General features: G+C 43.3%; 10 protein-coding genes and 1 long non-coding RNA gene across 23 annotated transcripts in view; 4 read left to right on the top strand and 7 right to left on the bottom strand.

The window, feature by feature from the left end:
- Positions 1–225: 225 nt before the first annotated feature.
- On the bottom strand, positions 226–13,882 carry LOC117757384 (sodium- and chloride-dependent betaine transporter-like). 4 transcript variants are annotated; one of them, XR_004613106.1, is made up of 17 exons: positions 12,076–12,122; positions 11,583–11,783; positions 10,770–10,904; positions 10,048–10,188; positions 9,727–9,844; positions 8,999–9,052; positions 7,825–7,951; positions 7,334–7,468; positions 4,994–5,097; positions 4,784–4,908; positions 4,015–4,127; positions 3,798–3,935; positions 3,113–3,215; positions 1,374–1,474; positions 1,017–1,163; positions 670–920; positions 226–618 (listed from the first exon to the last, which is right to left on the bottom strand). XR_004613106.1 is itself a non-coding variant. In XM_034578499.1 (17 exons), the coding sequence occupies exons 3-17, from the start codon at positions 11,770–11,772 to the stop codon at positions 753–755; spliced, it is 1,899 nt and encodes a 632-aa protein (XP_034434390.1). In that variant the 5' UTR covers positions 11,773–11,783; positions 12,076–12,122; positions 13,628–13,882; the 3' UTR covers positions 226–752. The 4 variants fall into 4 exon arrangements, 3 of the variants coding, with proteins under 3 accessions (XP_034434390.1, XP_034434391.1, XP_034434392.1); XM_034578499.1 differs by adding an exon at positions 13,628–13,882 and having other exon boundaries at positions 226–920; XM_034578500.1 differs by adding an exon at positions 11,862–11,868 and having other exon boundaries at positions 226–920.
- On the top strand, positions 13,225–16,804 carry LOC117757385 (protein mono-ADP-ribosyltransferase PARP11). 2 transcript variants are annotated; one of them, XM_034578502.1, is made up of 9 exons: positions 13,225–13,409; positions 13,503–13,551; positions 13,688–13,812; positions 14,552–14,672; positions 14,846–14,921; positions 15,282–15,354; positions 15,618–15,745; positions 16,150–16,301; positions 16,392–16,804. In XM_034578502.1, the coding sequence occupies exons 2-9, from the start codon at positions 13,509–13,511 to the stop codon at positions 16,706–16,708; spliced, it is 1,035 nt and encodes a 344-aa protein (XP_034434393.1). In that variant the 5' UTR covers positions 13,225–13,409; positions 13,503–13,508; the 3' UTR covers positions 16,709–16,804. The 2 variants fall into 2 exon arrangements, with proteins under 2 accessions (XP_034434393.1, XP_034434394.1); XM_034578503.1 differs by lacking the exon at positions 13,503–13,551 and having other exon boundaries at positions 13,238–13,409.
- A 3,805-nt stretch (positions 16,805–20,609) lies between these two features.
- On the bottom strand, positions 20,610–74,531 carry tmtc2a (transmembrane O-mannosyltransferase targeting cadherins 2a). The gene is made up of 12 exons (XM_034578667.1): positions 74,035–74,531; positions 47,625–48,243; positions 37,776–38,610; positions 36,286–36,400; positions 35,426–35,511; positions 34,467–34,651; positions 34,268–34,346; positions 33,032–33,153; positions 30,490–30,571; positions 27,046–27,160; positions 25,295–25,358; positions 20,610–22,059 (listed from the first exon to the last, which is right to left on the bottom strand). Exons 1-12 carry the CDS (start codon positions 74,115–74,117, stop codon positions 21,862–21,864), a joined length of 2,583 nt encoding a protein of 860 aa, XP_034434558.1. The 5' UTR covers positions 74,118–74,531; the 3' UTR covers positions 20,610–21,861.
- Positions 74,532–80,852: 6,321 nt separating this feature from the next.
- Positions 80,853–91,333, bottom strand: mettl25 (methyltransferase like 25). The gene is made up of 13 exons (XM_034579117.1): positions 91,060–91,333; positions 90,330–90,518; positions 90,132–90,238; positions 89,468–90,037; positions 89,050–89,197; positions 86,562–86,656; positions 86,327–86,356; positions 85,734–85,807; positions 85,019–85,112; positions 84,817–84,891; positions 84,425–84,496; positions 81,392–81,502; positions 80,853–81,361 (listed from the first exon to the last, which is right to left on the bottom strand). Exons 1-12 carry the CDS (start codon positions 91,274–91,276, stop codon positions 81,392–81,394), a joined length of 1,782 nt encoding a protein of 593 aa, XP_034435008.1. The 5' UTR covers positions 91,277–91,333; the 3' UTR covers positions 80,853–81,361.
- Positions 91,232–106,120, top strand: cracr2ab (calcium release activated channel regulator 2Ab). Of its 2 annotated transcripts, none has more exons than XM_034579114.1 (19): positions 91,232–91,325; positions 95,407–95,578; positions 96,376–96,672; positions 97,695–97,806; positions 98,033–98,225; positions 98,312–98,458; positions 99,679–99,769; positions 99,894–99,989; positions 100,742–100,929; positions 101,226–101,297; positions 101,529–101,577; positions 101,676–101,758; positions 102,039–102,750; positions 103,195–103,333; positions 103,797–103,878; positions 104,328–104,442; positions 104,798–104,899; positions 105,027–105,103; positions 105,899–106,120. In XM_034579114.1, the coding sequence occupies exons 3-19, from the start codon at positions 96,520–96,522 to the stop codon at positions 105,984–105,986; spliced, it is 2,499 nt and encodes an 832-aa protein (XP_034435005.1). In that variant the 5' UTR covers positions 91,232–91,325; positions 95,407–95,578; positions 96,376–96,519; the 3' UTR covers positions 105,987–106,120. The 2 variants fall into 2 exon arrangements, with proteins under 2 accessions (XP_034435005.1, XP_034435006.1); XM_034579115.1 differs by having other exon boundaries at positions 102,132–102,750.
- ccdc59 (coiled-coil domain containing 59) lies at positions 91,914–93,832 on the top strand. The gene is made up of 5 exons (XM_034579107.1): positions 91,914–92,058; positions 92,380–92,582; positions 93,076–93,080; positions 93,450–93,558; positions 93,668–93,832. The coding sequence occupies exons 1-5, from the start codon at positions 91,914–91,916 to the stop codon at positions 93,830–93,832; spliced, it is 627 nt and encodes a 208-aa protein (XP_034434998.1).
- Positions 106,121–107,302: 1,182 nt separating the features above from the next.
- On the bottom strand, positions 107,303–119,648 carry LOC117757737 (protein arginine N-methyltransferase 8-B). 2 transcript variants are annotated; one of them, XM_034579122.1, is made up of 10 exons: positions 118,829–119,648; positions 116,998–117,249; positions 115,050–115,205; positions 114,433–114,496; positions 113,626–113,768; positions 113,244–113,331; positions 111,707–111,822; positions 109,282–109,432; positions 108,346–108,467; positions 107,303–107,709 (listed from the first exon to the last, which is right to left on the bottom strand). In XM_034579122.1, exons 1-10 carry the CDS (start codon positions 118,895–118,897, stop codon positions 107,626–107,628), a joined length of 1,245 nt encoding a protein of 414 aa, XP_034435013.1. In that variant the 5' UTR covers positions 118,898–119,648; the 3' UTR covers positions 107,303–107,625. The 2 variants fall into 2 exon arrangements, with proteins under 2 accessions (XP_034435013.1, XP_034435014.1); XM_034579123.1 differs by having other exon boundaries at positions 117,025–117,249; positions 118,829–119,645.
- Positions 119,649–120,850: 1,202 nt separating this feature from the next.
- On the bottom strand, positions 120,851–123,319 carry LOC117757736 (zinc finger protein RFP-like). The gene is made up of 2 exons (XM_034579121.1): positions 122,982–123,319; positions 120,851–122,900 (listed from the first exon to the last, which is right to left on the bottom strand). The coding sequence occupies exon 2, from the start codon at positions 122,896–122,898 to the stop codon at positions 121,273–121,275; it is 1,626 nt and encodes a 541-aa protein (XP_034435012.1). The 5' UTR covers positions 122,899–122,900; positions 122,982–123,319; the 3' UTR covers positions 120,851–121,272.
- Positions 123,320–126,514: 3,195 nt separating this feature from the next.
- Positions 126,515–132,638, bottom strand: LOC117757735 (zinc finger protein RFP-like). 3 transcript variants are annotated; one of them, XM_034579118.1, is made up of 2 exons: positions 132,534–132,638; positions 126,515–128,179 (listed from the first exon to the last, which is right to left on the bottom strand). In XM_034579118.1, the coding sequence occupies exon 2, from the start codon at positions 128,175–128,177 to the stop codon at positions 126,546–126,548; it is 1,632 nt and encodes a 543-aa protein (XP_034435009.1). In that variant the 5' UTR covers positions 128,178–128,179; positions 132,534–132,638; the 3' UTR covers positions 126,515–126,545. The 3 variants fall into 3 exon arrangements, with proteins under 3 accessions (XP_034435009.1, XP_034435010.1, XP_034435011.1); XM_034579119.1 differs by lacking the exon at positions 126,515–128,179 and adding an exon at positions 130,768–132,452 and having other exon boundaries at positions 132,534–132,625; XM_034579120.1 differs by lacking the exon at positions 126,515–128,179 and adding an exon at positions 130,769–132,380 and having other exon boundaries at positions 132,534–132,619.
- On the bottom strand, positions 130,417–130,723 carry LOC117757739. Its single transcript, XR_004613194.1, has 2 exons — positions 130,674–130,723; positions 130,417–130,610 (listed from the first exon to the last, which is right to left on the bottom strand). It is a non-coding gene; the product is annotated as an uncharacterized LOC117757739 (long non-coding RNA).
- A 2,261-nt stretch (positions 132,639–134,899) lies between the features above and the next one.
- The window catches only part of tspan11 (tetraspanin 11), a 12,191-nt gene continuing 6,152 nt past the window's right edge, over positions 134,900–140,938 (top strand). For 4 of the 5 annotated variants that reach the window (XR_004613193.1, XM_034579125.1, XM_034579128.1 and 1 more), the window contains exons 1-3: positions 134,900–135,058; positions 137,495–137,602; positions 138,919–139,110. Coding sequence is in view for 4 of the 5 variants with exons in the window: in XM_034579125.1 (XP_034435016.1) it covers positions 137,516–137,602; positions 138,919–139,110 (279 nt within the window). In the remaining variant the exon portion in view is untranslated. The remainder of the gene's footprint in view (positions 135,059–137,494; positions 137,603–138,918; positions 139,111–140,938) is intronic. The other variant, XM_034579126.1, reaches the window with a different exon arrangement.

Consider the following 140,938-nt stretch of genomic DNA (forward strand, 5'->3'; position numbering starts at 1 on the left):
GTTAGAGAGGAGTGATGCAGTCCACACTATAGTGAGTTTGCATATTGTGATGCTGTCCAAATGTATAGCGACATTTTTAATAGACTATACAGTGGACTCATTGTATCCCACAATGCATCGTAAAAAGTAGTGCACACCTGATGTCACTAACCGAGCAATATTCCCATTAAGAGTAAAATAAACATAAAAATTTTATTATGGGACATTCCACCAGCAGACGTTGTTTTACACCATAATCAATAAATTTGGTGTTTGAAAGAGTATTCGGCTTTCTTCTGTTATCGATGAGCTCACGATATATATTCCTCTACATAGAAGTCCCTATACAGGGAGGAGGGGTTAGTGAATGAGGTGATTTCACACAATGCAGATGCCAGGAAAAGGAAAAAGCAGGATTAATGTCACGTCCCGCCTCTTCCTGCTGCTCCACCCCCCTCACGCTTCTGAGCGGAGAATCTCCTGCTGCGTTGTTCACGTGTGAAACATTCAAGTCACCGTCATCGAGTACCGTCAGAAAAACAGACTTCTACAGTTATTAGAAGGATAAGTATGAATACAGTGTGTTCGATTATACGCGGAGTAATATATACATTTAGATATTTTTTTACACTTTAATGTACCCGTCTCAAATGTATTTTTTTTTTGTCTTTTACGAATGATTAATGTGTCGTTTACCTGTCGTTTAAAAGTCATCAATACCACTTATATGCACAATCACTTCCTGCGGGTCTACAAGCGCCATCAACAACCAATCACACCCCGCTGGGCTCCTCCATCATTATCTTCTCGTGTGTTTCGGCCGTGGTCCCGACGGCCGGCCCCTGTGCCTTGAAGATGACGCGTTTACACAGCGTGAGCACAGGCTTGTGGGGCCGCGCCTGACGCAGGTCGCTGGACGGAGAGGTCATGTTTTGGGGGTTCTGGTTTAAAAATGGAGGAAAAAACGCAATTTTAAAACCTCATCACGAAACGCACATCTATCGCACAATAATAGCAAGAGTTTTGAATTTACTCACCCTCCACAGTGCCACAAAAATGAACACTGGGATGCACATCAGCGGAGTGGTGAGAAGTAAAGCGCCGACTATGGAGGCCACAGGTTCCAGTTGGTAACCGTACTCGAAGGACGAGAATTGAGTCAACAGTCTCAACAGCAGCAAGAGCTAGGGGACAGAAAAGGGGCGAGTTAGAAGGTGAGGGACAAATTGTTCTTCCAACTAGCAAAGAAATACATGTGGATACGATGTAGTTTCATGTCTTTATTATTTACATTTGATTGGGTTAGTTTTGGTTTCACGTTGTGATTCAAGGAGCAGACTAAGGACTTTTGTATGACATGTGTGCGTCCTGTTTTTTGCACTTATACTACTCACCACAGAGATGAGCGGCGTGATGAACATCCAGCAGTACTTGATCACAGGGTTTGGTCGATACCCGATCATGTCCTCAATGTTGTCGTAGAAACGGTCCGCTCCTGCATTTCAGCAATGGACAGGATGTGTTGGTCAAAAAACGAAAAAGGGAACAAGATTGTTGTTTTCACAGGGAATATAATCCAATGAGAAGGGGAAGCAGATTTAGATTTTCCATTTTATGCTCCTTCATAATAAGTGGACAACATTTACATTGTACCTGGCTTCATTTATTTAGAAACTACAGTTATAGCTTGTTTTTCCCCAATTACAGACACACAAAACCCAAACACAATCCCAAAATGTTGTTCTGAAAACCAGCCTGGGTCCATCGAGGCCCGATACTCAAACTTATATCTCAGAGAATCACGTCATTTAAATGACAAAAATAGAGGTTAAACACCAGTCGTGGTCTAATGAGGAGAAGAGGAGCCAGAGGGGAGATGAAGAAAGTTGTTCATCTTCAGCTGCTCAAGACAGGAACGGGAGGAGAAGAGAAACCTGGCGTGAGATTGATGAAGTACACGACCAGCATCGAGCCCGTTTCAGCAGCAACCTCCATAAATGATGCAGTGAATCAACCCCTGAAAACTAACTCCATCTCTGCGGAGCACCGAAGTGAAGAGGTATCTGCACTTACGACTCAGACTCGCTCTGAAGGGGCCGAACGAACGGCTAAACAGGTAAAAGAGGGGGAAAAGGAAGCCGCTGCGGCGACTGATCGATACCTCGCTTGGAAACTGAATGCGTACACGTGGCCAGGATGTTTCTGAGGAAATATGAGACACCTAGCTTCAGTTTCACGAGAGAACATTTTGAGAAAGTTACATATCGAGAGGTGAGAGTTAATATGGAAAGACAAATAAGGAGATCAGAGGAATTCTTCTCCGACGGGCAATTCGATGGTGGTGGACAATTGGGATACGCAAGAAAAAGGGTTGTAATATATGGGTAATTAAAAAAGAAGAAATCCCGACACATTTATAGAGAGCGCAAACAATTCATAGATTTCAGTTTATTTCTGTGTTACCCTGCTCATGTGGGAGAGATGAGGCCTGCTCCACACGTTTAACCAACACAGAAGGTGCTGATGCAGGTTTAGACCAGCAGGTGGAGGACTCGTCCCAGGGCTGAATGAAGATATGGACAGTGGCATATAAAACCACTAGGGCTGTTCAATCTTCCCCAATAATCCCATTTGATTTTCATTCCTCATTGTTTCAAAAAATAGAATTCTATTCAATTGTTAATGACATTTTACAATACAATTTTCCCTATTATTCCCATGTACCTTGTTTACACAGGATTGTGTGTTACCATTGCCAGAAAAAGTTTATTTGTATTTCTAACATGTTGCCCCCTGGGTTGGGGTCAGTTGCAACATCTGACGTGTTCCATTTAATTGAATATTCTGAATGAAGTAATCATCTTTCACTGATGTGTGTTACTAGCAGGCATATTTAAGTGGAATATTAATAAATTGTTGCTGTAGTCCAAACAGTCTTTGAGCTACAGAGAAATGCGTTATATACATATGCAAGTTTAGGATAAATATACCATAAATGAAGAGTATCGAAATTGCAAAAGTTCAACATAAATAAAATCTAAAAGTTTGTAATGACGATACCTCGTTTTACGACTGGATAGAAATTGTAGAGTAAGAAACAAAATCACTTTTTGTAGCCGATGACCTGACGTACCGTACACCCAGCCGATGATGACGGTCTCCAAACAGGAAATGACGAGGAGAATGCTCCCATTGGCTCCAAAACCGTCAACAATTTGAAAGGGGATTATCCCTCCCTGAAGCACGAGCAGGAAAGAAAAATATGCGAAAAAGGCAAAAGGTCACAGCAAGTACAAGAAAGAGCATCTTCTGCATCACTGTCCGAACTATAATAGTTCATTTTCTGCAGTTTCGGTTTTCTCGTGGAATCTGGCAGCTTTTTAAGTGAAGCCAAGGCTTTGAGCTGAATGCTAATGTCAGCATGCTAACATGCTCAAAATGACAATGCTAACGATGTGAAGCTGATAATGCTGATAATGTTGACAGTGTTGACCATCAGAACTCATCATGTTAGCATGCCTCTATTTTAATCACTAGCTTTTTAATTAAGACTCAGTTTGCGGCCTAAGCTGGAACGGCTGATCCACGGCAATGACAATTTTGTGAGGACGCCTTTTAATTGTATGATCGGCTTTATAAGGTGAAGTGCGACGACACCGTAGTCAGAAAGCCCCATGCCCCTAGCTTTCTGCCAAAAGCTTTGTAATTCTAGAGGCTTGGTTAAAGGCTAGAACGTCTATGATGTGTTGGTTGGGAGTCGGGTTCGGGCTCCCCAGGTCCCGTTTAGCTGGGGCCCCCGAAGTGCCCTCGCACTTTACCTCAGTGATGAACGTCAGCCCCAGTAAGAAGCAAACGACAGCAATGACCAGGACCAGGACCTCCCTCGCTCCAGGCCTCCTCAGGTGACGTGGGAACATGTCTGTGATGGCTGTGGCCAGACTCTCCATAAACATAATCTGTGAGCACATGACCTCATGATTAGATTTTTGTAACTATGATCCAGAGATACTGTATTTTGCATGACGCATTACAGACATGAGAGTCGACGCCCAGGAGGAAGACCGTGAGGAAGAAGAGCACAGTCCAGAAAGTTGAGACAGGCAGCACCGACAGGGCCAAAGGAAAGGCCTTGAAGATCAAAGAGGGACCTATAAAAGCAAAAATGAAATAATGTCTCATTCTTTAGAATGAGCTGTGAACAAGGAAGCTAAAGTGATTTTTTTTCCTTCTGTCTTGGGTTATTTTACTCTACTGAAACGGTTTTCAGACATGAACTCTGGAAAATGTCAAGATTATCGTTTCTGTCCGGCTGCAGGTAATAATTCGTCTCAGCTGCTATTGGCCTTAGTTAATCATCTGTGATTTTAACTTATTTTATGTTTTTATATTGCATTTATATTCTCCATCTCTAATGTTCAGCTGAGGTTTGTGTGGATACAGATTTCTGTACTCAAGACATCCTTGATCCTGAGTTATATAGCATATAAGATGATTAAGGTATAGCAACATTCTATAGAGATACATGAGGTGCTTTCCAAAACAGTTACAAGGGGAAAAAAGTAGAGCAAACAATTAAAAAACATTAATGTTAAAAAAAAGCATTAAAATATAAGAAAACGTCATAGAAGGTCGACATCATTTTCAATGCCTGAGAAAATCCTTCACTGAAGTGAAACACCCTTTTAGCTGTTTCTAAATACAAGATGCCATCTTGTGGACAGTGGAGGTAGTTGGCAACACTGCCAGCTTTCCAATGCATTGTCATAAACACAGCAACTGTTTTAGGATTGCAGCGTTAACTCACCTGCAGTGACAACATCATTAAGATCCACACCCTGCACGTGAGCCAGGAATCCCAACACTGAGAACACGATGAAACCCGCAAAGATGCTAGTCACACAGCTCAGGCAGCACAGTGCCATGCAATCCCTGCAACAGAACAAGACAAGTCTCAAAAAGCCCACTGATGAAAGATGGCGAATGTGAGGACGTGCGCGGGTAAAGCACCCCCGACCTGTAGCAGTTGCGGTTGTACTTGTTGTAGCTTCCCAGAGTGGTCAGCACCCCTTGAGACATGGCGTAGGTGTACATCACACACATCGCTGCAGCCTCCCAGGCCTGGAGAAGCCGTGAAATTGACTTTAGATTTGAATCACTTTATTTGTAACACACAGTCACAGAACATGACAACTCTTTAAGTGATGAAAAACTATCATGTTCACAAGAATGGGACGGACAGACAACCAGAAAACATAATGCCTCTTGCCACTGACTGTTGGCTGAGGCATAAAAAATGTTTTAAGCAACGAAACAAAGCAACGGAAAATGTAACTCATCAAAATTAAACGGAACAACTACGTGTGTGAACCACATTTGCATTTGTTCATTCAGGTCTGTGGGTGTAGGCAGCATTGTTTACACGACTGTCTGTCTTCAGGCCCTGGTCCTGACAGCATCTGGTTCACATTAGGGGCACCACAGCGCTGAGAGTCTTTCACGCTATACGAGGCAGAACACTTCCCGCTACACAAATTGGAAAGGCTCCAAAGCAACACACAGCTCCCCGCACTCTCCCTGCGACGGGTCTGACTCATTCCCAGCCTCGGGTCAGGGATGGAGGCCTCGGTCTGAGGCTAAGGACCTTCGCTTCCAACACTGGACAAAGAGGAAACTATTGCGCCCTTTGAAGCATGCGGTTTATTTCGAAGCCTTGGTTGGCTGCTCTGCATATTCACACATGGATAAAATCTGACACATTCACACATGACACAGACCACAGATGCGGGCCAGGGCTCCATTTTGATTTCCTCTGCAGCTCAAGAGAAAAACAGATGCCTGTCCGCTAGACTCACGCACGCTATTAGAAACAGATCTGCTCTTTAAGACCAATCTCGCATTGTGCAACTCCGCTCATAACCGCTTTCACCTGCTTTCAACATTCAACAATAATGAGCTGTTCCCTTTTGCTTGCTTCCATGGTTACAGAATAAGATTCTCCCGATAGTTCAAAGTTTTATGAAAAGCTTTTTTCTACACCGTCTGATAAGCAAAGCCACAGCTTGTTTATTTTTATATTTGCTTCATTTATTTCATGCACACACTTCTTACAGGAGTCCCTATATAAACATGTGTGTGCATGTATGCAAAACGTTGCTGCATGGGAAGAGGAAATGACCCCCCGCCTGCCCCCCAAAGACAAAATTCCGCAGGCTTAACCCTCCGATGATAGCGTTTCACCCCAGAAGCTGAGAGTTGTGTTGTGAGAAAAAGAGAGAGAAGCAGCAGGCAGGATGGGGGAGGAGGCTGCGGAAGGTTTTAATGATCCAGTTTGTGGGAGAAAGACCCCCCAGCCCCCCTGCCTTTTTAACGTGTTGTTGCTGGATACAACAGACGCAGTCATTGTGCAGGCAGCATTGCAACTAGTCTAGAATCAAACCTGTTCTTTTGAAAGAATGCAATGCCGTGTGTTGGTTGTTTTATTAATGTAAAAAAGGTTCAAACTTTTGCAACAATGGTAAATTACCAACTTCAGTTTCAGCTTCAATCAATAGCTATGCTGACTTTTTATGCAAGTACACTCTCACAATGTGTTTTCGGAAATCCCACTGGAGAGGACTGAATATTAGGGGTTAGAATCACAGGGAAACTCACGATGCAATACCATACGTGATAAATGCCCCATGATAATGATAATATCACGATACAGCAATAATGTATATATTGCAAGACAATCATAACGTTAGATCCCGATATCTTTTTAACTGAAGAAGAATACAAAACAACCCTAAAGAGCTAAAAGTGCAGGATTTGCTGAGATTAGGTGTCATTTTCCCAGAGTTTAAGGTAAAACATTACACAAAAAGTGCATCTTAGTGTCTCTTTAGTCGTAACAAACACACTAACATGTCAATGTCCTCAAATGACATCATTCCAATGTAAAATAACCATAAACTGGCAAAACCCCAAGCTATAGAACTAAATATCGATATTTGGCGCCAGCATATAGATAATCGTATATTGCTGTAAGGGTATTTTGTCCCACCCCAAGTGATGATGTTCATGTTTGATTTCTTTGCCCAGCTTCTCACAGAGAAAGGGCCTCTGTTTGCTTTTACTGTTAAGTCCCCGTCTTGGGATCGGAAACAGGAGTCAAGGCGAGGGCGGGGGGGGGGGGGGGGCTGTCTATTCATCCTGTTAGAACAGGATCTAACAGAGAGATGAGCAGGAAGCCGAGAGAGTTGCAATTACACAGCCCCGACACTTTACTGCATTTATTTATTTGAGAGCCACTTGCTGAATTTCAGATGGCAGCCAAATGGCTTTACTGAGAATTTAAAAAAAGTCATCATCTTACAAATGGGTCAGCGAGTCTTCTTAAATCTGGGAAGAGGTAGTAGTACAGGCCCTGCCCGGCTCCTGGGAGCGTCACTGCACGGAAGAAGAGGATGAGCAGCAGCAGGTAGGGGACTGTAGCTGTGAAGTAGACCACCTACAAAAACACAAAATAACACAAAGGTTATTGGTTTCGCACGCCACTTTATAAAGATGGTATATACGAGTCAGCCCGACTTTAGCATTAAGGTTTTATACTTTTTGCTCCGTTTTTGGTCTCCACCAACTCAATCCTGAATAGAGATCTGGCTCCTTTAATGCCCACACTCTACTAAGCTAATCAGCTGCAAGCTAACTTTGTCCGTGTGCCATTTAGTGTTGGCACATCATGTAAATTGGGTTTAACTCACTTGATTTCTAAATTAAAAGAAAGAAGTAAAAGGTTTGACTTGTTTTTCTTTCGTCATATGTTGTTTGTCCCGGAAGTTACAGCAGAGACCAACAAAGACTCACCTTTCCAATGGATTTGATTCCCTTCCATGTGCAGAAGTAACATATGACCCAGGCCAGCAGGAGACACAGAGCCAGGTCCCAGTGCACCTTACCCAAGAGCTTGTCAGACATTCTTAACACACGATTCCTGTCAATCACGCCGGAAACAAATGAACACACAACACAAAGCAGCAAATATTTTCTTTTGAAATACAGATGATATAATCGCTCTCAGATTTTCTTGGATGGCTTCAATTTATATTGAAAAGGGCTGCAGGGAGAAGAGCATGCATTGTTCCCATTATGTGGAGCAATAGTATGTTGGGATTGATTTCGCAGTATCTGTTCTCACACTAAATCACGAGATTAACAAATGGAGAGAAGCAGCTGTGTTTTGAAACGTTTAAAAATGAGGGGGAGGAAACAACAGTGAGTTCTAACATTTCCCAGAGTTTGCCTTTCACAAGTGAAGAATGCAGCAGGAGATCGTCCGAGTCAGACGCATTCAAATGTCCGAAGCATTCAAGTGATGTGTAAACACCGGCAGCGTCGGCCCTTATCCCCAAAAGCTCTCGAATCTCGTCGTCTTTTCAAGTTGACATCTTCATAGGCATCTTTTTACGTGTATGGCTCCTCTTTTTTATCCTGATATATGTACTGTAATGGAAAATTCCACTGATCAATGTCTTATTACTGCTTTGACTGTTTTCTGTGCACTTAGCTGATACAACATCAATGTCTTCCACGTCCTGTTGACCTTTATTTGTGCAACTGTGTGCTGGATTTGATTCCTCTTTTTGTATGTTGCTGGCTGTGTAACCCTCTGCAGAGCTAATAATTAAAACTCTAAGGCAACTCCGGTCTGAGAAACTCATTATTTCAAATCTCATGATAAATTTCCACGACAGTACACTTTCATGTCCGTCGCATGTTAGAAACCATGATCAACATGTGTACTCGCCCGCACATTTTCCTGCTGTATAGTCACATGTGTTCACCCTGACTTTTCACCATTAACATAACATTCACTCAGCAGCCCAAGAGTAAAGATGGCCTCTCAGTATCAGGGAACCATGAGGAGCTGATTGCTGAGGAATGTTTGGCCTAAAGAGAAGCTCACTGAGGGGGAGGATTTTACTGTTGTTTTTAGATCATGTTAGAAGAAGATAAATGTTCTAGCCGATGTCTCTCTCACCTCCAGAACTCCTCCTCCAGTGTATTGTCCAGCTGTGATAGGTCCGTTAGATTGCTGTCAAAGTGAGTTGAAATCACAGTAATATTAACAGTAATTTTTGAAATGCTAAAAACTATTCAGGTTCATCTCCATTGCAGCCCATTATTTATATATATATTTTTTTAACATTACGGAAATTGCCAATAGATAGATGAGAAGGCACACACAGGAGTGATACTGCTTTTATGAGGCAGATACAAATATTGATATTTGTAAGTTAAATAAATAATCACATAACAATACACGTTTAATAACTGTTTAATTGATTTAGCAAAAGAAAACAATCTTGACTCCGATACTTACATTTTTTCTCGCCAAGTTACCTCTGACAGTTTATTAAAAGATAGATGATGTGACATCTTGCTCCCTGGTGGCTGGCAGCAGTATAGGTTGCCTCCTCCATGTGGGTGGATGGGACATGTACCGAACTAAAAAGACTCTACAATGGGACACCTTATTTGTTTTTTTTCTATTTATTGTGTGAACCTTTCAACCCAAAACGGTCCAAGACAAGAACCTCCTGCTCCGAACATATAAAAGACTGTGTTTCCCGCAGCAGTTTAAACTATGGTGGCCGAGACTCATCTCATATATCTTACAATTTTCTTATGTATCACATCAACACGATGAATTCCCACTACGAATTCAGCCTGTGCCACAAACAGCTCAATGGTAAAGATGCAACTTACATGTACGATATGGACTCAAAGTCATCAGGCAAGGAGATGTTGTCTAGGAAAGACCAGCTGGTGTTGGGGTAAAATTGGTGGGGGTTGTCGATCATGTTGAGTGGACTGTGACATAACTCTACAAAGGCAGAGGAGAGAGAGATCACAGTGAGACGAATGGTGCGTACGTCAAAACGCTAAAATACGTTAGAGGTTTTATCGTGCATTTCCTCCGAGGTCTGCAACAAATTGAGATTTAGTCTGTGTGTGTTGAATTCCATGCTGCTGATCAAATACAGATGTACATAAACAAGGCAGCATGTGTTGGTGATGGCGTCTTACCAGAGTTCCACGAGTTGTCACAAGTAGACCAGGGCAGGGGGCTTTTGAAGGAGTAAATCAGGTAGAAGATATTCCAGGCCAAAACGACGATGAAGTACGTGTTCAGATAGAACGTGGTCACTTGGGACGCCATCCCCACCCCTGCAGGACACAATGGGTTTTCACGCAGTTAGTGAAAGTCTATGTGGCGGCCATCTTCTGCCGTGTTATGCAACACTCGTAGCTTCGCAGGGCTGGTTAAGATCCCAGTTCTCCAACACTGGTGCATACATGTGTTCTCTGGTTCACTTGGAGCAATAAACCAACGGAAGTTTGCACAATCAATGAAATGTTGCCTTACACTCACGATTAGTGAATCCTCTGCCCTACACAACTTAGCCTGACACAAGCATGACTGAGGATGTACAAGTCAGCTATTGTTGAGGGTTGAGCTGCTGCTGAACTCCTGCAGAGACTCTAAAAGCAGACCACTGAATAAACTCAAAGAGGGGCTCCTACACTTTCCTCAGAAAACAGCTCTACGAGGTTTAAATATTCGAAAATATAACTGTGATCTCTAGATTGTTGGTTCATGAAAAAGTAAGACGTAATCTCTTGCTATTTACATGAGTTAAGAGCGTGCAAGGCCTTCAAACAGAAAATAATGAAAACCATCCATTTCCTGTTGTATCAATGGACTAATTGTGCAATTCTCCAAAAACGCGTCCGAGCATGGTTTTTACCCTCGAACATGGGACATATCTTCCTCCAGGCCGTGACTGCGCCCTCGTTGGTGTACTGGCCCAACGCCGTCTCCAGTAAGAAGAGAGGGCCGCCGATGAAGAGGAGGAACAAAAAGTAAGGGATGAGAAAAGCAGCTGGAAGGAGACAAAAGATGAAGACTTGTGAGGAAGGGGTTCCACAAACACCGGCATGGAATAAATCACATATTAAGCCACAATTCCTGTACATGTTATATAAGATTAGGGAATCGTTGGAATAACTGATAATTCTGCATTGAATAGAGTTACAGTGATATTATATAATTTGCAATGTACTTAATATAAACAGACCCTGTGTATAGAATTGTGTGTGAGGGGGTGTGGCCTCTTTACAGAAGAATCCAACTAAAATGGGACCTGATGAAATGTTGACTATGATGACAACAATGGAAACTCTGGAGGTAAATCCAATCGCAAAGGGTGTTATGTTTTTGGCCCGTTTGTCCATTTGTTTGTTAGTTAGTTCGCAGGATGGAAATTAGTTTTGTAGTTTTTGCGTAATCCTGGTCACAATCAAACAAACAAACAAACCAACAAACAAACGGACAGAAGTGAAAACAGAACCTTCTAGGCCATGTGGAGGTATGTGTTGTACCCATTGCATGAGCATTACTTCCCCATATATAGTGAACTTGTGTTATATTGCTATTGATGAAAATTATATTGCGATAATTATTGTTGCAGTGCAATCACCGAAGCCTATTTGCATGTTAAATCTATGCAAAGCTATTACACTAACCTCAGCCAGCAAAAAAACCCAAACCTGCCTCTCACCTCCTCCATGCCTGTAGCACGAAAAAGGAAATAGCCAAAAATTCCCAACGCCAATGATTCCCCCAGTCATGGCGAGTAGGAACTCCTTGTTGTTGGCCCACTTCCCTCTCGGAGGAGTCCCCTCTTCACGTGGCCCCTCATCTGGACCCACTCCTGCAGCACTTGGTCCCCCGGCTTTTTCCTCGTCCATGGTCTCTCACTCTGTTGCATGCACACATAATAAACACTGGAGTGAAAATGCAAGCCAGGTCTCCCAGGGTCTTTGCAGCTCTCTTATACCCGTGCACTTTATTTGCAGATATGGAACACAAGCATTTCTGGTGGTGCTCATAGTTATCACAGCAGTTCACACAACATGGAGTCTGGTTGAATCAGCTCCAGAAGAAAGAGGCTGTGACAAAACCAACCAAGCTGCAACATGCAATTCACTGCTAATACATTGTAATACATTATTAAATGTCTAGCCTCTGACACAAAGATAAGAAGGACTCACCCTTGCAGCTTGCAGCGTGCTCCCTCAATGAAATTCGACTGAGTGAACTTTGAAAAAAGAAGAGAAAAGATTTGTAAAGAGGGAGTGTCCTGCCGTCTGTGACACACACACACACACACAAAACATCCGCTCTGTTGAATAGGCTGGTGGTTTTGTATTTTTATATATATATATAGTTTTTGTATAATGGAGTGAGAAAAGCACAATATGTTACTCATTGAAAAGAAGAGAATTACATGCAAAGAAAAATAAATAAATGAACAGAAAACTGTAGTGTTCTAGTATTATCTTTATTGTTTTTTTGTCAATTTTAGTAAAAACTTTGACAAGGTGTGTAGGTAGCAACTATCTACTGATAATTACACGCACATCTATTATATACACACACACACACACACACACACACACACACACACACACACACACACACACACACACACACACACACACACACACACACACACACACACACACACACACACACACACACACACACACACACACACACACACACAAAACAAAATGCCCAACCCTCATGTTTGTTTATTTGCAAGGACTTCTTGGTTAAATCTGACACATTTACATGTTGGACATGTTGTTTACTGTCATTTTTAAATATATACTCTTCCATAAATAAAAGTACTAACCACTATATTCACTGTATGTAATTATGTGTGTCTCAATGCATTGCAGTATATAATAGTAATGTAAAAAAATATATCTGTAGGTTTGGCAAAGTCTTGGGATTCTCACTGTGTATTTATTTCACAGGTAGGACTTATAGCTTTTGACTAATTGCACGTTGTTCGAGAGGCTTTGTAGCTTTCTCGTTTCTTGTGAGGATTTTACCATCAAAGGAATCATCAAAGGCGAGGAGGTATTTAGGATGACTACTGACCGGGCCACATGGCAGTCTGTAGACAGCCATACAAGCCTGTCAGGTATATCTTTGGACTTAGCGTTCGTTACTATTTGTGTTTGTTGTTTTGCTGGCTGTTTGTATTTGCTAGTTGTAATATTACTATTAATAACAGAAAACTAGTGAGTGATGCGTGGACCCGCTCTGTGCCTGACAGAACAAACTGAGGGCAGCACCGCCTTCCCCCCCACCACCACCACCACGCACCGTAAGTCACAGTGACGCAGTGACGTAAGGCGCGTGACGAAGCAGGAAGTAAAAGTAAACAACGGATAGGGAAGTGAAAATGGTAAGCAGCGTTAGTCATCCTCCCTCGTCCCGAGTCCGTGGCTTCTCTGGTGCTTTGTTAGAAAATGCCTGAAGGCTCCGTCCCCCGATAAGGACAGGGACCCAGCAGGAGGCCGGCGGGACCCCGGTAAGACACCTGTAGAGCCGGGGAGAGTCTGGCTGCGGCTGCCGCTAATGATAAGCTAGCTGGATGTGATCACTTCCCTGCTTTTGTTTACAGGGTGAAATGTCCTCACGGCCATGGCTTAAAAACTTCACCCTGACATTAGGTGTGTGTGCGACGAATAACACCACAACACCCCCCCAATCCCCCTGTCCCCACCCCCCTGTCCCCGGTCCTCACACCTGCTTGAACTCCAGCTGCACGTTCCCGTCTAAAGAGTTTTGCCCCTGCTGTTGTTTCAGATGTAGCCATGTTAGCCATCAGGGCGTCAGAGGAGGAGTCCGTCGAGATGGAGGAGATGGACACCTCGGAGCCCAACTGGTGCTGGTTCTACCTGGCGGAGTGTGGCGTGTGGCACATGTTCGAGGTACGGTTCACGGGACGGGACGGGACGGGACGACGCACCCGGCAAGCACCAGCGTTCCCTGTCTCTGTCCAATTCAAGGCAACTTTATTAGTTCTAAGAGGCGCATGGAGTTAAACAGCAGATCAGTTGTGTGTGACTGTAGAAGGTTAACAGGATAACCTCTCCTGTCTCCCACTGAAACACCAGGGGAACCATTGATTAGCTGATCGATTGGGTGATTATTTGCGATTCCCTCTTCACCTGCCTGCACAAACCACAGCTCGTCCCAAAGGCAGCAGCCAGACTCCTCATCCAATCTGCTGAAACACATCACGTTGCTCTGATTGTAGCTCCTCTTCATTGGGGATATTTTTAAGGATAAAGATAAAGTGTCCATGTGCTTCAGGACATTGTGATTTTGTTTTTTTTCCGTTTTCGAATATTTTTATTGACAAAAATAATTATTTGTTCCTACCCTAAATGTTAGACTGGGACTGCAACTGATAATTATTCAAATTAATTGCACACAATGTTATGGATTGTTATTGAAAATAGACCAAAATAGGAAGAAATGCAATTTATTATCACGTAAAAACTGATAAAAGCAACTGGGACAAACTAATATTTACCTATGATGAATAATCTAAATTGTTGCCACTTGTGTATTAATTTATTTTGTCTGTTCACTACGTAATTAATCAAATAATCATATCATTTCTCCAAATAGACTTTTACTGATGTTCCTCCCTTCTCCTGTCAGATTGACCCCAGTGCGGCGTGCTCTGTGACCAGTGCTCAGATTGAGCAGTGCTACAGCAGGAACCAACGCGGCGTGATGGAATTCTACACGGCCAAGTACACCTACAGACTGGACTTTGCAGGTATGGTGATGACAGACCCAACTTCTTTGCCTGACACTGCACAGTCAAAAGTAAATCAGACGCACAATATGAGGCTTAATGTAGGTAAAAAAAAAGATAGATAAAAGGATAAGTTGTGTTTGAGTTCATCCTGTTGAAGAAGTTGCCCTAATCGTAATTAAATTCCCTACCAGTGATGCGACAGATCAATGTGACAACAGGGAAGCAGCGGCCAATCAAACGCTCCCTCCACTCTGCGACTGGCTTCAGGTAAGATTTGGGGGTTAAAGTGAAAGTGCAGAAAACTTTTCGTCTTCATCCTCCACAAAAGAGAGAGACGTCTGTAGGGAGCGGGAGGAGGTCGGGACGCTTGACATGAAAGGTCAGGGTTCAAACATCTGCTAACCCTTAGAAATCCCTAAAAGTTGACCCTAAATTGCCAAGTGCTCCACAGGGAGCTTCCCTGCTGCTGACCCTCAGTTTAAGTCTCTAAAAAGCATAGAGTTTTTTTTTCTCCAGCAAAAACACACATCTTAGAATAGATTCTTCTTGAATGACACTGATTAAATGACATAACACAAATACACACAGCCTTGTTTTGTTGTAACAGTCTGTCACTTATTCTCTCAGGTTTATTTGTGATAATCTTGCTTTGCCTGTCCCCTGTCACTGGGAGAGGATAAACACAGATGAGCCCTATCAGGTGAGTGAAGTAACACACATTACTGTCACGTACACTATTTGTTTGGTTCACTCATGTAGCCATGAATACACAGTAGCATACAAAACCAATTAGTAACATTGCAAGTTCTGACAGGAGCTAAAACAACATGGATATTTACAACAACAATCAAATCTTTTTTTAGTTGTTTACTGGTTTTGATTTAAATTTCCAGCCAAGCTTTGACTGTGCATCTCTCCCATAACTTTGACTGTTTTAACTCACGGTTGATTGTGTGTCCACAGCTCATCCAGCTCGGCAGAGACACGTATGAGTTCAAAGAAGTCGCCAGATTGTACGAAAGGACAATGGACCATCCAATCAAATCCATCCAGAGGATTCAGAACCTGGACCTGTGGGAGTTCTTCTGCAGGTACACAATGGTGGTGTTGTTGTGAGCGTACCGCACAGTGTCCAGAGTGCTAAGCTTTGATGGACCTAGAGAGTACAATCAATCTGTTTTCGGTCCATAAACCTTTTTCAACACGGACAAGATTCAAGTTTCTTTACAGTGAGGGGTTTCTGTTTAAAAGCAGGTTATATCTTTCATATTGTAATCGGTGAGGGTCTACATGCCTCACCACATGCACCTAAACCCATGTCAGGCGATTCTTTCCTTTTCAAAAACATTTACCTCATTTGAAACATCAGTATGTTTGTAAATTAAGTCAATTACACATATCCCTCTTGCCCCTATGTGGCTTCAAATGCCACTCATTCATTGACAAAGTGATGACCTGTGCTCTGTTGTCAATACTTTGTTCCCCCCCCCCGAAGGAAGAAAACACAGTTGCGAAAGGTCAAACGTACGCTGGATATCGAGGAGCGAATGCTGTTTCACGGCACCGGACACAGCAACATACAAGCGATATGCACGTTTAACTTCGACTGGCGGCTGACAGGAAGCCACGGCGATGTCTACGGCAAAGGTAAACGACTCTGTTGTGATGTAGCAATAATTTAACACGCTTGTTTTTTTTGTCAGAATCTAACATTTTCCTCACTCGTCTCTCCTCCAGGGAGCTATTTTGCGCGGGATGCCAAATACTCCAGTAAGTTCTGTCACACCACGGGGAAGCACAACAACATCCTGCAGCGGCACGGACTCGCCCCGCCGATATTCGCGAGTGAGCCGCCCTACAAGACCATGTTCCTGGCCAGAGTGCTCGTCGGCGAGTACACGGTCGGCCATCCCATGTACTGCAGGCCGCCGTCCAAGGACGCCAGCTTCACCAACTTTTTCGACAGCTGCGTGGACGACATGGCCAACCCAAAGATTTATGTCATTTTCGACAGCAATCAGATTTACCCGGAGTATCTGATTGAGTTCTACTGACTCCGAACACGAACACGTCTATTTGATTTTACAGAGGCTGGATCTCAAATCATCAAAAATATTTACGACACAGAGTCGGATGACGAGATGAAATGGACAAAAGAAGCAGTTTAAAGGACGTTTTACTTTTTCTTTCAGTCGGATCCAGTGCCTGACTGGAGCATGAGTCATCTATTAAAGTGCCTTTGGGGGAAACTGCAGAGACAATAAAGACTTTGTGTACAGTTTGTATACTGTACAGTCTAAGATACGACAGTACCTAGTGGTTAGAATGTTTCTGTGACTTAAAAAAAAGGATGAAATACTAAGTTAAGGTCAGTGTTTATGGCGATTGTTTTTTTTTTTTAAATAAAAGGCAGAATCTGTGCTCCGCTTGTGCAAATATCTGTTGTTTAAAATAAGAGAGGCAGCCTGTTGGTTCAGAGGTGACGTCCTGCCGCCGGCTACAGCCCTTCCATTACATCCACAGTGCCACATATGAGCGTATTCATGTAGACATGATTCCAAATGACCAAACCAAAACCTACAACACGTTCCTGCTCACTCATGTAACATCGTTGTGTGTCATTCGGTGGCATCAACATCTGTGTGTCGCTAGTACAGAGTATTACGTACACATGGATCTATTTTTATTTTGTTTTTAGTCATAAAAACACTTCTACCTCTGATTCTTTTTTTTTTTTTTTTTTACCCATGCATCAGTGCACTTTCCCCCCTTTCCATGAAAGGTTTTTGTAATTGTGTCACAATGACATAAAGTTGTGATGTCATGCACACTCGTTGTCCTCTTCTCTCAACAACAAGTGCCAGTGACGAATGAATTTGGTAAAAGAAAAAGACAAGTTCCCAAGATCAGTTTTTCGCATCGCGTTGTGTGACATCATCATCTTTCTTTGAGGGACGAGCAGGAAATCTTTGCACCCGGTGTAAATGTATTTAAAAGAAGATACCATAGCCAGCACATGTATAGTACTCTAAAGAAAAATAACCACACAATGTAATGTTGCTTTTGCTCTGTGTATTTGTTGAGAACCTTGTATGATTGTGTGAGTTGTCGAACAGCTGGAACAATAAACAGATTCAGATTGTACGTTTACTGAAACAGTTCGAGAAAAGCTACAGCATTTCCTTATTGTAATTGCAGGAAAGTGACATCTTCAGTCTTTACACTAAAAGCTGTGTGCGTGGGGCTATATGTGTGTCTGTAATTTGCACATGTTTGAACTAATAAACTTTTCAGCATTAAAGCAAAAACTGATTTATTTCTTGTGGAATGTTTTTCGGAGACGACCGAGTGCCACATGCTCGTCCTCCTGTGTTTCGAAGCAGAAGGATCATTTTACACCCGCTATGGTGTGTTACTTAAGAATGTAAATGCACAAATAACTTGACAAAATATGCTCAAGTAAAAGGAAGTATCACATTAACTTTTCTGCTTGAGTTAAGTGAAGTGCTTAAAAATAAAAGTAAGTTTTAAAAGTACTTGCTGAGTGTAGCCTACTCCCTAATTCAACAGCCTTCCTCATTGTTTTCTTTACCACTTGAAATATATAAAAAGAAGTATAGTAGTATAATGTGCAGACATAAATAGTGTATTAAAAGTGAAAAGTACCTGGAAATAAATCTACTTCAGTAAAGAAAAGATACATGAAAAATATACTGAAGTACAGTAAAGAAGTAAATGTACTTTGTTATGTCCCATCACTGATATTAATATATTAACACGATACTTACAATTGAATACAGTAATATTTGTATCATATGAAATTACAATTGTCTTTGGTTTTGTCACTGTTCTTGTTCCAATTGATGAAAAGAAGGAAATGTACGGAACTGTACTTCAGGGGTGAATCCACCAGAGGTCCCTGTTCACACGTGTAACAGATGAGGAGCAGCAGTGGACCTCCTGGCGCAGGTCAGCTGTGGCTGCTCCACATCGTGTGAAGGGGGTTTTCAATATAAAGGCAGGTTTTTGTCATTATTTCTGCATAAGCCTCCTGCAGAGTGAGTCTGCAGTTCATCAGGATGTTTTCAGAAACTCAGCTTGTGTCTTTACCAACATTATTATTACTTCATTCATTCAAGCCTCATGCATGTTGCTGTAATGAAAACCTTTAGTGACATATAAGTGAAAATAAATTGTTTTTTTGTGAGAAATCTTACATGACACATATTTAATCAAAAATTCCATTTGGAGAGGACGCCAATATCTATCTCTTCTAAAACTTCTCTGCCCTCGCTCTGCTTCCCTTTATTTGGATAAACGGATAATGTCCAGATGTTGTGCTTCATCTGCATGAGTTCATAGTGAATATTCACTTTTAAATTGTAATTGTACATTTCTGTTTGGTGTAAAAAAAAACATTTTATTTTCCATCTTCTTTTACTCTGACCCAGGAACATGTATATTGATGCTTACACCCCTGCAGAGGTCTTACAAGTGTTGCCTTGACATTAGATACCAAGATTATTTATATAGACCCTGTAGTTGCAGAGAATAATTGTAGGAATGACATTTTCAAGCAGGGGCCTGAGAAAAGGGCCAAATCAAGTCAGCTACTTTATACTTCTGCTCCACTGCAGTTCATGCATTTATTTGACATAAAGAGAGAATTGAAATTAAACCTGTGGTTGGTAAAGCCTGCAGAGACCCTGAGAAGTGGCTGTGGCTGAGGGGTAGGTCGGTTGTCCTCCAACCAGAAGGTCGGCGGTTTGATCCCAGTATCCTTGGGCAAGATGCTGAACCCCAAATGGCGCCTCATAGAAAAAAGTGCTGCCCATAGATGCACTGTATGAATATATATATTTATAAATACAAACCATTAACCATAATGGTGCAATTCTAGTCTTTGCTGATGTGACAATATGTCAACAGCAAAAACGACATTAACCACGTACATTTTTCTTGCCCTCCCTCCACCCTCGCTTTTCTTTCATCCCTGACGAGTTTGCATCCCCGACATTAGCATCCATCCATCCCAGATGACTTCAGCACACACACACACACACTATGTGCTCGTTGCACATTATGTGCATGTGGGTTAATTTGTTTTATTTTTATTGCTCTGATATTGGTATTTTTATTTCAGACTGAGCTGTTTTCCAGATCCAGGCCATCATCTCTCAGTATTTCAGATGATTTAATTGCTCCTGAGGGTGAGATGGACAGATTCAGTGACGAGTCGAGCAGATGGTGTTTAAAGAGTTTGCGTTGCTTTCTGTGCATAACAAACACAGCTTTGAATCGGTTATTATTGTTACGTAACTGTATATGTCTCAGTAGATGTTTGCTGAGTTCTACTTTGAAATGTTAGAAACTGGGGCTGTGAGTTCTCACGCGTCGATAAGTGAGTCGAGTTTGAAGTCTAGAGTGTGTGAAGTCCAATTTGTGGAGCACTGTGTTGTCTGTGTGTGTGTGTGTGTGGGGGGGGGGGGGGGTCACAAAAAAGTAAATCCTCATAACGTAAATCATTACATTTTAAGATGAAGACATGTTTTAAGGTTAAGTTAAGATTAAGGTAACAGTCGTCTCTCATTAAATTTCATTTCATTCAAATTGACACATTACTATTTATTTCTCTGGAAGTCTAGAAATAACATTGGATGACATCACCCGGCTGAGAGCAAAAAATCACGTTTTTTATTATGGAAAAGGTTTCATTGTTCTTTACAAAAACACGGCACATTTTTTCGCTACAGGTTTTTCTATAATTTAACCAAATAATCACGATCATCAAAAAACTTCTACGATCATTGTAAGAGGCTCTCTCTGTGTCACACACTCATTGTGTGACAGGAACCACAACCTGACGTCCCTGAGCAGAGAGAACAAAAAAACATTTTATAATAATAAAAAAACATTTTTTAACGTCATGTTGCCTCGGAGGAACGAGAGAGAGGATTTTCTAATGTGACGGACAAACAGCACAGTGTTGGGGCTCTTACACATAAAATAACACATATTAATAAATTAAATTGAATCACATGAAATTAAACATCTTCGTTCGACACAACAACACATAAGTGACGACAGTTCTTTGCTTGGCACGAGAGGCGTAAAAGACTCAGGATAAGATTTGGCACCGCGGAGGAATTTTTATTAACAATCCTTATTTTTATTTTTTTTCATTTTTACAGTCATAAGCTTTTGAAATGCGCCTGGTGCAAAAACATCTTCTGATGAGTTATTTTACTGTGTGTACAATAGAGCAGTGTTGTTAGAGGGCAGTACCTGAAGATGTCTGGCACGATTTGAATGTTAAGTAGGACATTAAGAGGAAAAGTTCAAGGCTCGATCACCCTGAGAGAAATTAGTCAGAGGTTTTATTTTGAAATTCTTTCGTTCACCGATTTCACTCCTTTGATGTTGTCAGACTCACAATTGACAGTTTAGCAAAAAGAACATCTTCGTCTTCCTTCTTACTTTTTCAATATCTGGTGCCTACATTACCCATAATGCACCTCAACCCCCGACAGCTCTGTAGGATATTCATGTGTGTCATGCTAACAATGGCTAACGTAGCCTTAAGCTGCAAGATAAAGAGCGCGCTACCGACGTCAGACTCACAGATCGCTTGAGGATTTCGTACAACTCCGTCTGGAGCCACAAAAGACTTTATACTTTTTTACTTCAAGTACGTAGATGGTTTTCCCAAAATCTATTAGCAGACTTTGATGCGTGAAGAGGAGTTCCCCTTTAAGACGAACCAGCGTATGATCGTCATTCATCCGTCAGTGCCAACAACTTCAAAACCCACTTCTCTGTGGAAGTGATTTAAATACTTTTGCTACATCCTCACTCAAATTAAGTGCTCGAAAACAGACCCAAGATTTCAATTATCGTGGAAGAATATTAATCAGCTCATGTTTGAGACCTTTGATCTCAAGGTATTTCTCTTTTTTGGACTTTGAGTTCATTATTTAATTTAACAACTAAGCATCACATTATAAAATTTGTACAAAAGAGGACATTAGTTTTAGTAGTTTGAGCCGACGTACGCTGTCAGGAAGAGCCTGCCCCTTGAATCCCAAACACGCTAAGCTTCCGACAGACGTCACATCCCATGAATCATGTCCTTCATCTCGTCCTGCTTCAGTCTCTGCAGGACACTTTACGTCATCGTTTACGGAACAGTGCAGCAGCTCTCTCAAGTTCATAGGTCGCCCTTCTGCGCCCCGAGCTTAGTCCTCAGCCCCTGCCTCTCCATGATGTTCCACAGCTTGCGCAGGTTGGACTGGGTGATGATGTCATCGGGTTTGAGCTGGAGCGCACGCAGGTAGTTGGCCTCCGCTTCGGGAAGCTTGCCGTTCAGGTGGAGGATGGCGCCGAGGTTCATCAGAGCGGCCGGGTACTAAGAGAAGAGGGAAACGGTACAGAAGTGGGGAGGAAGGAGATGAGGTGTTTTGTGGCAACAGCGTCAACCTTGAATTAATCATAACGGGAAACTTTCTAAACCTGATCCAGGAATTTTGTTTCACTTTTTCTGCAGCGTTTCTCAGGAAATGAATTCAATCAATGGTGGTAGAGGGGGTGCACCTGCTCAATGGATTTCAAGTGACAGGTACACAGACTAAAGAGTGAAAGACAAGTTCTCACGTGAGTAAGAGAACTGCATTGTATGCCAGATGCAGCTGAAACTATGAAGTCTGCATAGATAGTAAAAAATGTGCCATTTGCTTATGGCTTAGAAAATCAAATTTGCCTTCATTTCCACCCCATCACAATCTCATAGTATAGTAGCAGACGTGGCCAAAGACAAACGTGCGCTCTTTGACAGCTCTGCAGTGAACAAAGAGGAAGCTACAGATTGTGCGTGGGCGAGTGTTAAGTGTTTATCGACGTGAATAAACATTTCGAGGTGTGTTTCTTTGAGCCCTCTTTAATAAAAAGTACCATCTGGCCTGGAATAGTGTACCAGCAATGAAAGAGCTGCAAAATCCAGGTCACAGATCTGATTCCCAGTGAGCCATAACTAACAAACACACCCAAATCTCATCCCACTCAAAAAAGTCATCTGCACCTCATCCCCCCCCCCCCCCCCCTGCCGGCCTGGCCTCGTTCCCGGGCCTGCGTCCTCGCATGCATGACATATGGTTAGCAACTTGGCAACTAGTTCACAGATTTCTCCGCAAAAACACGACCGTTCATCTCCTCTTAACCCTGAGAGTTCGCTCGACCACATTCCACGTCTAAAGGAGCATTAAAAGACGGCTCTTTGGCAGCGGCTCGGGGGCTCGTTTGGAATATTTCCAGAGGAGGCTGGAGACGTAATGAATGAACGCAGTCAGAGTCACAGTGAGAGGAGCTGCAGCACAGCTCCATCGCTCCTTCTTCTCACCTATAGTGCAACACATGACTGTATTAACAATGTGTTGCATTGCTCCATCTGCTTTTATTTCTTCTCCCCACTGCAGAGCTCTATGAGCGGTAGAGACACACGAAGCCAGATGAATGACGTTCCATTCTTCTTTTTAAACAACTGGGTGAAGAGCAATGTACAATCTGGGCTGAATCACAGTGAAAGGGATCAGGGAACGTTAGAAATGGAGCTGTGTTCACACGTGTTCTGTGTAGATAAGAGAGCCGCTATAGGTTTGTCGTTCATTTTCTGTGTCTCTGACTTGATGGAGACAGTTTCCCTCTGAAGTCGAGTCACTCTCGCTGTAATAAAACCTCAGAGCGATGAAACGGATGTAAACTCTTCATTTTCAGAAAGTTAGTTGTGGGAATTATTGTCAAAAAACTTTACAAAACAAGATACCTGCATTGAATCACTTTTAATTATTTCAGGGAGAAATAGAAAATTAAGGAGCAGCCACAGTGAGTATTAGACGTTTTGGGGTTTTTAGGCCGCTCTGTTGTGCTGTTGGAACCAATTTTAAGACACCATCCTTGCTGTTGCCACGGTAACCGCAGGTGTAGCCAAATCAACCAGGATTAAATCTTGAGCTCATCCTAAAATAGTTTTTTCATTCCCAGGACCCACAGAGCTCATTCTCCACAATAAGTAAAGAGCTTCTATTCTGCTCACAGCTCAGCACTATATGAGGGATCAACCTCTATGTGAGCGCTGTAAATAAAGCATTTCATCCTGTGTGTGTGTAAAATGAAATATTTTCTCGGGAGGCACATGATTATTGCTTTTCTCAGCACGTGTGACGAGCGCTGAATCTTTCATCACCTGAAAGCTGCTGGATTAAGTTGATATTTGAGAGACATTCATTCACTAAGCAGGCGTGAGCGGGGGGGAAGTTAAAGACAAGAGAAACCATCCAAGGGTCTGAATGCTAAATGATGTTAGTATAATGTTTTTCAAAGTAAAATATAAAGACAGTGGTTTCCAAATTAAAATGTACAACCATGTGTGGAAAATAATTGTAGAGTAGCTCCGTTCATTTGGAGAAAATACAAAGAAACATGCATGTAACTGAAAGTCTCGGATAAGTGGCTAAATTCTGCAGCCCGAGTTTAGTGCGATTTGAAAACATGGTACATTCAATATAAATAAAATTTGCCAAAACAGGTGACTGGTGCTCTTTAGCAGTCATTGGGGGCGGGGCTACAGACCCTCAGAGTGCGGACCGAGCCGAAACTTCTTCTATGTCCTCGGATAAACAACAACTGGGTCAAAATCGCCACCAGATCACTTTGATGATTCATAGAATCGTTTCAGAGCTTCTGAATATTGCCTCGATTGCTTAACAGACCTCTGAAATAGTTGACATGTTATGTATGTATTGACTACACAATCTTCACTGCAGATAAACCAGGTAGGTTGAACGCAAAGTTTTCTAACTTAGTAACAATTTATTGTAGAACTGAGGAGGAATAAATGTGAAGTAGCTCCGGAGCAGCAGGACAAGCAAACAGGCAGGTTTAGAACAGGCTCTGCACTGGTCGGGTTAATAACATTTTGAAACAAATTAAAATGAACACAAGTGGATAATGATATGTGGGGGTGCTTGAGTTTGTCTGACAGCACTGTGGAGTTAAACCAGACCCCCCCAAAAACAACCACTGCTCTTACAGGGTGAGGCAACATAACACTGGTTCCTCCAGTGCAGGGCATGAGGAGGAAAATCTAAACCTCTCTCACCGACATGACAAATGAGCGCAGGAAGCTGCTCCTCGGCCTGGTCTGAAAACACAGAGGTTTCTGTGACTCTAAATTACCGCTCCCCGACTGGTCCACGCAGCCCTTTTCCTTTCAAAATGACTGATTCACATGAGGAAGAAATACGATACAGCGGCCCCCGACTTCCTCGGCCGCATCTGTTGACTTCCAGAGACACGATACGGCACACGCGGCTCCGTCTGTTTCACCGCGGCGTGATGGTCAAGAGTGGGCTCAGTGAATTCCAGATCAGACGGCAGGAAACTCTGGAGTCGTTTCTCTTCAGGAAGCACTTCGAGACACAACGACCTATGCACAGTTTCCATTTTCTGTTTGCCAGGAACAACAGTGCCATGACAGTGCTACGGCCTAATGTCAGGATGATGGGTAATACGCCGTGTGTTGTAAATTGAATTTATAGTGCAGGTTTTCCGTGAGAAATGCTAACAGGCCAACCAACCCCGATACTTACGTCTGGTCTGAGGCTGGCAGCGCGCTCGTACTGTTTCTCTGCGGCCTCATTGAGACTCGCCTGTCTGAGGAGAGAGAAGAACAGTGGGAGAGTTAATACAAACACAGATACTCACACACATATTCAACAGTGTTTTCTTTGTTTCTCACAAAGCAAAAAACACAGACTTGAGTTTATTCACAGACTGACATGATTACTCTGTGGCACAAGCTTATAAAATACTTGAGAATCTAACGAAAATTGGGAACCAGCGTTCTGTGTCAAGCGAGTAGCTTCTTTAATAAGTAGCTACAGTAGCTGTGTCATAAATTTCTAGTTTGGCAGCATCGTTTCACCACATTAAGCAACAGTTAATCTCCTCCTTATATATATATATATGATTTTATCCAAGGAGCGAATGAGCCAGACTTTCATAGTCATCATCTTTAAGTGACCTTCCTTGGTTTTGTGTAGTGAAGTGATGCAGAGTCATTACGACTAATAAAGAATTGGAATGTAACACATGGTCCTTAAGAGGAGAAAATGAGGGAAGTGTCAAAAGTAATTTCTTCATTTTCTAAAAAAAATAATACATTAGAATTATCCCTAAACCGTCATGAATCTGCCCTTCGGATTTGACTTTGATTTTTTCTTTTTGTTGGACTTTGGTTTTGTATTTCTGGATATAAATCTCAGCTGTTTGCACTTGTAGGTGATTATTTCCTGTTTTACTTTGAAGCTTATTTCTTTGTGCGCCTCTCTAACTTTATTTCCCGTCTCTGTCTGGTTTTCCCTCCTTCCTGACTGTCCTCACCTGCTCTAATGAGTCACGTCCTGCTTCCTGCTCCTCTCTCTCCTCTACCTGTTCATCTGTGAAATTACCTCAAGCTTCAATTTTGCTGGTTTCTTTCTTTTTACTTTCTGTGCATTGACTATAACTGCCTCACCATTTGGTCTCTTCCTGAATTCTCAAGACATTTCCTGCTGTGTTATCACATTGGACTCCGAAAGATATCTGGAGCAACTGACTCGGACGTTTGCGTTCACACATTCAGCCCCTCTGGAAAAAACACGGGTCTAAAACTAACTTTAGAGTCAATATCCAGTCGGACTAGAACACAGCAGAATGATCTGTCCTTTAGATTTACTCTGACGTGTCCAAAAGCCAACTTCGGCCAAAGCCTGAGACTTTTAACTTTTTTTTACAAATCCTCTGCGGTGTTGCTTTTATGGTGGAGGCTTGAGAGCAGTAATGACTTTTCCAGATATGTGGAGCAAAAAGGAATCGAGGCACGTTGCTCCAGTGATTCCTTCAGCTGCTGCGAGTAAAGGACGTTCCCACTCTCTTTTGACACCTTTTTAAGACTCGTGCGCTGTGTGGGTGTGCACGTGCTTGCCAAACTTTAATGGGGAATTCTCCAATGGCGTCTTTACAAGCTCTGGACTGAAACAGCACCGTGATGGACTGAAACTGCAGGGCTGTTTATACATGTAATATATAATAGCTTTATGGCAGCTATTTCCATCCATAGAGAGGAGGTTTACTACACTCTACTCTCACGCTGGTATAACTTATATATCAAAGCTGTTTACTAAATGGCAGTGGTACAGAGTAAACCCACAAATGGTGAAGCAGCACAGCAGCAAACGTTGGCTTTCAACAACCTCATTTCTCAACAAAAAAAAAAGAGACGTTTATTCAATTTTCCGAACCGTTTGCTTTTTTCAGTGTGGGGGGGGGGGGGGGGACTCCGTTTGTAAGTTTAACCAACCTGAGCATGTGAGCAGCACTGAAGACCACATCAAACTCTGAGTTGTCCAGCTCCGCCGCTCTCTCTGCCATCTGGGCGGCCTCGCCAAGACGGGACTGCTCCAGTAGAAACTGACCTGCAGGGGGAATGGGGGGACGGGACAGAAGAAGGTCTTAATCTTAACAGCGTGTAGAATTTCTGTTTCCTTTTTTGCTAGTTACTTGACTTTAGGGATGGGACTACTTATCGGTTGATTTGTTTCTTAGCTGGTCCACCACTTTGGTGCGGACAGAAATATCTCAGTATTAGACCCAGACTGTATATAAAGATGGCCGACATGACAGCTTCCCAAAAGTGAAGCCAAAACATTTGGATGGCCCCCTTGTGGTTGGCTGCAGTATATACACCTCAAGTCCTCCATGTTAGCAGATTGGACATGGACGAGCTAAAATGTTGTCTACGGTAAATACATAAAAAAAACCCACTGTTGTAGTGTTCATTTTTCTGGTAAGTTTGGTAGTAATTAATTTGTTAAGAGCGGAGGTTAAAAAACAGAGTGAAACATCATGATTTACAGCTGAGACTGACTCCCGATTGGTCGAGCTTGTCTATCGGTGGGACCTTAATACTGCAGCTCCACTCCACGACCACTACTGTGCAGGATCTGGCCCCAAGTTGAGCGTTGTGTTGTGGCAAACTGTTCGAAGTGGTATTGACAGAGCAAGAAAGAAGGTAAATGAAGCAGTGACAGGTGAAGATGGAGACTGACGGGGAAACAAAGGATGATGAATGGAGGCGGTGAAAGACACGAGCGCCACAGGAAATGCAAAGAAAGCGAGGGAGAAACGTGGCGGCGAATGAGTTGAAGGGTCGTTGTTTTTGCTCGACGCCGACACAGATGAAACGGGAGGTATTTCGTGTGTTTTCCTGTGGGGGTCCGGCCACCTGGCGCGGCACCTATACGAGCGCCTGCCTCAGTCTCGGCCGCAGATGTTACTAAGTGTAGGAAGAGGGGAATGTGCATTGAGATGTGCGTCCGTTTGCTGAAAGCTTTGAAAACAACTATTTAGAATCAGGTCTGTTTGAATTAAAACACGTTACTGTGAACAATGGCAGGAAACGGGGCCTTGCCATAGCAATCACCCTCCGTGTCCTCACTTCCTCGCACTCCCTCATATGTGTGTGTGTTTGTGTGTGTGTTTCCACTGTGTTATAATGTGGACAGATAACATCGCTCCTTACACACTCGCACCCGGAGCTCATCCAGTGAACCCAGGTTAACTAAAGCAGCCAGATAAAAAGGCGAAGGACCAGACCAAATAAACATCACCTGTAGCAAGAAGCTACAAAATAATGGTAAAAAAAAGAGAAAACAGGCGGATAAAGGGGTAGGAAGGGGAAGCAGCTTGGTCCAAAGACAGCAAACGCACCCCTCGCCAGGGACCAGATTAAACCCAAACCCCAGAGATATGGCGGCGCAGAGAAAGCACCCGCAGGAACGGAGCGAGATACGGAATCGGGAGAAACGGGACGGCGCACAATGGGGCTTTCAGCGAGACGGGGCAGCTTTCATTTCCTATGAATATCTCGGAGATAGCGACATTGCAGCGGCAACAAGCGTCTTCCTCCGCACTGATATGAAATTCAGTATTAACAACACGGCAGGAGGACGGCGTTATCATGTTTCACTCCGTGTTACAAATGGTAAACGGTGTCTCCTGGCTCAGATAAACACGGCGCACTACATGTCTGTTTGTTATGTGTGTTTTCACCGTCTGCGAGGCCTCACACCGCTCCCACACTCCCAGCACTCACAACACTAAGTTAAAGGGCAGGGGAGTTAACGTAATGAATTTTTGGAAATATAAACAGTGAAGGAGTCGACACTTCAAAAATGATTACGACCTTTTGATTCTTTCCAAAAATTCTTATCAGGTTAAATGTCGAATTGACTGTATTTTGACAAGAGCCCAACTGATATGGATTTTTAAGTGGCCAATACAAATATTAGGGAGTAAACGTTTTCCAATAACGATATATCAGAATACAATGTATTTTATTTAAATTGGCAATGATTAAACATTTAAAACTAAATGATATTTTATAGTTTAACCATAAACTTAACCATATATCTATTGTAAATAATTAAGAGAATACGAATCTGAACAAAAAAGATAAGAAACTTTTTTTCTATGCAAATAACTATGGACACACATCTTTTCTTATTGCAAACTGATGTTTCTTAATGTCTTTCACCTTATTCATCGAAACTTGGTGGAAGGATGTGGTATGGGTCAAAACTTATGAATTTAAATTTTCGGTGCGGATCGAGATCCGGTGGCAGATTCCTTTTTTAACATTGGGAGAAAAATACAGATGCCTCTTTCTTCAAATGTCTCCTGTGGCTGACAGAGCAAAGACATTTGAATTCATTTCCTACTTTTCTACCAAAACATGCCAGAGTGCTTCTCATCCAAACCTCTTGCATTTCCATGTTTTTCTCAGAGAATAACTCACGAATCTTGCTGAAAAAAATTCTGGCATGTTTAGGTGACTGATATTAATAAGTGTATTTGGTCTGGGGGACTGTTGGACCTTGTTGGATGAATGCAACCCCTACCCCCCAAGTGTCTCTTGTTATCTCTCCCTTGTGATGAGTGGTGTGTGGTTGTGTTTGTCATTCTCCCCCTCACCTTTGCTCCCTCCTCACCTGTGAATCATCACAATCAAACACACCTAGCTGCCGTTCACCAATCAATCCGGCTTCAAGAAGCCTGCACCGGCTGCCAGTCTCTGCCCGAGTATTACTACGAACATCTGGTTCAACTAGTGTGGCTGTTGTTACTGGGGTGCATTTGAATAGTTGATTTTGCTTAGGAAGGTTCCTAACTGAGTGAAATGACCCAGAAGAATCTCAGCTCGGCCGCCACAATAAGAGCTGTTTGAATTCTTTAAACGATAAGGAAAGAAGCTTACTTATCTCCTTTAGCAAACTGAACACTGGACCATCCTTAAAGAAAGGAGAGGAGAAAATCCCTTCCCACAATTCACTGCGGCTGCAACGAGTGTCGCAACGCTGCAGCTGCACCTGGACAGATCCATGTAAATATTAAAGGCTAATGCTTTCCTATCCGGTCCTGTAAGCAACAAGCTTGGATCAGGGTGGTTTATAAGATGAGTTGTAAGAGAACCTGATGTATTTATTAATGACTGTGTGTGTGTGTGTCCCTCAAAGTTTGGAGGATAAGACGGTAAAGACCTCTGTCGAATTCTGATCCTGACCACAGCTGACTGCGGTGAAGCCTGATCATCACAGTAAAGCCTGTAAGAGCTACACCGCACATGCTTTAGTAGAAAAGTAGGATTTTACTTCAAATTATATTTTCTTTGCTCTGTCAACCATAAGAGACATTTGGAAACTTTGATAACAAGGCTTTACAGCGTCTGTAAGTAAATGGTTCTCACCATAGTGCATGTAGCAGGTTCCTTTTGTCGGGTCCAGTTGAATCGCTCTCAGGAAATACTTCTCTGCTTCTGTCTTCTGCCCCTAAAGAAAAAAGATGGAAATAATTGTTTGTACTTGGGATTTTACTTACATTTTTTTTTTTTTGTGAGCAGAATTTCTCAGGGGTGGCACAAGGTACTTTTACTTACATAAACATCTTAAATATATTAGACCTACAAGCTAGTAAAACAGGGACCAAACACCCGACACAAGGCTTTTGCTGTTGCATTTTCGTATCATCGGGTTGCAATTGCTAAAAACCCATCAGGAGGTAGATGTAGGTCACTGTGTCATCATTTCCATCCCTGCCATGAGATTTCAAACTGAATCGGGTCCCTTGTTTCCAAACTTCTTCATTTTAGGAGCTCATAAACTCCAGATTAGTGTAAACTTAAATGTAGTAGTCTCGATGTAGCCTGACGTTCAATGCACATCACACCTTCTAATGCTTCTCTAGACTCCTCTGTAAGTTGACCTGAGGAGGAAGAAGGAAAACTAGTGGCTTTAGAAGTTGCACTTTCCTGAAAGGCGAGAATGTGCACAAGACGTTCAGGTTTTAGCTTTTGTATCGTGAATTTACTTTAAAAAATATGGTATTTCACCTTTATTGACAGGACAGCACAAGCGTGAAATGGGAAGAGAGATTGAGGAAAGACATGTAGCAAATGTCAGAGTCCGAACCGAACCCGCGGGTGCTGCATGAGGACTCAAGCCTCCGTAATGTGACATGGATCCACTTTCAAAAGAAAGAGGGGCGGGTCAAAGCTGATTTGTTGTCGTACATTAGCAAATGGCTCAGAGATTCCGGGAAAAACACGTTGGGGGTAAACCACAGCACAAGTCTTGAGTTTGACCTTGCCTCCCCACGTCTAGTATTGTGGATTGACTCCGGCAGGACGGCCAAAAATGTAGCTGATGAAGTGATTCAATAAGGAAGCAGAGTAATTGCATTATAAGCTGGTCCACTGGCCCGTTGTCCAGGGTCCGTCCAATCTCCTGTTCCCTAAAACCTGTTGTAGTAGCGGAGGGGGGCGTCTGTGTGCGAGAGTCAGGGGCCCGGCGTGGATCCGGAGCCCCGAGCCTGAGGGAGCGCAGCAGATGTCCGGCCACACCGGGTGACTCTGATCTGAACCTGTGCTCTAGGTGTGCGTGTGTCTGTATCTTCAAATCTTTCAAACAAAGAGAGGAAATGATCAGAACGAAGCCCTAAAGCCCGTAAGGGTTTGCAGCTGCGTGTGCGTCAGAAAAAAAGGGCGCAGCACGTTGGTCGTGTCTTCGCTCAGTCCTTGAGGCTGTGGAAGGAAAGGGGTCAAACCTCTCTGCAGAGGTCGCAGGGGGGCACACGGTTCGGCTCCAGCGTGTAAACTTGACTCAGCTGTGAACACATCTGTTGTCCCATAAATGTGTTTGTGTTTTGGTGGGACGGAGGAGGTGGTGTGAGGAGAGGAAGCAAGAGTTTTGTCTGCAGATTAAAAAAAACAGCGCGGGTGTAAGGTGGCGTTCTGGAAGAGCCAGAGCAAACTTCTGCGCCCTTGATGTTCACCAACGCTCTCGTATAAATACAGATACACACAGCGAGGGACAGAAAAATAATCTGGAAGTCGTCCAATCACAGAGAGATATCTACACCAGACAAACTCCCCGTGTCTGCGACCTTCAGACATCAGAAGCTCCAATACCTGTTTTTTCTTTAAGCTCTTTGGCATCAGTCCCGGATCAGGCCCAATTCAAGGTCACCCACGTAAGAACATTTGGACTTTCCACATATGAAGAAGGCAGCAGGAGATTTTTGGGGGTCAGACGTGTTCACAACAACAGGGAAATGTCCTGAAACTTTCAATGTCTACGACACCTCTCTTTAATCCCGAGATATTGGAATTCTTCCAGTTTTGTGATCGTCGAGTGTTAGAAACCTCATCAACATGACATTTCCCTGCTTTATTTTTCGCAATTTCCGACATTTCACCAGGGGACTGGCAGAAAAACAGGAAAATGTTCAGAGCAACTAACATTTGCGTTGTCACGTGCAGCTCCTTGGGAAAAATTTCAGGAAAATGTCTTGATTTCAATGCACGTCTGAAAGCAGGTATAGTGGCCACGGATGACAGAGGTCAAACACTTAATTCGTTAAATGGATTACGATTCCCGCTTGACGTCCTATAAGAGGAGAATTGTGTGTTTGTCGTGCACATTTCACAGTCAGACGGTCACGCCTCATAAGAATTATCACACTTCTCCAGGCTCTGCGGAGGAATCAATAGGAGGAGATTTGCCTTTCTGCAATGTCCCATAAGTCACTGAACATGCATTATTCATCACACCGCTCAGCCACCTCAGGTCCCATTTAATTACACTCAGCCAGGTAGTTAACCGCTGCAGTCGTTAGGAAGACAATGCTTCGTCTTCCTCTGTGTGTGTGTGTGTGTGTGTGTGTGTGTGTGTGTGTGTGTGTGTGTGTGTGTGTGTGTGTGTGTGTGTGTGTGTGTGTGTTATGGGACTTACAATGATGGACAGGAGTTTGCCGTAAGTGAGGTGGGCGGGGATATGGTCAGGCTTGGCCCTGAGGGACTCCCTGTACCAGTGGCCTGCTTCCTCCAGTCTGTTCAGCCTCATGTAGGCCTCTCCTGAAACACGTCACACACCAGAGGTTTAATGAGTTGACTTTAAAATTATTGAAAACTCCAGATTTGTAATTTTATCTTAAAAAAGTAAAGTCTAGGCTTTTTCTGTCATGGGATTACGCAAAAAATTATTTAACACTGTTTTAATCAGATGTTCTTTTTACCATTTTCACCAATTTCCCAGAGAATAATTCATGGATCTTGATGAAAAAACTATTCTTCCACAAAGGAGATCATGCTTCCCTGATATTCGTTGTTTTTGGCTTAATTACAAGTCTTGATTGAATCGCTGTTATCAGCGGTATGCGCTCCACTCACCTACGCCAAGGACATTATGTTTTTGTCTGCATTTGTTTGTCTGTCTGTTGGTTAGCAGGTTATGTAAAAAGTACTTATCGGATTTCCACGAAACTTGGTGGAAGGATGTGTTGCGGGTCAGGAAAGAGCCCATTAAGTTTTTGGTGCCAATCCACCATTTCCCCCCCACTTTTTTTAACATTATGAGGCGATATTCAAAATTCTTGTTGATTCCTCTGAGAATAATTCATGGATCTTGATAAAAACAATCAGGGGGCACTGACGTCACATTAATAGAAACCCTGCCCTGTCTCCATCTGACTGAACACACTTCCTGCTCTCGTCCCCCCCCCCTGAATCTCAGCTCTGCCGTCAGGACGAGCTTCTCATAATGTAATTAGTGTTACAATAACAAGGAGACTGAAGTGGTTTATTACATGGATTAGTTTCAAGAGGACACAAAGTCCATCCACACATTCACGAGCTACAGTCCTGAAACTCGACAGGTGGTTGGAGTCGTCGGAAGGTTTTGTTTGGAAACAAGTTTGATGTCAATTTGTTAAATGAATTTAATGGAAGAGCAAGATCCAAGAGGGAAACACGTGAGATTCCTCACTGAAGCCGAACTGGACCCGGGAGTAAACTTTTTATTTATCTTGCATCGTAAACAATCAAAAGTGAATAATATTACAATAGCCATATGGATGTGTTACATCATCAAAACACATTCAAACAGAGTATTGAACTTTTTACCCTCTTATTGCAGCTGGTGTATTTTAAATAAAGATTCAGGGTGAAACAGGCTCCAACAGCAACTTACCCATCATGTTAAAAAGGCTGTGTGGTGCAAACTGTTTGGGCATTTTCTGCACCGCTTCCCTATAAACAGACAGAGCCTCCTGTAGTGGAGCAAAAATAAAAAAAGTTAAATTAGCAAGTCCAGTTTTTGGTTTGAATCGGCAGAATACTGGCAAATTCTAGTCCTCCTCAGGTCCTTCTAACTCACGAGAGACACTGACCTCCTGCTGGCCCTGCTCGTGCAGCAGCTTCCCCAGGTTGTACAGGCAGCTGGTGACGGAGCTCTTGTGGGCGTGCGGGTCCTTCAAGTTCTCGTCAGGGATTTCGGCACAAGTGAGGAAGGTGCGTTTGGCCTCGTCCAGGTTGCCCTGGTTCATCAGGATGATTCCCGTGTTCAAATACGCCGCTAAGGGAGAGAAAGAGGGGGAGTTAAACGCAGAGTCACAACCTTACAGATCTTCTGACACAGACAACAACACTAACAACAAACTTTCTGTGGCTGTTACAGGTTTGTTAGCATGTGTAATTTTTGAGAATAATTCATGGATTGTGATTAAAAACAAAATCAGACATGTTTAGAGGACTGATATCTATGAGTATGTACAATTTGGTGCAGCTTGATTGTTAGGCCTTGGCGAAACTAAGTGCCATTCAAGTTTTATATATCTCGATTTATATCAGTATATCCATAAAAAACCTAGTCACTACAAGTATTTAAGAAGATTGGGACGATGTGGAGGAACTTAAAGATATTTAAAGTCCAAAAGAGGCAGGACAGAGGTCAGAGGCAGATAACATTACCATGAGAAAAGTATAAGGAATAAAAATAAATGATGCAAAAAGATATTAAGCTAAGGGAGCATTGAAGATAAGTTATCAACCTGTCCTCTCTCCCATGCACGATTGTCCTTGGCAAAGTAGATGACGGGCGCTGATCGCACATGTGAGCGCTCGAGCGTGAGATTGAGTCTCATCATTGGCCCATCGAGCTGAAATGGCCTGAGTGTGGCCCTTTTAAAATGGCCACGTGTCAAAAGGACGCGAACATTAGCATAGAGAGTGAAGCCTGATGGTGATCCAATAAACGATCATCAGCTCAAATGTGATTAATCCAAACGAGGACAGCAGCAGTAACGTGCGCATCTAATCGCTGACTCAACAACAAAGCGAGTTGACTTACATGCCAGTGTCGGTCGACTCCCAATGGCCAGTTTGTAATAATGCAGCGCTTCAGCAGAGCGCTCGTTCTCCTGCAGCAGCAAGCCTCTGATACAGAAAAAAAACACACACAAAAATGTGAGAAACACCACAATCTACACAACAGGGGATTTGTCTTTCCATATTAAAATCTGTAAAAGTAAAGGAAGCGTTGACCGACATGACAGCGCATCAAAGCGACGAGGGGGGGATTTTGGGTGAAAGCTAAGAAATAGAAAAACACAGTATCCTTTAACCCGAGAATACCAGCGCATACCCCGAACATACCCAACCATCCATCATGTTCAAATAGAGCCTCTGTTTTAAAGAATGCGAAAACACCATAGTTTGGTTTCCCCCCTCACTCTGTGTTGCTCTGCCAGCTTCCTGACAACCCGTAACTTGAGAGGGAGCGGAGGAGTGGGGGAGAGAAAAAACAATGTCAGCGTGAGAGCGGGGGGGGGGGGACACGGGTCCGCTGCAAGGGTTTGACACCTCGCGACGCAGGATTGGAAGCGGGCTCTGCGTTCCCCCACAGGCCCGGCAAACCGCGACTAATCAAATCAACGGCAGAAGGTACAAAGAGCCACCGGGGACACACACACAGGAGTTATTTTCCCTTTGTCACGCTCTTGCATCACGCCTCGCACACTTGCTTCTCAGATCTATTTTTGTGTTTGCCTTCATCCAAGTTTTTGCCGTCTGCCACTTGATTCCTCGTCGTCTATTTATTCCCGCCCTTTCTTGTTTCTGCCTCTGCGATCTCGAGTTGATGGATGGGAGGGATCAGAGCTCTTTTAGTTTCGAGGAAGAAGGAGGCGAAGCGGCATCTTAAACACTCACAGGTTGTACAGCATGTCGGCCATGTTCCCTCGGTAGTGCAGAGCGTTCCTGTACGCCTTCTCCGCCTCCGCCACCTTGCCCTGGTTCTTCAGGACGTTTCCCAAGTTTCCCCAGGCTGCAGGAGAGGAGTCAGACAAAAGTTAGACTTTCAGAGGAGAATCACAATGTTGGTGTAAAACAAACAACTGCAACCTGTTATTTAAATCACAAGTCATCATTATTTACTCATGTGCATGGCTATACTGCCTAATTTCAATATATATTGTATGTTATAAAATATGGGATTACAACCCATACTGCAGCCAGCCACCAGGTGGCGATCAAGACTCTTTGGCTTTACCTTTGGGAGCTGTCATGTCGTCCATCTTTATTTACAGTCTATGGCTAAAATGCAGACTGAATTGAAAACATCTGCAGTCAGGAAATACAAAAGGTATCGATGTTAGTATAATGTTATACTGAATAATAAACCTGCACTATTTACTGATTTTGTAAGCTGGGGAGTGAGAGTCTGAGCTTTTGTCTCACAGGGATCAGTTTTGCCTGAATATTTGAAACTGTCCACTTTTAATATGGACACCTGACGTTGTAACATTATATATGAGACGGAAAATGTGGAAAAGCTCAACTCTCCTTTAAATGACTCTATCAAAGTCAGTGGGCTGAGCTGTGTCGCAGATCTCCAAGCGGAGATGGTAAATTCTGTTATTTTCTTGCCGACTTCGCCAAATCTTCACATCTTTCAGGATCAGAAACGAGCTCGACAACAGCGAGTTTCAGAAGACACCTTGTGTGGGGATATGCATAATCACAAGGGCTGGGTATTGTTTGAAATTCGTACAGAACTTTTTTCTATCCAACTAAAATAGAACAAAACTTTCAAATGAAACTTTGCCATCAGTATTTCTTACCAAAATGCATTGTATCTATCTTTTGCAAAGCAGATGCTTTAAATCATAAATCTATGGTGTTTTAAATCCATTTTTACAAACTCAGTGGGGATGTTTACTCTGTTTTGCATCCTTAAAACAAAACCATACGCGACTTATAAAGACATTGCTGCATAGAAACTATTGCTCTTAAACTCCACAGGGTATCTTTCTAAGTTAGGGAAGCTTATGTGAACACAGTCACCGTGGGGCAGCTGTGGCTCAGGGGGTAGAGTGGTTCGAACCCCTTCTCCTCCAGTCCGCATGCCAAAGTGTCCTTGGGCAAGATACTTAACCCCAAATTCCCCCTGATGGCTTTGCCGAAGGCGCGAGAATGAGGAAGTGCAGTATTGTAGCGCTGAAAGAATGTGTGTGGTAATGGATGAATGTGGCTTGTACAGTAAAGCTCTTTGAGTGTTCGATAAGTCGACAAAAATGCTAAATAAATACAAGTGCCTTGTTTCAAACCAGCAAGAATTTTGCTCCCAGTTTTCAGGGCTACACCCGAGATCACTCAGAATCCCCCCCAGCCCCGCTGAGAGCCGGGTGTCCTCCTCTTACCTTTAGCAGGATTCACACTGATCCCAGACTTGTAGAGATTCTCCTCGTTGCTCCAGTCCCTGTTTCTCTGAACAGTTCTGAGTCCATTCAGCAGCACTAGTCCCGCACAGAGACACAACAGCACGGCCCTGCAGCCTCTAGTCCCCAGTCTCACATACACTGTCCTGGCACCTGCAGCCACCAGCAAACAGAAGCCGATACTGGGAATGTAGAGTACCCTCTCTGCTACTACAAAACCTACGTAGAAGAATAGGTTGCTGGCGGGGATGAAGGGCAATGACATGATGCTTAATGAAAACAGCACCAGGTTTTCTGTCGGGGGCAGGGACGTCCGCGGAGGACAGTGGTGAAGTCCAGCCGACCCGTTCAGGGTGGTCTTTGGCGGCCCCTGGTCTGTGTTATGGTTTGTGTCAGGAGCGTGGTAACCGTTCCCGTTGGTGATCGATTTCCCATTCGCGACATGGGCTTTCCCATTGGCCTCATTCACTTTGGAGGTGGGGCCACGAAGGCCAAACAAAGCCAGGAGGATCAAACCACCGTAGAAGGCAACAGTGTGAAGGTTCCTCCAGTCGGCCAAGGATCGGACCAAGGGCACGGCGTCCATGGACCAATCGAAGCTGAGCTTGTCGGGGCAAAGCAGGAGCCAGGCGTTGACGGCGGGCAGGTGCAGGAAGGTCAGCGTGCGAGTGAGGAGATGCGGCGAGTCAGCGGCGGGGTTGTCGGAGTTGGAGAAGTTGGGAGGCTTGTTGCCCATCCAGTAGAGACGGGCCGACAGCAGGATCAATCCCCAGGAAGCCAGCAAACCCAGACTCAGCAAAACACTGATGTTCTTTCTCTGAAAAGGACGAGAGAGAAAAAAGTCACGCTAAAGGAAAACACCTAAATCAACATTTTTGGCCGAGGCAGCAGTTTGAGCACCTGAAGTTGTTTCCGTTAGAGAGCTATTTTTTGATTTCTGTCAAGTTTCTCGAATTCTGGATCTGAACAGCAGCTCTCCTATAAGTTTATATTAAATCTTAGTGGAGCCCAAGATACTAAAACAGGCATTTCTGCCATTGTGATCATGTGCATCAGAACGAGGATTTGGGGTCTGATTTATAAATCCACCCTTTAAAGAAATAAAAAGAAAAAAAACCTCCCTAATTTATCATTTCAAAAAGTAATCTCTGGAATGTTTTCGATAGCTGTCTGGAGCTGAAACCGCACTCACGTACAATTATGCACTTCTCTGTGACACTGGCAAATTAAAAAAAGCACCACAGCCAGAAACAACGCGCTGCTGTCGACTTGGAGAAAGTAAAATATGACAAATTGAAACTGGTGAGAGACGCACTGGGATTTGGACAGCTGTGCGCTCTAATACATGTCACTGTTTACATCAAGAAATAATAATCCTAATGGATAATGTCACATTGAAAGCGATGAAAAACATTGTTTTGGATTTGGTTTGCCAAGACGTCAGGAGTGTTTTATTAAGGATAACAAGGGAAAAAACTATAATAACAAAAATAAATCAACGTATTTCCATATAAGTGTGAAGTGAGGATTATTTCTATCATTTCTCGTGTATTAGTAATCCTCCCTCCCTTCAGTTTTGATCTAGTTGGGGTCAACTTTGAAGTAAATATGAGGCATGAGAGCTTTTCCCTTCCTAAGTCCTTCCTCGTTGCCTGTCAGAGTTGCAGCGAGTGTGACTGGTAATCAGCTTAGGGCCGTATTGTGTTGGTATGTAGATGCTGTTTACATCTCATAAGAGCATTAATTCCCGAGCATGATCGCCATTAGGTCCTCTGTCACGCAACACCTTTCACCCCACTGTCACACGCCGGGACTGAATGGCCTCTTTTAAAAACAAGCCCTAAGCTCAAAATTATGTTAAACTCCTATTGATACATACTTGGAGTGAGATGGAGAGAGCGTTTGGTGGGTTACTCAATAAAATAAAACTAAAATCTGCAGGAAAATATCTTAGATTTCAAACAGCTCCCGAGGGCCAAAAGTATAATTCCTTTCATTTGCTTCACATTGGGCTGTATTTCTGCCAGTTACAGTTGCTGGGACGTGACATGATGACATCCTTGACCTTTGGACCTTTGGACGTAGCCTTGTTAGATTTCATGTTGGTCTCAGCAGGGAGAGCCATGACGTTGTTTGTTTGCTTTCCTGTCTGTCCCATTTCTTCAATACCACATTTAGACATTGATACTTTCTGAAATCCATTACTGCTGAAACTTGATTTGAAACTTAAACATTAAACACTGATGTCACATGGGCAAAGGCTTATTGTTGGAGACGGACTGGTGCAGTCTTGACCAAAATAAAGGCTTGTTATTCATGTTCCTGTGTGTAAACATGGACGATGCATCTCCACTTCCTCCCACTATCCAGAAATGAAGCCAAAATATCCCCGTTCACGACGCCGCCATCTTGTGCATGGCGTTTCACTTCGTCTTTAAAACATCAACTAACAAATTATAACCAAACTTGCCCGAAAAATAGAGAACTTGGACATAAATCAGTGTAATAACATGAACTTTGACTTCTTAGTTTAGTCCATGTCCCATCCATTAACAAGGAGGAGGTGCCATCGAGATGCTTTGGCTTCACCATTGGGGCGCCGCCATGTCGTCTATCTTTAAGCTTATTTACCTTGTGGATTAAATACAACATAACATCATGAGTGATGATCAGCGATGCTGCTCACTTCCTATGTTCTGGGGCCATTTATTCTTTCCGAGCGCATGAACTCTGTTTGAACCTGTCCTGGGTCCGAGCTGCATCTGCAGGTTTGCATCCTCTAAGTGCTGTTTAAAGTGCGAAGTATTATTACACAGCACAGGACAAGTTTATATAATAGCGGTCAAGTAATAAATGGCTTTGATATAACTGATAATCACCATCGGAACCGCTATAACTCAGACTGTGGATCTTGTATAGCCCTACTTTTAGATTATATCGCTCCATAGAGTTTACCCTAATATCATTCGAATTCAAATTGTGTATAATCTGCTTTATACGAATGGCACAAAAGGCAGATACAATCGTTTTGGTGCAAAAAGAAAGAGCTTTTATTTGTCTCATTAGTAAAAATTTGACTGAAATATTCTCTCTCTTACAGAGTAAGGTCATGTGCGCACTTCCAAGAACCATAACACCAGTTATCCGACCCCATAACCCATGTCGGGATTAGAATAAGAGGGTTTGCGTTGACTCGCCTGACCCCTGGCTCCAGTTCAGTGATTGATTTCTCCAGAGCTGACATGGAAAAGCTTGTTTCTTGAGCAGGCTAGATGAGGTGGGAATAACAGGCACAGCTAGCTATAGAAAGCCAGAGCCCTCTTTGAATTGGGAACTGAGCAAGGAAGAAAACAGGATATTGATTTGGAGGCTGAAAGGTGGTGCACAAAGGATAAGAGAGTCTCTCTTACACAAAAAGAGGGGGTGTGCTTATTGATGGATGAGCCCATATTGCCTGTCAGCCAAGGAAACTGTCTGAGAAATCCAATTCTGCTTGGTTTCAGAAGATAAGCCAATTCCAGCAAGAGAGTCATTTGTGGTATTTAGGTGAATGAGCTTCATTCTACCCCTCGCTGCCTTGTCTAGTTCCAAATCGCTCTTTAATTGAGTTCCTGATCAATCACACCCCCACACACACTGACATACACACTGCAGATGAGTCGGATTCAGCTTTTTTAAAAGCTATTTTATGATTTCACAGTCAGCAGTAAACAGTAGTTTTCAAGGCAACATAACTTTTTAATAAGTTTGTTTTTTTGCGCAGACGGCCCAAAAGTTTGGTCAGGAAAATCTTTTCTTACTTATGGAGATCACGATGTGCTTTGTCTGTCACTTGTTTCATTACCTCACTTGACTGCCTAATGCCATTCTGACATATATCCTTCACCGATTAAACTTCATAGTAAAAAGTACATGCACTTGAACATGTGTATCAACTAGGGTGTTGGTACCCGACAGAACCTGCTGGGACCCGGGTTGGGTTCCGAGAAACACTTTTAAAATAATATTTGGGTTCGGTCAAGTCGGTTGGAGTATCTACTTGATATTTTTACACTGCACATGCCTGTGATCAAGGAAAACATTGGGCAGGTCGGGTTCGGACACCAAAAACAGAAAGACTGTCGGGTTCGGTTAGTTTCTCTGGATACAAAATTGCAGCCCTCAACTCGTATTTTTCTTCTTCTTCAAACTTCTGGAAATGTGTAATGTCATATTATAAGTTTTGGCTTGTTACAAAATTAAAAATACACCCCCGAAAGAATAAAATGGGGGAGAGACAGGCCAGATTTCTCTATTTTCAGCTTCACTGCTGTCTGGTTTAAATCGCTGAGAGCTAGTTCCAGCTCCGTCCGTGGAGATTCTCAGTCATCCAAGAACAGATGAATCGAGGGCAACTGGACTTTGTCGTCGACGCTTCAAGACTTTCACCTCTCAGCCAAGCGTCTTCAGTCTTTAAAGAATTGAATCGGTTCAGTTCCAGCTATGATTGATTGACCTTCCCGAGATCTGTATGTATCCACGGAGCACACGGTGGCACGATTCCCAGCCAGCTGCCGACCGTTACATCCCGTCCGCTCCAAGCCTTTAAACCTAACACTCTTCCACATATGTATCTCCTCCACTCTGGATTCTCATTTGGAAATTCTTCGTCGATTTCTGTGGCTTTCCCTCAACGACTCTTTTTTTTTGACTCTCTTTCAGTTTATTATCCACTTTCTTTATTGAATCAACCATTCTCTCATTCCCTCCGTCGCTCTCCCTCTTTCCACATATAAACACACAGCATTGAGCTCTCGAGGCTTCATCTTTTACCGGTGCTATTCGTTATGACTTTCTTTCACTTTATTAAACCCAGAAGTGTGTGGTCTGACTGTTGATACTGAAGCTCGCAGTGTGTTTAAAACATGTCTGAAGAACCAGCAGGATACGGCTGACTTCATATGTGCACTGTTTAAAGCCGCTGTGGACTGACGCAAGACAGCGGGGGAACGGTCTTCCGGCCTTTTCTTGTAAAGTCGTGTCCAATTTGAGCGGCTCATAACTCTTTCCAACCTACTAGGCTGATCATGCTTGGGATTTTGTGTTGACTACTACCTCTTGTTATCCTCCAATTGATTCACCTTAATGATAATTGATTTGATTTCTTCTCATGAATCTAACGAACCAACCACAACTGCCAGCTATTCTTTGAGTTAAAGTTGCATTGGGAGCCGAGTGTGGGGCCGTTCTTTCTCACTGACATGTGCATGGAAAGGTCTCTCAGCGTTTTGGACACGGTGTGTTTGTGCAGCACTCATCCAGCAGTGCTCATACTTGATGCATTAAACTGTGATGAAAGGTACAACGTGGGGCATGCGTCCAGTTCTTTTTCCAGCTCACTAATGTGCTCAGCATTCCCCCCCGACTTTACCGCAACTCACCCGCGGCCACCAGACAGCGGCATGTCTGGCCGTGTGAGGGCTGACTTTGATCTAGTGACCCAATTACTGCATTCTTCCCCCTCCGATGACTTTATATAAAGATGGACATCATGACAGCTCCCAAGAAAAAAATGTGACCGCCCCCTGGTGGCTGACTGCTGCACAGGTCATAAACCCCAACTCCTCCATGTTGACATATGGGACACAGACCTTTAAATATTTGTACGAATTTTGGATGGATGCATTTATACCTTTTCAACGACTGTTTGGAACGTGAGCAATTCGATTTCAGTCTGTCTCGAAGATTTCTTGGAACTATTGCCACTTTAATTCAAACACATTTTTCTTTTAATTGCGTGTTTTTTGTGTTTAATCTTTTGTCAACAAAGAAGTAGCAAAGTACAAATTTCATGGCATAGTGCAACACCTGCTGTATTGCACATATGACAATGAAGACTCACGACTCTTGAATATTGACCTTGGCATCTTTTGAGATTGGATAGTTGTCAGATTCGTCAAACGAGAAGTTGCTGCTGCTTCATGGCATCTGTTTTGAACTCTCTGCTGACTTTCTCATGACAGTTGATGGATGCACAAATTGACTAGAGCAGCCTCTTCCAGGCTTTTTGGGAGCGTTGACCACAGTAATGATAAACTCAAGCAAACCCCTTTTGACTGACTCTGACTTGGCACAGTAAGTGGTTTCAGATAGGAATAAAAACATGTTTTGCATGAGGTATGAAAGGAATGAACTCCTGTCTAAAGACCATCCATCAGAACTAGTAACGGAGGCGATCATTTCACAGCCGAGTGCTTCTTCTACAGGATAATTGGCACAACATTCATCGAGCCATCAGCCGGTCACACTGCGTCTGCAGCGCTCATTGAGACAAACGAGGAGGAGGGCCCATAACGCTTAAAAGTGCAAACCGGAGAGGACACTGTCAGATCCCTCCATTAACTGAGTACCTGTGGTAAAAAGCTGTCATCCGTCATTTGGCTGCAGGTGACACAAATCCGAAGGTGTGGAAATTTGGAGGAATAGGAAGAAAGAGAAAAAGTCCTTGTTTTTCTTTGAGGAACTATATTTAATTTACACATTTGATCTGATCTGATTTATCCTTAAAACCAACAAAAGAAAACTACTGTATGTCTCTGGGCTCTGTCTAAACCCTGGAGCGTGTTTGTTACTGACAAACTAAAAGTAGAAAGAACAAAGACATCATGTTCTTATGTCTCATTTCGCTTTCTCAATTTACTGCAGAGCTAACGCCGCACCTTCCTTTGTCCCCCATCTATCACTCTCTAACTCTGCCCCTGTTCTTCGTCGTCCCATTCGGAATCTCATCTCGGCCTGATTAGGGAGTTAATAGGATGAGAAATTGGGTGCAGGTCTGAGCACATCTGTCCCTCTGTTACACAGGAGCTGATTTGCATTTCCTTATTGTTTGCGGCAGAGGCCAGGTAATGTGATGAGGAGGATTTTTCATTTTGAAAGAAATGGAAAAAACCCTGAATAGAAAAATATCGCGCTCTTATGTTTGTTCTCGGCCGCGAATGTTTGCACTCGCTCCACCTGCTATCCAATCCGGCAGCGACTGATCGTGCCTCATTGGCAGAGTCTGACACAGGAGACGCCAAGTGGTCCGTTCCCAAAGTGCTTTTCGGGCTCAGTGGGTGAGAGAGACGGAGAACAGATAAAGGAAAGGAAGTGAGGGCATAGTTTCCCTCTCTCTTGCTTGTTCTCACTCAATATCCCTCTCGCTCGCTGTGTTCCCATGCGTCCCGCCACGTCTGGCTCGTAATCGAGGAAACAATTGCCCTCGCGCCTGGCCCCGGCACGTAACGAGCTCCCCACCAAGATAACCGTGACTGGGGCAATACGGGAGGGCATCGCCAGGGTGATAAACGAGCCAGATGTTAGTGGTAGCGGGGGGGGGGGGGCGCTGGGAGGTTGGCAGCAGGACTTTGACGGGCTGGCACAGGGATCCTGGCCAGGGTTATTGTGTCTGGGCACAGGGGTGGAGGCTGCTTGATGATATCCCCCGCTCTGCTGCATAATAAATACACGGGAAAATGTGATTTTCTGACGAGCACAGAGGGCTGATGAAATCTTTCCCAGTGTAATGCAACAGACTGGAACACGTGGGGCTCGATGTCTGACAGGTTGTGTATGAAGAGGCAGATGGTATAATGGGGAAAGCCTGATAATACGATGCAATCGACACAAGTACTACCTCTAAAGAAAACTGGAATTTATTAAATATATTAGGTTTTTCTTCTCTCTTCTTTTTGTTGACCTACAAAACTGAAGTTGAAATTCTAGTCAAACTTTCCAAAGATACAAGTGTAATATTTGATAAATCATATGTCAAAAGATCTTTATTTGCACAAAGCAGATTTCCCCTCAGGGGGATAAATAAAGGTTCATTTGAATCTTCATCTCTGTCCATTGGTTGGTTGGTTTGATTGTATGGTTGTGAACAGGTTTACACAAAAACTACTGAGCATTTTTACACAAAACCTGATTGAAGGATGTGGCGTGGGTCAGGGAAGAACTCATTCAATTTTGGTGCGGATCTTCCTTAACATTGTGAGTTTTTAATAAGGCAATTGTTGGGCCTTGGCAAATGCACTCTACTGGCTGACACCGTGATTTGTGAGTTTTGCTGCGAACATTGAGGTTCTGAAGATCTGAATTAGTTCGAGATGGTATTCTGTATTTTTACATAGTACCCTGAATCTGACTTATATGATTCTATGCTGTCTTTTAATGTCACGTTTGTTTACATCAGACCGAATGCAACAGGAATTGTCATTGTATTTGAGTTCTACTGCTTTACTTTATGTCAAGATTGTGTCTCAGGAGCGTTTGGAAATTCAACAAATACATAGTTGTCTTCATGCCACAGTAATAATAACTTTCCGTTTAGTTTCCACTGTGTTTTAAATTATTATTTCAAGAGAAAACACAAGAGATAGCATGTGATGTCGTTTTATTGCATCATACTGTTTATCTTCTCTCTGGTTTATATATATTTTATAAATGAGTAACATCTGTTTTACCCGCTGCGTGGCTACTCTAACATGATTTACTAGAATACAATTTGAAAGACAGGTGTTGTGTTGCATCGGCTAAGGTCTGGCGGTTGTGAAAGCACACGTGTGAGTCATTCCCCGGCACCGAGAAGCAAACACACCACGACTCCTTCCCTCTGCCCTGTCTGATCTCTCCTGGCTGCTCGCCGCTCTCGCCCCTCACCACCGGGTTGCAGATTATCGTTCTGCCAGAAACGACTCCTGGAGAAGCCCCCCCCCCTCGGGTGCGGTGAAGCCTTGAACGACCGTAGGTAGAATGATTTAGATGCAGGCAGATCGTAAATAACGCGCACACACATGTTTGAAATAGGCGGAATTTACAAGACAAACTTCCATAGGACAACGAAAATGTGTTATTCACAATTACATCACAAAACCTTGCAACAAACAAAGGTATTTATAGATGTTTTTCACAAGCACAGACCTCTATAAAAAGATCCCCTTACACACAAACAAACACACACACACACACACACACTCAGAGCCAGACTGTCCTTGCTCCGTAAACCCAAGGGGACTTTTTATTACGCCGGTTATTCATTTTACGAGGGGCCATCATGTTGGCTTAGGAGCTGTTTCTCTAATCAAATGTGGCGAGTCTGCACGAGGAGGCTTTCCACTCAAACACTGATTCCCACAATCAGACGAGTCACCGCACCAAGGTTGTCCTCCTCGGATAACTTCAGTTTGGAGGAGAAAATGGAGTCCCGCAGAGATCTCCTGCAGAGGAAGCATATTGTGTGTGTGTGTGTGTGTGTACATTTGGACAGCTAGCTCGACGAGTGCACTAACGCTTCCCCCAGAGTCGGGTGTGTTATTGTTTTTCTGCTCGTACCTCTACGTCACCTCGAAATAGGAAAAAGTCACCCCCGAAAATAGCTTTTCCTGCCACGAATGAACGGGTTCAGACACAAAATGAGGCCCAGATGCTAATTTCATTCCGAGATTTCCTTGCATTAATGCATATCTGTGTACCGCAGCAGATTGAAGTGTGTGAGGAAGTGGGAAACTTCCCTCCTGTGCATTCAGTTACTTCCTGTTTGCACATGACAAATGCTTTTCATGCACAGGCCCTGTGGTTTGCACAGGCGAGCAGCTTTTCTAATTACACACCTGACAAAATGCAAACCGTTTCCACACAAACACAATTATGTTCAGTGCGAACAAAAACGCTTAATCTGCCAGGGAGGAAGCATTAACAGCTGGCTGAGGTCTGCCTCTGAGGTAAGGAAGAGGAAACAGGAGTTGTGGAGATGCCAAGGCGAGCGACGGTGAACAAACGCAGCAGCCCTGGCAGCATGCATCCATTTACCTTTCCTAACAGGAGGAGAAGAGCCTGGCGAAGTCGGAGCCTCTGGAACACAAAGAGGTCGTAAACAGCCGACACGGCCAGCACCGTCACCCCCTGCTCCTTCCACAGCATGCTGGCTGCTGCACACCACAGGCTCCCCAGCATCCAGACCCAGCACCAGGCAGCTGACGTGCCGCCGCTGCATCTCCTGGTCTCGTGGGCCCCTCCTGGGTCCCTGCGAAGTCCACAGTGTCTCGCGTAACAGAGAAGGGACAGCAAGAAAAACAAAGCGGCGCCGACGTCCGCCCTGCCCACCACACCGGACACTGCTTCGGTGTGGACCGGATGAGAAGCGAAAAGGAGACCGGCCAGCAGGCTCCACAATCCTCTGCCCAGGAGCGGGCGGCTGAGGGCCGTGAAGAGGGCCGTGACCAGGCCGTGCAGCACCACGTTCAGCAGGTGGTAGCCCCAGGGACGCAGGCCATGCAGGGTGTAGTTGAGGCGGAAGGAGAGGGTGCAGAGCGGGCGGAAGGACTTGTGGCTGCCGCTGTGTGTGAGCAGGGTGCCCCAGAAGTCGTCGTACAGGATGTTGGTCCACGGAGTCTCAGGGAGAAGGTCCTGGTTGGTCTTGATAGCTCGGCTGGAAGAGCAGAAAAATCAATTAGTGTTACAGTAAGGTAAAAAATCATCAGGTTACAACATATTCACTACAACTCAGTATATAACTAGAATGGCATTCAGAGAGCTCATACCTCTGCCAAGGCTCAACAGTCCATAATATAAAACCACATTTAAATTCAACAGGTCCAGATTTTTATCTGCACCAACTTGCACACGCTCATAAATATCATTCCCCTTAACATGTCAGATTGTTTTCTTCAAGATCCATAAATCATTTAAAACGCCATCTTGCAATGTTACAGAAAGTGAAAAAAATTATGATAATCCGTGCACCAAAATTGGATGGGTTCTTCCCTGACACAAGACGCATCCTTCCAGCGGTTTTTGTGTATTGCTGCTTGCTAACAGACGAGCAAACGTCAATGAAACCATATCTGAGGTAATGAACAGTTTAATTTATTTTTGAATATTTGTGTTTTTATATTTGTGTTTCTGCACAGTTGCATGCTGCGGATTAAAATGACTCTGCAAACGGGGCGAGTCAACCAGCTCAGTGAAGTTGTGAACCATAAAATAAAAAAAAAAACTAAAGTTCAAGTCGCTATAAAGCTTCGTAAAGCTGAGACGCTCAGTGGAGGCAGATGACATTTTATTCCACCTCATAATAAACCACCCCTTTCAAATACAAGTACTCCTGTGGTCATTTGTTATTATTAAGAAGCAGCGTTACGCTCAATATAAACGTTGTAAAGTATTTTAACATATGAATCTGTAATTTTCAAATAGAATCATCCTCCTGCATCTTGACACACATATGGAAGAATGTTCTCCATCCTCCTAATGATCCCCGCATAAGTGAAATTGAATAGACAAATGCAATGAGTACGCCAAATGTAATAAACAGACCGAAGTTATTGAAGACGCAGACATGAGCTCTCACACAAACACACACACACACACACACACACACACACACACACACACACACACACACACACACACACACACACACACACAGCATGCACATACGTCACAGTGTACCTGTGCACACACAAATGCACAGGTGGCGTCACGCCCCGGAGGCTGCTGTGGATTCTCATAATTAGTGGATCATTACTGGAGACATGAGCTGCATTCACACACACACACACACACACACACACACACACACACACACACACACACACACACACACACACACACATTCACACATGCAACAAATGAGCTCACCACAGGGATTAAGAGTGATGAATGGGGAGGCAGCTACAACGATTGAGCAGCCGTGTATAGGAGAAGAAGAATCTCCCACAAGATGTAAAATAAAGCACAAAAACAATTGGGAATTTGATCAAAGTAAGTAATCTGGCGTTGGTATTACACAGGGCCGGTCAATAATAGAAGATATATTCATATATTTGCAGATAATTTCCCCTGAATCTGAAACTGGTGCCAGGGAGGAAACCAGCACACGTGAAACAAAGAAAGCAAAAAGGGAAGCAGTGTGGTGAAAAGAGAGTTTTGTGTTTTCTCATTGTTCGGAGTATTTTGAACTGAATGGGTGAAATGCAAAGAGAACACTGCACTCAGCTGTGGGTAATTCCACCAAACCAGTGGACGCTAGATTTGAGTAGTTACAGGAAACTAAAATAATTTGAGATGGCCTTAAATGTCCAGGTTACTTTTAGGAAGTTTAACAGAACGGAATCTGAAGTTTTTCTAAAGTCATGTTTTCCATTTGTCAGGTGAATGGTAATGCAGATTTTTTTTTAGATGTTCTACAGTTGATCGTTGACTAACACTGAGACAAATGATCATCATCTCAGTTTCCAGCAGGTATCAGGCTTCTGCTGCTCTTATTAAGCCTCGAACTCTAATCTTATAATTGCCCAAAAAATTGCTTTTCTCATCTCCATGCATTCATATTGGAAAAACCGTAAAACTGATTTTGCAACTAGAAGAATTCACATCAAGGAGTCGGAACAACAATTCGGAACCTTTAGGTACAAGCTGCCGAGTCGCTGACGTCATCACTCATAATAAATCAGTTAATGAGATTTTATCAGTCTATATTTTATTTCCATGTTGCCACATGACAGCTCGCGTTACGTGGCAACCTCCCCCCCCCCCCCTCAGGTTTTGATTATTATCAGCACCGTTTGTGTTTGAGCATGTCGCAGCACAGAGGGAGAAGGAGCGCGACAGGGGGGCGAGCCGAAGACTTCCTTTGTCTAGTGATTGTAACTCAGAGCTGAGAGCGTAGAAAGAGAGATTACAGCCTGTACAGTACATAAACCAGAAAAGAGGAGGAATAATAAAAGAAAAATGGGCAGAAAATGGCACGTACAGTAAACCTGCAGACCTGGTGTCAAAGTGATAATTGCTCAATGAATGATCCCTCGTTTCATTTTTTAAATGTGTTTTCCTTCCAGCCCTGTCATCGCAGGAGCTGTAGTAAATTCCTCCGTTTCCCAGGATTGTTCTGCATCAGAGAAAGGCCGGTGTGTGTTTCTCCGGCTCCGCAGCCAACGTGGAACTCTCCCTCGTCCGATTATTTCTACGGGGCCAGCGCATGACATCATCCAGTTTACCAACCTCTTCCTCTTTTACTGTAGTTCCACCGTGAGCTGTTACTCATGAAAGGTTTAACGGTCCCGCCACAGAGGGACCGAGGGACGGATACATGAGCAATAAACATGCAGTGAGATGTAATAATTATCAACATTGAAAGTTTTATCACTGCTGGATTTACTTTGAGTGTAATGTCCTGAGAGAATAGAGGCTTTGCCAGTGTCGCATTACGACAAGACTCTTGTAACTTTTAACTTCACCGCTAAGTTTTGGCTGAAGTGCCTGGAAATTCAAAATAAGGCCTTTTAGAAGGCGCTGCTGGGAGGCGGGGCTAAGACACGCCGACCTATCACACATACGACATGACAATGCACATAGGGCTGTGGCTCAGGGGTTAGAGCGGTCGTCCTCTAACCAGAAGGTCGGTTCAAATGGCGTGTGCGTGAGACGGCCGAGCGCCGAGGGCACGGAGGGGCAGGGGAGTATGGGGGACGTCTCTGAATGGAAAACGATGTGGTGGTTTAGGGGTTTAGTTTCAGCATAAATTTGATTATGAGTGCAGCCTTCCAGATTTCCATTCACGCCACAGGTGGCCACCCACATTTGATTTGAGGCTGTTAACCTTTTCACATATCATGATATAAACGTCCCAAATGGTTGACTCTTCAGTTAGCATTAGCCCTGCAAAGTAAAAGACAGTTCGAAACACTAGGTGGCGTTATGAGCCACAGTCAACCCATAGATACTGTTTTTATTATAAATTTGGTAAAAAAAAAAAATTGAAACCAGCAGGAATGTCGTATAGTTTAGTTCACAGCTGACAAAACACATTTAACATTCAGTATCTCTTTAAAGGTTCAGTGTGTAGGATTTAGTGACACCTATTGGTGGAGTTGCATGTCACAGCTGAACACCCCTCACCTGAACCTCCCCCTCCTGCCTGTAGAAGAACCTACGCTGGCCTTCAGGTGTCATACAAATTGAATGGGTTCATTCCAGGGCAATGAAAATAGAATTATTTACTCATGAAAACAACATTGTGATATATTTTCAATTCTATCACCTGCCAATAAATCAATTTCACCTAAATCTCACACACTGGACCTTTTTAATTATCCTCAAAATTCACATGACATGTTTTGATGCATTAATGACAGAATAAATCTCTCATCCACCAAAAATTGCAATTGAGGCCTTTGTTTTCGCCCCTTTCTGTCCCCACGGGCCGAATAGACTCATTATCCAAATCCGAAACGTGGCTATATCCCCCCCCACCCCCCACCCACCACCCAACTCCCTCGTGTACCCTGGCATGACTCTGGTCTCAATACTCTCCGGTGATAAATAATTTAAATATTCAAATCAGCGCCAACCACTCATCTCCTCCCCTGTTCCTGGCCAGCACTGCACAGGATGAAAAGAATGCATTAGCCATGAGGGTTTGGGAATGGATTGAAAGTACTGGTGTGTGTGAGTGAAAATGTTTTTGTGTGTGTGTGTGTGAGGGGCCGAAGGAAGAAATAGTTACATGCAAAGTGTGCGTCTTTGTGATTGCGAGATTGTGCACATGTGCGAAGGTGTGTGCGTGCGTGTGTGTGTGTGACAACGGAGGCAGCGCTGACGGCTTCATTGAGGCCTGTCGCTGCAGCGCCGCAGATAGAGTGGTCTCCCGGAGTGATTGCTCTTACAGAACGGGGGGGTCTTTTGTATTCAGCCACCGTATATGGGGCAGGCAGGCTGCGGGGGCACTCCATTCACAATCCTCAAAGTACAGGACGGGTTTGGGTCTTTTCAGTTTTTTTCCTTCTTCTAGGGTGGGGGGGGGGAGGTAAAATCGGAGGGATTTCCATCAGCGGCTGAAAGGAGACATTAGCGGTTGGGGATTTTTTTTTTTCTTCCTCTTTTTCGAAGTCCATTTGTAGAAGGGGGAGGTCTTCTTTCACCTGTCCACCGCTTTTGATGAGAAAATTGGCCGCGTCTCAGTGTTTGGGTTTGTGTCTTTTCAATATGCTAATGCTCCACTCCACTGCCTCCCCAGCAGTGATCTCACCACCAGTGATTTTCTCCTTCATGCACTGTGGCTGCCACTGGGGCCTCTTTAAGGGACCGTCAATACACGGAATGTGAAAAAAATATATAAGGGAGCGAGTGACATTTTCTGTGTGCTCTGATTGTGTGAATCAACGATGTATTGAAATATTTCATTACTAGTTTCTACATTAATCAGTTGTGCTCTTTTCATGTCCAGTGTAGAATATGGACACCCGGCCTGGGTTCAGACAACATTTTAGGAATGTTATTTGGGTTCGGGTCGGGTTCTGTCACATTAACTTATTCGGTTAAGCTCAGATGGAAAATCGAGGCCAGAGTCGCACTTTAGTCCAATAAAGAAAAGCAAAATATTTATAGAGTGCAGTTTTAGGAATAAGTCACCAACACTTATTGTTAATCAGCTCTATCAGGTGGATCAGTGGTCACCTCTGGTACAAATGCTGTCAGTTACTGAAAATTACTGAAAATCTTTATAAAATATATTCTGTCTGCACTTTCTGACATTAGAGACAATTAAAACTTGTTTTCTAAAATAGCTTATTTAACTTTGATTAACATAACAGCATTATTACCTTCATCAAGGAGGTTATATAAGTCCGTCAGCAGGATTATTTTCTTGACCTTTTCACCAATTTCCCAGGAAATTCAGGCATATTTAGGGGACTGATATCCATGTGTTTGTGCAAATAGGCTCCACTGAGTTGTTTGGGTTTGTGAGGGGGAAAAGCTCAGTTAAATAAAGTGATGTCAAGTTTTCCCACTCACCAAACATTTGAATCACAACCCCACGATTGTTGTGTGGTTGTTTGCTTATGTTGCCGGGCAGCTGTGAGTCACATCTGACCAAACCACACCCACACAGTCCAGATAATTATTATGTGAAACCTCTAAAAACATAACTAAGGAGTTTATACAACTTTAACTTTGATCACTACTGATTAAAGCAGGAGTATTTAACCAATACTTTAATTGAAACCAAATTGATTTAAAGTTCTCAGGGAAAACACACGTCCACAGAATATTATGTAAACACTGTGTTCCGAAGCAATTCCTACCCAGGAACAAGCAAATCAATTTAACACATATTAACAAATATAAATGGAGGTTGCATCCTAATACCGCCCAACAAAGATAACTGTGTTGTGGTTGCTTCAAATTAAAACACCGGCGAACATGATTGCATCCATTAGTGAGCTCAAACATTAGACGACAACATGATAGGATTATTTCACTTTTCTAATAAATCCTGCAGTGGAATCACAGCCCACTGGAGTGTATCTGTGTGTGTTTATATCTCTCTGCGGACATCAGTGCAAAAACATGATTGCACGCTCTCTTGTATAAAAAAACCTCTCTGGCCTCTTAATCAAATGCACTAAGTTGTTTATCCAAGACTTCAGCTGCAGTTTCAATCACGTAGGCCCTGGTGATTATTCCCAGAGTCAACTCTCATGAGGCCGAGCCAGGGAGACATCATCTCTCTCTCTCTCTCTCTCTCTCTCTCTCTCTCTCTCTCCCTCTCCCTCCGCATCTTACAAAAGAGTCGTTTTCTTAATTGCATCCGTGTAAAGTGCAGTTTACAGATTTCCGATGACACACTGAACTGTACCACACTTCCTGCCTCTCTGCACTCTGACTGACTAAACACACCTTTATAAATGAAAATGACGATATTAACTGTTTTGCGAAAACAACACACTTGAGCCTGATTTAACTCTAATAAACAGGAGCCAATAAACTGCATCTCTTAATCATGACGGGCTGAATTACAACACTTTCTAGCAGAGAGCGTCCCCCTGCTCCCTGATGCCAGTAATGAGATGGATCAGCCACTCATCACAAATACAGCACAATAAATGGATTAAGGTCTGGACATTATTTCGTGGATGTTGGTCCCCTCTTTCTTTTGCTGCTTTCTTTTCTGTTATGCCACATGTTTCCCCACCTCGTCCGTCTTTATACACGGTCCATGCTCCATGTCCCCCATCGTTCTCATTCCCTTCATTCTCCTCCTCTGCGCTCCCGTGTTTCTTTTGTCTTTACTATCTTCCATATTATCTGCGTCTGCTTCATCTGCTCGCCAGGCTCTTCACAAGACACCTCGTCTGGCCGAGATCTATCACATTTCCAACTCTGAGAGCTAATTAAGCACACGGACAGAGAGCTGCAGACAGGACTTCTCCTCACACACTGCAGATGTCGCCGCTCAACGTGAACACGCCACTGATGCTGCAGCAGTAACAGGAAAGCAGATGATTAAGACTGGATGAGGACAAAACTAATTCATATCAGCGCAGAGATAGCTGAGGAGGCAGAGAAGCTGCCACTGGATAATTAAAATCTGCATGAATTATCGTGTGTGTGCACTTGTAATTACATGGTGAAGAAAAATCAACAGCAAAGCCAAGTGGTTGGTTTATGTGAGTTTCACGTCTCACGTCTGTCATAAGAAATCCAAAACAGCAGCGGGTGTGGGGCTTTACAACACACTGCACAAACAGCAGGACCACGACACAGAAGGAACCACATTCAAAGATAAGCCCGAACAAGTGACTGAACGGTGGACAGATATGATCTATTTTGATAATCATGTAATAAATGAACCCCAAACATTCTTTTGTTCCTTCAATGTGAGTGTTTCCTCTGAATCTCTTGGGTTTATGTGCTTTTAGACAGATGACAGAATAAATCTTATCATCACTCGACATTTTATAGACTTAAGTGATAAACCAAGGAAAATAACCAGTGGATTAATTGATAATAAAAGGAATCATCACCCCTAACCATTTAAAGTCAGTCCAGGGGCAGATCCAGGGGTGGGGCCAGGGGGGCACTGGCCACAGCTGAAATCTGATTACCCTGAAGTAATCTTTTTTTATATATATTAACTAGTCACTTTTAACAATAAATATGACAATTTGTTAAGATTTTTTGTGGCCCCTTTATGGCCCCTTTATAAAAATCTTAGATCCACCATTGAACCAATCCATAGATAGTTTCTGCTATACTCTAAGAAAGCCTCGACAATGCTTCTAATTGACTTGTCCTGCTATAGTAAAAAAGAAATTCATAATCTACTGACAATGAAAAGAAGCTATTGATTTCAATTTTTTTATCCAACGCACAATGATCTGTATTGGCAGGAGGCGCTCCACCATTTATTGATCCCCCCTCTCATTAAGATTCAGTCTCCCAGTTGCTGGCGGTGGTGGTAAAGTGTATTAAAGAGTGCGTCAGGGTCCACATCACCTCTGTGTTAATCCAATACTAACAGGATTAGAAAGTGATCATCGAGTGCATAGTTTCTGAGACATGCACGGAGGTCGGGGGTCAAAGAGTAATCTGATTTAAGCCTGAGTGTGTGAGCGTGTGTGTGTCTGTGTGGGCTCATACACTGCACCACACAATATGTATATGAGAACTTCCAAGTGCTGGTAGTTGGAAGGAAAACAACTGTTCAGGGCTTTTGTTCCCCGTGAACGCCACAGCTGGTCGAGGGGGATAAAAATCCCATAAATTTCACCTCAATGGTCACTCCAGCCGGGGACGTATTGTGCTGCACCACATGAGCCTTGCCAGCACGTGGAGATCTGCTCCTTTATTTTTTTCTCCCGGTCACAGAGGTACCTGCCCATCCATCATGGGTTAGGGTTGAACGATCGTGCGTTAAGCCATTATACGCTTTTCTGGCTGGGCCTGAGTGATTCATTCATTGGCTTGTTATCAGCCGCCGGTGTGTAGCAGCACGACGCAGGCAATGAGGAGGTGGCGATGAAAGAGTGACGTGTTGAGAGAAGCCAGAACGTTATGAATTCAGGACTTCATGTATTTGTTCTGAGGAGTGGCTGCACTGGAGGCTACTCAAGACGTTTGCAGACAGGAAAATATCCGCAAAATTAGGTTCGGACATTTTCCGGAGTTATGCCTTTCAAACCTGCCTGACCCGAACCCAACAGGCATTCTGTTTTCTGTGTGTCTGAGGTTTTTTCCCGATTACAGGCACACGCAGCATAAAAAATCTAGTAAATTTGTTGGGATCGGGTATCCTCACTTTTGTATTCTTTGTAGTTTTTTTTGTGTCTGTCACGTGTTAAAAACTGCAGGAACACGCCCACTCTCTGACAATGAATTTTCCCGGAAATGTTCCAGCTGTATTGTCACACGGGCAAGAAAAGTTACAGAAAATGTCAGGAGCAACTGACTCGGCCTGAAAGCAGCTTCACAGCCAATACGTAAAGACAATGATAAAATATTTCCTCATTTTTTTATCAACTAGTATCTGTTTAGTTTGTGTATCTGTAGGCTAAAGGGTCAGGAAGTGAGTATTAAGGGTGTGTTCAAACTTCATACGCCAACAACACCACTGGCAGAACAATACACCCTCCACAAGTGGCCCGGCTACTTTCCCACACTCCGTCCCACGCCACAGTGGCACGAATATGAGGGGGGGAGAGGAAAAATGCATAAATGTCCAGATAGCATTCATAAAACACTGACACACTGCCAGTGGGCTGCTGTGACAGATTTATGCTGCGCTGGGCAGAGGCTCTTCCCTTTCCCGATGTGTGAGAGTGAATTTAAATTAATTTGGCAGATTTCTATGCCCGGCTCAGATGTAATTATTTGTTTCTTTCCATCATTTGAAATGTGTGAGCGGTGATAAACTGCTCAGCAGAGCCGGCCACTGAGGACACCGAGGAAAAAAGAAGGAAAAATCTGGCAAGATTCTCGTCTTTTTCTTTTTTCTTTATAAATGTTAGTGAAAATAAACCTGAGACACAAGTGGATGAAACTTACTTTGTATTCGAAGCACTACCCTACATTTTTTTTATCTGCTCTTGCTCAGCTCACTGGATCTATCTCTTCATTGATTAAAAATAGCCCGTCCTGCTGCTCCCACCAGTTTTCCCAAGGGTGCAGAATAACCAGTAAGAAGTTTAGGGGGAAAAGAAACAGGCAGTTAAAAGACTCATGCAGAGACTATTGTGAAAGAAACAGCAAATTACACAAAGCTGTCTATTTTAAGACTTTGCAGCAACAGAAAGTAAGATTATTATTGACATGAATCATTGTTGTAAAGAGGGTGTATATGTTGTGTACTATATGTGCATGTGTGTGTGTATAGCTGAGGTTCCTATTGTTGTAAATACAGAAATCTTGCACAACCACAAATACTACTGCAATGACCGGAGGGGACCCCATCATGTGGGACCGCCTGTAGAACAAATTCAAAGTGTACACACGCATACATACACATTTAACACACAACAGTTGCATGTATTTGCTATTATAAACCTATGAGCTTGTATCTGTATAGAATGTGTTGATTCTTACACACGTATTTGAATTTGTATATATAATAGCAATGCTCCATGAAGGACTGAGGATGATTACCAACATTTTTTATCTTGCACTCACATCAATATCTGGCCCAGGCCCAATCAAGTAACACGAGTACCGGTGAAATGAACTGCAGTGATCAAAGAGCCACACTTCTGGATACGCACTCCTCATCACTGAGATCCAGCTGTTTTAGCTTCATCAACAGAAACCAACGGCTCAGCTCAGACCTGATTGAGATAAAGTCCCCTTCACATCCTCAGTCCGTCCCAGCAGCCAATCAGGACAAAGTGATTTCTTCCGGGGGGCTCTGGGCTTCAAAGAGGCAGAAACAGTCTGAGCTAAGTGTCGGGAAGTTGGCTGTCTCCCTTTTGTGTCAGGCCGCGGACTCACTTTCATGTCCCCTGCGAAGCTGGTTTCCTGATTAGCAGCGCGGCTAACTCCAAATAGACCAGAGTCGACTCATTGTGTTTAAGGTGAATGTGGGCTGTGCACTCAAACAGACCTTGACCGTGACTTTAAAGATATGCAGGAATATAAATAAACTAGAATACAAATACCATGTACACAGAAACTTAAGTAATTTTTGTTTTTAGCCCGCTAATCCCAAACCTCAAAATGTAACAAAAACTGTGATAGGCATTTTTTATCGAAATACACTTGAGTTGAGGTTACATCTGTGTTTTCTTGCTAAAAATAAGATAAAAAGATTCACACCACTCTCATGTCTGTACATTGAGCTGGAGCCCCGAGGCGATTAGCTCATCGTAAGACTGGGAGCAGGTGTACAAAGTTCACAAATGTCGCTAACACCTTTAAAGCTCACTAATGAACGCATTATATGCCATTTGTTTAATCCTCACACAAACAAACAAGAAGTGAATGTAAACAGAAGTGATTTTCCAGGGAATTAGCCGCTACCCGCTACCAGTCATAGCTAAGCTAAATTAGAGGATAGCTAATATATGCTAGCAGCTATAGTGTCATGCTTTTATCTAATTCTCTACGAAAAAGCATAAACATATTTAAATGTTAGTGTATTTCTTTAACGGTGAGATATTCAACATTTTATTTGATCAACTGCAACTTTATAAAGTCCGGAATCAAACCCACTGACATTAGATGGAATATCTTTTACAAATACATTGTTTTAGTATTTCTAGTGGTTAAAAAAATTACGAACCCAATCAATGAGCGTGTGACGCCTTCATCTATTTTTCAGCAGATTGATCGCAAAAGTCTTCATCTCCATCTAAGCGACTGATTGATCCCTTCCCCTTTAGCTGCTCGCACAAAATAGAGGTGATCTGACGACGAGCTGCTGCCCCCTCAGCTGAAAAGGTGACCGAGCCCACCGCAGTGTTCCCTGAGTGATGGTGTCAATGAAAGGCTGTGATGAATCTTCAGCCTGCACCAGGGCGAGAGCTATGGGAAATCAATGGCTAATAAAACTAAATGCTTCACTCTCCCCCAGGGCATACAAAAAGCACAGTCAGTGGAAAGTGAAACTCCGTCGGGGGGTTTGAGAGTCAAAACTGAAACCTTGAAGATCATAGTCAGAAACAATAATCAAGGTTTTATTTCATAAAGATAAAAAACTTGAGGCTCATGTTTGCTACTTGTGCTGACGAAAAGAGATAAGGCCATTTCTAACGAATGCCCAGAGTTTCCGACAACAACAAACATGGCGACAGGTTACTTGTTTCCTAAGAAAGTGGCAAAAGGCGCTGGGTCTCTCCTCAAAAAGCTCCGCCATTGTTGAAATTTCTTCATGTCCAATGGTCTTCTCGCTTGAACTACTGACTACACTGCCCCCCCACGATTTCCAGTGGTATTGGTCTGTTTTATCCGTTCTGTCCATATCCCTAAGCTTTAAGAGGACGTGAGAAACATATGTACAACATAAAGCTCTGTCTGGATCTGGATCTAAACCTGAGCCTTTATACTACACCCACAGAGGAATGCTAAGTTGTGAAGCTGTTTCTTGCTGCATGTTAAGCCTCCAATCAGAAACTGGTATTTGGAGGAGGTCAACAACAAAGTACAGTTTCACACCTCCATGAATTGAACACCCCAAAGACCACCAGGAACAGCTTTGGAATAAGGTTCTTACATACAGATTAGTTTCTCCCTTATACATTAAGACTGGAGCCCTTAATTTGAAATTTATGGGCATTTTAAAAGTGTCTCACCCAATAAATATGCCATGTGCCTGCAGTGGGGTTCTGCGCCGAGGAGATTTCATCATGAGAAATACATTTAAATGAGCCAATATCCAGAAGCGCTGGACTGGAGTTTTTTTTTATAGGGTTTCTAAAATCCTTTCCTGGCATTACCACGCATCCAGCGCTTATCGGTGAAGCAGTGGCCAACTTTAACACCATCCATCCATCCATCCCATCAGCGGGACCCAGCCAGTAAACCACCTCCAGCAAAAGAAAATCTCTCTATCCAAATTCTTCATCTATTATGGCCCCAGCAGTTAATTACAGTGTCTGACTGTGGACGGTTAATTAGGGTGGCTTCCTCGACTCGCCTGCATCCACGGTGATAAATGTGATGCTTGATTAATGTTCTGCCTTGGCCAAACAATACATGAATCACAGCTGTGTACAGGCTGGGGATATGATTTAAAATGCCAGACAGATGTTTTGCTGTATCTCAGCTCCGTGCCGCAGTTACAACATTGCTGCTTCTTCTGGAATTCATGCAAAAATATGCTGTTTTACTGTGGTTCTAATTTACTGCTTGTCATTTTTACTATCAAATCATAATATGCGTGTCATATATCATTTGCATGTATGAAGACATAAATAACCTCTGGACTATTCACTTTGCTCGTGGATGGATAAGCTATTTCACAAAGAAATTGAGTAAGTTTCGGGAAATTTGGGAGTTTCCTGGATTTCCTGGAACATAATGACATACAAAAATGATGTTTGGAATGATGAACTGATTTGAGTGCTAATAGGGCTGTTTTCTTCTCTTCCTATTCTTATCTTATAATCACAACATTCTGCAATGTAATTGTTATTTTTTGTAGGAAAATACGACAAATCTATGTTGGTTTCACAATCTGCTTCAAAACTGTGTGATATCAGAAGGAAAGCGTCAAATAGTGGTAAATGTTTTTATTAAGTGGCAAATATAAATGCATAGGGCGAGTCTACCACCAAAGGCAACAAGATAATAGTGTATTATATAGTAATAGGAATTCATTTTGGACTATGTGGGTTATGTTTAATTAAGTTAATCCCAAAAAATTCTGCTGTCATTTATTCAAACTTAATATTTGGAAAATGTTGCAATCACAATAAGCTATTTTCTTAGCAAACATTCTGTTGAGGTTAGTTACAGCTCCGAAGACATGATTATTCCATTATCAAGCGTGTGAGCGTGTCTCTTTGTTGCACCAGGTATAATTCCCTTACCTCTTTAATTCACTCTGCCTTCTGCCTCTACAATCAATTCAGCTGGCCTAGTTCCAGACAAGCAGCGGGTGTTGGCTCGGTGACCTATAAAACAAAAAGTCCACTTCTACCGAACTAAAATTTCATGATGATCGATCTGCCCCTTCCGCACTTGAATTCAAATGAGGGACTCCCGCACTGGGGACAAATACAGTGTCGAACATTCAAATTTCTCTACGGGGAATATTTGAATGTCAGGCGACTATCACTTTTCACCTCAGTCCAGCAGGATGGTTTGCTTGTGTACGTGTTCGCTCACATAGGCAAAGCAACAGGTGTGGACACAAAGCATCAACAATGTCCTGCAATACACACGGTAGAGTTGCAAACTCACTTTACTCACTGGAATCAACAACATGCCCAAATTGCTGCTCAAACTTCCGAGGCACCTTTGAGAAACCAGATCATTTTCTGATCTTGCTGCAGAGTTTATAATGAGGCCAACTTTAATTGCTGATGACAAATCACAGAGCCAGTGGAGGATCTGAGTGCTGCAGTGCTGCCAAGAGAGCAGCTGGAGAAACAAAGCCGCATTCTGTTTCTGCTCAAAAGCCTTCTGTCTCCGGTTTAACAAAAAAACACTTTAATGCTTCACCAGAATTGCAAATTGATTACAAATTTAAAAAATGCCGCTATTTTGAGAATGTGGAGGATGTGTATGTAAAGGTTGGCTGCAAGTTGTACAGTAAACACAACACCCTGCGATGTCACAGTTCTGGAGCGGTTAGGATCCTCTGTGGTCAGATTCACATGCAGCAGTTGTAATGGCCAAGTATGCCACACTAACAGAGCGTACGGCACTGTAACCAATCCAGAATAGGCCTTCCTTTCTCCTGCCGTGACCAGTTGTCACATTCCAGCATTAGCCGGAGAGAAATGGCGGCTATAGAGGGGTACCACGGAGGGCAACCCTGACCAAATCTGTCTTCTTTTCAAGGATCCGTGCTAATTATCTAAGATCTTTTCAAATACTGATCTGTGATCTGTTGAACATGGCTGGTACAACGAAAACCATTTGCCTCAACTCGACTCACACATTGGAACCAATGAAGTCATCCCAGAAGTGCAAACCCCATCCACTTGACCCCCAAACTTAGGACAAAGCAAAAGTTGGCTAAAGTGATTCAAAGGTACTTTAAGTTGAACCACGTTTTCATTCAACTCTGAGAAACCTCAGCAACGCAAACAACATGAATGGTGAACATAAATAATTATTGCGTATGAATTATGAGACCGACAGAATCCAGTGCAACAACAAAGTATGTCGAATGCACGTCCCCCACAGGAGGCTTCATATAATCCAAGTTTGTCAAACTATCAGCGTGGCTTCCAAAATATATGGTCTTGCTTTAAAATGCAGCAGGAAACCCCATTATGAATCCATAAAACGCATCGTATAACATCATAAAAGTGGCATATTCCTTTCTTAGATGGACTGGAGGGACAAGCAGACATGATGTCATGCTGCAACACCATGGCATTCGCATTGGAGGACTGGGTTACAAGTGTTTGTAGCCAAGTTGTCCTTAGTCATTCAATATATCCATATAAATCGCAGCTATAGAAAGTGACGATCGAAAGAATGTGGACCCTTCCCTCTTGCTGCCACAGTTGAAAGGACTGACATGAGGGTTTGCTTAGTGAAACAGTTTGATACCAAATCCGCCTGCCAACACCTCAAGAAATATCAATTTATCTCGCAGCACCCATTAGTTTAGCCTGCTCTTGTTAGCTTCTCCAGGATTACCAACCCTAGCTTTAAGTAAGCCTTTGTGCTAAACTTCTCGTGCTAGCTTCATATTTACTAAACAGACATTAGGGAGGCATAAATCTTCGTCTAACTTCCTGCAACAAAAAACAGTGAGTGCTTTCCCCACACGTCGACCTTTGACTTCTCGAGCACTGCAAGCAAAACAGTTGTGTGCAGACACACTAGGAAGCCATTTCAAAAGAAAACAAATGAGAAGGAGTGCAGGAGGACGGGTCAATTCATTTCCCAGACAAACATCTTGTCTATGTCACATGGTATGTTTCTTCTGCTGATAGCTCTGCCGCTAAAATGCTGCATGTTATGGCAAGGAAAAAAAACCCAGCAGGGCCATGCAGTGTAGATTAAATTGTCGTACAGCCGCCTCAGTAATGGATGGACTGGAAGAATTGTCACGGTAACGAGCGAGCCTTAGGGGGGGAAGATGTCTGGGTGGATTTTCTGATGAAACAAACTAGTGCGGTGGCACCGTGACCTCAACTCACTATGTCTACAGAGCTGAGGTACAAATCTGCAACCGGACAACACCTTTGGATGTTGGATCAGTTCAGTTTCACATGAAAAATGAGCGTTTGCCTCTGCTATTGAATTTCTTTTAGGCAGCGGGCAACCAATCAAAGTATCGACACAATCCCAGCTCCCTGCTGCATGTTTGAAAACGTGCCACAGAGCTCCCACAAACTGGTTGTATTCTTATCAAAAGCAAAACATGAATAATTCAGCGTCCTTCCACCAAAAGATGAGAACGATATATTGAAAGGGCAAACTGTGAAGGAGATAAAGCTGCAATACGTAACGAGTCTCCCAACAAATGCATCAAAAATAAATTAAAGAGCTGTCATAGCATTTTCCATGACCATTGATCCATGAATATCAAAACGATGGTGAGAAACAAATTACATTCTGTCGAAAGATAAGTACAGTGGCTGGTTTATCTCGGGCTGAGTGCGGCGGGAATACAGCCAATATCAAGTGCAGGTTCCTTTCATTTATCAAGGCTGATTTCCAGTGTGGGTTGGTTGCAATCAAAACGGCCACGTTTACTTAAACAGCAATTCACTCTTAAACTCCGGGTACCTGCAAAAACATGCCGTTGCATGACTCTACTGAGCAAAAATGAGGAGTATTGAACAGTGCTTTAAAGGGCGGTGTATCAAAAAGGGAGAACTGACCCTGCCTAGATAAATAAGGAGGATCGTTAACATGACGGATGATGTGCTTTTTTGGTCCTCCACGCAGATTAATGACATTCCGACGGAGCCAAATCTGAATGAATCGGTGTTGCGATTGGCCAGGAAACGATGTGCCACAAAAACCAAAAACCTGCGGCTGCATGGTTAAACAGGAAATTACAATCCACTTTCCAACTCAGCGCAGCTTAGCATCAGGCCGTGCAGATTCCCTCCTTTAGAACAGAGCTACGTTTGTTTTCCAACTGCAATTTCCAGCTCCTTCTGTTTCAAACTGTCTCTAATAATCACCTTTCCTCTCCCTTCTTAATGTCATCGCCACTCTATATAACCTTCTATTGTGCCACAATGCGAAAACCTCCAAACAGCACATCTGCACTGAGACTTCCACACTTCCTCTATCTGCGCTATCTACTGTGGTTCTCCGCTTTTAGACGCTTATCAGGAGGAAACAGGAAGAGGATAGAGCCTATCTCGCTCTGCAGAGTAAATCAAGAAGATGGGGATGAAATGAGAATATGGTTTATGGCATCTAAGCATATAAAACCAGAAAGAGGGAATATGGGCAGATAACAATTTGACACTTGAGACATTTTATACATGCACAACTTTTCGATTTTGACGTCCTACAGCTTCTGTTTCTGCAAATTCTTTTACAGAACGACGGATGTTTCGCTACAAAGACGCTAAAGGGTAGAAAAACCCCAACTGTAGCACACCAGAGCTAAAAAGCTCCCAGTATAATCACTTCACTCCTCCGATATTACAATAGCAAACACTATAACTGTACCCTTGAGTGGAACTAGCGGGGGCTGTCATCTGATCCCACCTGAACCTTAAATCCCTCAAGCCCTCACACAAACCCCCTCAATCTCCCCTGCGCAGGTTTTTATGAGGTGAGAAGCACAAACTGATTTTCCCCACACACACCGGGCCCACTTCTGACCCACAAAGCCTTACGCATATTGGTATATTCTACAGGAGTAGGCTGAGGTATCCGTGCATGAAGGTGGAATGAGTTTGTTTTTTTTGCAGTGCTCAGCGAGGGTTCAGCGCCGAGGTTGACGATCTAATGGATCTCTATTGGTTTTGTGAAGCGCCTGGTTCTTAGAGGTATAATTAAGGCACAGCACCCTCTCATACATCCCATGCTGAGATGAATGGGAGTTTTATCACATTTTTACCTCATCATATTAGAGGTATTTATCAAACTGAAAAAAAAAACTAATTTTCTTCGTTTTATCTTCAGCAGCAATTTATTCCAACTCAGTAAAATGCTTGAAGCTTGAGGGGGAGAAAGAAACTTCAGGTGATGATAACGGCTGTCAGCTTAAAATGTTGGCGCAGCTCAAACAGCCGTTATCTGCATATTTCATGTGTAGCTGTCACCGACGTCTTCATTTGCCAAACGTTTGGTCTGGTAAGCATTAGCGAGGATTTGTTCAATATTTTGTTGCGTTGAAAAGATGGATGCTAAGCTAAGAGTTGCACATGTGAGCCGTTCACAGGCAAATCGGTGTCTGTGTTTATGTTTATATGAAAACCTTTATTCTTAATTCAAGTTCTATGTATTTTGTTGTATTTTTGCTTTTCTTTTGATTTATTGTCTTTATGGCTAAATTGTAAAATATGAAACATCCATTACATTTCTTTGTCATGAGGGTTTGATAAGGAAATCTTAGGAATCATTGCCAATTTGTGTTTAATATATATATATATATATATATATATTGGATGATATATCGTTATAGGCATCAGCTTCGAAACATCCATACTGGTCTGATTCTGATGGTATCAATCTTCTCAGCTACTTCACTGGGAAAAAAAAAGATAATAAGCTTATTTTCCAACATGTCGAAACAATTTCTTTGGGGTCAGTCGCAGCAAACGTGAAGATTTCATGTCAGATGTTGCCGACATGACCTCAAACCCTTTCAGCTTCCACCTAAAAACAATTTCCACTGACTTGGAAAAGATCTGCATGCACAGCTCAAAGATCATAAAAACCACAGCCAGCAGACCCGAGCCATCTCCCTCCACCTGATCATTTACACCGTCAACTACTTACAGCTGCACCATCACCGGGGGAAGTGCTCCTCATGCACAAACAGACTCCTCCGCATTCGGAGAAACTGCCTGATGAGAGTCAGAACTGACTTTAAAGCGATTTTTTCTCCGTCAGAGCTGATGATGGCCGTAGTGAAATACCATGGCTTTGTCAAGAGTAGCAAAACAAAAAAAAACACACATTTGATTTTCTGCTCTGACAGCTGTTCTGGGCTGGAGACAAAAAACGTCACAGTCACTGAAAGACGATACTCGCTGGCTATTGATTACAAAAAGTAGAAAGGGTAACTGCTTGAGATTTGTGTGATCCCCTGGCTCGGGTTGGGTTTTACATTACGCCCCGGCTGCTCTAAGTTGTTTGAGAGGTCCACCTTGTAGTTTGAAGAGGGAAAGTGGACGCCGGCCTCTAAGTGTAATCTAACGCCACAAAAAGGAGCTTTGCTTACAAAGTGTGCTGAAGTAGAAATCAAACCCCCGTGCTGCTGAACACAATTATGAAGGGTCTCATATGGAGACGAGCACGATAAACACGCATGACGTTGGCTGGATAAGAAACTACTACTTATCTGTGGTTCTGAGGGATTTCATCCTCCCAATTCCAGCACGGGTGTTACGTGACAAATGTGCGGCTTTGGCATGTGTATCTTCCAGGGCGCTGGCGAACCTGTGCGCGGATACCAGTGTTTAGGGATCCACATATGGTGTGTGTATACAGGGAGGGTCGTGGGACTGAGGTTGCGCGGCCATGACTTGGCAGACGGGCGGGTTGAATGCGGCCTACAAAGCATAAGGGCCGGCCAAGGGTTAGCAACGGCCTCAACCGACCTTGTATGGAGGACAATGATGAGGACAACCAAAAAAATAAACAAAAACACTTTCTTCTCTGTTTGTCTACAGGGTCGTGAGGCAACAGGTCTACGAAGTATAACATTTATTAAATTTGTCATATGTCATTAATCTGTCAAACTAAGGAATTCCCCAAAGCTTCAAACTATGACTACAGCTAACAGCTGCTAAGATATCAGGCTTTGCTTGACTACATTAAAACTAGAATGGCACTCAGTGTAGCATATTTCTCTGCCAAGGCCCAACAGGCCCTTTAAAGCAATCTGCCCTTAAATACACACACTCAAAAATATCAGTCCACCCCTACATATTCTCATTTTTATCATCATTGTGATCCGTCCAGTTGTTTTGACACGGACAGGGGTGAACACATAACCTCTTGTCGTAACTAGGCATAAATCTATGACTAATGCTGGGGTAATTAACACAACACACAAAATCAGGGGTTAGATTTTGTAACTATGTTAATCTAACCCTTGTTTGGAAAGTTTTCTGATGATCTGATTATTTCGAAACGTTCAAAGGCTCAACGAAAACTACTGGAGTAAGTGCCAAGTCCAATGATGCCTCAAAATGAAAACAAGTAGGGTCACTAATTCGGAGGAAACCTCAATTCCTCAACATATTGTTTGGTCAAAAGTTTGAGTTGGCATATCTGAGAAGTGTACATGAAGGGGATTCAGCCTGTTATGGCAATAAATTCCCCAAAAACGTTTCTGACAAACTGCCTCGCTACCCTTTCATTATAAAGAACAAGCCATGCAAGCGGCTGCGTTTGCCAGAAGACTGTTTTTCTTGCCCCTTTAAGGATCGCAAAAGCTGGAGCGCATCCCAGCACATGAAGATGGGCTTTAACATTTTTGTCAAGTCTTCAGTGCAACTTCGGCATTGAACTGGACACCAATATAAAGATGAAGAGAAATTCTACTTCTCCCAGTTCAACACACTGGTTTCAAGCTCCTGACATCTGCAGGGTTGATCACTATGTGCTGACGTCAATTAAAGCTGCGAGTAATGGAGATGAGATGCTTTGTCTCCTTCCTCGTCATGAACTAATGAAGAGACGTTTTGAAAGACTTCTGATTTGTCTTTGGACTTTTGATTTATGCTTTTAAAACACATTTGTATTTATAGATTTTGTTATTGTCCTTGCGTTTGATATTTGGATCTCTGTCTGGTTTCCCTCCTTTGGGATTGTCTGCACCTGCCCTAATGTGTCGCACCTGAGTTCACCTGTCCCCGCCTCCTTTTTGTGTATAAAGTCTCTGTGCTCTCCTCTGTCAGTTCGTCTGTCTGCATCCCTGCGTTTCCTTTGTGCATCACTTTTGCTTGTTTGTTTTCTGTAGTTTATTTATGAGTTTGAACCTTTAGTTTGCTTGTATTTCTGCCTGTTTAATCGAATTGCAAACACCATACTTGCCTTGCTGCTTGCTCTGCTTTTGGGTCTGACCAAAAAAACAAAACTTGAACAGTAGTCCGAGTCTTCCCCCCCCACATCTGAAGAGGCTCCAGACAGCAAAGGCAAAAGCATAAACACTGACTCTTTTGACGCCCAGCGTGTAAAAACTTATAAATGTTTAAATACATGCAAGTGCAAACAATAGTGACACATCACCAGATATGATTTTTTTCACCACCAACCCTTTTGCCTCTGTTCCTCCTCGAAAAACATACAATGTACGCAAATCCGATCCAGGCCTCCTACCTCAAAACCGTCTCAAATTACTATTCATAAGCACTTTTCACATCAGTTATCGTCACCACGTTGTTCATTTTTTTATTTCTGCTTGTATTTAGACGATGTCACTCATTTCTAAAACGCTTACAGTGAAAATTCCTCCTGACAGGCACGAGCCGCACGCAGCCCAGGCGGAGACATTCTGCTCACTCACTTCATTAGCCCACTTCTTCCCTCAATATTTATCTCCTCCGAGCACACAGAGTAACTTAAACAGCCTCAGCACAAACTAGGGCAGGTTTTAGATAATTATTCCACGAGAGGCTCAGGAATTCCTGGCAACATTTGCTAGAGTCGGCCCAAACCTTTCCCAGCTTGTCTTGGGAGCACCGACACATTCAAAATAACTGATTATGAGCTGCAACAATAACAGAATCAGAGATAACAAGGGTCATTTTGTTAGAACATGATTAAATACAATCATCAATTGTAATAAGTGTTGTTTTTAAAGCTTATGGATTTTTTTTTCTGTTGGTCCTGTCATGATACCCTTTGAATTAACAGTTGAGGAACATTATAAAGTGTATATTGATTTACAGTCAAAATGTCATGTACCACAGTCATGGTCAGTGTTGAGCTGCAGGGTATAACTTACAGTAATAAATTGTGTCAAAGATTTAAACTGACTTTTTTCTAAACTTCCCTTTAACCCTGTGTTACTTTGACCTTTCGGGGGTCGGCTTGCCTTACAACCAGAGAGTTGATACCGGGCTTCGACAGCTGTGCTCACTACAGACTGGTCCACGAAATGTTAGCTTGGTGCGAGGAAGGCAGTTAAATCGGAGGATCATGCCCGAGTGAATCTAAAGTAATTTCTGTTCACATGTATTTTCAGCTTTCGCTAGCAACGACCCTACAGTCAGGGTGCATTGCTGTGAGGACAACAGTTTTGTGTGTTATCAGAGCAAAGTAACATTATTAGCTAACGTTACCGATAGGTCAAGAGGGCATGCGATCATGATGATAGTGATCGCCCTCTGCTGGATCCCAAGGCAAACTACTTCAGACCATCCCTCATTTTATCAGATTCAAGTCCAATATTTCCTCCGGTTTTGGTCAACTTTGTAACTGCGTCAAAGTTTCAATGACTTTTTGAATGAGTAATACGTGATGAGAAACTGATTGCTACCTTCCCAACACTGGTCATGGAACAATACACCTATGTAGCTAGGGGCAAAAACACGGAAGAAAACTGGCCTCCTGCTTTACAGTTAAATTTACTGCTCTCTTATCTGAGTGGCTGTTGACACAAGCATACGCTCACTCCTGACACAACAATGCTCCTTATTAACGGAGCGTACGTTCACATACTTGCTACATACAGATGTTTCTGTGGGATATAGAGGTCCATGTTTTTAATGCGCTCTGGAGGGGGGTTCACAGAGATATTGTTTATATTCAATAGTGATCCAAGGGGTTAAAGAGTGTGTGCAGCAACATTCATAAAGGCAACTGATTAGCACTTCAATTCAAAGCCGTACGGTTTGAACTATGATGAAAGGGCACTTCTTAAAGACAATGCCACATTGATGCATTTACGGGTTAACCTCAGAAACCACGCTAGAGAAGTAACAGATGTTGAAGCCAGCAGACGCCACGATCCTCGACTCCATTGCGCCGCTTCTCTTCAGTCACTGCTTAGTTATTTGTGTGGCACATTTCTAATCGTTTAAACCCTTGTTTGGGATAAAGATTTTCAGCTTCGCCAATATTTAAGATACAGAAATGTCACGGTGCTTGTACAGGGAATGTGCCAGTCGGTAAAAATCCAAGTTTCACCAAACTCCTCTAAACCCACAGACCCTCTCCCAGAAATTAAATTGTTTAGCTCTTTTGAAACAAAGAGTGAAGATGTTTTCACTTCAATCCCCAAAGGGCCCATAATGCATTTCTGAGTAGCGCAGAGGGGCTGGGGTCACAGATGTTTTATGAATGCTTAAATCCACTTAGGATGCATTTCATTTCCCAATGTCGCCTTTTATCTCTTGTCCTTGCTTCTATTTCGGTGTCGACTGAATGGTGCCCTTGTCTTCCTACTGAAGACATCCATTACTGAGTTGATTTGTCAAAAGGATTCTGTTAAAAATCAATAGCATTGAAATGTCCAAATCATGCGAAGCCTCATTTGTTAACCTGTCAAGAGCTTTGATGGGTATTCAAAGGAGAGTTCAGAGGTTCGATTGAATATATTTTCCAATCTATGACCACAGTTCCACAGCAATCAATCTAACTGCCTATACAAACACATCAACGCTGTGTAAATAAATTTAGGCCTTTGGCAAAACCCAAGAAAGGCCTGGCTGTAAACCAGAAGATCACGTCTTGATTTTCCCCCCCCCAAAATCTGAAATGTCCTGGCTCGCATGCTCTCCCAGCTCCTGTAAAACTCGGTCATTTCACACGCACAGGCTTTTCGCTGGGATTACCATTGGCCAGGAGAGTGCTTGGCCAGGCCCAGAGCAGTGCCCAGGAAAAACACTTGACATGATTGAAAAAGCAGAGCGCAGGCCAGAACATCCCCACAAATTGGAGTGCACGGACGCGGACGAGTTATCTGCTTCGCCATCTTGTCTCGTACGATAGGAGCTGCATGTGACGTGCAACGAGAATTTGATTACAGGGTGAAAGGTCAGATAAGATTGTCTGAGTTCACAGAAAAGGACAAAAGTGAGGAAAACAAATTTGTCCACATCCGAGGCCGTCTTCTCAGACATCTCCGGAGCGGGATGATTAGTGCGGCGCTCCTCCTCTTCCATCTCTCTCTTGCTTTAACCTTTCGCTCATAACTCTTTTCTAATCCCCGAAGGAAGAGACCGGGAGCACACAGCTCTTGACCCCGAGCGGGGACGGCGTTTGATGAACGACCGCGGAAGGTCAGACCTCTGATTGGTATTCACACTCCTCCATCTGAGCGCGCTGAACCAAAAACGCAAGTGTCTGTCCCCCCCGGAGTGTAAATTACCATGGTGACTTTGATAGATACCCAGTGTCGGCGGATACTGAACTTTCACTGAGGGGATGGAGTGCGAGCGTGGGCCGAGGCGGGCCGACCAGCGCCCCGGGTAATCTGTCACCAAACAGCATTTTGACAACCTCGCAGTGTCACGGTCACATGTACGAGGCTGATGGATGAATAACCGGCGGGCACTTCATGGGGGCACGAGGCGAGGTGTGATGTAACTGGAGACAACGCTCTTTCTTCAATGCATCTCGTCCTCCATCACCTCCACACACACACACACACACACTTGTCTTGCTCACACATACACACAAAACACACAGTGGGGTTACCGATGGATGTTGAAAAGTGGGGATGGGGCTCTCTGACCTTTTTAAGTGTCTGGAGATGCTTACCAGACTGAGCTTTGGACGAATGGGAGGCGACCTGTTGACTGTCTTTAAATCTTAGGAGAAATCCATCACATGGCTTAAATATCAATAATTTTCACTTTGCGATTTAATACTAGATAAGAGAAGAACTGTTTATATCACTTGTGACAGGGCTTGAACCGCTTATGCCCATATACAGGAATGAAGAACTGAACATTTCCTCTTTTTAAAAGAGAAATGGCTGAACTTGTTTACAGTAAGGGCGACTATTCTCACAAGCATAGATAGAAAGAATAGAAGCTAACAACAAAGCATCCACTAATGCACTTATCTTCCTCAAGAAAATGCCAAAAAGTACAAAGAAAATCTTTTATTTCTGCACTCATGCAAAAATATTCTCTGATTTCCATCTTTGTGTTTTTGGACTGAAGAAGAATTTGAAGAGACCCGTGTAGCTGGCTGGACGTTTTATAAACTGAATGGTTAATTGAGTAAAATAATGATTAAATAAAGGGATGATTAAAATAATTGTAGTCGTATATTTATCTTGTGATCCCCTCAGGCTTGTTTTGGGATTTCTTGGAGGGTCACAACCCCGCAGGCTGCTCATTATGAATACAGCACATTCGCAGAAGTCGATATTAGTAACTAAACTGTGTTTTTATGAAAACAGACTCAGTTGTTTGTTGTTAAAGGTGTCATGTTTGATCCACCTTTCCCTTTCCCTTCTTCCTGCACACCTCTGTGCATCAGGGCAGCAGAGGATTCCTCTGAATGTCCCTCCACAGCGTGGTCGTGTGTTGACATGTTTATTCAGCTGTTTGCAAAATTAAAACTCCCAGTTTAAATTAGCTGGGTTCCCTCAGGGACCGGGGGGGGTGTGTGTGTGTGTGTGTGTGTGTGTGTGTGTGGGGGGGGGGGGGGGGGGGGGGGGGTGCATTGTTATAACAAGCAGGGAGTGATGTCTCTTCTTCAACAACACAAAGAGCATGTGAGGCTCCGGGACCCGGGCTGCACAACATGTTGGAGCCGTGGACATGAAGCATGTGCAGATGTGGAGATGAAAGCATGTGCCCTTACACGCGCATGGTAAGAATAGTGGATGGGTGCATGCAATGAAATGTGGAGTTAAGCGTTGTGAGGATAATTGGGGAGCTGTGCAAGTTGCAGGACCAAACTGCTCCTGCTGCAATCCCCCCCCCCCCCAGCTCTCAGCACACTCCCCTCTATTTCTCTGTCTTTGTACAGCCTGCAAATATAAGCTCTGATTTATCATGAGGCTAAACGGACAAAAGCACATGCAAACCAGCGAGCACTGCGTCCCCCCCCTCCTCCTCCTCCTCCTCTTCCTCATCCCTCCTCCTCCTCCTCCTCTGCTTCCAACAGGAGCGGATGACATGTGGAGGAGCGGAGGCTGACGGCGCTGCGGACCCCGTCCTACCTGTCATCGTAGCAGAAATCCGCGTCCAGCGTGTTCACATAGAGACCCACTGCCACGGCCGTGCACGCCAGCTCCGTGATCATCTCTCCGGAGCAGAGTGGGAGAGGAGCTGGGGTAGAAAACGACAGGAATCAGGTCCCTTCCTCCGTCCTCCTCCTCCTCCTCCTCTTCCCTCTCTCAAGTCTTATTGTGCTCTCAATTCAGCTCTCCGAGGTGGTTTCTTCTCCCCATGACGCAAAGTGTGCCAAAGTTCTACCATATTCCTCCTAACCCATGGCGCTGAGGCTCGGGGCTGTGGCCGGGGTGTGGAGCCGTCTATCGCCGCCTGTGGCTCGGAGCTGTGCGCATTCCTGTGCCGCGGTGTCCTCCTCCTGCTCCTCCGGCTCGGTGTGCGCATCTCTGGGCTCAGGCACCGGAGAAGAGCCGAGCGGGGAGACGCGTGTGGTTTTCAGGGGAGGCCGCGCATGCGCACCGCGGAGAACAAGGTGGAGGGAGGTGGAAATAAAGTGACACTGCTTCCCATGCTCACTGGAGAACTGAGGTGTGGGTTGTGGAGCAGGGGGGGTGTTTTAAATCTTAATTTAACAGAAATTATTCTCTGTGCTTGTAATTAATGTGTAATAAGAGATTTCCTAAAGTACTGGATATAAATGCAGGGACTGAAATGTGCCTTAAACGATTTATGTTAACCTCTGACATATCAATTTAGATTTGTTTCAACATGTTTGAGGTGTTCAGGTCGAGGAATAAACCAACAGTAGATTATACAAGGTCAAAACAACATCCACAGTGTAAAAATTATAATTTTCCATTTCACAAACTCCTAAACATTCCCTGGGACAAATTCCTAAAATCTCAGAAAACATCCTAAAACGTTCTTTGTTTCTTTCCGTCTTAAAAAGATTTGCCTCTTTGTCCGGCTCCTGGCCAACATGTAATGACTTCTTTCTTGGAACGTTTCCTTCCAAGGTTTGAGGAAATGCCTTCAGGTTTGTGTACTCCTGCTGACAAATGTATAAATAAACCAACCACCAACCAAGCAACAGACCGGGGTGAGAACATAACCTCCCTGGTGGAGCCGATAACAGTTGGAAGTGAACAGGAACAAACCCAAAGAAAAGTAATTACCTAAAAAAACAATAGACTATGCCATTCAAATGCAAATAAAACAGAAAATGATTCAAGTCTTATTAAAACATGCTCTGTTGTACTTGAGGGAAGACGCTTCATCGGAATCCCTGCAAAAACAATGAATAAATGATTAAATACATAATAAGTGACCAATCAATCATAAGTGACCAATAGAATGAGATCATGAATACAAGCGGCCCAAATGAGCTTTCTGCGTCAGGTGTCTGGGCCCAGAGACAGGGTGAGGAGCCTCTTATCAGGGTTCCTCTTGGGTGCTTTCCATTAGAAGATTACCAGGCACGCCAAACTGGGAGGAGACCGGGGGGGAGAGAGACCCTGGGGTACCACAGAGGAGCTGGAATAGGTAGCTGGGGAGAGGGATGTCTGGAACAACCTGGTGCCTCTACAACCTGATCTAGGGTAAGGGGAAGAAAATGGATGGATGGATGCACAACATCATCTATGACTTCCCTATACAGACACTAGGATACATCACACATGATCATTTCTTAGCTTTGTATCCACTGAGCTATGAAGCGGACCCTGGTGTAAGATATACAATGACTTCTGCTGCAGGTACCACATTATCTCCTTCAAACCCCCCAAATTAAAAGTATTGATTTATTCGCCATTCACCAACACCCCCCGGAGGCCTAACTGAGAGAGGAGGTGTGATGGATGAACTCGTCGTGTATGGCGAGGATGTGTACGGGTATCGGTCAGGGGAATCAGAACAGATGGCTGGGGAGGGATGTGTGGGGAGTAAGGGCATCGACTGCCGATGGGTGAGACAGTGACAGAGCACCGCGGGCCGAGGTTAGGGAGCCATTTGTAACAGCGACCCTGATTCCGAACAAGAGTCGACCCTGACCCCCCGCGGAACCTGTTGGACTATTTAGGAAAGACAGGCTGCTCTGTTTTTATCCCTGAGACTTATGTGGAGGTGCTTCCTCCTCTGCAGCATCCATCAGCGCTGAGAGGTAACAAACGAGGGTCCCCTTGTTTGGGCCGGGAGAAGAAACTGTCCCTCTGATAAACGATCTGCGAGACAACCTCGGAACACGGCCTTCTTGAAGTTGCTTTTGTCATCTGTGCACGGCAAACACACACATGCAAACACACACATGCAACCACAAAGCCCATATACGAGACGAGCACCGTGCCCTCGTGCTGCCCCGTGGGGGGGGGGGGACAAGGGGCGCTCTGTCCTGCAGCAGCCAGCACAAGTGATTAAGGGATTAGCGACGGAAAAGCAGGAGAAATATTCCTGCAGCGTAAACAGGTCCACGCACGGCAAAACAAACACGTCACCGGAGAAGAAGTGTTTACTCGCTGTGACTGATTATGGACGAGCACAGTGAGTCTATCGCTCGCTCTATAGTCGTAAACATGGGACAGCTCAACATAAAAACATCCTTTTTAGGTTTTGGCTGCAGGTTTAAACTGCATCTTACGTGGGAGTTGCATGCTTACACTGTTTTTATCTCTACGAATCATAAATAAAGTCTCAATATTTGTCATTTGTTGAATTTCGTCTTTCATTGCCCATTTGTTTTCCTCTGTTTTGAGGAGGTGACAAATCATTTTGTAGCACAGGGGCTTTCTACTTTAAAGCAACATTCTTTATTGCCCACCAACAAAGCTAATTGTTGCATAATTTATTTCAAATCATCTGTTGAGGCCTTGGGCATACACATGATTTTATAGTATCAGTGTTTTTAACTTTTTATTTTCTATGACTCATTCATACGTTTCTATGTCTGTTGTTTGTTTTGAATCCGTTTGCTGTGTTTTGGTTTGTTTGTGTGTTATTTGTCCCTGCTTGTATTTATATTTGAAACTTTTTTACTCCCTGGATGAAGAGATGTCAATCTCAATGGGACCTATCTGGTTAAATAAAGGGATGGATGAATAAATAAATAGATAAATAAATAAATAAAATAAATTAAGTAGCATCGAGTTACCTTAGCTCAGCGCAGTGATTGAAAACAGGAGGAAAAAGTATATTCTGGCTCTGACCAGCACATCTAAAGCTCCCTGATTATCATATTATTCCCTTTAATATCTTGTTTGGTTGGTTTAATCCAAAGCTGATCTAAAAAAACTAAAACCTGAGTGTGAAAACAACAAGTTGCAGTTTTAGGTATTTCCCAGAAAACTCCAGAGGTTGCAGCAAGAGGCTAACAGTTTCCTCCTGTTTCCAGTCTTTATGCTAAGCTAAGCTAACAGGCTTCTGTCTATGAGCCTATATTTAGTGGATTACTTTGACAATGGTGTTAATCTCCTCACAAAAAGCCTCGTTCAGACATGAAGTGAAGCAAATTTCCACCTGGTGTCCTTCACATAAGCACCAGCATTGGTTTATTTAAAGAATTATCCAATGACATGGTTTATTATGTTTTGTTTTGTTTTATGAATAATAATAACACTCCAGGTAATTTCTCATGCGTAATTCAACAGGCAAAACCAACCAAAGGAACCTTGTTATTAAGAGATTTCCTTTCTCTTTCAGGCCACACCAAGCGAGTAATGGTAATTTCCCTCCTGCTATTTACTCCGGAAACACTGCAGCTTCACCCCTGCAGATAAACATCACACAGGAAACAGATAATCACAGCTGGAGGCACCATGCAGGCCCTGCCGTAACAAAAAATAGCTCGCTGATGGTATTAATATCAACGTCTACGCTCAACAAACTGATTTGTGGAAAAACACGTAAGGTCACCCTTTTAGTTCTGCCGTTCAGGAAGATCAGAAATAGAAGTTTGCCCGGAAAAACGAGGGGCTTGATAATTTGTGTGGGTTTGACGCTGTGTTAAGATGGATGAGTTAATGAGTGTTTGTTATTTTTACATTTACTGTAAAACCACAGGACTGTTAAGTGGCTAAATAGGGATTTCTCTGTTTTAGAAACAGATTAAATCAAATGAAAACAGATACAATAAAAGATAGTGTGGCAGCTTCTGATACCACATTATTGTTTATTATAAATTCTGATGTGATGGAGTCTGGCGTTTCCAGATAAACCAGAGAATAAATGCTTAAAGATTCCAAACTTAACTGGTTAAATCACCTTTGCCGCCTTTCTACAAAAATCCTCTGCTTCCTCAGTTAGACTTAACAATGCTACTGTAAAATAAAAGCAATTTACACAACTAAAAGCATTTTCCTGCATCTGGAAAGTCTCTGAACCCAATGAGTGGCTTCGCTGATTCAAAAATAAAAGGAAAAACTTAATAAAAACCATAATCTGAGGGAGGTTCCACTTCACACTCCCATTAAACATTAAAGTTATGTTGTTCGCACTGGCAGGAAATGTTTTACAGTGTGTTGTGATTACACGAGCCTCAGTGACGGTTAAATCACAGCTCAAAGATTTATATTTTTATTATTTTTCCAATAGCGTAAATTCAGTAACCAAATCAAAACAGTGTATATAAGGAAACAAAGCATTGTATTTGTATTCCAGTCACATTAGAGGTTGGAGTTGTACTTTCTACGAGTTCTCCGGCCACTTTCTGTGACTTGAGTCATAATTTGACAGAATTAGATATCAATCTGGATCAAATTACCCCGGAATGGGCTCGATTAATGGAAAATATGAATCAGACGGACAAGTCTGGTCCTTCAACATTGAAAACAACAGTTTACCATTCTCCCGTTTGAGGCTCAGTGTCAAACATGTCTTAGCATATAACTGTCTGCATGTCCCAGTGCGGCTGGTGTGGGACATTTTTCTGTCCACGTCTCTCTGCAGTGACTCGTGCTGATAACAGCGATTCTAATCTAATCAACCAAATCCCTTCTTTCTCACAACCAGGGCATCTGGCAGAGAATCATGGGCCGATCATTGGCGTGATGACGGCTGCCTCCCCTCTGATGGCTGTGTGCCCAGTCCCCCAAAAAATCCCAGTTTGTGCTGCATGGGGACAGTGAAACGAGGACAGGATGATGATGAAGATGCTCAGATGGAAGACGTTAGGACAGTGGACGTAGAAGTTGAGGTGGATTTGTGGAGTTTGTGCTAAAAGGAGCTTTCGCCCCGGTGCTTCCTCACATTTAACAAACGACCACTGAAACTAGCTCATTTCTTCCTCCCACTCATCTTTTCCCTCATTTTCAAGCCGTAGATGCTGGAGAAAACCTCCCGCTTCCCTTCCAAATTTTACCCCTTTGATTATTTTGCGCTCATGGGTTGAGTCAGTTTCGCCCTCTCACAATAAAAAGGGGGCATTCTTTGACATTCACCAGCTGCGAACTCAAAGACGTCATTGGACGAAGTTTAAAGGGCCGCGTAACGCCAACGCAGCTCCCTTCCTGTTTGAGAAGTCGGAGGAACCTTGAGATGATTTCTCACGTTAGGTAGAGGAACAGGAACTTGTATCATGTCCAAACACCGTCGTGAGAAACTGCTGTGATCACAGCGAAGGGCCCAAGTGTTTGACGTACTCCCTTCACTTCCCCTCCACTATGTCTCACTCCCGCCTTGCAGTGGATCTGAGGTGGGATCGCCTCGCACGATTTCCCTACATGCACTCCTTCTGTCCTCCCGGCCTTCATCACATCCTGCCACCCCTTTCTTCCTGTCGTCTGTAGAGCGCAAAGTCAGGAAATCGTCGTTTACTCACTCCTGGAAACAGCTTTTTCTGATTTCTCCCCTGCGTGTTTGTTTGTGTGCGCTGACATCTTGTCCTTCCATGCGGGCACATGAAAGAGGCTGTGCCAGGATGTGTGTGTTTTCTATATACATACAGTAGTTGTGTGCAAACATGCGTGCCGGCATCGAGGAGAGGACAGGTGGACAGGACGTGACTCACTCTGCCACAACAAAACCCAGCAGCATTTATAACTCTGTTACGTTTGTGTCAAACCGGTTTGGCGGCCACGGCGAGCTGTCAGAGCGAAACATGGTGGTGGATCCAAACACGGTCCAGACACGGCAGAGACATTCACCATCTGTCTTCACGGGGGCGACGCTGACGGAGCAGACCCATGGATGGGCTGCAGATGTGCAGGCTGCTGCAGATACAGTAATAAGTAATAAGTAATAAGTACCAGCGGTGCACAGTGGGAAAGTGAATTCTGTGTGTTTCATTTGGTTCAAGATAGTCTCCATCATTTCGTAAAGAGATTTAATTACCCTGCACGCGAGCAAAGCCTGAAGCAGGGTGTTGATTGATCCTGCTTGTCTGAGTGTGTGTTTGCGTGTGTGTATTAAAGCTTCAGTGTGCAGAATTTAGTGACATCTAGTGGTGAAGTTGCACGTTGCAGCTGAACACCCATCACCTCACCCTCCCCTTCCAAACATGAAAGAGAACCTGTGGAAACCTTCAGTTGTCAGAAAAACTCAAAAGCTGTTTAGTTTGTCCAGTCTGGGCTACTGTAAAAAACATGGCGGTCTCCGTAGAGAGGACCCAGCCTGATGTAAATATAAAAGGCCCATTCTAGGATAAACAACAATTTGTACAATTTAGATTAAACACACAAGTGAAACTAGGATTATTATATATTCAATTTCTGCCATTAAATCCCTTTCACCTAAATCTTACACACTGAACATTTAATATAACAACTATGAGAAATGAGAAATACTCCATACACCACATTTACCTCATGAGTCTTAGTGTAACTCTCACAAGCATAAACTCAAATATGAACTCAAAACTCTCGCATTTGCTCTCAAGCATGTAAGAAGAACTTGATTTATTAAATGAGAAAACACAGAGCAGAACAGAGGTAAAGATTAAAAAGGGATCCAGGATCGGTCTATGGTTTTTACCCAACTGCCTCTGGTCTGGGAGCCTGGAAATTGAGTTTCCAGACATGTCAGCGGAGGTGATCCAAGTCTCCCTGAAGTCCCACGACGCTCCCCTGTCCCTGGATGCTCTTTAAGGACCAGTGTTTTCTCAGGAGTCACTCAAACGCAAAGACAAAAGGCCGGGATGGACATAATTCAATCAAACAGAGCGGACGGTTTTTCCAGGTGTTGTAAGACCATGTGTTTTCGTGTGTTGTCGTCTGAGAAGAGCGCACGGTCAAGGACCGAGCCCCGAAAATACTCAACATTTGTTGCTCGTCAAAAACAGTTAATGGAATAAAACAAAACAAGATGTTGCAGACAGTGAATAAATTACACAATTTGGAACGTATAAAATATAATCAGTGATCATATAATCGCGACCTCCCCCCCGCCCCCGACGAGCGGATCATAACCACGTGTGAAAGCTCATCGGCTCGTGATTCTGTCGTCGCAACTCTTCAGCCCGACGACGGCGTAACATCTCGGCGACAGCAGGGGATCGAAGAGCTGCACCAGCGCTGAGAGGGAGATGCTCTCCTGCAGCACAGAGACACACGTCCAGAAAACAACGGAATTAGAAACACATGGAACGTAAAACATTTTTCGGCTTCTCCTCCCAGTTTGGCTTTGTGACCCCTGGCGTCTGCCTGCTGTGTGATGCTCTTACTAATAAAGATTTCTCTATTGAATCTGCAGGGAAGAAACATCTGTACAAATATTTTGTCAGGAGGACTCGTGCGTAAAACAAGTTTGTCTTCCTGGATGGCTACAAATTGAATAGGGAATGTAAAGCCACGTTTGAAATAGACTTATGTGGATCGCCCCCTGGTGGCAGGTGACAGTATAGGTCATACATTTACGTTAGGTATATTTTTCTGTCCTGATTTTTTTTTTTCTTTTAGTTGTTTGATGTTAATAAAAATGGGTGAAATATCATGACTGACAGCTGAGATTGGTCCAGCATGTGTATCGGCTCTGGCTCCAAAAAGAGATGGCGGCGGCCATATCCGGGATATTTTGGCTTCATTTTGTCGCAATAGGGGGAAGTTGAGATGCATCGTCCATCTTTTTTTATACGTATGGCCAGACATGTACTTGCCTTTTAGCCACGTGTTTGCGTAGAAGACCAGTTGTGAAATCGTTCACATACTTGCTGTTACTGGGACATTCCACTAGAGGGGACTTTTGGATTTACATTCTGCAGATAAAAAACATGGCGGCACTGGAGGTCACGAGCTGCCCTTACACTGCCCCTACTGTTCGTGTGTGTACTGCATCTTGCGGACATGTAGCGTTACCAAACGGACGCAGGACAAGGCAAAGTTTTTCTCCGGTCTAATGCTGTACTTCTGCTGCGTCCTAACGATGTCATCACAATGTGAAGAAAAGGAAAAAGCCTGTTATTGTGACTTGGGAGCGCTCGTACGTTGTTCCGCTGCTCGTCTTGTCATCGCTCCATTTCAATACACGACGAGCTGCTTCTGTCATGTTGCACATTTTGGAGGAGTTTGGTTTATAAGTGAAACCAGATCGAAACAGCAGTTTCGGTCCAAGTTTCGGTGGATGCAAGTATATTGTGTGTGAGTGCAAGTGAAAGCAGCATTAGATGATGTGACTTTTGTACAGTGCACTGCCAGATGACAGCACCCCCCACCACCCCCCCAGCTGCATTTCCTTAACTCTCACACTGACGTCGTTTTCAACTCGTAAATAAACTGCAAGAGCAAAATAGAATTCATGAAATTCAGTTGCGACTTTTGTTTTTTTGGGGGGCAGTGAGATTTTCAGAGGCCTCGGCCGTGTGGTTTCCTGAGGGTGGTGTCAAGCTGCAGGTAAAATGTATTTGTATTAAATATTTTCCTCTTAACCTGATTTTAACCTTGGTTTTACTTCATAACTGTTCTTGTGTAACATATGTTGTATTGACAGGTGTTTGCTTCTCCTCATCTAATTTTAACACTTTGTTTTACTTTAATTATTCAAGTTTGTATATTGTAAGGTGTCCTTGGGTTTCTAGAAAAGCGCTGCAAAATAAAATGTATTATTAATATTGAATCTTATTTAGATGGTGATGGAATAGCAGGATAATGCGAAAGATTCGGCAAGATCTTAACGGAACTTGGTGGAAGGATGGAACAAGGGCAGAGAAAGAACCCGTTACATTTTGGCCTTGATCTGAACCAGGGTCTGGATCCAGGATTATTTGTTTTTCTCCTTTAATATTGCGAAATAGACGTTTTTTTTGAGTATTTTCACCAACTTCCCAGGGAATCATTTGTAGATCTTGTTAAAAAAAACAGATTTAAAACCATGAATGTGTACAGTTGGGTGCGGCTCCATTGAATTTAATGGGACTGTTGGGCCTTGGAGGAGGTAGTTGGTTAAAGAGTCAAGAGTTTTGCACTAGAACAAACTGATCTGTGTGTTTTCTGCATGCTGCTTAAGAACACTTATCATCGCATGGTTCTCATTCATCACCTCCTCTTCTCCTCCTCCAGGGAGATCTCCCTGTTGATGTCGGGCGCTCTCTACGCTTTACTGTACATACTCGTGATTGCACGATCCTTATTAAGGAAAGTCCGCCTGACACACGAGCTCAGTGTGGAATCAGAAGCTGAAAGTCGGCGGCTCGACGGGCTCGTACGCACTTTATCTCATCTCAGTGACTCGGAGCAGAAATTAGCATGTTGTGTTTGGCTGCAGATTCATTTGATGTTCAACTGGAGGCTGGTTTGGATTTGGACGACACCTACGTTACTGTCAATGATCTGAGTCGAGGAAAACAAGGGATGATGATACAAAGTTCAAATCCCAACCAACCAGCTGATTGTATCATGAAGTGAGACCTGTGTGCCACATGACTGCTGGGTCATCTCACTGTGAGCTATAACAACACTCACTTCAGTGTTTGTACAGTTGAGTGTTCAGCACAACTTGTTTTTTGTACTTTTCAAGTTTTGTGTGTTTGTTAAATGCAATTCATTATCACACCCACATGGATTCTTTAACTTTTAGAGTCTTTAGCTTTCTTTATTGTATGTGTGTATTTATATGCATACCTGTGTATATATATGTGTTTTTATTCATTATTTACACCAAGCACATTTTGCTTATTTGCTTGAAAAGCGCTGTATAAATACAATAAACAAACAGATACGAAGTCTGTAAAAGGTTTATTTTGATCACTCATCCTGACGTGTTTCTCTCTATTATATTATGTTATATTTTGCCAGTTTCTCTTGATTACCATGTAGCTGTGGAGTCACAATGATTCATGTCAGAGCTGACGTTTATTGTCAGATGTTCCGTACACTAGTATGACCACAACATAACAAGTACAAGTACATGTATAAACACATATATTTAGTTTTTTTTCCGGCCTCCACCTCCTCAGACTCATCCAGGATTTACGTCTATGATATTATGAATATTCAGTGTGAACACATTGAGGGATTTTACCTGTTCTTTCAGAAAACACAGACGGTCCAGGAGAATCAGACCTTCGATGCACGGAGCCAGCGTCACCTTCAACTACACGACAGGAAGACGGGAGAGAAAGATTCATTCATCTACATGAAATAAACATTAGTGTTTTTCACAGTAACACACACGGTAACACATCTGCTGATATGTCCTATTAAAAGCTACTCCCACTAATGTGACCAGTGTCTTCTCAGTAACTGGGGGATGATCCCTGAAAACCAGTCGACTGGAAAATTGTGTTCAGAGTAAAGTGGATGATTAAGCAGGTGTAGGTGGGCGTGCAAACCAAATATGGTTACTATGGCGCCGGTGCCCTTGCACCTTCAAAACGACAGTTCACAAACCCAAGAACTAGAGAAGGGCCTCACCATGTTAAAGGCGTTCATCTCGCCCATGCGTGGCCTGTACGTGTCGTGGTAACCCTGGATGACGTCGTCCGTGAGCTGAGTAACAAGAGAGATAATGTGAATACAGGGGAATAAAAGAGAGTAAAGAAGAAAGAGAGGAAGCATCTCAAACTCCCTTTATCGGCCTGATACGAATTTGTTGACTGCGATATTCTGGCTCTACCTTTGATTCGTCCAGCTCCAGTCTGAGTAGAGCTCGACGAACGTAGTCCACGAAGGATTTAGCCTTGGAGTACACTTTCCCCACTCGCTTCTCACTGTGGAACAAACACACATGAGCACATACGGTCATTCCTGAGTCCCTGAACATCTCATTTCCACCTGGTGGAAGAAACAACATTCGCTCCACGTGCATTTCCTGTTTTTTTCTTCACTGTTAAACACGTCTACAGGACTAAACTGTGATGAATAGACGCAGCCCGGAGGAAACCAATGGATATTCGATCCCGATCTGATGTTGGTCATTAAACTGAAGGTCACAGAGCAGTGGGGACCTGTGTCTTTTAGGAATCTTTCATCAAGTCTGCACCGATAAGAGCTAATTGGAATCTGCAACGTTTACCTGAATCGTTCGTTTAACAGAGGAGAGCAACGACCCTCCTCCAACAGATCTGGATCCAGATCAGGACTGAAATGTCCCTAAATTGTCAGTCACTAATGATGCTAATTACCAACAGCAAATGAGCGGGAAAGCTTCATTTGTATAAAAAGCAAAGAGCGGCTCATTATCCTCATTTAGTGATAAAATGTTCATCAGAATCTCCCAGAGCCCAAATTAACGTCTTCAAACTGATGAGGATGACTTTTGCCAGTTTGAGTTTTTAAATAAACCACAAACAAAAAAAGAATATACTGGGCAGTATGTTCCTGTCTGTTACCTTTTATAGGAGCTGTAGTGATCCCTCAGAATAATGTGAAGAACTGCTCGGTAGAACAGAGACTCCATCTGAATCTGTAGAAAAGATCGGATGTTACTTTACGCCACATGATGCCCTTTACTGTATTTTTCAAAATAAGTTTATTATCCCCTCCAGACCCATCCAACACGTGTACGAATGCTCGATAAACATTTCTGACACTTTCCGAGCCCAGGCCTTTTTCCGATTCTGTCGCCGGCTCCAGAAAAGTAATCAATCCTCGGCGTGATTGCATTAATATTTATAAATATTCCATACGAACGTGTGAGCGTATCGTGTGTCAGCTGTGGCCTGGAGCTCGGCGCTCTGCATTTATAAATAAACACACCGCAGCCCACCACAGACTGAAAAACAATGGCAGAATTAATGGGCTGATTGTTTGAACGCAGGCGGGAGATTAACGGCGATGATAACCGAGACGTGAAGGATTGCGAACCCTCCCGTGTTTGATGGATTTGTTTTGATGGGTGCGAAGACATTTAACTCCCATTCGTTTACAATGATGACTGCTAGTTTATGATATTGATTACACACAGTATGCATTCCTTACTCACCCCCTGGCCGAGTGAGACCCTCTCCAGTGCCTGTGTTTTTCCAGAAAAAATGATATAAAGCGTTAATACGAGCTAAAAACCACCGGGACACAAATACCATTCCCTGCTGTTTGCAGTCAATTCATTCACTTGGATTCAGGCTCTTGTTACGGAGCCACAGAAACGGTCGCTGCTACATGTTTGTGTTCACGAAGATGCTGCTGTGCACTTTTTTTGCGGCGTCGCTCAAACTCACCAAACACGCAGACATCCTGGCGTTCCTGCCGCAGAAGCAGGACTGGCTGCGGAGGTACCGACTCAGAGGGAAACCACACACACTGTGCAAACACTCTGTGAGGAGGAAAACACACAGGAATTATAACAGTGAGGGGACCGATCAGCGCGTGTTGAATAATCTCGTTGCAATCAGTGGATATGAATTTTAAATATCTGCCAGGGGAAGCTCGAGTTAATTTTAAATTATGTTAATGAAGAATCCATCTTCTTTTTCTTCTTCATTTTATCTTCTCGATCGTCTTTATAGATTTGACTTGAATGACACTGCAAGCACCGGATTTTTGTTTTGAATCTGCACCAAATTGCACACACTCATAAATATCTGCCTAGTAAACATGCCTGATTTTATTTGTTATTAAAAAACTGTGATTTATTTTCTGAGAAATCAATAAGTGAAAGATTTTGAGTTCTTTCCTGAACCATAACACAAAATCTCCCAGCAAGTTTCATGATAATCCGTCCAACTAACAAACAAATAAACAAAAACAGACAAAACCTGCTCAGTGGAGGTAATAGTCATTTACTAGCATCTTAAAGGACATTTTGGGAAATACACATATTTGGTTTCATTGCCCAGAGTTACACACACACACACACACACACACACACACACACACACACACACACACACACACACACACACACACACACACACACACACACACACACACACACACACACACACACACACACACACACACACACACACACACACACACACACAGCTTCCCAATGGGAGCGCACCGAGTGTGACTTGACAGCCTGCCATCCTTCTCATGTCACTTCTAAAAAGGGTCAGTGACCGAGGCCGAGACGCGGCGAGTCCAGAGGGACGCGGTCAAAGGAAGCACTAATAACATGTGCAGCTGGGGCCGCTCATGAAAACTGCTCTGGACACGCTAACATGGAGGCGGTTGGGTCAGCTCCCCCCCCCTTCAGCCCGGCACATGGCGCCCTGACACAGGCCCTTAGCGGTAATTGAAGCGGACAAGCCTTTCCTCAGTCTGACGTGTAGATTACAGCCCGTACATGAGGCTGTTTATAATAACCGGCCTTGTGCTGACCACGGAGATCACATCTGAAGTGGCCGTGTGCATGCACTGCAATCAAAAAGACAAATATTTCTCATGTCCTTGTGCACAACTGGACCCGTTCCACTTGAAAAATGCGGACGTGAGACGCCTGAGCTCTCTCGTCTGCGAGCACTTGTGAGTAAATACGATGAGATTGGACACAAAGTTCTGACGTCATCTGCACGAAATGAACGATGCATTTGAGGAATCGCCTCATTCCCGAAAGATCAGATCGTACAAATATGCAACCGCCGTCTATATAACGAAGCTTTTCAGCTTTTTAGCTCCTTTCTGGGTCGAAGCGGGCCACCACACAAGCTGGCCTGCATCCCAGACTGCACTGCAACATGGGAGAGAGAGAGAGAGAGTGTGTGAGAGCATGTGTGTGTGTGTGTGTGTGTGTGAATTCCTTTTGTTCCTCTCTATAAAAGATGTGTTTCGAGAAACAAGCACTGAGAGGAGTGTTTTCAATCAGCTGTCATGAGATCATCCCCCCCCCTTGGCTGAAGCTGCAACGGCCCTGATGACGCCAGGGTCGGAGGGCGCGCTGCTAAGAGGCGATGACTTTATCGACTTCAGCGAGGATTCTTTCTTAAACTCTGCTTTCAGACAAGCGACGAAGTCCGGACATTTTCCTGAAATCTTCCACAGGGGCCTGTATGTGAGAACGCAAATGTCCGAGTCAGTTGCACTGGACATTTTTCCCACTAGATCCAGAGTAAAATACCCAGAATATTTCTGAGTGAGAACATGTGAGAATACAGCATGACGGACGCAAAACTGTACGAATAAAAATATCGACGAGGGTCGATGTGCAAGACTCAGATGAAGATTTTAACTCGGAAAGACCACGAGATTCGAGAGCTTTCGGCGATAAGGGGGAGAGCAGCCAAGAAGAAGAACTACGAACACAGTATCAGTCACCTCCAAATGACTTTCATCTAGATTAAAGGGTTAATAAATACTAAACACAGATATCCTAAATCCATAAATCCACTATAATGGCTCAAACGGGGACATTTCTGAACTTCTCCAGCCACGAGGGAAACTGGGCTTGAGTGCTCAGACTTTCAGTGGAACTGTGTGTGAGGGTGGAGGAGTCTCATTGAAAAACAAGTAGAGAGATGATGTTGATTCAAGAGAACAGATTGTATTTTAAAAGGTTTTTAGGAAATTTTGGCTGAAATAAAAAACGCCGGAGTCCTCAACCAATCAGGGATGTTTCCTGCAAAGGGTTCGCGTGTGTGTGTGTGTGTGTGTGTGTGTGTGTGTGTGTGTGTGTGTGTGTGTGTGTGTGTGTGTGTGTGTGTGTGTGTGTGTGTGTGTGTGTTTGTGTGTGCGTGCGTGCGTGTGTTTACTGGTGTGTGTGGTTACCCTGTGCGGCCGGGTCAAACTCCTCAGACAGCAGGTGATAGCAGCAGCCCACGCTGCAGACTGCGGCCAGCTCCGGTTTGGCCACAAACATCCGCAGGGTGCTGGGAGCCAAGTCGCCGCACGTGTGCAGGCCGACCACGACGGCGTCCTCGAGGGGGGAGAAAGCACGCAGAGAAAGAAGAGAAGGGAAGAAGCAGAGGAGAGGAAGGAGATCGATGGTGAACTTTATTGATGATGACGCGCCTGCACATTTGGCGCAGCGGTCGCATCCCACACTCGCCGCGGTGATGCGAACTCCAGCTGCGGTGACAGACGTGTAATTTCAGGAGCTGCCTGGCCCTCCTGTCTGCACCGTCACCCGACACGCACTAAATCTATTTCCAACATTTTACTTTTGGACTCGTTTGCGTCTGCTCACCTCCAGCTCGTCGATGAGCTCTCGCAGCTCCGTCTCCGCGGTGACGTACGACGTGAGGGGCGAAAATACGGTGGCGGCGCTCTCGCCTCTGTTCTGGGCTTTCCTCTCCAGGTTGTCCCTCTTCCTCCTCTCCCTCTCCTCCTCGCTCAGCCGGCTGGGGGGAATTCTGGGGGATGTAGTCTCTATCACGTCCACTGACAGGGAGCTAAGGAAGAGCTCATCGGTTCCTGGGTTTATTGTGGGGCTGACATCTGATAATACAGTTGAAACCTTCTCCTCCTCCTGTGACACGATTCCTCCCGCAGCACCACATAAAACTCCCCTGTCTCCAATCGCTCCAGGTTTTCTTTCCACTTCTAACTCCTCCTGGGGTGAATGCGCGGCCTCTCCACGTGCCCTCGCCGCCTTGCTGTGCTTCTGGTAGACCCTGGAGAACTTCTTCAGCTTCCTGTTCCTCTCCTGGGCTCCGTGGGTGTTGCTGCTGGAGGAGTCGATGCCGTAGACCCGGAGACCATACCGCAGCGACAGGAAGGAACTCAGGTAGCCCTTCCCCGAGCCCACATCTATCACCTGGGTGGGAGAAGAAAAGATGGGAGGAGAAATAAATTCCTAAATTGGGGTCGTACGACTAAACTTCTCCCAGTTTACAGTTGTATGACTCTACCTGTTTGACTCCACAGTGCTGGGCCAAACGTGCCACCACCTCAGACATGGCCTGGACCTCATGAGATTTTTTGGAGTTCATGAACTCATCTGTTTCCAGCTCAGCACCTGGAGCATCACAGCATCAGAAAAGTGACAACATATTCACATGTACTGTTCTTTTAAACAAGTCCCAGATCCATCCTGGGTATGTTCATACCTTCGTCGCTGCTTCCTGTCTCAGCGCCACCCTCAGACCCGGTCCCTCTGAGGCCCTGCAGCAGCTCCTCCCTGCTCCAGCACACTCCGAGGCCTGGGAGAGAGTGGGCCCTGGCCGCCCGCAGGAGTTCATGGATGTCGACCAGACGATTTGTTTCACAGCAAAATCCAAACGTGGTCCTGGGCGGATCTGTTTTGGGAAGAAAGGCACAGAAACATCAGCAAAGTTGCACAAAACTGGACTTACCTATGACGATATTTAGTAGAGACTTAAAATTAATATCTATTCTAATTCAGAAGTTTAATTTGTCTTTTGTAAGAATGAATGAAATCATGTAAAGGTTTTGTTCATCATCTAATACAATGGACTTTAAATAGTGCTGCTTTCAGCATTGATTTAATGTTTAACAGCAGCATCACTGTCCAGAAACAATGAATTCTGACTAATTGATTAATTGACTAGTATTGGCACCTTTAGCCTTGCATCCCAAAAGTGTCTGTAATTATAATAACAATAATACAAATAATTTCAAAATTATCATTTAATAATATATACTTTAATATTAAATTAAATATTGTATAAAATAATATAAATAAGACAATGTAATATACTTTTTTTTTTAAATCATACATCAAATAAAATAATAGAAGCATGATTGGAAATTGCTTTTCACAAGTTTACTCCACAAACTTTTTAAATCAAATTATTTTATGGCCACACATTTATTGACCTTTAGCTTTGGGCTCTGGCTCCCCCTGCTGGCCACCGCAGGAGCTGACGGCAGACAGGACCTCTTCCGGCGTCACGGCCACGAAGCGCGTCCACACGTCGCGCGTGTAAAAGTCCACAGTGTGCGCGTCGGCGATGCTCAGAGTCACCGACAGGAAGCGCGTGACTCCGTGGATCCTCTGCTGGATGTCCGAGAGGCTCAGAGAGGAGCCCCACATGTTCGATTCCCACCGAACTGACGCGTGGGAGAAGTCGTCCGCTGATGACGTGGGTCCAGACATTATCAATCGAAAATGGTGTTTGATTATTTCCAAGCAAGAAACTAAAACTCTGAACAACACTGCATTTTATTTACTACAAAGCACTTATTGGTAAATCCCTGATTGTCTGACATGGTTTTTTAAAGGTTCAGTGTGTAGAATTTAGTGACATCTAGTGGTGAGGTTGCATATTGCAGCTGAATACCTGCAGTGATAAAGAGATCACTGCAAGATTATTAGTTTATTTATTTGCCGTAAAAATGAAATGAATATTTTTGTTTCGTTCTTAGATGGATAGACAGATAGATAGATGGATAGACAGATAGATAGATAGATAGATGGATAGATAGATAGATAGATAGATAGATAGACATATAGACATATAGATAGATAGATAGATAGATAGATAGATAGAACATTTCTCCACTGAAATAAAATGTCTGTCATACACAGTGAGATGCAGATTTTGGACAAATCGACATTAGACGCTCTGGGATCGACTTAACGTGGCTGCTCTCTTATCACGTCATCTCCCCGCGACCACTGAAACCTCCACATGTAAACATCTCACGTCTTTTTAGAAGATTTGGCTCAAATGGCGCCGACAGATCGGAAAACGACGAGTAACAAGTTTACAGGGAAAGATGGAAACTGGAAGAAATCGAACAGTAACGTCCAGGGGGTGAAGAAGAAGAAATGGACCCCGGATCACAAAGTGTTCGAAGGCAGCGTTAGTGAAGGTACTTGTATTTTCTTTAGCTTCTCTGTTGAAGTACTTGTACTGTAGTTAGATACTGAGAAAATATTTAAATCACACAAGCAGATAAATATCCAGGTACAGTACTTTTAAATGTTGAAATATGCATGTCACCAAACTCAACCTAGAAATATACTAATTTAATTCCTCTGCTTCTTTTGTCAAAATGTCCTGCTAGATAAAATATTTAAAAACACATTTTATTAAACATCTGTATCTTCTGATAAATTCGGCATAGAAATGATCCAATAATTATTGAACAATAAGTGTCAATTTGAACTTGTGTGTATGTTTCACTCCTCAGGTCAAGGGTTTGCCTTCAAGAGGAAGGAGAAAGTCCGACACGAGTACAACAAGCTGCTGCGGAAGGAGAAGAGGAGGAACCCTGAGTCCAAGCAGCTGTACCAGGAGGAGTATCCAGAACACCTCCGACATCTGTACCAGGCCGAGGCACAGAAACTCAAACAGGAGGCCTGGACCAACAGGGTGAACAGGAGCAAGCTGAGGGTGAAGAGGAAGGAGACAGAAGAAGAAGAAGAAACAGATGAAGAAGATGATGATGATGATACAAAAGAGACGGAAGCTGCAGATCCAGATCCAGAAGTGACTGGTGGATCTGAGCCGACAGGTTCTGTGACTGGGGACGCTGATCCGTCTGCAGCCGCAGAGAAAGAGAGGTATATTATGGTTTCACCCCCCGTCCATTTATTTGTTTGTCTGCTAGTTAGCAGCTTTACGCTAAAACTACTGGACGTATTCCACGAAACTTGGTAGAAGGACGTGATATCGATCAGGGAAGATTAAATATTGAGATGTGGATCCAGTTCTATTTCACCAATTTCCTAGAGAATAATTAATGGATCTAGATTTCTTTTCAATTGGCTCTATTGAATTTAAGGGGACTCTTCTGATTTCCATTCTAGTTTTGGCATGAAGTCCAAAAAGATGAACAATGTATATTTTCAAACACATTTCCCACTGTTATGTGGATGTTTTCCAGAATTTGTGAGACTGATTTGAACGAGTTCAACCTCAAATTTTCTTACATTAGAAAAACAATAATTCGGTACGAATATTGTATATAAGAAAAGAGTTGTGCAACCGAATTACCACAATATCAGAGCTATTATGTTTATCAAAATATTCAGTGGAGTTTGTATCATGTTGATGTTCATTATTAGTTTCAGGCAAAAGCAGGGTCCATTAAAACAAAGAGGTATTTTAGCTTGATGACACCTGATGCTTGATGTAATTCTCACAGCTTTGGTAGTATCCCAAAAAACTAATGTTTGCAGTCTATAGACAACTTCAGATTAAAAATCTAATTGTATCGATCAGACGCAGTAATACTTCCTCGCTAATGTTCCCCTCTAGTCTCCCAATGAGCAACCGCATGAGGAAGAAAATGCAGAAGAAGACGTCGTACCAGAAGACGAAAGAGGAGTTTGAGACAATCAAAGAAAAGCAGAGGCAGAAGAAAGGGGTGAGCTGTTTTCACCGTCTTACTTCTCATTCCATATTCTGTTTCCTCTGAGTTTTTATTTGACTTGACTTCAAAGTCTTGACGCTCTGGTTGTGTTGTTCCTCGGCAGGAGTTCTTGAAGAACAAGCAGCAGAGAGAAGAAGCCATTCAAAAGTACAAGCAGAAAAAGTTGGAGACGTTTCAGATTCTGAGCAAGAAGACCAAGAAGGGGCAGCCGAACCTGAACCTGCAGATGGAGTATTTGCTTCAGAAGATCCAGAGAACTGAGAAATGAACCTGGGAACAATTGAACTGACGACCGGACCTTTCCTGAATCTGACTCTTTTTAAACACCTGATGTGGTGCATCAGGATTCTTTCACTCATGCCTCACACGTCGAGTGATAATCTGAGACTGATTTGCTGTTTCGTGCTTTTTTTCTGTTTTATTTTGTAGTATTTTGCCCTAGACAATACTGAGGGCCCATTTTATTCCCAGACCACAAGATGGCGTTGTAATGCATAAACAGATGGAAAAACCTGCTTGTGTAAGACATTCATTAAAGGTTATATTCACAAGATTTTAAACATTAACACAGCGGCCAACTAAATAAATCACGTTCCCTATGAATGTTTATTTTAAATACTGCATGATAGCGAGACGTCTCCAGCTCCAATCAGCAGCGAGGTAAACCTGACACCCGAGTGCATGCTTAATAGGTTTTGGTTCAAGATGCGACTGCGACATCTAGAGGTTGATGAATATCATATATTTAACCTTTAACCATAGAGTGTACTGTATATTAAGATGGGCAACATGACAGCTCGCAAAAGTGAAGCCAATACGTCTTGATCGCCACTTGTCATAAGCCCCGCCTCCTCAATGTTATTGAATGGAACAGTCAAAATAATTTTTCTGAAACGTGGTTTAGATCATTTCAGGACGTGGAGAGATGTCGTCCATCTTTATTTACAGTGTGTGACTGCAATCAATAAATGTTTGAGTTTCCTGTAAGTTACTTTTTGGATGAGCGATGAATATCAGTTTTAGTAAATTGCCGCAACACAGAATAAAACTTCATTAATCAGAAATGTGTCAACAGTCAGCCAGTTTAACTTTTATTACATCCGCCAAGGAGGTTATGTTTTTGAGTTGTGTTTTTTTGCGTTTGTCTGTTAGTTAATGGTGTTACTCAGAAACTACTTGACCGACTACCACGGAACTTAGTGGAATGATGCATTATGGGTCAGGGAAGAACTCAACACATTTTGGTGCAGATTCGGATCAGGGGGCAGATGCAGGAATATCTTTTCACTTCCTTTAACATGGGGAGATTAGGTGTTTTTCAACATCTTCATTGATTTCGTGATACAGTTATGGAATAATTCATGGATCTTGATGAAAAAAAAAAAACAGGCACGTTTCGGAGACTGATATTTTATGAGTGTGGGCAATTTGGTGCAGCTCCAAATAAAAACCTGGATCCAGTGAATTTAAATGTGGTGTCAGTATGTGCTCCACTGAGTGCCACTCCAGTTTTGAAGTGGGGAATGAAAATTAGTTTCAGTTGAAAATAATATTTCACTTATCCATTATTTGTGTATAGTCACATAGTTTTATTTTTATAAAGAAGTGAAATCCTTAAAAACATTTTCTGATCCAAGTAGACATTTAAAAGTTCAGAATTAAACCCGTCAATGACACATTAAAGTTCACGACACCCTGATCCTGCTGTCGTCATAGTTACACTGGATGTAAACATGTTGTATACGTGTTGCCCTCAAATAGAGAGTTGACTCTGCAGCCCTCTCCCTCCCCTCCCTCTCTCTCCCTCCCTCTCTCTCTCTCTCTCTCTCTCTCTCTCAGCAGGGACGCAGGCTGAAAAGCCTCAGGCTGCTTCCTCATGACATCACATGGTTGCAGAATGACTCACATTCATCTCTGAAGCAAAGACTTCCTAAACTCAGAGGGCGGCCGCTGCTCTGGTGATCACCGAGAGCGCAGGGAACAAAAAAGGCTTTTCACTTTCATTTGGGAAAAGGTAAGAGCTTCACTCATCTTTCTGGTTTATTGGAAAAAGCGATTGTTACGTGAAAGTGTTCATAGGCCGAATTAAGACGAGATCAAACAAAAGCTGTAGGAGACCAGCTTTTTAACGTGTTATTCAGTAAAAAAAACTTTCCATATTCCTCAAACTTCTTATTTAGAAGAACTTTTCCTTTATATTGGGTTTGCACAAATTAAAATACACGTGATGCTGCTGATAACGTGGATTTATTTAGGTCATTTCTTCACAGCCACGTTCGTATTGTATTGGGACGTTTGATCTCTTAAAACCACATTTTTCCAGCTCCAAGTTCAAAACCAGGCGCCTGCTGCACATTAACAACCCCCCGACAGGACAGACCCCGTCGCTTCAGCCCTTTTTTCCTTGAGTCGTGACGTTGTGATGGAAAACAAAAAGAGCCACTGTGAGAGCTCAAAGGGGGGGGGGGGGGGGGGGGGGGGAACATGAAACAGTCTTGCAGCACCGTTTTCATTTTCCTGCCTGTCGGTGACTGCTCTCACAGTCCCGCTCGTATTACGCCGTCATGTGTTCTGTATGGCCGGGTATTAAGATAATCCTTTACACTGTGTTTACATATCTTTTTCAGCCGCTTGTCCCGGGCCTAGTTAGAAAAAGGGAAGTACTGTAGAGTTGTAACAAGTGTTGCACTGTTGCATTCATGTTCCGATTAGTTGTGCAACGCCACCAGTGTCAAAGAAGCCTTTTGCGGTGATGAGAAGTTTAAAGTTTGACCTCAAGTCTGTCATATTTGTCTCCGTCTTTGCTATCAGGGATCTCATCATCTGTCTCTGTCGTCATGGCGACCGTGATAGCCCCAGAGCACAGGATGCAGGGCCAGTGAGGAGGCCGGACGTCTGATTGCAGAAGTACATGCTCCTCAAGTGCCCTTAGAAAGAGAGAATAACAGAGAGGCAATGGAGGAGGAGTGCAGGGTGAACGGCTTCAGACTGAGCCCAGGCAGGAGGAGCTCGGACTGGGGTCGCATCACCCTCCTGGACAAGACCAAGGAGTTCTTCCAGACCTGCGACGTGGAGGGCAAAGGCTTCATCACCCGCACCGACATGAGGGTTAGGAAAAGAGTGTGTGTGTGTCTGAATAAGGTTGAGAAGGCATTTGGGAAAATATGCAAACTATTTGGAATCCAGGCACTTTATTAGGAGGGATATACTGAGAGCTTGAGACGGCAGCTAATCAGCTCTTATGTCAAAACCTACAGAGGTTCTGTGAACTTGCTTCTTTCTAACTTCACACCTCCCGATTTCAACATTTTCAAACTTCAGTCTTCAGCCCCAGTTATATGACTGTGCAAAAAAATATATAAATAATGATTACAATATATTGTTCATCAATACCAATATAGCAAAAGTTCAATATCTCTCGGTATATTACTTTTGCATCTTTCAAGAACAGTGAGGAGCTGTAACGCAAATTAAAGCAAAAAGCTGAATAATACAAACAAATATAATATATCATATAAAGGTAAATGGCAAAAGAAAAGGATAAAAGAACCATAAGAAATAGCTAAACAATCAAGTAAAAGTCTCACACGACACCATTTTTAACTTTAACCCTCTGCAGAGAACAACGGGAACGTGCTTCATCAGTTTCATGTCACGACGAGTCGGAGACACTTAGTTACGTTACATCACCGTTGTTAAAGCAACACTTCACCCATTCAACACTATCAAAACAGCGGGTGAAGTGGCAGAGTAGCAGCGCTAATGGAAATGTTAATGAGGATAATAAGTTCAGCACACACACACACTTCAGAGCACTAACAGTGAGCGAGCCGTCTTCTATGTTAATTAGGACCTGGGCCTTTTGAGCTTCACACCTTTTGTTGCTCTTGTTTGTGTTGTTCCACTGAGGGCTTCCAGAGCCAGACTCTGCATATTTAAGCCTTTAAGACACTTTCTGATGTGGACACTGATTGTAATGCCATGAAAGTGACTTTAATTATTTCTACTCTCTCTCCTGACCTCGCTCAGGGTGAACGTTGTGTCACATTTTGGGTTGTTGATCATGCATGTGCAGTTTGGCTCGTTGCAACATAGTTTAAATGTCCTGTGTGTGTGTTTTTCCATTGCAGAGGCTCCACAGGGAGCTGCCGCTGTCTGCGGCCGAGCTGGAGGACGTGTTCGACTCCCTGGACACAGAGCGAACAGGTTACCTCACGCTGGAGGTCTTCTCCTCAGGATTCAGTAGGTTTCAGACTGCATGCACGCTAAAATGCAATTATAACAGTGACGAGGAGGATGGAGGGCTTCATAAAGCCAATGAACTGACTCATTGATGTCAGTTACGCAGCATTCAAATATTGCTTTATTTAGTATATTTTATTTATCATAGATTTAATAGCTTTCACCTGTACAAGTCCTAAACATGCTTCTTTCGTGTTTATTTAAAAAAAACGCTGCTCTGTCTCAGGTCAGTTCCTGCACGGCCGAAGGATCTCCATCGCCGACGACCACAGCAATCGGGCCCCCAGCCCCACGTGCAGAGCCAAGGAGGCTCTCTATCAGAGCCAGTGGGAGGCCAAGCTGTCGGGAGGCGAGGACGAGGAGGAGAGTCACTTCTCCATGCTGCTGGAGAGCCTGGGAGCCAGTCACGTGTTTGAGGAGTGAGTAATCACTGAAAAACGCTTATATGCATTTCTACTATATATGCATTTACTCATGTATGTATTCTGCTTTCACGCCTCTTCAGTCCAGGTGAGGTGCGCAGTCTCTGGGCGGAGCTCCGGCGAGACGAGCCTCACCTCCTGTCCAACTTCGAGGAGTTCCTGGCCAGGGTCACCCACCAAATAAAAGAGGCCCACCAGGACAAACAAGAGATGGAGAGCGCCCTCCAGAGGTAGGAACACACATGCACTCTTGTCCTAACCCTCTGAAAACCGACTCTCGCTGTCTGCCGATTTTTATTTGTTCGCAAAACCATTATAGTTTGAAGATTGAGAGAGTAGCAGGAGAGGAGCAGAGAAAAATGGCCATATATACAAATCTGAAAAATGTGTATAACCAAGGAAAACGTTCACATACTTCAGAGGGAGAGTCAAATAAGTTGATTTTAGATCGATTGGTTAGATTTGTAGTAACATAGGTCATTGTATTTCATTTCAGGTTGCCTTGTAAAAAGTAGCTGTAGGGACAACAGATGAAATGAGCTTAAATCGCTAACTCTGCCTCATTTGCAGTATTTTTTCTTTTGATTCGTCAGATCTGTCTCTATCAAATAAATAAACAAACAAATAAAATAGAAATTCAGTCAGTGTGTGGATGCAGGGTTAAAAGGCCTCGTTTCTCAATTGGCTCTCACACTTGAAACATTTAAGTACTGCACTTCATGTACCATAATGTTCTCCTCTGTCATTAGCCACCTAAAGAATGGGTGACATGTGTGTGTCTGTGTGTGTGTGTTACTGCACCGTGTCAGACCTGCAGCCTTTGAGCGATTGCATGGATTTACCTGTAATTCTCTATAGAACAAATGTTATCTGTGTCAAATGACCACTAATCTGGAGGCTCGCTCCGAGGTCCGACCGCCTGCTGCTGCCGTGGAAACACGTTAATATAATAACATGAAAGGCGGCGAGAAATGTGACTCGATCTGTATTTGAATTGCTTTTCTCTCGTAATAAGCGAGAGGACCTCATGTGATGATTACTGAGATGATGTGACATTACAGATGTGTGTGTGTGTGTGTGTACACACGTGTTGATGGGATGTCAAACATGTATGTGGTAGTTTTCCCATGGCACCGCATGGTACAGCTTGTTTTTCCTCCAGACTTAACTAAGTGGCTTAACAATCGTCAGAGGGAATGTAAATACCGCTCAGTATTCTTTTGAAAAATGAAACTCGGAGTGTGTGTGTGTGTGTGTGTGTGTGTGTGTGTGTGTGTGTGTGTGTGTGTGTGTGTGTGTGTGTTTAAGTATTCACATGTAATTAGAAATGCAGAGCTTAAGCTGAGCCGAGACAACAAAGCCACACTGTTCCTAGATGCTATAGATATTATGTCACACTGTTCATTCACCAGTTTTCCCATCGCTGTCCCATCCCTGTCCCTCTTTGCAGGAAGGCCGCAACACACGACAGCGAGATCCGCCATTTGTACGAGGAGATGGAGGCGCAGATCAAGAATGAGAAAGACAGGCTGGTGCTGAAGGTACAGCTGCTTTGCAAAGTGGTCATGTTGTTGTGCTGAGATGTTCCAACTCTGAGTCATGTGACGCCGTCCACACGAGCGCTCTTAAAAACTCTTCCCCCCCCCACCCCCCGGGCCTTCGCAGGACTCTGAGCATCTTCAGTTGCGCAGCCATGACCTGGAGCACCAACTGGTTTCAAAGGAGAAGGAGCTGGAGCAGATTTTCCAGAAACAGAAGCGGGTGAGTGGACGTTTCCAAACACAACGTGACCGAAGTTACACGACAACAAAAACCAAGCGTTCACACAAGAGTCAGAAGCTGGAAAATGACTTGGTGCAATTGATTACACACATTAATGTATACTGATGTAACAAGGCACAATCATACAAAACGGATCATATTCTTGTTATGGTAATAATATTAATAACATTAATAATAATAATGAACTTCATTCATACAGCACTTTCAAAACACAGTTACAAAGGGCTTAGCACTGAAATAAAACATCTCAGGCAAATAAATTCAAAAATAAAGTAATACAGAAATAACAATAATAATGTCCCTCATACCTCCACCTTTATATTCAATCAAGCTGTACCAAACTTTACACACTTATAGATTATCAGTCCACTAAATATACCAGATGCTTTTATTGGGGGCCTTGGTGGAGGTATACGCTTTACTGTAACATGGATGTCATCGAAAGAAGTAATTTGAGCTTTCTCAGGAAAATGTTATGACATAATAATCTTGTTATTCAGAAAAACTGAGCAGTGGATGCAATATGTTTCTGTGGTTTTGTGAAGAAAAATAAAAGTCACCATAATGTGCAGAATGTGCATCAATGGAAAAGGTGGTATTAATCTTTACCCTCTCATCATGTGCTGTGGGGAGGAGATTGAAACTGTTCCCTTTTCTCCTCTCGAGCGCTCGTGCGCTCGCAGGGAATTAGTGCGTTTTCATTCCTGCGAACATTTCCCCCCCTGCTCCAGTTGGAGCTCCAGTGCTGCGAGCTGAGCAGCGAGAAGCAGGAGAGCCACGTGGAGAACGTCAAGCTGAAGATGACCAACGACGAGCTGCTGCGGGCGCTGGAGAGCACCAGCCAGGAGCTGGGGCTGGCCCAGGAGCAGCTGACCATGCTGCAGGAGCAGGCCGCCCGGCTGCACCAGGACAAGGAGATGTGGGTACACACACACACACACACACACACACACACACACACACACACACACACACACACACACACACAGGCTCGCTGCACTTATTTAAGTATCATTTGCATTAACAGTGTGTTTCCTCACCACCGTTAAGTCTTAGATATGTGTAAACCTTACTTAGTCTTTACCTTTACCCTAAACTCAGTTCAAACTTGAAAAAAACACTGATAGAAGTTGCCACAGAAGGTTTGAAATGCTTCAAACACACTCTCTCACTTGTACTTTTACTGGAACTGAATGTTTCTCTTTCTTGTTTTAGGGAAATGTACAGAGTAACCGAGGGCCTGCAGAGAGAAAAGCAAAGTCTCATGAAGCAGCTTGACCTCCTCAGGTATGATAGGGTCGTCCAAAATGAGTTGTTTTTCTTTCTTTTTTTACACCTGGGTGGTAATTGGTTTAAATCTTTTTGGCTTGTGGCTCGGTCCCTAATTGGCAAACATCACAAATCAAATTCCAAAAGCAGTTAAAGGATTTTCAGGAAAGCGTTCCAGTGAGCGATCTTCTATTCTTCTATTTTCCATCGAAAAGATTTCCAACTTTCTTCTCCTCTCTCTAATTCCAGAGAGATGAACAAACATTTGAAGGACGAGCGAGACATTTGCTGCGGTGTAGTAAGTCAATGTCACTTAATTGCAGTGGTTTTTCCGTTACGGTGTTTACGCGACTGATTAACATATCTTTGCTACACATCCCTCTTTGTTCAAACAAGCCTCGAACGTCGCTCAGAAAGAAGCAGAAGCAGAGGGCGGGCCTCGGCAGCATGTTCGACGACACCAGCCAGCCGGTGAAAAGGTGATTCATTCGTCGTCTCTGTTCTCTTTTAACACAAATCACTCCTGTCAGATTGTTTCCTGTGTGTCAAAGAGGAATTTCGTCTTCTGTGGGATGTGAAAATCATTTATGAAAGAAGGATAAACAGAGGATATCTGATTCTATACACGTCCAGAAATCAACTAAATTAACAGTTTTTTTTTAAAATGACATATTTGGGCACTTTGGCCTCCAGATTTCCATTCGTTCAAGTCAAGTGGATTGATCCAGTATATCCTCTGTTTCTCCTCTGTTTCCAAAGAGCCCCTCTCTTGGTGGACGGGTCCTTCCAGTATCTGGAGGCCTTGCCCAGAGAGCACCTTCAAATCGTGTTTGTTGCTTCCTCCTCCTGTAGTGAGGAAGATACCCCCAATACCCCCACAACCAATAGCTTCTCCTCCTCCTCCTCCATCGCCGCGGTCAGCGCCCCTGCGTGTCAGCAGCGCCCGGCAGCCAAGAAGAACTCCAGTTTATCCAACGGCTGCGCCAACTCCGCTCCTCCCAAAGTGCACGATGTGAAGACGAAAGCCAAAAGGTGGCCCAGCAAGGTGGCTCCAGTGAAGAGGGTGACGAGGAAAGACAGAGAACGAGGGAGGCGAGTGGAGGTCGAGAAGAAGCCGGGGTTAGAGGAGGAGGTGCTGGACTCCCCAATAGACGGGTGGCCCCTCCGTCGAGTCATCTCCATCGAGGAGGATCACCTACCCCACCTGCTCCAGGGCGGGCCCCAGCTCTTACTGCACCAGCTCAGTGAGGAGGAGGATGAGGAGGACGACGATGAGGAGGAAGATGCAGCGTCAGCACAGAGCGACATTGAGCCTACTGTTGTCATGGCAGCAGACGTCCCCGCCGCCCCGACCTCCAGTCGTGTTCCGGTACCGGCGGAAGCTCCCGTGGCGAGGAAATCCCGCCTTGGCCTGGCAAAAAAGACGCCCATGTCTCCGAGAGGACAGCCTGTAGGGAAAGAGACGCAACAAGTACGTCCACACACACACTATAGCTCTAACTATAGCCCTATACATAAATTATACATATATAGACACACACACATATGTACATGTATTTCTCTGTAAACCGATATTTAATAAATTAATTTGTGTCACATTAAAGCACTGTAGGTGTGTGTGTGTGTGTGTATGTACAGTATAGATATGTATATGTGTGTATGTATATGTGTCTATGGATGTACTGTTTGTGTATATGTGCAGTATATATGTGTGTGTGTGTTGTACAAAATGCACACATTTCTACCTTCATACGTTTTTTTTCTATGTCTCTATTTATTATAATTTGTTATAATTTGCATGTTCACGTTTGTCTATATTTCTATTCTCGGTTGGAGCAACTGTTACAAAGCCCAGTTTCCCCCGGGGGTCGATAATCAAGTATTTCTGATTCTGATCGTGATCTTTCATCATCAGAAGACCAGAGAAGTGGAACTCTTCGCCCCGGACCGCCTCTTCAAAGTCGTCCTGGTCGGCAACTCCAGCGTGGGCAAGACGTCGCTGCTGCGCTCCTTCTGTGAGGGTCGCTTCCACCCGGCCACCACTGCTACTGTGGGTGAGAAGAAAGACGTATTGTAATAATACAGAGTCTGTGGCTGTTTTGAACCCGTCTGAGCGGCATGTGCAGGTACGCGCCTGTGTTTGTGGATGCGAGCACGGAGGAGGGCAACTTAGTGTCACATGAAAGGGCTTGTGAAGTCCCACTGCCTGTCTCAGAGCCCTGGCACACATTGTACTGTGCAGATTATGTCACTTCTGAAGGATTTCTCTCTGCTTTCATCTTTCCAAATCCTCACTGGGGCCTCGTTATCTCCACTTAGTTCAACCCCTCCGTCAGGGCCGCACCTCGCTCGGGCCCCGGAGTCGCTGTTTCTGTCTTCGTTTACTCCGTCAGAAGCAATTCTCGTCTTCAAATAGTAGTAACATATGAGAAATGCAGCAACATCTTTTATCATCCAGGCAATGACGCCAAATAAAAACCCTCCTATATCATGGTGATGTCATTGTATGTCATGTAGGTATTGACTACAGTGTGAAGACACTAACCCTGGACAACATGCAGGTTGCCATGCAGCTCTGGGACACAGCGGGTCAAGAGAGGTGAGTTCTTATCTTTATTTTTAGATGCATATTTCAGCCAAAATATGTGAAAGAAAAATGTAAAAGAAAAAAAAAGAGATCAAAATCAACAAATGATCATTTAAATTAGACAAAATCTGAACGATGCCTCAAAATCTTTTTGTCGTCCCAGGTAAAAGATACAAAATATTGTAATATACTTCAATTACCGTTATGAATAAAGTGTATAATTCATCCAGAAGTGCCACATTAATTAATTAAAATCTATATTAATTACCAAGTACAGCATACTATATGTATTTTTCCTTATTCGAAAAAGCACATCTAAAGTGGATTTTTAAATACTGTTGTGAAGTAAACTTGATTGAAATCTCTTTGTTACACTTTTTAAAATGTCTTTTCAAATGCACTTGAGTCAAATTAAATATGCTACTAGTCATACAAAGTAATCGTGGTGATATCCTACACAGGTACCGCAGCATAACCAAGCAGTTCTTCCGCAAAGCCGACGGCGTGGTGGTGATGTACGACGTCACGGTGCAGGAGAGCTTCTCGGCCGTGCGACCCTGGCTCATCAACGTCCAGGTTTGACCTTTGACCTTTGACCTTTGACCTGCCACGTCTCCTCCAAGTGGAGGTGAAAGTGAAGATAGTAGTGGTTTTAATTTAACCTTATAATTTGTTTATATTTACAGCTGAATTTCTTTTATTTGTGGTCTTTTTATGTAGTGTGATTGATAAGTCCAGCATTTGAATTATCCACAGGTTCAGCATAGGTTTCAATTCTCATCTTAAAGGAGCCATGGATTTTTAGAGCTTGACCCAAACCACAGACTAAAAGTCAGGATACATCGACCTCTGCTTCATTCGGTTTTTTTTCTGTGTCTTGCAAATCCCCCTAACTCGATGGATGCTCAATGTTAAACCATCTTGTTTTTAGGAAGCTGCAGGAGAAGGGGTCCCTGTCCTACTTATCGGCAATAAAATGGACATGGATGGAGAGAGGGAGGTGTCATTTAAAGAAGCCGAGCAACTGGCTTATGTGAGTTTAACTCTAAATGTCCTGGATAATTGACGCTTACACTCAAAATGATGTCAAGTGCAGTGGACTGGTTCCCGATTCTTTATTGACCGTTCCAACTTTGTCTTTGGCGACGTGTCCTGTGCAGGAGAACAAGGTGATGTTCTTCGAGGTCAGTGCCTACACAGGCAAGAACGTGACCGAGTCCCTGACGCACCTGGCCAGGTAAGATCACGGCTGTTTATCAAGTCAGTGCGTAATGTAAGAAACAGACAGATTCACGTGCATGGCCAGAACTGCCAATGCCTTCTCCAACCAGTGCAGTTTCAGTCTACATATATTTTATTTCCAAACTCAAATGAGGTCCCTGTGACCTTCTGAAATCTAATCAGTTCATCTTTGAGTCCAGGGGACCACTGGTCAAAATTTGAAGAAAGTCCCCAAGAGGCCAAAATCATGTTTTGTGAGGCCACAGTGACCTTTGACCTTTGACCACCCAGATCTAATCAGTTAATTAGTGAGTCTAAGTGAACATTTGTACCGAATTTGAAGGGATTCTCTCGAGGCTTTCTTAAGATAACGTGTTCACAAGGTCACAGTCATCTTGATGTTGTACCGCCAAATTATAATCACGTCATCCTTGAGTCTAAGTGAATTCCTTATGGGTTTTCCTGATATATACTTTTACGAGAACATAATGTCGCTGTGACCTTGACCTTTTACCTTTTGCCACCAAAATCGAATCAGTTCCTCTGTGAATCAGAGTGAATTTTAGAACCAGATTTAAAGAAATTGCCTCAAGGCGTTCTCGAGATATCTTGTTCATGATAATGGGACAAATGGATGGATAGACAACCCATAAACATAACACCTCCGGCCACTTGGTGTCGCCGGTGCAGAGGCACAAAAAAGCACCGAGTGCTAGATGGTCATTTGTTCTTTGTCAGGAAGTTGATCTGTGGTGGCGTCACCGTTGTTTGACAGCGTCTTCCCTTTCTTCCTCCATCTGTCTTTCCTCAGAGTGTTAATGGAGCAGGAGGACCGGGTGAGAGACACGACAGTCAGCCTCAGTACTCAGCCCGTGAAGAAGAAACTCTGCTGCAAGTGAAGACTCACGCAACGACACAAAGAAAACAGCTAAAACTTTGGAAGAAATCGTTTTCTGATCCCTTCCGAACCTGCATTATTAGAAGAGATCGGTGAAATCAGTTTTCTACTTGTGTAAAGGACCTTGACATAGATCGCCGCCATTTTGGCTCAGAGATTTAGTGACGATGGACGGAAAAAAAACTGCTGTCGAGCTTAAATGGTGAAGATGAGTGCAGTGATCTGCAGTGAAACTAAGGTGCTGCACTATTTCATGTAAATAACGCTTTGATGCCATGTTACAGTTGTGCTGTCAACAAGATTTAAAATACAAATATTTTCTGTAAAATAATTACTTTCAATAACCTTCACCGAGGAGAAAAATCCTAAATATACTTTAGGCTTTTTATAACTGAATTTTAGCTTTAAAGTCTCAGGCCCTGTTGACACTACTGGAAATATATATATATATTTTTAATGAATATTTTCACTCCGTTTAAAAAACAAAATAAAAGAATTCTCCGTCCACACGATCTTCGTTTTGCAAAATATCTCCGTCCAGATGAAGAAACAAAAACGACTACTAATGCTCAAACAAGCATGCCGGGCCAGTAGGTGGCGATATAGTCTACATCAACAAATGTCAAATACCAGAGGAGAACATTGTGAGCATGCTCAGCGAGTTTCTTCTCTTGTCAACCTTTCTCTTGTATATAGTTTGTAAAAAAAAAAAAATGTAAGTGACTTCAATCGTTTCCTTCTGAACAAGAGGCCTAAACATTTATTTTGCAAAATATCAGCGTTAGTTTGCACACGGGCTAATTTTTCTCTCTACGTCTCTGGTGAAGCTAAAACTTAAATATATTATTCAAAATTCATTGAAATGGTTTTAAATCAAAATGAAATCAATAGAAAGAGAAAATATTTGCCTTTGATTCTTTGTCATTTTATTCATCACGTTCTTTCCGACACAAAGTGGTTCACGACGTGCTGCATCTGTGTGTTGGTTCCTGCCCGGAGACGTTGTTCTGTTTTATTCTGGCACCAAAGTACAGTTGTTCTGAATCATTTTCCTCAATGAAAATAAATAAATGAATTACAGTTCATCTTCCTGAAGTCAATAAAGCAACAGTAACAAAAAATCACATGCGAATAAATAATGAAACAAAAAAAAAAAATCACTGTTCCTTCAATACAATTACACACAAATCATCAGTCTTGACAATAACTTAAGTAAAAACAGGTAATGACTGTGCTCTTACCCTTTCAACATCACACAGATCAATACTTTTCAATTAGCTGCACTAACAATATAAAGACTCTTAAATGCTTTTTTAAATTTTATAATCCAAAAAATTAAAAGTCGAGAAAAAAATACTCAAGTTATTTTCAGAGGTTACATTCAACGATGTGCCCGGGTCGATCGAGTTGGTTCACGTGATGGAACTATTGCTGATAAGAAGACTTGCCTATTCTGATGACATCGCTTAGTTGCTGGCATAGTGGCATCCAATCAGATTTGTCCGGGTCACCCTCGTTAGCCAGCTGAGATTCGTGTCTGGGAGCCTGAGCTCTTCCCCCCCCCTCTCCAGATGTGTCCAGAGGGGCCGCGGGAACGTCCACGCCAGAGCGCCGCCACCGCTGCTGTCGTCGTGTTGTTCCTAGCGCATTTTATAGTCGTGGGAGAGGGCGGCCTCGCAGAGCTGTCCTTTAAAGTCCAGCTCGAGGGTGAACTCCAGGTCACGCTGCCAAAGATAAAATGTCCACGTAAATAAAACCTTCACAAACAACAACAGGTATTTAAATCCAGTGGTGCAAAGTAACTGTAATACCCTGTACTTAAGTATGAATAAAATATATATTTTACTTGTATTCACTCGTTACTTATTAAGATTTTACACACAAAAACACACTAGTTTACAAAACGTAACTTAAATAAATCAAGACCATATAAAATATTTCGAATCAGCCCTACTTTAATGTAGTTATAGTACAGTAAGAGTAAAATGCTATTTACAGATTAATGTCTATAATAATTATCCGAAAACATAATCTTAAAATGATATTACTATCAGAGGCCACTTTCTGAGTAATTCAACTTAAAATTTAACTAAATTTAGATAAATTGCTAAATGCTTTTGACTGATACTACCTGGTACATTTACTTGTGCTTATTCTCTAAGGCAGAGAAGTAGATACTAATTCTTCTACTTCTCTTTCTGTTTAATATCTTGCTATATTACATTTTGGCGTGAATTTAGATAAACCAAGGCGAGATCGGGGCTTTAGCCTCGGAGGAGGTATGCACTCTCGGAGCGCCCTTCGGTTTACATTGTGGTGTTTCGACTTCAACTTGGTGCCAATTATCTGATGAGTCTTACCACATTCTTCTCATTGGGCCGGACGGTGATGCTGCCAAAGATCTCCTCTCCTTTCTTGACAGTTAAGTAGTCCTCCAAGTAAAACACCGTCTGCTTCCAGTGAGTGCTGGGAGCATCTGGAGCTGCGGAGAGGGAGGGGAGAAGGAGGGAGGTGAAAGGGAGGACGGAAAAGAAGCAGGAAGAGAGGAGAGGAGGGGAAATGGGTTTAAACAGGAAAGGGGTGAAGCAGAGAGGAGAGGACATGGGTAAAGAGAAAAGGAAAAGCAAAGATTTACAAAACGTCCTCGGGTTGTGTTCACGTGGACGAAATGTAACTGCAAAGCAACTGAATTCTTACTCATCCAGTGGGAGAAACACGGAGGAGAGAACTCCCTCAGTGATGCTCAGCCTCGGGCCCGACAGACTCGGCCAAACATAGAGCCTCCTCTACACAGTATTATGTAAGCACTGGCTACACACATGTATTAACATGAACTTACATAACAGCTACTAGTCATAGGCGTCCTCGATGAAGTTGCACCGGAGAAGTGCTCGGTGCTCGTGTTCAGGTCGACTCGTGCAACGCCAGCAGAGTGTAGCCGAGAGCTAAGACGCTGAAGTGCAAGGAGGCTTCTATTAATAGTTTCTGATTTGCTGCTCGGGGAAAAAAACTGGAGAAATTCAGAGGCTTGTTGGACATGAGGGTGAAGAAGAACGTGGAAAACTAAACCTCCCAGTCTCTCCCATCATGTGTTCTTCATGTAGTCTATTATAAATACCTGCATTTTCTGGCCTCCTCGCCAAAACTCAGAGGGTCGGTAAACCAAAAGAATCGAGAAACACGTTTTTATGGCAACATTTTTGTTTCATTTGCTTTGGTTTTGCAGCCGAAATGTCAGAGACAGATATCTGTGATAAATTAAGTGTCCGTGTTCTACCTGTGAGGCCTCGACTCACCGGTGGAAAATCCCGTCTTCTTGTGACACTTGGTGAACTCGATGTTGAAGTAAGTGACCAGGGCGTGGACGTAATCATTGCGCTGAATCTGCAGACAGAAGGCTGAGGTGAAGGACAGGTCCTCTGGCTTCACGGTGTAGATGTCCACTTCCTGCAAAATGAAATAAAGTCTTATTTTTATCGCAGGATTACGCAAAAACCACTGGATGGATTTCCACAAAACTTGGTGGGAGGATGTGATACGGGTCAGGAAAGAAACCATTTCACGTTGGTGTGGATCCGAATCAGTTGGTGGATCCAAGAATTTAATTTTTGCTTTCTTTAACATTGCGAGATGTTTTATATGTGTTTTATATGCGTGCGTGTGTGTGTGTGTGTGAAAGCCCACAGGTTGAATCATGGGCTGCCAAATGAAGCTTGCTCACAGTACACATGCTGTGTGGGTGTCCTCCATCAAGTCTACTAAGGGAGGGAAGGTGTGTGTGTGTGTGTGTGTGCTTGTGTGTGTGTGTGTGTGTGTGTGCTTGTGTGCGTGTGTCTATATCGAGCACTGCCTGACAAATATGGCCTCAAATTTAAGTATCACATTTTCTTGCCTGCCAAGCTTCACACACGGGAGCAGAATAGGGGAGCAGGGGGGGAGTGTCTCTACTTAGCATGTAGATGATGTTGTATTTAAGAGGGTGGGTGGGACGGGGGGGGGGGGGGGGGGGGGGGGGGGGGGGGGGGGGGACCTGTTCATCTCACCAGGCCTATTGGGCGTTTGGATCGCCCGGCCATGTGGCGTCAACGTGACAAATTGCGATTTAACACCTCGGTCCTTTCCAGTGATACCAGACCAGCTTCATATCCAGCGAAAAATAAAAATCCCTGGGAGCGACTTTGTAATTTCAGCATGACAGGAGTGAGTGGCATTTTGAATTACGACGGGCTGAGGTGGCTGGCAGCGAGGGGGGGGGGGGGGGGGAGTACGCCCTGAATATGAGATACAGGCAGTGAGAGTTAGTTTCCAGGCTGAAAAGTGAAAAACTAACCTCCAAACTAACAAATTAGTCACCTTTTTCCAACACAAGAGGAAGCCTCCTTTGTGCTCATCCAGGTGACGGAGAGCTCGTCTCATTCCCGCTGCTCGCGTGTGACATTTCACCAGAGGGAGAGACGGAGTGAGACTTCGCTATTCGCTCGGACCAGCGAGGCCTGACATTGTTCAAATCAGAGACTGTGACCGGGCACGAACGGTAAGAGGAGGTGAGGATTTTAGAAGGAGAAAATGGGAAATGAGGCTAAATAAATTACCCGAAAAACAGATAAGGAGAAAGAGACATTAGGATAATATCGCATGTTTCAAAATAGAAAAAGAGAAAACGTGATATAAAGCGGTGAAAAGGACGAGTGACAGAGGAAAGTCAATGGGAAGAGAAAGTAAAGATGGAGGGGACAAACAAAAAAAAAGCTATCGCCTCCCTCAATGCTCTTATCCTCTGTTCATTTGTGAGATAAAGGACCAGCCCACTGTTCTATCTTCGAGGATGGAAACAGAGCGGCAGACTATTGCAGCTCCACACAAACCTCTATTATGTCCCAGAAAATGGTCTCAGCCGACGGGGGGGATGAGTTCATTCACTCGGTGGCAAAACACAAAAGAGGGGAAACTTTGCTTGTCTGTCTAACGTGCAGGTTTTTTCAAATGTATACAACAAAATGGCGGCGTGCGTTCACACTCGTTCATCATGCAGGAATCATAGACTGTGTACATGTCTCCTTTTCCCTCCGTATACAGTCTATGTGTCGTCCATCTTTATAAAGTCTATATATCATCCATCTTTAAATATAGTCTGTGTTGTCCATCTTTATATACAGTTGACGTGTCGTCCACCTTTAAATATAGTCTATATATCGTCCATCTTTAAATATATATTCTATATATCGGCCATCTTTAAATATAGTCTATATATCGGCCATCTTTAAATATAGTCTATATATCGGCCATCTTTAAATATAGTCTATATATCGTCCATCTTTATATTCAGTTGACGTGTCGTCCATCTTTAAATATAGTCTATATATCGGCCATCTTTAAATATAGTCTATATATCGGCCATCTTTAAATATAGTCTATATATCGGCCATCTTTAAATATAGTCTATATATCGGCCATCTTTATATTCAGTTGACGTGTCGTCCATCTTTAAATATAGTCTATATATCGGCCATCTTTAAATATAGTCTATATATCGGCCATCTTTAAATATAGTCTATATATCGGCCATCTTTAAATATAGTCTATATATCGGCCATCTTTATATTCAGTTGACGTGTCGTCCATCTTTAAATATCGTCTATATATTGGCCATCTTTAAATATAGTCTATGTGTGGTCCTTCTTTATATACAGTCTGTGGCATGTATACGTGAACATTTCTTACCTTCAGGAGGCAGGCGTTGGTCACCAGCTGCTTGGTATCTACCACATCCACCAGAGGCTCTCTGATGGCCACGTTGCGAATGCAGCTCATGTCGAATCCGTACACGTTTTCCCACCCTGTGCACACGCAAAGAAAAAACATCTGAAGCCCAGACCACCCGTGTGGGCACACGTGCACACAGTATGTGCTGTCAGGGCTTTTCTCTTTTTGGAAAGCCCTGTTCTCTTTGTCCCTGCCAAGCTGTCAGCACAATAAAAGGTAGCAGAGAAAATAAAACCGAGTGCTTAACTCCTGCCAGGAAGAACAGCCTCGCACTCATGCTGTCTTGCTGTCTATCCAGGGTGGAAAAAGACGAGCCCTCCTGAAAATAGACTCCGGCGTCCTCCTCCTCTTCCTCCTCCACCATGTCTGGCACGTTTTTTTTTAAATAGAATTTGGGTTGAAATGTTACAGAACAAGCATTCCTTCCTCCATTCCCTCTGTCCCTCCACTCCACCTGGTTTTTGTCAGGGGGCCCAAACACTAATTCTGCATGATGGCGACGTGGAGGAGGCCACCAACGCAGAGAGATGCTAAAAATAAGAGCGCAGGGGGTACGGGTGGGAGGAATTATTTTAGGATTCGTGTGAAAGTATGTTCCTACGTGGAATAGAGCAGGCCAGACCACCTGTGCAGTGACAGGAAACTCAGGAGAAGTTATTGACCCAGATTCTGAGTTGGTGCTTTGATCGAGATTCTAAGATTAAGCTCAGCGCTCCTGCTGCGAAAGGTATTTGAACACATGGAGTGAGTTTGGAGCAAAGAATGCACTGTGGAATAAACTCACTTTTGGTGCTACTTTCTAAAAAGCCATGTTTTTACACTGTCGTAACTAACGGCTTCATTGATGCTGAGCCAGTTTGTGGAGAACAAAACGGAGCAAAGAGAAAAACTCAATATTGTTAAAAAGGACATAAACGCCACTCAATGCTAATGCTGGTCCCTGCCCGCCAATGTACATAGGTAGCTGTGTGCTAGCAAATTTGCCATCTAATCTTTATTTCTTTGTAACTGCACACGCAGATCCTCTTCCTGTACATGCATCTCTCTCTCTCTCTCTCTCTCTCTCTCTCTCTCTCATAGGGGATGGCAGAATTGGCAGTTACTTGTTTTATCCATTTCAACCTAACGAGATGATGAAGTTGCCTCCAAATCACCACTATAGGAACTAATTAAATCATCTTATAACCTGAATAAATCTGCGAGTTGCAGGCTATAGGAACCTTGTGTGGGGTTTGGGTTCAGGTTAACTATTTTGCCTGTAGGTGTGAATGTGAGCACGAAAGCTCCTTAGTTGGCCGGCGCCCAACATCGGCTTGGATCGGCTCCAGCGACCCTCAAAGGATATGTGCTATAGCTAATGGAAGGATGGAAGGATGGAAGGATGGATGGATGCACAATGATCATTTATTATGCGCAGCTAAGAGGGGAAACCGAGCAAGATGGAGACATAAAAAAGGCGATGACTTTACAAAAAGAAAACACGGTGACTACTCACAGTGAATCTTGAAGTCCTTGTACTGCCTGTCTTCGATGGCGACGACGTAGAGAGCGGCCCTGTCGGGGAACATCAGGCCTCCGGGTTTCTGCGGGAGAGAAGCTTCACATATCGGTGGACGCACCACAAAAGGCCGTCCATCATCTTCATCGTTCACACACACCTGGTATCAACATACGCTCGCGCATGGTGGGGTTTAAAAGCCTGCAGGCATCTACTGAGCTCAGAAACCAGATCACTCGTGTATGACCTCAGCATCTGGGCAGCAGACGCACGCACATGAGCGTACGGTAAATCCTCCCCTTAAACGCCGGCTGGTGTGTTAATGTGTCAGAAGCCTTATTTGTGCGAGCAGCTACAAACAGCGGGCAAACCAACGTACCAGCCACTTGTCCCTGGCAAATATGACGGTGTTGAGCATGGACTCGTAGAAGAGGCAGTAGCCCATCCACTCCGAGATGATGATGTCCACCTTCTCCACGGGGAGCTCCACCTCCTCCACCTTGCCCTTGAAGATGGTGATGACTGTGGTGCGGAGAGCCACAAAAAACACAGGGCGACAAATGGTTATGTTAATGTAAATCATTCCAGCTTAATAACTGGACTCATGCCTCAAGGCTGCATTCTTGCATTCTTGCATTCTTGTCCGTCTCTGTCCGTCTTGTCTCTGTCTAAACCATGTCACTACTAAGAAAAACTGGGGTGGTAGAAAACTTTCATCATCTATTTATTTATTGCTGATCAGTAACCAGTATTTCATCTAATGTGCTTGGATACTGAGTGGATGATTATTATTTGCAGTGACTGGACTATAAATAAAGTTCTGTACACGATATGAAAATGAAAGAGATGAAACAAAAACCCGTCTAATTTCCACCGTGCTGGTTGCAAAAACCAATCAACTGCTGCCAGACCTCCGTCTGTGACGTCCAGGGCCACGTTTTACAACGGCAATCAGCGCCGCTGCGGGAGTTCTGATTGATGGCGGAGCTCCTGGTTATTTGACATCAGAGACGAGCTGCCAGTTAACCATCAGAGCTGTGACTAATGTTGTCGGGGCGTGACGGCGATGATGAAAATATGCATATTTTTCACACCACTCCTAATATACGTGTCCTCACACCGTTCTGCATTCAGACACAGGGATATAAGGAGCATTGTAGTCATGGAAAAAAACGCTTAAACTTACCATTGTGCAGGTGATTCGACTTGATAATCTTCTCTGAGTATTCAGATATACTTGAACATTCTATCTGTGGGCGAAAAAGGAGACAGGAAGATTTTCTTGTGCAGAACAACCAGGGGGCGTTATCCACCACATTCCCTCCACATATCCAGCAGACTCACCTTTAGGGTATGAGACCACGGACAAATCTAATCAAACTCTGATAATCCATCGAAACACTTATGTCCCTGGTCACCGCAGACCCCGCGCCGCATGGAAACTAATACATCACTTTGCTCGCCCATCCCTGGGTGTAATGTAGCATATGAATCATACATAACTGTGGGAGACACTGGTGGTAATGTATAACCCGTGACTTGCGGCTCTAAGGGGAGCCAGATGGTTCTCAGTGCCTCTGTGAGTAAGATTGTCTGAGAGAGATTATCAATTTCTAGCGACTGGCTCTGAAGAGGAAATTTAAAAAAATGGTAGGATTGTGTCAGATATGATATTTAATTTGGATACAGAATGGGTGTGTGTGTGTGTGTTTTCTCTCCTATAGAATTTTAAACAAGATCCCAAAACTGACAGATGATCACAAAGAAGTATTTGATTTGCAGGGGTGCATGTATCCGCCTCACCCCGTACACGTGTTTGGCGCCGGCGTTGGCGGCGAACATGGAGAGGATCCCCGTTCCACTCCCGACGTCCAGGACGATTTTGTCCTTGAACACGTGCTTGTTGTGGTACATGGCGTTCCGGTAGGTCAGCGTCCGCACCTCGTCTTTCAGCATCTCCTGTTTCAAGATGGAGACAATACCGAGATGTCATAGCCGTGATAAATCAAGGTTTTTCACGTCTTTAATCACAGATTCTATTCTGCAGTGGTTCTCAAATGGGGTTTGCAGTGTTGACATGGTGAAAATATTTCTAATACATGTCTAATATCTTTCTAAGACATTTCATTTGTGTTGTTCTTTCACATAATCATCTCCCAGTTTCTGTTCAAGAGGCAGACACAGAAACATCCTGGTTCATGGATCAGGATTGTGGATCCAGATTGTGGATCTGTATCATGGATCGTGATTTAGACGGCGGCTGATTGTGGATTATTATTATAACTGGATTAATATACAACATGTCTACTCACATATCCGAGCCTAACATTACTGACAACACCTCTATCATTATAATTGTCATTACTGCTCCATTCATCTCTCTCAGACATTTTCTTTTGTATAAATATAAAACAGTGATACGCCTCTTCTGTGAGCAAATTGTGATTAATTTTTTATATGGACTACGCAAATCTAATTTGATTATCGATGGATGTGTCAAATTAGTCCGCTATACTAGACAACAGTGGGATTTATAAAAATGCCCAAAAGTATATATGAAGTTACAAAATGAACATGCAAATGATGCAAAAAGTGAAACAACAGATGTACAGTTTCCCCGGCAACACGTTTCATGTGTAATGGTGCAGAAAATGCAGTATTTAGGCCAAAGGTCTCCATGACAGTGGCGGAGCTTCTTGAAATAGGCAGGAGTACGACACAAAAACCTTTGGGGAGCGCCTGATATCCATCTCCCCGAGCCCATTCACACATCCCACTTTCACTTCTTCTCTTCACACTCCTCTAATCAGGCCACTCTCTTTGTCTGCAAGCAGACAAAAACCTGACCCACATGCTAAATATGGACTCTATTTAAAAAAAAGGTCTATATGTCCGCAAAACTTTTCCACCACCCTCATTTTGCAGATCAAGGTCATTAGGTTGGGTGTAGCTCTAAAAATTGTATTTAGCAGTTCACTGTAGACGACTGTAAAAGAGCGACAGGGATTGGTTTAATTTATGAAGAGCCGGTGAAACTGCTGCAGTAATAACCCTCCTCTGTTGTCAGCTATAGGAGACACTCTCCACCACATTCAACTCGAACCTTAATGTTTGGTCGTTCGTTGGTGGATATATAGTTTTGTTTTCATGGGTGTTTATTTGTTGTTTGTTATTTTGCAAGACAACAGAAAAAATTCCCAACCGATTTCCATGAGATTTTCTGCAGGGGTGGAAGAAACCATTACATGTCGGTAAAATCATTTTTCCAGAGAATTTAAATGGTTCCATTAAGGGGAATAATTGTTTACAGGAGGTTAAGCTTTTAACTTCTAAAGGTGTGTTCGAGTTGTCTCGTTTTTTGATTTCCTGCTTTGTTAGAACGCATGTGGAGACAGGAGATCTCAAAGCGCTGGAGTACTGACAACTCTTTGTGGATGATCGCTTTGTTTTGCACTTGTCTGGTCTTAAACTTGGCTCGTGCACTTCACAAACTGATTGTCAGATCCAGTGAACTGAGAATCTGCGTTAAAAAAAAAAAACCCATCAATGCCAGATAGAAGATTTGGATCACTACTGCAAAATCAAAGCCTGTCTGTTGATGCAAATCTGTTGCTGTTAATTTTTGTTTTCTTGACATATTGTGCTGACTGAGAGCCAGACTACCAGAGCTGAAGCTCCTTGGCAAAGATGAGCGGCATCAGGTTCAACAGAACAGGGAGCATCTGGTGTCATTGTTTTACTCTGATCATACCAAGCTGCTCGTCACGGTCCGCCCTACCTCATGGATGCCAAAGTGGGCGTAAGAGTCAAAGTAGTAGTCCCGTGATGTCATCTCCTCCGGGCTGATGAACTTGGCGATCTTGCCCCTGCCGGGACAGGTGGACAAGGCTGCTACATGAGGCGTGTGGGGGACGCAGGGCATGTGGTGGGTGGTAGGCACTGGTTTAGGCAGTGGGGAAGGCTGAGCAGACTGAGAGAGGGGGGCTGTCACAGGCTCCTGCCGCTGGAGGGGAAAGAGGAGAAGAGAGGGGTACAGTTTTAAAACAGGATAGGGTTTTATGGAAGAAAATTACAGAAGGATAATCAGAAGAACAGATGAATTAGTTAAGCTTAGTTTATGTACAGATTTCAAACGACCTAAATACAACACAAATTAAATATAAGGTTAGTTGGGTGTGGATACCTCTAATTACCTACATGACAACATGCACCATAAAACAGGGGAAGCCAATAAATGTACGTAATCTGAGTGTGTATATTTCACTTTGCAAACAAAATAGGCTACAAATTGGAAATGTGTTGATGTCCAAAATAGTGTGGTGCACTTGGTGAAACAATTAAATGCAAGTGGAAAGGTGAACCCTATGATAAGCAGTCGATAATCAATAAAATCATATACAGTCAGTAAGTAATTCCACAGACAGACGGTAAAGGAAGCAGGTTCCTTTCAGCACCACGGACAGAGGACATGGGATCAACCAATATGTGCAATCTGATCATTTAACCTGAACTGCACATCTCCTGCATGTACCACTATTATTACTGCACATCTCCTGCATGTACCACTATTATTACTGCACATCTCCTGCATGTACCACTATTATTACTGCACATCTCCTGCATGTACCACTATTATTACTGCACATCTCCTGCATGTACCACTATTATTACTGCACATCTCCTGCATGTACCACTATTATTACTGCACATCTCCTGCATGTATCACTATTATTACTGCACATCTCCTGCATGTACCACTATTATTACTGCACATCTTCTGCATGTACCACTATTATTACTGCACATCTCCTGCATGTATTACTATTATTACTGCACATCTCCTGCATGTACCACTATTATTACTGCACATCTCCTGCATGTATTACTATTATTACTGCACATCTCCTGCATGTACCACTATTATTACTGCACATCTCCTGCATGTATTACTATTATTACTGCACATCTCCTGTATGTATTACTATTATTACTGCACACATCTCCTACATGTATTACTGCACATCTCCTGCATGTATCACTATTATTACTGCACATTTCCTGCATGTATCTCTATTGTTACTGCACATCTCCTGCATGTACCACTATTATTACTGCACATCTCCTGCATGTATTACTATTATTACTGCACATCTCCTGCATGTACCACTATTATTACTGCACATCTCCTGCATGTATTACTATTATTACTGCACATCTCCTGCATGTATTACTATTATTACTGCACACATCTCCTACATGTATTACTGCACATCTTCTGCATGTATCACTATTATTACTGCACATCTCCTGCATCTATCACTATTATTGCTGCAGTTTCATTAGTGTGCTCAGATCCTCCTCTCCATATCATCTGCAGGACACCGGGAAGTGCACGTTGCTATGCGCGCACGCCATCGCAGCATCGCTGATTCCTAAAAACGAGCTTGACACCACGATACCACGGATATAAATAACAATCAAGTCAAATATCGGTCAGCACAATACAAATAATGAGGCTGACAGTTCCCCCCCACCCCGCGGTCCCTCTGTTAACCGGCTGCAGGACACCACAAGGTCCCTACCTCCGAGCTGTCCGCCTCCGCCATCTTCCGCCGCAGCAGCAAACACCGCGACGAATGCCTCAGTCCCATGAGAGCCGACGAGATTTACGCACCAACTCCTCAAAGTGATCGGGAAGGTCTGGTTTCTGAGTCGAAACGTGTCAGAAATAACCCAGAATCACCGAATATGTGGCTCCAATGTGCGCAGAAAAAGAAAGTCATGATAGGAAACGTGTGATGCCGGTTGACACAGTTTCAGTCACATTAAGAAAAAGTTGTTAAATCGATTTTCGGTCCAGTAATCCATACTGTAAATGTGAGACAGGTTGTCTTATAGTGGGGGCCGTCTATCGCCTGGAGAGACCGTGTTGAAGTTGAGGGGTTGACGGTCAGATCCCAGCAGGAGTCGGTGGATCTGTTAACACCGGTGCGCACCGGGTTGGGTGTCCCCCGTTCCCAAACAACGAACCCCAAATCTGTGCGTAAAGATCCGGCTACCCGCGGGGACATTTATGAAAGTGTCACCCACCACCAAGAATAGTGGGCACCCAGCGGCGCCCTGGGAGAAAAAAACTCCTTCTTCTCGTGTTCTTCACCGCTTGGAAACACTTGACATCTCTCAGCTGTGACGCTCCTTCACAATCCACATCTCCGTGCGCCCTTCACATCTCCAGATCCCGAGAAAGTAAAAAAAAAAGAAAGGGTTCCAAACACGAGCCCCTCGGATGAGATGAAATCAAACGTTATTAAAAAGAGAGAGAGAGAGAGAGGATATAATAATTGGAGCCATTAAAGGAAATAAATCTCTGCTCTCCTCCGCCTCCTCACTCCACTTTCCAGCAGGAACAGAAGCGCAGCTCCTCAGCTGCCGGATTATATAACATAGGTGTTTGAGCCTATGTTGGAAAAAAACAACAACAACCCCGACGTGAAGCATTAAGATGCTTTATCAGTCTTCACCTAAATAAATTATAGATTTAATAATATAAGCAGCAGAGATAACTACATGTATTTTTCTATTATTTAGGACGAAGTCACAGGTGTGCACATTTTGACTTGTACTATAGCTGTTTTTTGTCGTAGCAGCCAATCAGAATCGAGGACCGGTGTCCTAGAATTAGCTGGACTAGGACAAGAACCAATTAGAAATGAGATTTTTACACCAACAGCTGTTCAACCAGTTTGTCCTTAGCTGCAATTTCATATTGTTTCCTTATTATATACATCCATGATTGTTACAGAAGGCTATGCACTGTATGGAAGCATATTGTTGCCATGACCTAAAAAGAAAGAAGGGTTCAGTAACATGTTTCAGCATCAACTTTATATATTGTGTACTGCTGATTTCCACATCCTGCTGCTCACTCATTTCATACCTACTGTCTAAAATGAATCAGTCACAACCTGTTTTGAGAAATATCACAAGATATTTGTCACCAAAAACGGGCTCGTGTCCCATTAATGATAAAATAAAACACAATGAAACACACCAGGTTTTAGGCACAGTTACGGATGAGCTGCATCGATGGTGCTTAAAAAAACACCGGCCTACACATCACTCCCAATGATAATGTGTGCATCTTATATGTCATTCACACACACACACACACACACACACACACACACACACACACACACACACACACACACACACACACACAAACACGCACCAGTGTGGGGGCAGGAGCACAGGGGCAGGAGTCAGGAGTGAAAGAAGTGGGCAGACGACCATTGATTGACAAATCTGATACCAAAGACAAAGATGTGAGAAACAACCCTGTTGAATTCCACTGTACAGTAAAACTAAACTAGTGTCAGAAACTGTAAAGAACCAGGAATCATTGAGACAGATCTCTTGTAATAAGATGTAGTTTAGGCCCCTTAACATTTATCTCAGTGCAAAATACTGAACCTGCGATCTGCTCCAAACAGTGGGGGCCTTGGACTGTAATCCTTCGAGTAGTGTGATGTGTAGAGGAACTTCTTTAGTCTTTAATATATAAATCCAGCCGAGCTGTGACATGAAAGAATGACACAACAGAATCTGTATATATGCAGTTTATTATGTCAATATTTCAACGATTGAAACACTTGATAAAATACTTGAATTAAAACCAACACCACTTTATGACAGTAAACTTTACCATTCTTATATAAAAGGATCAGACAATAACAATAACTAGAAACACTTCACTGTGTACATACATTTTTTTCCAGATTTATATGGGGTCCCTGTGACCTTTGACCTTTGACTAATGTAATTCATCAATAGATCTTTGATTCAAAATGATAAATGATCAACAGTTTCTCATTTGTTGTTCTGTGAGGTCACCGTGACCTTTGACCTTTGACTAACAGAATCTAACCAGTTCATCCTTGAGTCCAAGTGAATGTTTCGACAGAATTTGAAGAAATTCCCATTGGGTGTTCATGGGTTTCGCGTTCTCGAGAATGGGACGGATGGACTAGTGAGTTTGAGGTACAGGTGTAATGATGAGAGGGGCGGAGTTTCTTCCATTATCATTCGACTGAGGGCAGAAGTACGGATAAAGTTTCTCTGTAAAACAGCAGCCCATGAGACAACCGATGCGTGATTTAGAGTCTACATTGTAAAAAGACACCTCACCTTTGTTGTAGTCTACAAAGACGCCCACCTTCTGAAGCTCTTCTTTCAATATTTTAGTTTCTGAGTCTGCAGATGTTTTATAACTGCCCTCAGACAATAATAAGATCCAATATCCATTTTCAACTGACGCACTTATCTTGTTCTTTCTATCCACCGACTCCCTGACCACGCCAACGAGCCAACGTATCTTTCCTTTTACCTGCACCTCAAAGTAAAACTTCCCTGTCGTGAATCCCTCTTTTGCCAAAACCTGAAAACATTTTTCAAATCTCTTTGGATTGTCAGTAACTTTGTTCTCTATGTCTTCTGCTGTAACTTGTTTTCCGTCTTCGCTTATGACAAGTGAGTAAAATGCAGTGTCGGGGTCAAAGGTCAAGTCGACCGCGTGCTCTCTCATTCTTTTCATTCTGATCTCAGGAATCTCTTCCATTATTTCATCAACTCTCTGTTTCAGCCGAGTCAGGTCTCCTCGCGTTGCCTGGAAAGACAGGTCAGGGCAGAGGTCTGTGTCGGGGCAGCTCTTGTGCGGAGGTTTGGACAAGGTCGGGAAGCTCTGGAGGAAATGATAGTGATCCTCTGACTGTGATAGATGTTCCAGCTGACTGCTTCGGCTCTTGAGCTCAGTAACTTCCCTCCTCAGTTCTTTGAGAAACTCTTCACCCTTTTGCTTTATTGCACTGTGCCTCTGCTCGATCGCCTCAACCAGCTCGGCCTGGCTCGCCTGAATGGACTGGATCAACTCGGTGAACACCTGTACGGCGTCTTGTTTCTCTTTTTCAGAATTTACTGGGCTGACATCGAGTAATTCTTCAACCTCAGCTATCTTCTCAATCCGTGTTTGTATCAATTTCTGGATGTTTGCCTGTGCCTCATCTTTTGTTGCCGCCACCTTTTCATATTGCACCTCCAGGAGGACAGCGTTGTGACCCTTGTGATCGGCTTTCAAACACAGGACGCAAATGAAGGCCTGCTCCTTCAAGCAGTACAGCTCTGTCATCTTGTTGTGTGTCTTGCACATCCTGTCGTCGAGATTCTTCATTGGCTCTAATAATTTGTGGCCTTTGAGCACAGCAACTCGGCCATGCGGCTCCAGGTGTGACTCACAGAAAGAAGTCAGACAGGTCAGGCAAGATTTAACGGCCTTTTCTTTTATCTCAGAGCAGATGTCACAAAGAACGTCAACCGCCAGAAGCTGTGAGCCTGGAGTTGAGGCTTTGACTTGAACCAACTTCTTAAACTCATCAGCTAACTCTGAGATGAAACTGTTGACTCGGAGTTCAGGTCTTGTGGAGAATTTCTGTTTGCACATCGGGCACTGGCAAGTGTCCCCACTGTCCCAGTACCTGTTGATACATGCGCTGCAGAAGTTGTGCCCACACGGGATCGTGACTGGGTCTGTGAACACGTCCAGACAGATGGAACACAGGAACCTCTCCTCTGACAGCAGACAGCTGGCCGATGCCATATCTGGACAAAAACATCGTAGGCAGTTATAACTCACATCTGTGCTGAATAATCTGTTAGATTTAATGGAAGGTTTTAATTTACCTGTGAAGTTTGCGAGTTTTAAAAGCAGCAGCTTGAAGTGATGAGCAAACTGTAACTTTCCTCGTTCAGTTTCATTTCACCATGATGACGCTGGTGAGGGCCCCTCCCCTGCTGCTCTGGTACACTTCCTGGCTTCGTTTAACTCTTTCCACTCTGTTCACATTGGAAACTCACAAAGGATGTTAAATAAGTTGTGGCAGCGTGCTGTTAACACAAAGGGATTTGGGCTGATGACCTTTCGTGCCATTCATGGGGAGGCTGTGGCTCAGGGGGTAGAGCGGGTCGTCCACTATCCAGGAGGTTGGTGGATCGATCTACCCACAAAGTGTCTTTGGGCAAGATACTGAACCCCACAGCTCCGACAGTGTGTGAGTGATGTATATGGCAGAGAAAGGGCTGCACATAGTGTATGAATGTGTGTGAAAGGGTGAAGTGGTCATCAGGACTAGAAAAACGTTATATTAACACAGACCATTTACTATTTCATCCTGTTTAATGCCCTTTTCACGAAATAAATCGTCTCTGTGCTGTCTTCATGTGGCGCAGAGCGATGCTGCTGCGTGGCCCCAACACTATGGAACACATTCCCTCCAGATTTAAATTCTGCAGTATCTGTTGAAGCCTTTAGAAACATCTTTTATTCACTCTGGCCTTTGTCTCACCTGCGTTAAAATGTTGGAATCCATGCGTTTTTTATTGTTCATGTTTTTCTCTGTTTTGTTATTGCAAAGAATCGTCGTGTATTACTGCGTAACTGGTGTTATTTTATTCATGTGAAGCACCGTGTGACTTTGGTCTGAGAAAGGAGCTATAGCCTATTGAATAAACTTTACTAATTTACTTACTTACTCACACGCGGACCATATAACCTCCCCTTATCCAAACTCTTGCCCCGTGCACAGACGGATGAATCCCACCACCTTCTCCCGGCTCCACAGAATAGTCACTGAAGCATTCAGGCAGGAGATTCTCACATTTTCCCGCTGCACATCTCTAAGTTCTCAGTTCAAACTGGCTTTTCCCAATCAAGCAAACACACGAGGCAAAGAGGATTTCTCAGTCCTTTTTCGTGATAAGATTCTTGTCTGCCTGAATAGTGCTGCTGTGTTATCATTCCTCCTTAACTCTATCAAACCAAGCAGTGTTCTGTCTTTGCAGGACTGCTACGGAAGTCTGACCACAAGAGGTCAGGCTCAACAAGCAGAGGTCACGTGGCTTGAACTTTGCTCGGATGCACTTTTAAAAAGGGGCGAAGCTGCGTTCAGGACAAAACACTGTTTACCGACTTCAACATGCAGACCTACTTACCATGCAAACAAAAACACATTAGAGTGCAGAATAATTCTATTTCCATTTGTTATCTAGTTAGTTTCATTAATCGCTTAAATCTTGTCCTGTATAAAGAAAAAAGACCAAATTAAAATCTCTATTTACCCATTAGTGTCACATATTAGGGCATTTCGTAAAGCTCACACCTCCAAGGCCCAACAGTCCCCTTGTGAAACCTGATTTAAATTCACTAGATCCAGATTTTTATCTTATTTTAACTTTTCACATCATAGCATAAAACCTCCTCTTTAGACGTTATAATTTATGATTGTTTATCATTGTAACGTAAAGACGTATCACATTATAACATTAAAAGTTTACAGTTACAGTTCATGTTGTAACAAGGTAACTTATTATTAAAACACAACTTTTCACGTTATAACGTAGAACGTATCGCATTATAACGTGATAACCTTCTATTAAAACATAAACCATTTTCACATTATAACATAACTCATATCAAATTATAATGTTACAACGTATTATTGTTCAAACACAAAACTAACAATGAGAGTTGTTTAACATGAAGACTTTTATGTTTAAAAAATAAGCTATTACATTATAATGTGAAAACGTACTGTTAAAACATAAAACCTTCCACGTTACAACACATCCAAAATTATAATGTTATAACATATTATTGCTGGAACATAAATATATGAGAGTTATGTTATTACTTTAAGTGTTATGTTCTAACAGCACATTTTCATATTATTCCCTGAAAATGTTTATGATTATGTTTTAAAAATTAGTTATCTTATCACAATGTATACCAACAATAAACTTCTGAAAATGGTAAATTTAAGGTTATATATTTTTTAAATATACACCACTACAATTCAAAAACATAAAGGATATGAATATAACAAACAAAACTTTATTGCACATTAATGCCATCATGAAGTCCATCTTACTATTGAGTTCCACAGACAAGGTACAACAATATAAAAGTTATAGGCACAATACTTTCCTCCATTTGTAATTATATGTTTTGGTATAGATAAACAGATCAACTTTATATATTGTGTACTGCTGATTTCCACATCCTGCTGCTCACTCATTTCATACCTACTGTCTAAAATGAATCAGTCACAACCTGTTTTGAGAAATATCACAAGATATTTGTCACCAAAATTGGGCTCGTGTCCCATTAACGAAAAATAAAACACAATGAAACACACCAGGTTTTAGGCACAGTGACGGATGAGCTGCATCGATGGTGCTTAAAAAAACATCGGCCTACACATCACTCCCAATGATAATGTGTGCATCTTATATGTCATTCACACACACACACACACACACACACACACACACACACACACACACACACACACACACACACACAAACACACACACACACACAAACACACACACACACACACACACACACACACACACACACACACACACACACACACACACACACACACACGCACCAGTGTGGGGGCAGGGGCACAGAGGCAGGAGTCAGGAGTGAAAGAAGTGGGCAGACGACCATTGATTGACAAATCTGATACCAAAGACAAAGATGTGAGAAACAACCCTGTTGAATTCCACTGTACAGTAAAACTAAACTAGTGTCAGAAACTGTAAAGAACCAGGAATCATTGAGACAGATCTCTTGTAATAAGATGTAGTTTAGGCCCCTTAACATTTATCTCAGTGCAAAATACTGAACCTGCGATCTGCTCCAAACAGTGGGGGCCTTGGACTGTAATCCTTCGAGTAGTGTGATGTGTAGAGGAACTTCTTTAGTCTTTAATATATAAATCCAGCCGAGCTGTGACATGAAAGAATGACACAACAGAATCTGTATATATGCAGTTTATTATGTCAATATTTCAATGATTGAAACACTTGATAAAATACTTGAATTAAAACCAACACCACATTATGACAGTAGACTTTACCATTCTTATATAAAAGGATCAGACAATAACAATAACTAGAAACACTGCACTGTGTGCGTATTTTTTTCCAGATTTATATGGGGTCCCTGTGACCTTTGACCCTTGACCAATGTAATTCATCAATAGATCTTTGATTCAAAATGATAAATGATCAACAGTTTCTCATTTTTTGTTCTGTGAGGTCACCGTGACCTTTGACCTTTGGCTACCAGAATCTAACCAGTTCATCCTTGAGTCCAAGTGATATCGCGTTCTCGAGAATGGGACGGATGGACGGACAACCCGAAACACAATGCGTCCTGCCACTGGCATAAAAACTGAACTAGTGCATTTGAGGTACAGGTGTAATGATGAGAGGGGCGGAGTTTTTTCCATTTTCATTCGGCTGAGGGCAGAAGTACGGATAAAGTTTCTCTGTAAAACAGTATCCCGTGAGACAACCGATGCGTGATTTAGAGTCTACATTGTAAAAAGACACCTCACCTTTGTTGTAGTCTACAAAGACGCCCAACTTCTGAAGCTCTTCTTTCAATATTTTACGTTCTGAGTCTGCAGATGAGCCATATTTGCCCTCAACCAATGAAAAGGTCCAAAATCCATTTTTAACTGTCACCCTTATCATGTTCTTTCTATCCACCGACTCCTTGGCCACGCCAACGATCCAACGTATCTTTCCTTTCACCTGCACCTCAAAGTAAAACTTCCCTGTCGTGAATCCCTCTTTTGCCAAAACCTGAAAACATCTTTCAAATCTCTTTGGATTGTCGGTAACTTTGTCCTTTTCAATGTTGTGTTCTGCTGAAACTTGTTTTCCGTCTTCGCTTATGACAAGTAAGTAAAATGCAGTGTCGGGGTCAAGGGTCAAGTCGACCGCGTGCTCTCTCATTCTTTTCATTCTGATCTCAGGAATCTCTTCCATTATTCCATCAACTCTCTGTTTCAGCCGAGTCAGGTCTCCTCGCGTTGCCTGGAAAGACAGGTCAGGGCAGAGGTCTGTGTCGGGGCAGCTCTTGTGCGGAGGTTTGGACAAGGTCGGGAAGCTCTGGAGGAAATGATAGTGATCCTTTGACTGTGATAGATGTTCCAGCTGACTGCTTCGGCTCTTGAGCTCAGTAACTTCCCTCCTCAGTTCTTTGAGAAACTCTTCACCCTTTTGCTTTATTGCACTGTGCCTCTGCTCGATCGCCTCAACAAGCTCGGCCTGGCTCACCTGAATGGACTGGATCAACTCGGTGAACACCTGCACGGCGGCTTGTTTCTCTTTTTCAGAATCTACCGGGCTGACATCGAGTAATTCTTCAACCTCCGCTATCTTCTCAATCCGTGTTTGTATCAACTTCTGGATGTTTGCCTGTGCCTCATCTTTTGTTGCGGCAACTTTTTCATATTGCTCCTCCAGGGGGACAGCTTTGTGACCCTTGTGATCGGCTTTCAAACACAGGACGCAAATGAAGGCCTGCTCCTTCAAGCAGTACAGCTCGGTCATCTTGTTGTGTGTCTTGCACATCCTGTCGTCGAGATTCTTCACTGGCTCTAATAATTTGTGGCCTTTGAGCACAGCAACTCTCCGATGCGGTTCCAGGTGTGACTCACAGAAAGAAGTCAGACACGTCAGGCAAGATTTAACGGCCTTTTCTTTTATCTCAGAGCAGATGTCACAAAGAACGTCAACCGCCAGAAGCTGTGGGCCTGGAGTTGAGGCTTTGACTTGAACCAACTTCTTAAACTCATCAGCTAACTCTGAGATGAAAGTGTTGACTCGGAGTTCAGGTCTTGTGGAGAATTTCTGTTTGCACATTGGGCACTGGTAAGTGTCCCTGCTGTCCCAGTACGTGTTGATACATGCGCTGCAGAAGTTGTGCCCACACGGCATCGAGACTGGGTCTGTGAACACGTCCAGACAGATGGAACACAGGAACCTCTCCTCTGACAGCAGACAGCTGGCCGATGCCATATCTGGACAAAAACATCGTAGGCAGTTATAACTCATATCTGTGCTGAATAATCTGTTAGATTTAATGGAAGGTTTTAATTTACCTGTGAAGTTTGCGAGTGTTAAAAGCAGCAGCTTGAAGTGACGAGGAAACTGTAACTTTCCTTGTTCAGTTTCATTTCAGCATGATGACGCTGGTGAGGGCCCCTCCCCTGCTGCTCTGGTACACTTCCTGGCTTCGTTTAACTCTTTCCACTCTGTTCACATTGGAAACTCACAAAGGATGTTAAATAAGTTGTGGCAGCGTGCTGTTAACACAAAGGGATTTGGGCTGATGACCTTTCGTGCCATTCATGGGGAGGCTGTGGCTCAGGGGGTCGAGCGGGTCGTCCACTAAGCAGGAGGTTGGTGGATCGATCTCCCCACAAAGTGTCTTTGGGCAAGATGCTGAACCCCACAGCGTCGACAGTGTGTGAGTGATGTATATGGCAGAGAAAGGGCTGCACATAGTGTATGAATGTGTGTGAAAGGGTGAAGTGGTCATCAGGACTAGAAAAACTTTATATTAACACAGACCATTTACTATTTCATCCTGTTTAATGCCCTTTTCACGAAATAAATCGTCTCTGTGCTGTCTTCATGTGGCGCAGAGCGATGCTGCTGCGTGGCCCCAACACTATGGAACACACTCCCTCCAGATTTAAATTCTGCAGTATCTGTTGAAGCCTTTAAAAACCTCTTTTATTCACTCTGGCCTTTGTCTCACCTGCATTCAAATGTTGGAATCGATGTCAAAACTTATAATTAAAACACAAAACTTTTCACGTTATAACGTAGAAGGTATCGCATTATAACGTGATAACCTTCTATTAAAACATAAACCATTTTCACATTATAACATAACTCAAATCAAATGATAATGTTACAACGTATTATTGTTCAAACACAAAACTAACAATGAGAGTTGTTTAACATGAAAACTTTTATGTTTAAAAAATAAGCTATTACATTATAATGTGAAAACGTACTGTTAAAACATAAAACCTTCCACGTTACAACACATCCAAAATTATAATGTTATCACATATTATTGCTGGAACATAAATCTACGAGAGTTATGTTATCACTTTAAGTGTTATGTTCTAACAGCACATTTTCATATTACACCCTGAAAATGTTTATGTTTTAAAAATTGGTTATCCCGTCACACTGTATACCAACAATAAACTTCTGAAAATGGTAAATTTAAGGTTCTATATTTTTTAAATATACACCACTACAATTCAAAAACATAAAGGATATGAATATAACAAACAAAACATTATTGCACATTAATGCCATCATGAAGTCCATCTTACTATTGAGTTCCACAGACAAGGTACAACAATATAAAAGTTATAGGCACAATACTTTCCTCCATTTGTAATTATATGTTTTGGTATAGATAAACAGATCAACTTTATATATTGTGTACTGCTGATTTCCACATCCTACTGCTCACTCATTTCATACCTACTGTCTAAAATGAATCAGTCACAACCTGTTTTGAGAAATATCACAAGATATTTGTCACCAAAAACGGGCTCGTGTCCCATTAACGAAAAATAAAACACAATGAAACACACCAGGTTTTAGGCACAGTGACGGATGAGCTGCATCGATGGTGCTTAAAAAAACACCGGCCTACACATCACTCCCAATGATAATGTGTGCATCTTATATGTCATTCACCCACCCACACACACACACACACACACACACACACACACACACACACACACACACACACACACACAAACACACACACACACACACACACACACACACACACACATACACACACACACACAAACACACACACACACACACACACACACACACACACACACACAAACACGCACCAGTGTGGGGGCAGGAGTCAGGAGTGAAAGAAGTGGGCAGACGACCATTGATTGACAAATCTGATACCAAAGACAAAGATGTGAGAAACAACCCTGTTGAATTCCACTGTACAGTAAAACTAAACTAGTGTCAGAAACTGTAAAGAACCAGGAATCATTGAGACAGATCTCTTGTAATAAGATGTAGTTTAGGCCCCTTAACATTTATCTCAGTGCAAAATACTGAACCTGCGATCTGCTCCAAACAGTGGGGGCCTTGGACTGTAATCCTTCGAGTAGTGTGATGTGTAGAGGAACTTCTTTAGTCTTTAATATATAAATCCAGCCGAGCTGTGACATGAAAGAATGACACAACAGAATCTGTATATATGCAGTTTATTATGTCAATATTTCAATGATTGAAACACTTGATAAAATACTTGAATTAAAACCAACACCACATTATGACAGTAGACTTTACCATTCTTATATAAAAGGATCAGACAATAACAATAACTAGAAACACTGCACTGTGTGCGTATTTTTTTCCAGATTTATATGGGGTCCCTGTGACCTTTGACCCTTGACCAATGTAATTCATCAATAGATCTTTGATTCAAAATGATAAATGATCAACAGTTTCTCATTTTTTGTTCTGTGAGGTCACCGTGACCTTTGACCTTTGGCTACCAGAATCTAACCAGTTCATCCTTGAGTCCAAGTGATATCGCGTTCTCGAGAATGGGACGGATGGACGGACAACCCGAAACACAATGCGTCCTGCCACTGGCATAAAAACTGAACTAGTGCATTTGAGGTACAGGTGTAATGATGAGAGGGGCGGAGTTTTTTCCATTTTCATTCGGCTGAGGGCAGAAGTACGGATAAAGTTTCTCTGTAAAACAGTATCCCGTGAGACAACCGATGCGTGATTTAGAGTCTACATTGTAAAAAGACACCTCACCTTTGTTGTAGTCTACAAAGACGCCCAACTTCTGAAGCTCTTCTTTCAATATTTTACGTTCTGAGTCTGCAGATGAGCCATATTTGCCCTCAACCAATGAAAAGGTCCAAAATCCATTTTTAACTGTCACCCTTATCATGTTCTTTCTATCCACCGACTCCTTGGCCACGCCAACGATCCAACGTATCTTTCCTTTCACCTGCACCTCAAAGTAAAACTTCCCTGTCGTGAATCCCTCTTTTGCCAAAACCTGAAAACATCTTTCAAATCTCTTTGGATTGTCGGTAACTTTGTCCTTTTCAATGTTGTGTTCTGCTGAAACTTGTTTTCCGTCTTCGCTTATGACAAGTAAGTAAAATGCAGTGTCGGGGTCAAGGGTCAAGTCGACCGCGTGCTCTCTCATTCTTTTCATTCTGATCTCAGGAATCTCTTCCATTATTCCATCAACTCTCTGTTTCAGCCGAGTCAGGTCTCCTCGCGTTGCCTGGAAAGACAGGTCAGGGCAGAGGTCTGTGTCGGGGCAGCTCTTGTGCGGAGGTTTGGACAAGGTCGGGAAGCTCTGGAGGAAATGATAGTGATCCTCTGACTGTGATAGATGTTCCAGCTGACTGCTTCGGCTCTTGAGCTCAGTAACTTCCCTCCTCAGTTCTTTGAGAAACTCTTCACCCTTTTGCTTTATTGCACTGTGCCTCTGCTCGATCGCCTCAACAAGCTCGGCCTGGCTCACCTGAATGGACTGGATCAACTCGGTGAACACCTGCACGGCGTCTTGTTTCTCTTTTTCAGAATCTACCGGGCTGACATCGAGTAATTCTTCAACCTCCGCTATCTTCTCAATCCGTGTTTGTATCAACTTCTGGATGTTTGCCTGTGCCTCATCTTTTGTTGCGGCAACTTTTTCATATTGCTCCTCCAGGGGGACAGCGTTGTGACCCTTGTGATCGGCTGAAAAACACAGGACGCAAATGAAGGCCTGCTCCTTCAAGCAGTACAGCTCGGTCATCTTGTTGTGTGTCTTGCACATCCTGTCGTCGAGATTCTTCACTGGCTCTAATAATTTGTGGCCTTTGAGCACAGCAACTCTCCGATGCGGTTCCAGGTGTGACTCACAGAAAGAAGTCAGACACGTCAGGCAAGATTTAACGGCCTTTTCTTTGATCTCAGAGCAGATGTCACAAAGAACGTCAAGCGCCGGAATCTGTGGGCCTGGAGTTGAGGCTTTGACTTGAACCAACTTCTTAAAATCAGTGTTGACTTGGAGTTCCGGTCTTGTGGAGAATTTCCGTTTGCACATCGGGCACTGGCAAGTGTCCCCGCTGTCCCAGTACGTGTTGATACATGCGCTGCAGAAGTTGTGCCCACACAGGATCGTGACTGGGTCTGTGAACACGTCCAGACAGATGGAACACTCGAACCTCTCCTCTGACAGCAGACAGCTGGCCAATGCCATATCTGGACAAAAACATCGTAGGCAGTTATAACTCATATCTGTGCTGAATAATCTGTTAGATTTAATGGAAGGTTTTAATTTACCTGTGAAGTTTGCGAGGTTTAAAAGCAGCAGCTTGAAGTGACGAGCAAACTGTAACTTTCCTCGTTCAGTTTCATTTCAGCATGATGTGAGGGCCCCTCCCCTGCTGCTCTGGTACACTTCCTGGCTTCGTTTAACTCTTTCCACTCTGTTCAAATTGGAAACTCACAAAGGATGTTAAATAAGTTGTGGCAGCATGCTGTTAAAACAAAGGGCTCAGTAACAATGTCTCGTTTTCTCAATGCACAGTTTCACTTTTATGCAGACACTTGTTTTGCCGGTCACACCCTATTCCTGCGCCTCCTTTTAGGAAAGAGTCCCACAAAGCACGAGACATGATGAACCAACCACAGCAGAGACTGGACACAGAGGCACTGGCTGCAAAATGGAAAACCGCATTTCTATTTGTTCCACCAAACAGTAGTGAAACGGAAAACAGACATGCTCCAAATTTCGATCCGGTTGTCATCATGGCAGGTGACCGCTGCAGAGCTCCTCCTGCAGCCATCATCCACTCCTTTTATGGCTCATTGAATTACTGAGGTGGAAAAAGAGGCAGATACACAGGGAAGAGTCGGCGATGGTCAAAGAGGAAGAAAAATAAAATCGGAAAAAAGCATCCGAGAGACAGTAACTTTATTAAGATCTTATCATTAGCTTTTAAGGCATGAACATGGTTCAACATAAGACAAGTATATTAAGTCTGTGCAGCACAGTACGGCCACAAGTTTGAGATTCCACCAATACCTGTCAATCATGTTGTTTCACTGTGTTTTTATAGCATCAAATTACGAAACAAAATGAATCTTATTGGAAACATGAACACATTTAACAATCTGCTGCTAAAAACAACTGAATTTATCCGTGTGGGATTGATCAAGTATTGATGATGGTATAGTATGGTGTCGTGTCTTTGAGACTATTAGATGTTGTACTTTGACTTTCCACTTAAAGGTTCAGTGTGTATAATATAGTGACATCTAGTGGTGATGTTGCATGTTGCAGCTGAATACCCCTCACCTCACCAGAACCTGTGGTAGCCTTCAGTTGTCATAAAAAGTCAAATGGTGTTTAGTTTGTCCAGTCTGGGCTACTGTAAAAAACATGGCTGCCTCCGTAGAGAGGACCCTTACCAGATGTAAATATAACGTTTTTAAATATAAAGGGCTTATTCTAGGGTAAAGAAAACAACAATTCATACAATTTAGATGAAACACGCTATTGAAAACATCACTAGGATCATTATTTTATTCAATTTCTGCCACTAGATCCCTTTCACTTCCATCTTACACCTAAATTTCTAATATAAATTTCATTTTGTGACTTTTGTGCAGGATAGAATTTCATTGGTGAGTGAAAGAGTCCTGAATTATAAGAAAGTCAGCAGTATGGGCCATTTTGTCCATTTATTAAGAACATTAATTTATTCACACACTGGTGTGAGGCTCTGTTCACTGCAGTCAGTTTCCCCCCCCTCTCTGTCTTTTATCTGTGTTTATTCGTGTACACATCAGCTTGGAATTCTTCAGGGGGTTTGTGGTTACATTGTAACCAAGGCTGAACAAGGCACCAGCTCCATTTCCTTCTCTGTCACTCCCCTATTGTGAATCTGTCCTCGAGTCCACACCAACGCTGCCTTCATGGACCGTAGGAAATAAGGTACAGGTCGTAAAATAGTGGAACACATGCACACAATTTTACATGGAATAAGATGAAAACTTTTGTCTTTATTAATCTTTTTACAAATAATTGATGTTCTCTTATTTACCCTAACCAATCATATTTATGTATTTATATCATTCTATCTTTTCTCTTTTCTCTCATCATGTTCCATCGTTTTATTGTCATTGTTTCTTCCTTGTAAAAGCACTTTGTAGCATTGGTAAGAAAAGTGCTCTATGAATAAAATTATTACTATTAGCAGTAGTAGTAGTAGTCATCGTAACAATAATATCTTTACTTATATAGCACTTCTCGTTCACTACTAGTTACAAAGTGCTTAACAAATACAAAAATACAAAAAAAAACATAAAAACAAAAAACACAGTCATACAAGAGTATATAAAAAGAATAAAAACACTCAACGTGTGACAGAAATTTAAGTTAATATTATATTTATATATATTTTTGAGGGAAATACATTAAAACAAAAATAAAAAATCACCAATCCAAATTGTGGACACACTGATGACGTTGGACATTCATATTCATGCATATTTCTATGATAAATAAAAGTGATCACCTTCATCGCCATCACATCTGAAGCAAAAATGCTCTTTGGTCTCTATAAGTTGAATTTCTTTTTTTTTTTTTATCGGCTGTTATTTACTGAGAGTAAAAATCACATCGTGCTCATCGACTTAGAAACTCCGAGCTTCCCTGAACGCACCACCTGCAGATCCCTGCCGTCGGACCCTGAATGCAACAAGCTGCAGCGAAGCGGACGCTGCAGAATCGGACTCTGCGCATTCTGACGAGAGGAGCGAGGAAACGACGGGTTTTTCAATCCTCACCGAACATCGGTCCGGTCAGTATTTTCCCCCTCCGGTGTGGAGATTCAAACGCCAGTTTATCAACAAATAATTCGGGTTTAAATTCTTCACGCGCATCAAGTCCGCAGGTGGAGGGGTTGTTTTGTATTCCGGGATGCTCCAGCTCACACCCCGTCCTGCCGGAGGAATGTGGCGACAAAGTTTGGCACCACGAGGAACCGCGAGGGACTTTTATTCACGTTATTTGTGACGCTAGAGGACGCAGTCAGTGGTCAGAGTGTAAACATGTCAACAGATCATCACTCCCACGAGACAGCACGTTAATTGACTCCATCAGGCATCAACAGCGGGAGGCCTGGCTAGGAAAAGTACCGCAAAACCACAAAATACGCGTTAAACAGAGCGTTATGAAAGGTGACGTTGTGAAACAGCAGGGTATTTGTAGTCCGGTGTGTATTTTTGTACTTTCTAAGTGACACATTCAACGTATTGACTTGGATTTGGCGCCAGGGTATTTAAAGTAGTGCAGAGTACCTGACCACAGGTGAGTCGGTGCAGGATCTTCACCTCAGCTGTCATCGACTTCACCTGAAGACCGAGCGATACGGTCCGAATTCTATCGAGATGAATATCGATACTGATAATTATCGTGATAAGTGTAACATCAGTTTTCCTTTGAAGTTTAAAGGCAAATTTCTTTCTCGATTTAATCTGCTTGGTTTCGGATTCCTATTATGGAGCAGTTACAACAGGAACAATATAACAATGGAATAGCCCATAGCACATTGTGGGGATGGCGGTAATGCACCTTGACGTTGGTTGCCACCCGCCAGTAAACCAGAAGAAGAAGAAGAAGAAGAAGAAAACCTTCTCTCACATATGTCTAGTTCTGTTTAGCAATGGAGCCATTGTGACGTACCTGTATCTGAGGTTCTGTTTGCGGTCAGGCGGAGGTGAACCGTCTATTTTGGGACGCTCAGAGCAGACTAGCGATAAATGTCGCATTAAGTTTGTGGTTTTAAACTCTTCTTTATGGGCTGAGAATAGCACATCAGGCAAATGTAAGCTTGTTCAATTATACCTGCTCACTGTTCCTCAACAACGCTTAAGCTTTATTTCACAGCTTGTTTAAACCAGTGCGTTTAACAAACCCACGACCTTGTTTAAGTTTAGACCCTGTCAGGAAATCCAACACTTTATCTGCTGAGCAAATGATTGATCCAACACTTAATTCAGATGCAAATAGTACCTACTGTTGTGTACATGTACTGTAAATGACTCCCCGGCCAGTAAATACCTTCACTCATATCTTCGGTGCTATATCCACTGAAGGCCAGCAGATCAATATCGTGAATGAAAGTGCCTCTCACCTCGTGACCTTTTATTTTTCAGGGCTGAAACTGTGTCGCTCAATTAATGACTCAGGTTTATGGTCTGTTCAGGGCTGCGAATGATTTAAAGACGTGGGTTTGTGGATGTTGTTAGGAAGGTTACATTATGCTTGTTGTTGTCACTCATGCAAACTGCAAACGCTCCATAATGACTGTAGCTGTTGCTGCTGGGATGATATTTGATAGGCAGCTGTATCCCTTTGGAAAACAATATCAGTATCACTTGCTGTCACAGCCCATAATACGCCGAGGCCCGATATGAATGAGTTTGTTTGGACTGCTTCAGTAACGTCCTTATCCGTGTCTCATTCTCTAATCCAATTCCTCAGATACAGAGTTTGGTGTTCGGGGTTGCAGAGACAAAATTTTAGGATTAGCTGAAGGAAAATAAACCAACTAATGACAAAGTTTCCTTTTTGTTTTTTTACTCTTTCTTTTAAATTGTTGGGTTGACGGCTGGTTTTTCAATTTGCATTTGATCCACAGTTCAATTGCATGCATTAATTTATTGTTTTGTGCTGCTTGCATTAGCTGGAATAAGGAAAGAGTTGCGCTGGTTATTCACCATCATTCTGTTACATCTGAAACTTTGTTTTTTCTACAAACGTTTATTTTTATTCAGCGGTATAGTTAATGAAATACAAGTTTTATTATATTAGTAGCATTTTCAGCTTGTATCCCTGTAAACTGCTGCCACAGCCTGCAATGGGACGATGTCTCCACTTCCTCCTACTATTCGAAAATGAAGCTAAAATATCAAATGCTGCCATCTTATACTGATGATGTCATTTGGTCGCCACGAACACACGTGCTCGACCAATCAAGAGACGTTTCCTCCCCTTTTTTCCCATCATTTAACTAATTTAAACCAAACTTGCTGGAAAAATCAGCAGTCGAATATACATCACTTTAAAATGACAGAAATGTGTACTTTGACTTTTTTAAGTATCCTATCCACTTACATGAAGGAGGCAGGTTTTATGGCCGACATCGCAGCCAGCCACCAGGGGGCGATCAAGACAATTTGACTTCACTTTTGGGAGCTGCCATATCATTAAAAATAAATCTTTTTCTCTTCAGAAGTGACCTGGAGGAAGGAAGATGTCAGTGGTTTATAAAGATGACCAGGAGGACTGGCTGACAGTGTGTCTCAAGTACCTGCTCTTTGTTTTCAACTTTCTCTTCTGGGTAAGTTGACGAAGCATCTTTTTGAGATACCTGCACCTTCACATAAAGCTTAGAGGAGGAGTCCCTAACACAACGTTCACTGTTAATCTAAATAAACAGATTCTGCATGGGAATATGTGGAGTCTGGAGGCCAGGGACATGATTTTGGACGAATCGTGTCTGAGCAGGTTTGGTTGCCCGCCGGTAATTCATCGTCCGACGACAGGCGATGGACTCCGAGATTGCGCTCGTATTTACTTACGTGCTGCTCAAACACTAATGAATAAGCTTTATATTCAAGCTTTTATAGAAACCAGTGGCTGTTGGTATAAAAAGAGATAACTTAAGCAAATTCTTCACTGGAGCCACTTATTGAATATGAAATAATAATTTTATACTAAAATACGCGCAGGGAAAATGCTTTAATGCTTCTTTGAAACTGCAGACAGAGGCGTTAGAGGGAAGGAGCCATGTAGAAACAGGGAGAGGATTTAGGAGAGTTCTGAACAGGACTTGGCCCAAAGTGAGTCATCGATTATTCAGGGGGTTTTCCGAGTGCGTTGGAGAACAGTGCATCTCTGGCACTACACTTTATGATCCTCCGGTTTGCAGCTAAAGTGGTACAGCAGAGTGTCGGGGGGGGCATTTAAAAACATTTCCAAAGTCTGAATAAAGGAGGGGTTTAGAAATCTCTAAACTCCCTCTTTTAGTCATTTCCTTTCGTGCATCAGTCTTCGGGGTCGGACATATTTTGGGCAGGGCACTCACTCCGTCGTCTCCCCCCGGGGCCGTGCGCGTATCCGAGTGGCGCCTCCTTGATTGGCCATGTGTTGTTGTGGATTCGGGGATCTTGCCTTTGACGGAAAGGGATGAAGAGGAGACACACTCCGAGGCATTTCCTCTGCCTCCGCCACCCTGCGTTTGTTGTCCAGGAAGTGGTTCTCCGTGCTCGGGCTTGACCTCTGTAGTCCCACTGCTCCTGTGGCTGTTGTTCTTTATGCCTGACTGCCTCTGCTCTGTTTCTCTTTCTATTTCCTCCCTCTTTTCTTTTTACCCTCTAATCACTCCCTTCCAACGGCCTTTCTCACGTTGTTGTTTATCTATTATATCTGTTGCTTATCTAATATCCTTGAGCTCACTTCCTATCCGTCACTTCCTGGCCTGTGAAGTCGTAGAACGTTTGGTCTTGTATGTGATATATTTTATCAATGCTTTTAATCTCATTTTCTCCTCTGAAACCTTTTGCTCCACCCATATCAGTTTCATAGCATCTCTTTCTTTACCTTTATTCTCTAATGTCTTTCCTCCCTCCCTCCCTCTCCTCTCTTCTCTTGCAGGTGGGTGGAGCTGCCGTTTTGGGTGTCGGGGTCTGGACACTGGTGGAGAAGAGCGACTACCTGAGCCTGCTGGCCTCCAGCACTTTTGCCGTGTCTGCGTATATCCTCATCCTGGCTGGCAGCCTGGTGGTGGTCACGGGCTTCTTGGGCTGTTGTGCTGTCGTCAGGGAACAGAGGAGCTGTCTGTCCACGGTGAGACAGCAGAGACACACCTGGAATACAATACTGGGTGTATATTATGAAGAAATGTGAATTTTAACAGTGAGAAGAGTAAATTCTCTTTTTTCTGATGCATTTTCAAATGTTTTTTTATGCTAATTTGCTTGTAGAAAAGTTAACATTTTAAGATATTTCATTGAAAGGAGTGTAGTTTCCTCGGAGAAGTCCTAAGTGCAGGTCGAGGTCTTCCAATAATTGCATCGAAATGCCTCCGATGCTGCCAAAAAAGCCGGGCATTGACGACTGCAAATCTATGCACAGTTCAGATACCACTTCCTTAAAGTATATTAGTTTCACCCAGATAAAACTATAACTTTCTTTTCCCAGAAATCACTACTTCTTCGCCGCTCTAAAAATAAACTTCTTATTTGTCTTTCTTTATCAGAATTGATTTCCGATAGTGTAGCATTTAGCCATAGTCACCTCATCACATCCACACAGGGATTTTTTATGTGCTGGTATCCGATCGGTACTCGGTACTTTAATACATAAAGTCCAGGTATCTGCAAGTTGTATCAGAATACACACAGTGGTTTACAAAAAGTCTGAATCGACTTTCTGAGATGATCCTGGAGCATCCAGCATCTTCATATTCTGCACTGCATGTCAGGACAGATGGGGAAAAAGCCTCTCGGGTAACTCAATATTAAAAAAATGCGGACTGTCCCATTTTTTTTAAATAGATCAACAAACCCCCGCTCGAGGACCGAAGGGGTCTCATTGTTACACAGACTGAAACATGTATGAGCACATTTGTTTTAGTACAGAAATGTTGATGATTCTTTCTGCTGCACATGTTGGAAATGCTCCTCGCTGTGTCTCACGTGGGCAACAATGCTGACGGTTTGTCCTCTCACATTTTCATGTCCACACTCCGACAGCACACGCTCTCCTTGGCCTAAGTTCTGTCGCTGGATGCTGACAAATGGCTCCGACGGGGCCCTTATACTGTCCTCTTTATTTTACTGAGGCCGGGGCCCAATGGGAGAGACGCGGGCGGGAGGTTAACGTTCGCTGCCGCAAGACTATTTATAGTAATGTTGATGGATCGAGCAATATGAGGGAGAACTGGGTTTGCGGGAGGGGAAGAAGTGGATGTGTTGAGAATTCGGAGTCGGTGGCGCATTTTGGTTGAATATCAACTTTTATTAATGTGGCTATTTACAGATTAGTTTGGTGGAGATTAACGATTGACGTCAGCACCCGCGCGTGTGTGTGTTTGTGTGTAGAAGTGGTGAAACATTTTGTGTGGGCAGCCGACACAGAATTTTTTTAAATCTTGTAACCAGGAGATGGAGCACAGTGTCTCTGTTTGTCTCTGTGTGATAACTGTAAAATAGAAGATTAACTTAAGTGTAGTCAAATTTATTGCTCCCATGCTGTGCGTGTGTGTGCTTTTTCCGTGCGTGCGTGTGCGTGCGTGCGTGCGTGTGCGCGCATGCGTGCGTGCGTGCGTGCGTGTGTGTGTGTGTGAGAGAGTGTGTGGTAGGTAGCAGCATCTGTCATGGTCCTGATGCTGCTGTCAAACCCGCTCTGCGACACCTGCGCCTAATGACTTGTATGTGTGTGTGTGTGTTTGCGTTGTGTGGCCCGTGTTTGTGTGAGGTCTATGTCCCATTGTCTGAACAAAGAAAAGTGTGTGCATTGTGTGAGGCTGTGTCCAAAATCACCCACTCATTCACTACCACCTACGCACTATGTAGTGATGTCATTGGACACTACTCTGCACATTTTCTTTTACTTTAGCATCAAGCCTTTTAGGTAAAAAGCAAACTGAACGAGCATGTTTACAAGTAGAAAT

This window comes from Hippoglossus hippoglossus, chromosome 23 (assembly GCF_009819705.1).
Source record: "Hippoglossus hippoglossus isolate fHipHip1 chromosome 23, fHipHip1.pri, whole genome shotgun sequence".
NCBI classification, from domain to species: domain Eukaryota; kingdom Metazoa; phylum Chordata; class Actinopteri; order Pleuronectiformes; family Pleuronectidae; genus Hippoglossus; species Hippoglossus hippoglossus.

Excerpts from the sequence above, each read along its gene's own strand:
- LOC117757384 (XM_034578499.1), bottom strand. The coding sequence starts at position 11,772 with ATGGACGAGGAAAAAGCCGGGGGACCAAGTGCTGCAGGAGTGGGTCCA. Across the intron at positions 5,098-7,333 it reads GAAGACTCGCTGACCCATTT|GCCTGGGAGGCTGCAGCGAT; the intron begins GTAAGATGATGA and ends CGGCTTCTCCAG. Across the intron at positions 3,936-4,014 it reads TCCTGGGCGTCGACTCTCAT|ATTATGTTTATGGAGAGTCT; the intron begins GTCTGTAATGCG and ends ATGTGCTCACAG.
- LOC117757385 (XM_034578502.1), top strand. The coding sequence starts at position 13,509 with ATGTCCTCACGGCCATGGCTTAAAAACTTCACCCTGACATTAG. Across the intron at positions 14,922-15,281 it reads CACTCTGCGACTGGCTTCAG|GTTTATTTGTGATAATCTTG; the intron begins GTAAGATTTGGG and ends TTATTCTCTCAG. Across the intron at positions 15,355-15,617 it reads ACACAGATGAGCCCTATCAG|CTCATCCAGCTCGGCAGAGA; the intron begins GTGAGTGAAGTA and ends GTGTGTCCACAG.
- tmtc2a (XM_034578667.1), bottom strand. The coding sequence starts at position 74,117 with ATGATCACGGAGCTGGCGTGCACGGCCGTGGCAGTGGGTCTCTATGTG. Across the intron at positions 30,572-33,031 it reads GCAAACTCCTGTCCATCATT|GGGCAGAAGACAGAAGCAGA; the intron begins GTAAGTCCCATA and ends TTTTTTCTTTAG. Across the intron at positions 22,060-25,294 it reads CTGCCAGCCTCAGACCAGAC|TACCCGGCCGCTCTGATGAA; the intron begins GTAAGTATCGGG and ends CTCTTCTCTTAG.
- mettl25 (XM_034579117.1), bottom strand. The coding sequence starts at position 91,276 with ATGTGGGGCTCCTCTCTGAGCCTCTCGGACATCCAGCAGAGGATCCAC. Across the intron at positions 90,519-91,059 it reads GCCAGAGCCCAAAGCTAAAG|ATCCGCCCAGGACCACGTTT; the intron begins GTCAATAAATGT and ends TTCCCAAAACAG. Across the intron at positions 85,113-85,733 it reads CACTACAGCTCCTATAAAAG|TGAGAAGCGAGTGGGGAAAG; the intron begins GTAACAGACAGG and ends TTTGTTCCACAG.
- ccdc59 (XM_034579107.1), top strand. The coding sequence starts at position 91,914 with ATGGCGCCGACAGATCGGAAAACGACGAGTAACAAGTTTACAGGGAAA. Across the intron at positions 92,059-92,379 it reads CGAAGGCAGCGTTAGTGAAG|GTCAAGGGTTTGCCTTCAAG; the intron begins GTACTTGTATTT and ends TTCACTCCTCAG. Across the intron at positions 93,559-93,667 it reads AGCAGAGGCAGAAGAAAGGG|GAGTTCTTGAAGAACAAGCA; the intron begins GTGAGCTGTTTT and ends GTTCCTCGGCAG.
- cracr2ab (XM_034579114.1), top strand. The coding sequence starts at position 96,520 with ATGGAGGAGGAGTGCAGGGTGAACGGCTTCAGACTGAGCCCAGGCAGG. Across the intron at positions 99,770-99,893 it reads AAGACAGGCTGGTGCTGAAG|GACTCTGAGCATCTTCAGTT; the intron begins GTACAGCTGCTT and ends GGGCCTTCGCAG. Across the intron at positions 101,578-101,675 it reads GAGACATTTGCTGCGGTGTA|CCTCGAACGTCGCTCAGAAA; the intron begins GTAAGTCAATGT and ends TGTTCAAACAAG.
- LOC117757737 (XM_034579122.1), bottom strand. The coding sequence starts at position 118,897 with ATGGGACTGAGGCATTCGTCGCGGTGTTTGCTGCTGCGGCGGAAGATG. Across the intron at positions 117,250-118,828 it reads CGGAGGCGGACAGCTCGGAG|CGGCAGGAGCCTGTGACAGC; the intron begins GTAGGGACCTTG and ends TTTCCCCTCCAG. Across the intron at positions 111,823-113,243 it reads CAAGGACTTCAAGATTCACT|GGTGGGAAAACGTGTACGGA; the intron begins GTGAGTAGTCAC and ends GCGTGTGCACAG.
- LOC117757736 (XM_034579121.1), bottom strand. The coding sequence starts at position 122,898 with ATGGCATCGGCCAGCTGTCTGCTGTCAGAGGAGAGGTTCCTGTGTTCC.
- LOC117757735 (XM_034579118.1), bottom strand. The coding sequence starts at position 128,177 with ATGGCATCGGCCAGCTGTCTGCTGTCAGAGGAGAGGTTCCTGTGTTCC.